The sequence below is a fragment of the Mytilus trossulus genome, chromosome 3 (genome assembly GCF_036588685.1).
Source record: "Mytilus trossulus isolate FHL-02 chromosome 3, PNRI_Mtr1.1.1.hap1, whole genome shotgun sequence".
NCBI lineage: Eukaryota > Metazoa > Mollusca > Bivalvia > Mytilida > Mytilidae > Mytilus > Mytilus trossulus.
This window is the reverse complement of record NC_086375.1, coordinates 66,412,524-66,519,097: the sequence shown is the minus strand read 5'-3', so window position 1 is coordinate 66,519,097 and position 106,574 is coordinate 66,412,524. Positions and strand designations below refer to the sequence as shown.

At 32.4% G+C, this 106,574-nt stretch overlaps 6 protein-coding genes across 12 annotated transcripts; 3 read left to right on the top strand and 3 right to left on the bottom strand.

The window, feature by feature from the left end:
* The first annotated feature begins 7,241 nt into the window (after window positions 1-7,241).
* LOC134710966 (uncharacterized protein K02A2.6-like) lies at window positions 7,242-11,363 on the top strand. The gene has a single exon (XM_063571387.1). The coding sequence runs from the start codon at window positions 7,242-7,244 to the stop codon at window positions 11,361-11,363; it is 4,122 nt and encodes a 1,373-aa protein (XP_063427457.1).
* A 3,631-nt stretch (window positions 11,364-14,994) lies between these two features.
* On the bottom strand, window positions 14,995-20,094 carry LOC134712175 (dynein regulatory complex subunit 5-like). Of its 4 annotated transcripts, none has more exons than XM_063573444.1 (4): window positions 20,022-20,094; window positions 17,391-17,714; window positions 15,752-16,776; window positions 14,995-15,372 (listed from the first exon to the last, which is right to left on the bottom strand). In XM_063573444.1, the coding sequence occupies exons 2-4, from the start codon at window positions 17,707-17,709 to the stop codon at window positions 15,133-15,135; spliced, it is 1,584 nt and encodes a 527-aa protein (XP_063429514.1). In that variant the 5' UTR covers window positions 17,710-17,714; window positions 20,022-20,094; the 3' UTR covers window positions 14,995-15,132. The 4 variants fall into 4 exon arrangements, with proteins under 4 accessions (XP_063429514.1, XP_063429516.1, XP_063429515.1 ...); XM_063573446.1 differs by having other exon boundaries at window positions 20,031-20,084; XM_063573445.1 differs by having other exon boundaries at window positions 19,944-20,035.
* Window positions 20,095-20,106: 12 nt separating this feature from the next.
* Window positions 20,107-54,536, top strand: LOC134712174 (RNA polymerase II-associated protein 1-like). 3 transcript variants are annotated; one of them, XM_063573439.1, is made up of 31 exons: window positions 20,107-20,178; window positions 24,248-24,438; window positions 24,810-24,932; window positions 25,554-25,594; window positions 25,911-26,003; window positions 27,322-27,478; window positions 27,789-27,944; window positions 28,235-28,366; window positions 28,655-28,770; window positions 29,028-29,129; window positions 29,720-29,989; window positions 30,562-30,720; window positions 31,273-31,410; window positions 32,162-32,231; window positions 32,644-32,747; window positions 33,221-33,279; window positions 33,757-33,858; window positions 36,784-36,954; window positions 37,389-37,536; window positions 38,290-38,361; window positions 39,075-39,184; window positions 44,790-44,988; window positions 45,321-45,467; window positions 45,740-45,873; window positions 47,577-47,777; window positions 48,153-48,278; window positions 49,127-49,284; window positions 49,767-49,899; window positions 50,622-50,787; window positions 53,202-53,426; window positions 54,102-54,536. In XM_063573439.1, exons 2-31 carry the CDS (start codon window positions 24,267-24,269, stop codon window positions 54,222-54,224), a joined length of 4,107 nt encoding a protein of 1,368 aa, XP_063429509.1. In that variant the 5' UTR covers window positions 20,107-20,178; window positions 24,248-24,266; the 3' UTR covers window positions 54,225-54,536. The 3 variants fall into 3 exon arrangements, with proteins under 3 accessions (XP_063429509.1, XP_063429510.1, XP_063429511.1); XM_063573440.1 differs by having other exon boundaries at window positions 20,108-20,218; XM_063573441.1 differs by having other exon boundaries at window positions 20,136-20,218; window positions 24,253-24,438.
* A 1,053-nt stretch (window positions 54,537-55,589) lies between these two features.
* On the bottom strand, window positions 55,590-68,506 carry LOC134709653 (adrenocorticotropic hormone receptor-like). The gene is made up of 2 exons (XM_063569805.1): window positions 68,434-68,506; window positions 55,590-56,884 (listed from the first exon to the last, which is right to left on the bottom strand). Exon 2 carries the CDS (start codon window positions 56,855-56,857, stop codon window positions 55,814-55,816), a length of 1,044 nt encoding a protein of 347 aa, XP_063425875.1. The 5' UTR covers window positions 56,858-56,884; window positions 68,434-68,506; the 3' UTR covers window positions 55,590-55,813.
* Window positions 68,507-70,519: 2,013 nt separating this feature from the next.
* Window positions 70,520-70,921, top strand: LOC134710965 (uncharacterized). Its single transcript, XM_063571386.1, has one exon. It carries the CDS (start codon window positions 70,520-70,522, stop codon window positions 70,919-70,921), a length of 402 nt encoding a protein of 133 aa, XP_063427456.1.
* A 2,380-nt stretch (window positions 70,922-73,301) lies between these two features.
* Window positions 73,302-83,749, bottom strand: LOC134709652 (C-C chemokine receptor type 8-like). 2 transcript variants are annotated; one of them, XM_063569804.1, is made up of 2 exons: window positions 83,569-83,749; window positions 73,302-74,812 (listed from the first exon to the last, which is right to left on the bottom strand). In XM_063569804.1, exons 1-2 carry the CDS (start codon window positions 83,635-83,637, stop codon window positions 73,658-73,660), a joined length of 1,224 nt encoding a protein of 407 aa, XP_063425874.1. In that variant the 5' UTR covers window positions 83,638-83,749; the 3' UTR covers window positions 73,302-73,657. The 2 variants fall into 2 exon arrangements, with proteins under 2 accessions (XP_063425874.1, XP_063425873.1); XM_063569803.1 differs by lacking the exon at window positions 83,569-83,749 and adding an exon at window positions 76,934-77,049.
* Between the last annotated feature and the right edge of the window lie 22,825 nt (window positions 83,750-106,574).

Genomic DNA, 106,574 nt, shown 5'->3' with positions numbered 1-106,574 from the left:
TTTTATTATCTCCAATGCATGTATGGATAGACACAATGGAAGAGTTTGAAAACAACACTACATAAAGTTTATGTGTCCAAAGTACTTTACTGGATTTACCTTTGTTAGGAATGCTCTAAAGCCAAATATATGAAAGCTAAGGATGTATTGGACCAGAAACAGTGGAAAAGTTTTATGACCAAAAAAGGATCAAATATAAACAGCCAAATCAATCAATGGTCAACTTTGTCTGTCTTACTTATGTTTCATTCTTTGTTTCTGTAAACAACAGTTTTGTCTTTTAATTTGAACAGATTGTTTTTGTCTGCCTTTATAGCAATCACAAGAACTTGTCACCACTTTTGAGAACCTTCTTTCATATTAATGTGGGTATCAAACTTGTTGTTGTTCACTGAGCTTCACAAGTTTTGTAACTTGTCTGAACTTGTTTTTGCGGACAAATGATGAATTTAAAGTTGCTTAAATGGAATGTAATTGTTATCTTTCTGAACGCTGAATGGATATTTATGGTTAGAATCAAACTAAACCTGACCTAGTGTCTGTTTAGATGTAAAGGATATATAACCATGCTGTTCCATTTGTTCGGAAGTGGGATGTAGAATCATACTCCTTGCTGAAATGATTGAAATAATGCATCATACTCTACATGATAAAGAACTCTTGCAACATTTTTTTGGGGGTTTCATAGTTTGCCTGATACAATCTACATTTCTATGTTCAGAAACATTTTCATTTTACAGTGGCAGTCCAAATTTCCCTCCTTTCTTCCCATTGAGCCCACTTAATACTGCTGTTTTTTTTTCTCATCCTTGACATTTACCAAACAACAAGCTATCAAACAATATATTTAGGGTAGACTTTGTTGCCTTTTCTCTCTATATAATTCCCTTAGTTCTATTTTTCTTTTTATAAATCTTGGGTGGATGGTTGAAATGCCAATGTATATTTTCGAGATTAATACCAAGAGGTTCATGAAAGAATATATACATTACATAATCAATGAGGAAAAGCACTTATCTTTACTGTAGTGGTATGGTAGATTACAAAACACAAGATCAAGACCAAGCCAACCTTACAAGCAAAATCTAACATATAAGTGTACAGAATGATAATTTATCTACACATGGATAAAGCTCCATAAAAAATAAAGAAATTTCAATACTTGCCATATAATTTAGTTTAAGTTTAAAACTTTGACATCTATTTCTTTGCTATCAAATATTTTTGTAACTAACATATAACATTTGCCATCGGAATTTTAGCTTTGAAGTTCTACAAAGATGTAAATATTTAACCAACTGAAAAATTTACATTTCATAAAAAGACAACAAAGGAAAAGCTCTATCAATGAAAAGTCATCTGTTAGTTATAAAATTGAAATGAATGTTTTCATGAGAAATTATATCTTAAAAAAAGGACCAGGATCTAGTACGAGTAATTTTATGGGGTTATTGTATTTAAGGAGCTCCTGAAGTATTTCAGGACATAATAAAATCAAATTATGAAGGTCCAAAAATATTCCAGAAGTCCTAAATGAATTATGGATATCGTAAGTTCGAATTATATTGCTACAAGAACCAAATTTTATTGGCCACAGAACAGATTTGATCTATTAGATTTCCCTTGATAATATATATTTCAATTTTAAGTCTGAGCATTTACTAGAATGTATAGCTTCATTGCATGCACTTTGTGGTTTGAACAGCTTATTAAAAAAAATACAAATACAATTTAAGTTAATATATATTGTACATTATAAAAAGTGATGTGGCATGAATGCAAAACCTATCCAAGTGTCCAGATGAGGCGAATCCAAGCAACTATAGGTAACTTAACAACATTCAACAAAGAACAGAACCCATATCATGTATAGTCAGCTATAAAGGCACTGACACGTTAAACGTGAAAAAGGTCAAACGAATAAACCAGTGGCCTTATTTTTGACAAAAGAACAAACGAAAAATATCATATACAGCAAACAACGACTGCATTATAGGATCCTTACTTAGGAGGGACCTTTACTGAAAGTGAAGGGGTTAAACATGTGATTGAGCGCTCAGTAACCTGGATCAGTAGGGTATGGATCGACATAAGTACAAGTCACCTAAAGACAAAAGATACAAAGTGATAAACTAAGGGGCGGAGTACTCGTTACTGGTAGCTACTAAGCTTATACAAAGCCAATAACCACTGATAAGTAACTCATGTTCTCTAAGACGTAAACGTGCATTCGTTATAGTAGAGGTGTTGCTTAAATCTTTTGTTCAAACGCACTCTTATGTTACAGGTTGTACTTTCTCTAAAACGTAATGTCTGATATTTGTATTGTTAAAAGACCATTAAATTGACAACCCTTTCAGCCTACCAATATTCACCATAACTTACAAGGTTCATCATTAAAAAAAGTATTTGACAAGGACGTTATCCAAATCAAAATTGGAATCATTAATTTACAATTTCATATCAGTGTCGCACATTCTTGTCATGCATAATTATACGACCGTAAAATTTGAAAAAAATTTCGTCGTATATTGCTATCATGTTGGCGTCGTCGTCTGCGTCGTCGTCGTCGTCCGAATACTTTTAGTTTTCGCACTCTAACTTTAGTAAAAGTGAATAGAAATCTATGAAATTTTAACACAAGGTTTATGACCACAAAAGGAAGGTTGGGATTGATTTTGGGAGTTTTGATCCCAACATTTTAGGAATTAGGGGCCAAAAAGGGCCCAAATAAGGCATTTTCTTGGTTTTCGCACAGTAACTTTAGTTTAAGTGAATAGAAATCTATGAAATTTTGACACAAGGTTTATGACCACAAAAGGAAGGTTGGGATTGATTTTGGGAGTTTTGGTTCTAACAGTTTAGGAATTAGGGGCCAAAAAAGGGCCAAAATAAGCATTATTCTTGGTTTTTGCTCAGTAACTTTAGTTTAAGTAAATAGAAATCTATGAAATTTAAACACAAGGTTTATGACCACAAAAGGAAGGTTGGTATTGATTTAGGGAGTTGAGATCCCAACAGTTTAGGAATTTGGGGCCCAAAGGGTCCAAAATTAAACTTTGTTTGATTTCATCAAAAAATGAATAATTGGGGTTCTTTGATATGCCGAATCTAACTGTGTATGTAGATTCTTAATTTTTGGTCCCGTTTTCAAATTGGTTTACATTAAGGTCCAAAGGGTCCAAACTTAAACTTTGTTTGATTTTGACAAAAATTGAATCCTTGGGGTTCGTTGATATGCTGAATCTAAAAATGTACTTAGATTTTTAATTATTGGCCCAGTTTTCAAGTTGGTGCAAATTGGGGTCAAAAAATGAATAAATGGGGTTCTTTGATATTCCAAATCTAACTGTGTATGTAGATTCTTAATTTTTGGTCCAGTTTTCAAATTGGTCTACATAAAGGTCCAAAGGGTCCAAAATTAAACTAAGTTTGATTTTAACAAAAATAATTTTTTTTGGCTTCTTTGATATGCTTTATCTAAACATGCACTTTGATTTTTGATTATGGGCCCAGTTTTCAAGTTGGTCCAAATCAGGATTCAAAATTATCATATTAAGTATTGTGCAATAGCAAGAAATTTTCAATTGCACAGTATTGCACAATAGCAAGAAATATCTAATTGCACAATATTGTGAAATAGCAATTAATTTTTTCAATTGGAGTTATCTTTCTTTGTATAGAATAGTAGTTGAATCAACTTTAATCATAGTTTTATACAATATACAATGTATTTTCATTTTTACTACCAACTAATAAATTAAAACAATCTTTACCATTCAGTGATAACAAGCACTTGTTAGTACATTTTAATATTGTATGATGTATTTAAATCAGCAGTTATTGTTGCAAACTTCATTAGAAATTTGAATTGAAATCAGTACATTATAACTTTAGTATAAGTGAATAGAAATCTATGAAATTTAAACACAAGGTTTATGACCATAAAAGGAAGGTTGGTATTGGTTTTGGTCCCAACAGTTTAGGAATTTGGGGCCCAAAGGGTCCAAAATTAAACTTTGTTTGATTTCATCAAAAAATGAATAATTGGGGTTCTTTGATATGCCAAATCTAACTGTGTATGTAGATTCTTAATTTTTGGTCCTGTTTTCAAATTGGTTTACATTAAGGTCCAAAGGGTCCAAACTTAAACTTTGTTTGATTTTGACAAAAATTGAATCCTTGGGGTTCTTTAATATGCTGAATCTAAAAATGTACTTAGATTTTTAATTATTGGCCCAGTTTTCAAGTTGGTCCAAATCGGGGAACAAAAATTAAACTTTGTTTGATTTCATCAAAAATTGAATAAATGGGGTTCTTTGATATTCCAAATCTAACTGTGTATGTAGATTCTTAATTTTTGGTCCAGTTTTCAAATTGGTTTACATTAAGGTCCAAAGGGTCCAAATCATAATGTGACATAAACCTATGTTGTGTCAACTATTTAATCACAATCCACATTTAAAGCTGTATCAAACTTAAAAGTTGTGTTCATACTTGTCCCATCTGTTCAGGGTTCTATATCTGCGGTCGTATAATGCTGCGCCCTGCGAAGCAACTGGTTATATCATACATTGATGACCTCTTTAGGATCTGAAATAGAGTGCAACGTATTACAAACCAAGATGTTAAAAAGTATTAGAATTATTATTTTTTATTATAGAATCTGTGCTAATGACATATAATTTGTTTCGTATTACGTACTTCATTTACCATTCTCAAACGAAGACTATTAAAATAAAATTAAAAAAAACTCGTTTCTCAAGTTAAAAGTGAGAACATATGCTTATATATTCCATGAGATTACGACCTTATAATTTGTAAGACTAATGGTTTGCACTTATCTAAAAGCTCACTGTTGGTTCTGGTGGCTTATTATATAAAGAGGTCAACTCGTTTCATATCAAAAGCTGATTGGGGTAGCTGAAAAAGAAATAATTTCTGATTGACATAACATCCAAATTGTCCAACGGTTGTATTAGACGAAATTAATATAACTATGCTGCAACACAAAAATATACATTGTCTGAAGCTGAATATGTCAATTCGCATCCCCAAACCGAATATTTTAATGTTGCTCAAACACTTGTCCTACCTCGAAGAAATGAGGTTAATTTCACCGAAGCCAAAGCTCAAAACAATACTGCTTTCGTTTGAAATAACATTAGTTTTCACCATTATGTCATTGAATTTAATAGGACATCCTACATTTGTCCTGGTTTTCCTTGATGTCAAGTTTTGAATCTACTGTGAATGTTCTACTCAGATTACCATTGTTTGCAATTGAGTATCTGCTGGGATACCAATCTAATTAAAATATTGATCTCTGATTACGTTATACTGCATATGCAGTATAACGTAATCAGAGATCAATATTTTAATTAGATTGCTGGGATACAATATGTGTGGCTTGCATGTTACACCTGAACATCTACGAAATTTAATTATTTTATGCGTTCATTCGCCAAATTTTGATTCCCGTAAAAGGTGCGAAAATTAAATGATGTTATATTAATTAAATTAAAGAACTTGTTTTAGACGGTTTTTTTTATTAAGTTTAGATTCGTTTGTGAATTAATTGATTTACCCAACACTTATTTTTAAACATAATCTAAAGTACCTGGTTTCGACATTTTTCTCTAAAACAAAAGACCATTACATTCCAAACTCAACAATAAAATTAACGGTACCAATTTCCTTGCACCAGATGCGCATTTCGACAATACATGTCTCTTCAGTGATGCTCGTGCCCAAAATATTTGAAATCCAAAGCTAGAAATTGAGATCAAAATGAAAAAAAACGTGAGGCCAAAGATGTCAAAGGGATATATACAAAATCATTATTTGAAAACCAACAGTCAATGCCATTTCAAAAGACGAAAAGACCAACAACATGCAGTACGTAAAGACACCATAGAAAACTAAAGACTAAAGACAACATAGAAAACTAAAGACTAAAGACAACATAGAAAACTAAAGACTAAAGACAACATAGAAAACTAAAGACTAAAGACAACATAGAAAACTAAAGACTAGGCAATACGAACTCCACCTAAAACTGGGACTGATCTCATATGACCTAGAAGGGTAAGCATATTTTGTTCAACATGTTGCCCCCGTCGTGTTGTTTATTCAAGTAAAATCTAGGTGATAAGTCTGATTCTGTTGGTCCAAATTCCAGGATGAGAGGGCGGAATTGCGGTTTCAACAATGGAACATTTCCGTCGTCATTTGTGTTTTCGAAGTGATGCTTTCAACTTCACCACTTGGAATTCTTGGTTTAAAAGCTTCGTTGTAAGTAGCAAACTCCTTCAGGAAAATCATTATGGAAAATGCAAGTTCTAAAATATCGTTTGAACTGGGAGATATGTATTCCATTTGCAGGTTCTACTGGAATGATGAGCACTACATAGGAATGTAAAGTTCACAACTACGAAGCTGACAATCTCTTATGAAAGGTATGTTTAAACTAACCATTACAGACCAACTAAGTTGCTGTTGATGATTTTTGAATGACAGTAATGTCTTTATACTCATGATTACGCATGAGCGTCTGTGGATTTCAACCCCCCTAAAACCGGAGGTCATTTGCCCTGGGGCCTGAGTGAGGGCCTTCAGACCCCTCGCCGAGGTTAGGGTATACACTTATGAAAAGCCTTTTGTGGCTGACTGTGCGGTATGTGATTTGCTCATTGTTGGAGGCCGTGCGGTGACCTATGGTTGTTGATGTCTGTGTCATTTTGGTCTCTTGTGGACAGTTGTCTCATTGGCAATCATACCACATCTTCTTTTTTTTTTATATTTGCTACGCAACTGTTGGCTCGACAAAAATCAAAATCCGTTTTTTGCAAATGTAAAAAAAGTGAGCCATATCGATATTCAGCAATACAACTGTCTGCAATAAACTATTGGAATCTATGAAATAATTACCGTAATATTCAACTGCATGACAAATTTTACAATAGTGCGTCATACGCAATGATTGGGGATTTAAGATAAAATTAAAGTATAGTTTTGTAACAGTATTGGCTATAAATACCTTATCTATTTATACTTCAGTAACACGACCTCATTATGTTAATGAGCTACACGTGCTATGATAAGACATGCTATGTATTCTGTGTATTGCTAGTCGCCATTAAATAGTTATAAGTCTACTTGGATTATATACATCTTTATGCCTTCATCCAAATACTTAAATATGGTGTCAGATGTGGTAAATTAACTTTGATAAAGAACTAATGTCCACGGAAAGTTCAGAAAGCGACACAGACATCGGAGAAGAAATTGCACATGAACTTGAAGAACCGCAAATAAACATGGCTGCCGCCGCCCCATCGTTAATTCCATTTCCTCAAAAACTTGATCTTGATGGAAATATTGCGACGAATTGGAGAAAATTCAAAAGAACATGGGACAACTACGAAATTGCGTCAGGACTATCAGAAAAAGATGGAAAATTACGCACAGCAACACTTTTAACTTGCGTCGGATCAGATGCAATGGACATTTTTGACGGGTTCGCGTTTGAAGAAGAAAATGACAGGAAAGATATTGCAAAAGTAATTGAGAAATTCGAAGCATTTTGCGTAGGAAAAACAAATGAAACTTTTGAAAGGTACTCTTTCAATATATGTGATCAAAAAGAATGCGACAGTATTGATGGATACGTGTCAAAACTAAGAAAACTCGCGAAAACGTGCAATTATGGACAACTTGAAGAAAGCCTCATCCGTGACAGAATCGTGTGTGGAGTAAGAGACAACACTTCGCGTAAGCGCCTACTTCAAGAAGATGGACTGACTTTACAAAAAAGTATAGACTTGTGTCGCTCATTCGAGTCAACAACGAAAAAACTACAAACAATGGCAGGATCTAACGGGATAAATGAAAGTACAGACATTAAAGCGGTAAGACACAAAACTACTAAATTTCAAAAGCGTAGTCAATACAAGCATGATAAACAATCAGACAATAAGAAATTTACAAAGAAAGCAAACAATTGTGATTATTGTGGAAGGCAATGTGAGAAAGGAAAGTGCCCCGCATATGGCAAACAATGCAATTCGTGTGGAAAATATAACCACTTTTCATCTCAATGCAGACAAGGAAAGTACATGAAAAGACGCTCTGAAGTAAAACATGTCAGTGCAAATGTTTACACAGATGACAGCGAAAGTGAATTCGAAATCAACACAGTAGAATCAAGTGAAATAAACATGGTGCAAAGCAAAATATTCGCTAAGATGCTTTTAATTGATCAAAACAAGCAGATAAAATTCCAATTAGATAGCGGTGCAACAGCTAATCTAATTCCGAAGTCACTGGTGCATGAGTCACTCATTGAAGAAACTGATAACACACTAACGATGTATAATAAATCGCAGATGTCAGCGTATGGAATTTGCACGCTACGGTTGAAAAATCCTAAAACAAACAAACGATATAATGTGAAATTTATAGTTGTCGGTGATGAATACACACCTCTGCTGGGGTCAAAGGCAATCCAGCATATGAGTTTGATCAAGATACAGTTTCACAACATACTGACATGTGAAAAGGGAGATAACGTGAACGATTTTTCAATGCAGAACATTGTCAAAGAATATGCAGATATATTTGACGGAGAAGGAAGCTTTCAAGGAAATTTGCACCTTGAAATTGATGATACAATCACACCCGTGAAGTCACCGTTAAGACGCATACCAATCGCGATGAAGCCGAAATTGAAAAGTGAACTTCAACGATTAGAAACGAACGGAGTGATTAAAGCGGTTGATACGCCAACAGACTGGGTATCAAGTCTTGTAACTGTCAAGAAGCCGAATGGGAAACTTAGAATATGCATAGACCCAAAGCCTCTTAATAAAGCGTTAAAGAGATGTCACTACCCTCTTCCGATCATAGATGATTTATTGCCCGAGCTGAATAAAGCGAAAATATTCAGTAAATGTGATGTTAAAAACGGATTTTGGCATGTGAATATGGACGAATCGAGTAGTTACTTGACTACATTTGAAACACCGTTTGGTCGCTTCCGATGGATGAAAATGCCTTTTGGAATCTCGCCCGCCCCTGAATATTTTCAACAATTTCTAGAGCGCGAAATCGAAAATTTACCAGGTGTACGCACAGTCGCGGACGACATTCTTATATACGGTGAAGGAGATACGGTAGAAGAAGCAACTGCCGATCATGACATTAAGCTCAAAGCATTTCTCGACCGATGCCGTTCTAGAAATATTAAGCTAAACCGAGACAAATTTCAGTTACGCCTTACTGAAATGCCTTATATCGGACACCTACTTACAGCAGACGGTGTTAAGCCCGGTCCGGAGAAAATAGCTGCAATAACGCAAATGGACAAACCGAAAGATGTGAAAGGAGTTCAACGTTTACTGGGAATGGTAAACTATCTCACGAAATTTATGGAAAATCTAAGCGATTTGTGCGAGCCGATCAGAAATCTAACACACAAAGAAAATGCGTGGAACTGGACAGATGATCACGATAACGCGTTCGCACGAATTAAAGACGCAATAACCAAAACGCCAGTGTTAAGATACTTCGATCCGAAACTTAGCACAACCCTACAATGTGACGCGTCCGAAACCGGACTTGGTGCAACGTTAATGCAAAACAACCAACCAATCGCATACGCAAGTCGAGCGTTGACTAAAACAGAACAAAATTACGCACAGATTGAAAAAGAACTGTTAGCTGTTGTATATGGTATGGAAAAGTTTCACCAATACACTTACGGTAGAAACGTGTTTGTGGAAAGCGACCACAAACCACTTGAAATTATCTACAAGAAGCCACTGTTTCAAGCGCCGAAACGACTCCAACGAATGCTCTTGAGATTACAACGATATTCAATAGAAATAAACTACAAACCAGGAAGATACATGTATATAGCAGATACTTTATCACGTGCGTACCTGACCAATGGAAAAAACAAATCGGAAAAGCAGGACGAGATATGTCATGTAAGATCGGACATTGAAATAGAACTTGAAAACATCAACATGGGGGATTACCTTGCAATATCAGCAAAACGTCAGAAAGATATTGCCGACGCGACAATGAAAGACCCTGTATTACTCAAACTTATCGACAAGGTAGCTAAAGGATGGACCGAGATAAATACTCAACAGGATATCGCGCCGTACTATCACATCCGCGACGAACTGTCGATACAAGGTGGAATTATTTTCAAAGGGGACCGTTGTGTTATTCCTAAGTGCATGCGGACAGAAATTTTAGAAAAAATTCATACACATATCGGTATAGAAGGATGTTTAAAAAGAGCTCGTGAATGTGTATATTGGCCGCGTATGAATAGTGAAATCCGAGATTACATCAGCAAATGTGAAACGTGTCAATCATACGGAATGAAACAACAAAAAGAGACTCTAGTGTCACACGTTATTCCAGACCGACCTTGGGTTAAAGTAGGAACAGATCTATTCTCGTTAAACGATCACGATTATTTGATTACGGTGGACTATTTTAGTAGTTATTTTGAAATTGACAGATTAAGTGACACTACATCAAAAACAGTAATCAACAAATTGAAACAACACTTTGCGCGTTACGGAATTCCACAATTCGTTTGCTCGGACAACGGACCACAATATTCATCTGAGGCATTCCGCGAATTCAGTAATAAATGGGACTTTAAACATATAACCTCAAGCCCAAGACATCCACAATCGAATGGAAAGGTGGAAAACGCGGTGAAAACAGCAAAGCGTTTGATGAAAAAAGCCAAAAATTCGCAATCCGATCCTTTAATAGCGATTTTAAATTATCGAAACACTCCTCAACAAAGTACAAACTATAGCCCGGCTCAACAACTTATGAATAGGAGAACTCGAACATTGCTACCAACCAAATCTAGTTTACTCAAACCGGAACTAGCCGAAAGTGTGCGCGAGAATATTGAAAAAAGTAAAATAAGACAATCTTATTATTACAATCGCGGTGCGAGTGATCTTAAACAACTCAAACGTGGAGATATTGTCCGAATCGCACCGGAAAGTAAGAAACAGTGGGAAAAAGGAATTGTCACGAACACTCACAGTGCAAGATCATACGACCTTAGAAAAGAAAATGGACAAATGATACGCCGAAACCGACGAGCCGTGCGAAAAACAAATGAACAATACAAACCGTTTAATGAACCGGAGAACATAGAAGTTAATGTAGATGTTCCTAAAACTGACAATCAAGACAATCAAAACGAGACGCTAAACAATTCAAGAGACGAAACAGAATCGGTACCGTCCGACCCAATGGTTACACGCTTCGGGAGAAAGATCGAAAGACCAGCAAAATACAAAGACTTTATTATGAACTGAATGTACTTTGACTTTAGTTTTAGAAATAGATTAGATTAGAAAAAAGGACTTTAACTAAAATAATAATATGAAAGTTAATTTGGTTAATTAATGTTAAAAATAATATCTGTTATATTCTTATAATTAATTCAGCTTGATATATTACAGTAAATTTAATTACACTCATTTGCCAGTTTAAGATTAGACATTATCTTATTTTCTAAAAGAGAAAGGATGTAACAGTATTGGCTATAAATACCTTATCTATTTATACTTCAGTAACACGACCTCATTATGTTAATGAGCTACACGTGCTATGATAAGACATGCTATGTATTCTGTGTATTGCTAGTCGCCATTAAATAGTTATAAGTCTACTTGGATTATATACATCTTTATGCCTTCATCCAAATACTTAAATAAGTTTGAGCAATTTACAAAATTGGTAGGAAATATTTATCTAATCATGCACATGTTTATACTATAATTTAACGAAGCTATATAAATATTTGAAAACATTTTGACACGTTCTGACAAATAAGTAAGTACCTTTATGATTGGGGTCGTGATGTTGTTGCATGCTGTTAAATGGACATCTGACATTTAATTATAATCAAGGAATTTTACAGATGAAACCGTTAAAATCTACATGCTGATTTAATGACGTTATTTGTTGCAAATTTTCCTTGTCAAAAGTAAAAGAAATTAAATTCATGATTGATGGCATTTTAATTGTTTTTCAAATAGTGATGACTCGGAATTTCCCGGAACATTGACTTGAATGAATTGAGAAAAAAAATAAAAGTACATAAACACCCTTACACATCTAATTTATTTCAAAATCGGGATAGCAAGTCACGGAAATATATTTTTTTTTAAATCACTCTGCTCTTTGAAATAAAAGTAACCTCCTCCATCAGAAGACCAACACGTCCAGCATAGGATATTACAAGATTACATTTAAATGCAGTATTATGCAACATATTTTTTTGCTTTTTGTTTGAATACACAATAATCACTTATGGTTATGCATTGTGAGCTTCAGTTGTTTGTTTATAATTGTTCTATATTTTGTCATATTGGCTCATATTTACTTTCCTTGAACATTTTACAAAATGATTCCTTATATACTAAAGGCTACTCACGGTACAATGATCTGTGATACAGTTAAAGTTTTGCTTGTGTTTTTTGCTATCTTTTATAAGGCTTAGTGGTTCTACTAAATCGATGTTCTTTTATGTGCCACTGGTGAAAAATAAAACAAAGGGCCAGATGAAAATACTTCTAACAGCCTACTTCATTTTCATGTAACTGTCAATGGTTAAACAAATCCTCATCAGTGGATGTCTTCTGATCTAATCTATTGCTGTATATGTGGTTTAGAAATCTTGGTGTGGTTAACAGATTGTTGATAGTCTCTATACAGTTATATCATTTGGACTGCATGTTTTTAGAGATTTATATATTGTGTAAGCATGTTGCAATTGATGTATGTGATTGTCTGTTTCTTTGAGAGGTTGGGTTGCTGTCTCATTTATGTATCTGCATATCTCTTTTCATTTATACAATTGATAGCATTTGTATGGCATATTTTTGTAAACATCCACCCCCCCCCCCAAAAAAAAAGTTAATCATAAGGGGAGACAACTCATATGAAGTAAGTACTTCAACAATAAGTATTTTATCCGAAATAAGAAGAATTTTATTGGTTTATTCTGGATTTAGCTCATTTCTATTTGTGTTCTATATACATATTGTGTTTGTAAGTTACATATGGTTCTCCATTTCCTTTGTAAATTTTTAGCAGGTATGACAAGAATCTCTATACAAATCAATGAAATATCTTTTTTTTTCAGGATCCATAAACGGAACAATTTATCTTGCAATACAAATTTCAATCCTTGAACTGAGTGCCCACTTTTAACCAAAATTTTGGCCTTTATACTTTAGTTAGTAAAGATCTAGACAACTTTAAAAAAAAACTTAACTCAATGAATGGAGCAATACAATTGAGGTCAAAGACATTCAACAGATACTTCTTGAAACAAAACCATATTCCATATATCATTGTCCTATTACTTATAGATATCAATTGATTTCTCATTAACTATAAACATCAATGGTGACTGGGGAATAAAAGTATGGTCTTTTGGTCTTCTTCAGACAGATTTTTTTTTTTTTTGATGCAGCTGTTTTGGTTGTGCAAGATAAATACATTTGCAGAAACCTCAAGAGTGCTACCCTCTGTGCATGTTAAGTACCCTTGTAACATCTTTTTCAGGTGGCCTCATTTCCCATTTACAGTCCATATTTTCAGCCCACTTCATCCTGGTCAAACATCATTAATGAGACCTCCCAAGTGAATGCATCGCAAATTTGATCTGTGAAATATTTGCCATTGGACATCAAGCAACCACCAATCAATCAATCATTAACCATACATACTAGGTTAAAATAACCTGAACACTGGGGCAAACTATTGAGTGCAAGGCTATTTGATATAAATGGCAGATGCTCATATTTTCTCACAACCAATATACTCACAGGTATTGACCTATCTTGTATAATCACAAAATAGAAGACAGCATCCTGAAAACTTTACCTCATCATTAAATGGTGAAATTGAGATCAAGACCAAGGTAGCTTGTCATGCCAGTCAGACACACTTCTCCAAACAAGCAAAAAATTAACAAATATTGTTGACCTATTTTGTATCATTAATGAAGAACACGTATAGAGCATGAATTGAGGATGAGGTTATAAAAAATATGTCCAACAAATATCAAACATTGTTGATCTTATGACATAAGTAACCTACATAACTACATGAAAATGAGGTCAATATCTATTACCATAGAAATAACTAACAATACTTGTTGTATGATTTGTCTATATACAATAATTGAATTGGATTGGTCCATTGGAATTTTTCCCTTTGTTTTCCTAACCTAAGTAAACAACACAATGTCGATTTAGCTGTGATCTATTCATGGGCAATACACATGCATGTAGTTGCATTTAAATTGCGATTTGCATTCAAATTGCGATTGGAAAAAATACAGAGCTGTTATTTCTAGTTCTCTTGCAAAGCAAAAAAAAATAATGCATGAGAATCAAATTTCATGAATGATCTTGTCCCATTGGCATTAACTTAATTAATGCAGAACATGCCATAATACAAATGAAATCTCTCTGACTGAACTCGAAGGTTAGTTCTTTACTTGTAAGTTTCAAATTCAGATAACATCTCAATGGATTTTTGTGGTAAATAGATTATAGCAAGTCAATTATAACTCTCCTAGGTTATGATTTTTTGAAGGTAAAAAGAAGCCAATGAACAAAACAATAGTTCATAAAATAATTGCAAATGTTTTGGTTAAGAATTTAAAGGATTAAACACAATGTTTCTGTCTGCTTATAATTACTGAAGCAATTAACTCACAAACTGAATAAAGTCTTAAGATACATAGAGTGATTTCATTTCCCAGAATTCCTCCAATCAATAGAGGTCTTGGCAGTAAACAAATATCGCCTGTCTTTATAAACTAAATCAACAAATACCAAAACAGTCAAAATAAAGAAACAAGGTTTAGACAGACTAAATTAAATTTCAACAGCTTCATCCAAGAGGTAATATATAAAAGACAGTGACTATACATTATATAATTTATCATACTCATAATAACAAATTTACATTTCTATAAGTATATCACAGAATTTTGAAGTCACAATATCAACAACTTCAGTTTAATTTACAAAGAAATTTGTTTTCATGTCTCTGTCATTTTGTTTATTGTACAGTAATGGTAGGAACTTCAGGTTTAAATCTGTGAGCAGCCTGAGGGGGAAGTCTCTTCCATATTCTGCCACTATTGTCCTGTATTTTGCTTTGTCTCTCAGTTTCTTTATTTCTATGCAGAATCTGTTGAATGCAGTACTCAGCTTCTTGTCCACAGTCTGTTATACGAAGATCCATATGTGTGACGGTTGTGTTTACCTCCATACCTTCTTGTATCTGTTTTCCACCCTCCTGAAAAACATAACATAAAAATAGGTTATAAGTTATCATTGCCAGTTGACAAGCTGTGATCTCATATGGTATCTTTACTGCCAATATAACTTTTTCCACAATTTTTTAAAAACTTTTTGTAATTAATAAAAAGAATGAGCTATCTCCCATTATTAATTTTGAGCTGTTTGTTTCCTTTTCGTTATCTATTTTACCTTTCTGGATGGACAAATTTTCTTAAAATTGTGATGAACTGTTCAATTATTCTAGTCATTCTAATCAATTGTTTTGAAATACTGTGTGCAAGTGTTTATAAAAAGATACAATGTAATAAACAAAATAGCATGTTTATGATGGTACAATAAATTCTCTTTGCAAAAAGTAAAAATATCAAACTTACAGGCCCAAGTTTATTGCATGACAAATCCATTGACTTGAGTGTTGTATTCTGCATAATAACTTCCTGGAGGAAAGGGGCTGTAGCTTCCCCAAACTCATTACTACCAAGGTTGATTTTCTGTAATGTTGAGTTTCTCTGTAAAGCTCTTGAAATTGCAGATGCACCTTCATCTCCTAATCTATTTAATCTGAGGTTGAGGTTTTGTAATGTTGTGTTTTTGGTCAGGGCATGGGCAATAGCCTGAGCCCCTAGCACTTTAATGTCATTGTCACATAAATTCAGGCTTACTAGCTGACTACGATTGTTCAAGAATTTCCCAATGGCCCTTGCTCCACGATCGCTTATTGTATTGTGGGATAGATCCAGTGTGGTCAGACTTGGATGGTCTAGGATGTGACTAATCAGGACTCTTGTTTTGTCATCATCTAATGTGCTTCTACTGAGATGGAACACTTTCAGATGTTTACAAGCAGCAACACATTGAGCCAGTTGTAAACAGTCTCTAGCAGTAAATTTAAACAAGTTCCATTCAAAGTTCATACCACAATCACTGACACCGTATGTAAGATGCAATTCTTCTAAATTTGTCAGACATTTTAATACTGGAGCAAAATTAAAATGATCACACTCTGGTTCATCACCAGCATCACTTCCAGCATCAGATGCATCATCAAAATCTGGACCTTTTGGGGCCTCTCTAACAGGGGGAAGTAACTGCTGGACATCTAACTTTTTGACATAGTTGGCAGACAAAGGCAGAGTTTCATTTAATTCATTGGGGTCTGTTGTCTCTGGTACAAAATTTTCTACGATTTGTTGGAGGTTTCTCTCAAAGTACATTCTTTTCCAGTTGCCGCCATACTGAGAAACATCACAAATTTCCCATCTTGCTTTGCAGCATCTGTTCCAGTAATCCTCTTCCTGTACCAGATTAGCAGTAATCTTCAAAGGTATGTCAGTGGAGATTTTGTCCAACACTTTAGACTTGTATCTTGGTGGGAGGTCATTCAGAATTGTAGAGTTATCTGAAAAAATCGAAATATTATCAGTTATTTTTTTTTATTATAATTCATGAAAGTATGTACAGATATAAGAAGTTGTGGTATGAGTGCCAATGAGACAACTCTCCATTCAAGTCGCAACAGTTCAACTTGTAAAAGTAAACAATTATATGTCAAAGTATGGTCTTCAACACAGAACCTTGACATAAATAAATAGCTTGTTCGTTGATATCTAAATTTATTTAAAGTTGTGTGTGATTTAGAGTCAATCAAAAACATACATTTTATATCATAGATCACTTCGACATACCCAAAAATAATAGTTTCCAGTATTTATGTACATGCACAAAATGTAATATAAAGTATTCTATGACAACAGATAAAAAAAAAACTCAACAAATTACTTTAAAGCCTTCAATATTGAGCAAAACAATATTGTATAGAAAGTAATAAAAGGCAAAAGAAAGCAATCTTTTCTCTTTAAAATATCCCTGCCCCAATTATTATTTTAAAGAAAGAACAGTTTCTGAGAATCAGACTTTATCCAACAAGTAAGTCAAGGTTATTTTAATTATGTATAACATTTTCCTACACATATAATTGTTAAGACAATTAATGATATAAAACTATCTGCTTACTATCAAAATGTGTAACTATATGTTTGATACACAAATCTACTAGTAGTGGGACAGTTGCCAGTGAATATGCTGGATCTTCAGCTATAATTCTCCTCATCTGTCTCCAGTCAGCTGCAGGATTATCTCCCCTTGCAGATCCAGCAGGAGTTGCTGCCATTGCTGGTCTACCACTACTCTTCCCACTCTTTCCTGACTGAGCAGACCCAGCTCTTGATGGTTGTTTAGAACCAGACTGACTTTTTGGTCCACTCTTTGTACTTTTGGCATCATCATCAATTTTATCTTCCCCTGTACCATCTGTTACTGCTGGATCAGACATCTTGGCTAAAATAAAACAGAACAAATCATTGAAGTTTAGGTTTTGATTTAAAAAATAGTTATATAATAGTTTTAACAAGTTTGTGCCTTTTTTTAGACTCTTTAGTCCTATAGCTTAAATTAAACTGGAGAAAAGAGTACAAATGTTAGGTTATATTAAGATTTCCCCATTATGTTTATTTTACATGATCTGTAGTAAATTTTCCAGCAAAAAGAGGAGCCTTATAAAGGTACTACTACTTTTAAAATTGTATTTCATTTATTTTTTGTCAACATTGAAACAAGCAAAAAATATAAAAACAAGTACTTTACCTGTATACATGTACATAGTATGTTTAACTTTAAAAATTACAGTCAGAGGAACATTACAATCCACTGGCAAATGATTATTGACTCACTTTTTTATAATGAAAATTGCAATTAGGTTTTTTGTATTTAAATCTATTTGGGAAATCTGGTCTTTAATTGACATGCGACAGCTTATTCAAAAGTTTTGTCACTAATTAGTGTTCACAAAATTGTCATTTTTAATGTCATCAATCACAATTATTTAATTACTATTTAACATTATTCACAGAAAATGTACAATGTAACACCATGAAAGTTTTATAAATGCGTATTTTACCATTTTTGTGTAGCAGGTCTAGGGCTCTAGGCCATAAAAAGTATAGGTTTGTTTTCCCTAACCCTAAATGTACCTACACAGAAAATAGCTGCTTATTAAAATCTTTTATTGTCCTAATGTGATTGTTTTTATTCTCTAATGCTTAAATTTCTCTTTTCCAAAAAAAAGAAAGAAATTGCCTACCTACCTCCTCACTATTCCAATGTTGGGTAAGGTTTGGGCCAACCAAAATAAGTTTAAGATCGGCCCTATTGTACATTGACCTTAATTCTAAAATAGCTTTTGTTAATCAAAATATGCTGGCAAAATGCCAGTCCAGTTAAATAAATTCAATATACTGTTTATTTGACCAATTTGATTTCAACATCTAATACTACATGTAATAGTATTCCTCTAAAGCTACAGTTATTTATGCTTTTATTTGAAACAGGCTATTATTTCGACTTGGAATCATTTTTTATTATGGTATTTAAATAATTTCTTGTGCTTGAAATTTTTAATTAATTTCAAATTTATTCAGCATTATATTTTTTTAAGCATTGCATAGCACAGTGCATTCTAATATTTTTTCTTCTTTGTAATAGAAAATGATGTGCGGCCACACAGAACATTAAAATACATTTGGCAAGAAAATTTTCTGTCATTTTGATGAAGATAACCCCAGATTATGTCCCTCTTCAAGTCACTTAGTGGATACTTATGTTATTCATCATGAATAATAATTAATGATATAAATGTATGACAAGAACTTGTCATTGTTTGTGTTTAAGCAACAGATTATCTTTTATCCACATATTTTAATTTCCTTTATGGGAATTGCCGATTGGTAGACAGATCATGTACTTCAGTTTCATTGACAGGAGGGTAGTAATGCCCTCAATCGTCATTTTCGGCTTCCATTAGTGTATAATTGATTAAAACATCCTTACTGTGATTGGTCAGAGGTTTCAAATAATTATTGTTACAGATATTCGTCAAAATCATTCAAATTTTTATTGTTTAAAATAAAGTGCACATTTTATCATCATGCAACTAAAAATTATGTTAACGTCATTTGGCAAGAATTTTTACAGTTATACGTCATTAAGGAACCCCAATTACAAGCTACAGGCAGTAGTAACAAAATATCATGATAGTGATACAGTCATGAGGGGGATAGGAGGGGTCCTGATCCCTAAATACTGGCTTCAAAACATGAAATCCGGATGTCCCAAATTTAAATAAATTCAAATTCGGACATCCTAAAATTCAAAAAAAGAATTCCGGGATCCCAACAGGGTCAATCCAGTTGGTATCGGGTACTAGGATGAATGTGAATCAGGGCCAAACGGACCCAGATTCAATCCATATATCCTGAGCCTAAATTCTACCCCCCTCAGTCATTGTACTGTCAAGCCCGAATGTTTGTGCTTCTGTTTCCTCTTCTGCCAGGTAATGGTAAAATGTGATCAACCGACTGATTAAACCACAGGAGTTTGAAATCCTATCAATAAAGGGGTCAAAATATATATACCAAAGTCGACTATCACACGGTCAAACTCCTGTGATTAAACTGCCATGATTTGTGATAATTAGATGATAAAAATATTTTTAACACAATAACAAGCTACCTCTATAATGTATGAGTATCAATAATCTGATATTGCCATTTAAAAGACGCTGAAGTCTTAACACAGAAAAGTATTTACCAGTTTTACCTTGAGGTATAATCTTCTAAAAAGCTTCTTGTAACTATGACAATCCGGAAGTAGAATTTCAAGCGAGTTCCGTTTCCGGTCATTGAAAAAAATGGCTGCGCCCAGCTATACTTGATTTTCTCTGCTGGCACACATTTTGATTCAAAAGGTTTTCACAATTTCTTTTGATTATATTTGATTATATCCAGGTATATTGAAGTAACTGTACACTGGATAGTACACCAATTTCAGATTTTCTTTCACCAGATTTGTCATTGCACAATAAGATAAGATAAGAAAAAATTATTTTGATTAAGTACAAATAAGCAACACAAGCTCTAAGGAGCTTTTGACCGAATATCAAAACTTAATATGAGGCAGACATTACCTGCAAATGGGGACGATGTCTATGATTTTTTTTTGTAAATTAACATACCCGTAGCCACCCCCTTGAAAACAAATAAGCACTGTTAAAGTCAATGTTCTGTTCGAATTGTGACTGTTAAAGTCGAGTTTGTGAGTCCAACGAACCCCCCTTTTGGAAATTCCTGGCTACGGGCATGCTTAAATATTTGTTAAAAAAAAGAATCGGAAATACTGTAACGTTTTCGATTTTGATTCTGTTGTAAGGGATTTTAGTTGTGAAGTTATTTTAGTTGTGACGTCATATGCAATGTAAACAAAGAAACGCTATCATCAGGTAAAATATTTTCATATCAAGGAATTATTAAAAATGAAATTGGTATTGCGTTAACATTCCTTCCTATTTTCTTCTTCTTCTTCTTTCAGTACAGAGTCGGACTCTTCTTGAGTGTATAAATGACTCTCATACATGTGAACCTCCCGACGGGAGTACAAAAATCCCGTTTTCAGGGGTCTCCTCCCGTTTAGGAGAAAAAACTCCTGTGTATGAAATATTTCATGAATGAAAATTTTCAGACGCCATATTTGATCATTTCTTACTACTGTACAGGTGTAATTGACACCTGTGTTAAATTTTACCAGTACATAAAAGTAGATGTATAATTATATGGCTTCACTTGACAGCTTGGGTGTCAAACATACTGGTAATCAACAATGTTTACCTTTGGCTAACTGCCGTTGTGTTATAAAAACGATGTGTATTGGGAATATTGAAATACATTTTTTGTTACTTCCCTTTGTTTTATCCTGTTTTCAGTTATTTTGCTTTTAAAAATGTAAATTGTAAAAAGACTACAAATGATAAATATTTTAATCAAATAATCATAAAAGAATGTTGATTATAAAAAAAATATAAATTTATAAATTGTTTATAAATCTAGACCTCCTTTCAAGGATTAAATTAAAGTTTATATTGTAAATCTGTTTCTCAAATGCTAGACCGGACACATAGACTAACAAAAGTTCTAATATTACTTCCTAATAAAACCCTGGTATTTAAAAATTGTAGATGTTTAGTATATATATGATTATTTAAATGTGTAAGCTGAAAATAGCAAACCATATTACAGTTTTAAAAAGTCTTTTAAAGTTTTCTACAAATATGAATTTCATGATGCTTAAAAGCCATACAGTACTTCTGTTAGTGTTTGTTATTTTTTAAAATTAATTTAAGATGTTGCAAATACACATGTAGAGCTTATTTCTTTCTTATTTGTCTATACATTTACCAATGATAAGGAGATAAAGACATGAATAAAAATCTATACAGATAAGATAAATAAATATAATGATTTATTTGCAAGCAGTGAACAATCATTTATCAAAAACAAAACAAAACAAAACAAGAAACAGATTCTTAATATTTTATTTTATTCAAATAGAAAGGCAATAAGGGTATAATAAACATATAATTTGATGGAAATTTGAAGAAAAAACACAATTTCTACATCATATGGTTACATTTACGACCAAATTTATGTCGATAAAAAACCTCCTGATCTGAGTCCTAATCTCCTGACCAAAATTTCCAAATCTCCTGATCTGAGTTTCACAGTCCATCACATGTATGGACTCTTGCTCGTTAAATCATGAGGCCTTCCCTCCTCACTTAATAAAAACTATTTACAATAAAATTTACAAATAAAACTATGTACATCTGGGGTCAAAGGATTTCTAGATGTGTGAAGCTCCTGTCAAGGCCTCTGGCAGGATGGTAAGGCTGGCCTTGAACTCTTCTAGTGTAGCTGCTGTTGTGGCTTTTTCCAGCAGAGTGTTCCATTCCCTGGTTGATCTTGGGAAGAAGGAGAACCTGTATTGATCTTTTAGAGTGCGCTGTTGGTGTTAGCGGTGGCCTCCTCTGGTCCTTGAATCTCCGGGTTTGTAATAATTAGAGGGGTCAATATCCACCAATCTTTTGCGGATCTTGTAAGCCATGGTGAGTTGGTCTTTGCAGCGACGATCTTTAAGAGGCTCCCATTTTAGTCTATCCATTAAGGAGCTGACACAACCTGGGGATACGTCTTGGTATTCATTGTACACGAACCTAGCTGCCCTTCTCTGTACTTGTTCTAGGTCTAAATCAAGGTTATGTTGATAAGGGTCCCATACAGTGGAGGCGTATTCCAGGGTTGGTCTGACCATGGTGATGTAGGCGTTGGCTTTGACTTCTGGTTTACACCGTCCTAGGTTCCTTCTCAGAAAGCTAGTGTCCTTGATGCTTTGCCTACTGTCTGGTTGATATTTGTCTTCCACTGTAGGTCATGGTTTATGGTGACTCCCAGGTATTTCCCATGCTCGACTGCATCTAGTGTGTGACCATGTAGTTGGTAGTTCCTTATCAGTGGGTTTCTTTTGTTGGTAATCCCTATCACGATGCACTTCTCAGGATGGAAATTCATCTGCCATCGTGATTCCCACTCTTGGAGTTTGTTAAGGTCGTCTTGAAGTGTCTCGCTATCCTTCACATTCTTTATTTTCCTATAAACTAGGCAATCGTCTGCAAATAACCTTGCCTCAGAAGATGTTGATTGTGGCAGGTCATTAATGTAAGCCGGAAATAATAGGGGTCCGATGACTGTTCCCTGAGGCACCCCTGAGATGACGTCTAGGGGGCCAGACTTATGCCCTTCAAGCAATACGGATTGTGTTCTCTTGCTTAGGAAGTCTTGTATCCATTTGAGTGTTACTCCACGTATTCCGTAATAGTCCATTTTTTGGAGGAGTCTCTTGTGGGGCACTTTGTCAAAGGCTTTGGAGAAATCAAGCAGGATGATGTCTGTCTGTTCTCCTTGGTCTAAATTCTTGCCAATTTCGTCTAGTGTTATCAGGAGTTGTGTTTCACAAGATCTTTTGGATCTGAAACCATGTTGATGGTCACAAAGGATCTCGTGGCGGTCAAAGTGATCCATGATGGTGCTGTGAACAATATGTTTTATTTTATTTTATTATTATATAATTGACTGATGAATATATATTTTACTCAAAGTTTCATACAAACAAGACTGGAAAAAGGATGTACATTGTAGATTTCTGCGCAGATGCTGGTATTCAAAACATGACATAAAATAAATTGAACGATTTTGAGTTGATAATTTAATATAATGAAAATTTTGGGAAAATGTTCCCAATTTTTTTTTTTATTGATTTTCTACTGTCATTGAGGACTTTGTCCCCATATAAATAACATAAAAACAGCGCAATTTGACACATAAAACAACCTGTAATAAAAAGTTGAAATCTTGCATACATTTTGTACATAGCATGCAATAAAAATAGGCAACAAATCCCCAAAAATGAATTAAATGAACTATTTATTGTATTTGAAACTTTAACTACATACAACTTGGTATTGGTGTCATGAATATAAGTTTGCCCTAGCAGCTCCGCTACCCCTCACAAGATCAACTCAATATGTGACAGTTAAACCCCAGTTAACCGCAGCACAATCACTTTGATGGCATATAGCTTTGCAGGTTAATCATGTTAATTAAAACTGAATTGTATATTAATGCTGTAAATTTACTTAATTTCATAATGAAACAAAAATTGTAATACAGGTGTGAACTAACAACTATGGACAAAAGCTACAGGGAATTGTGATAACTATTGTATGAAGGCAATGTTTTTTTGAACTCTTTCCCGTGTTATGATTTTTAGCAAACCATTGAAAAATATCTTTTAAGAATCAAAATACAAATGTATGTCTGAAATGACTAAGAGTTGTGAGGGGAAGCATAACAAAATTATTAGTTTTTCATGGTGAATCTGTTTAAAGATATACTTTAAAACATATATCATCTGCTTTTGTATTTCAGTACAGCTGAATCAAGTAAGATGTTTTCTCGACCTAAACCTGGGGAATCAGAAGATGATTTACTCAAATTTCAACAAGAATTTCTGGCAAACCAAACTAAAGCAGCTGCTGCTGTTGTGAAAAGGGGAGATAAGAGGAAGTCTGAAGATAAAGGTCAATCTGAGGATAAGAGGGATGTTGTTAAAATGGAAGGTTTGTCACCATAAATTAACAATTAATCAATAAATGTCAGTGCCAATGGTCTTTGATAGAAATTTGTATCATTTCACAAGCGGCATTTCTAATATGAGACAGTAATGCTTAAAAAATGGAGCATGTGTGTCATAAAAAACTGAATGAAGATGGCTCAGCTGCATCTAAAAACATTAATGTGGAACAAACACAAAATGTAAATTCAAAAGTCAAAATTAAGCTTGATGTATTTGTATTTTATAAACAGCTTAGACCTTTATGGATGCCAACCTTTTTTAAACGGTGATCAAACAGAAGTAATCGTAAGACCATGCAATAGTAAAACTATCAACTTCTGTGTATACTTATTAACTGCTTTTTTTATTTGAAAGGTTTACCTTCCGAGGTTCCATCTGAACAAACTCCAGTAAAGAAATCCAAGTTTCTGCAGTCTCAAGAACAGAAATCAAAACTTTCAAAAGATGCAACATTTGATCCTGAGGAAGAAATGGATAGTATGTTTCAGAAGATATCAGATATATTAGTTATAGATTAATAGAGTCAAACCTGCTTTAAAGGTCACCTCTATTAAGTGCAAATTGAACCTTGTCTTGGCAGGCCACCTTGTTCTTGTCCCACTGTAGTAATAATATTTTTCATTTTGAACCTCAATCCATGGGTCAGCTTTTTGATAAGATAAAAAAGAAGATATGGTATGATTGCCAATGAGACAACTATCCACAAAAGACCAAAATGACACAAACATAAACAACTAAAGGTCTGTTTTCTTTGATCCTGAGGGTGACCTATATGCACAGGTTTGACAGTACTACAAAATTACACAATAACATATTTATATCTATTTTGATTTGATACTTAATCAATGCACATACCATAAAATTACTCAGAAATAACATAGAATAGATTAAGCAACAACCAATCAGCAAAAATTGAGTGTAATAGAAAACATTGAATTTTAGAATTCTCGATCTGTACACACATTTGAGTTTTTCAACTTATCCAAAGAAATTTTTGGTTCAAAACATTCAACCTATTTAAGCATGAATTATGAAGATAAACAGCATATAAATAAACTTCTGTCGCTTCCTCCTAATGTTTACTCATATTTATTTCAGAACATGATACACACATGGCAGCTGTTTTGACCAAAATAATAGTAAGTTTATATGTTTGAAAAGAAATTTTTATTAATTTTTGAAGGTATCATGATATACTGATATATTGGTGGAGATTAAGCAAAAACTATTTTGATGAAAATCAATATAATGCATAAAGATTCTTAGCACCCAAATAATAATGTCGCAACATTATCTGGATGAACTTTTTTTTTTTTTAGGCTACACATTCTCAGAAAAGAGAAAAATACAATAACGTAAATTTTTGTTGTTGTAATGAGCCCTTTTTTTTCTTATAAGTACATGTATATGATTTAAATGCAAACAATATAATGGCATTGTGTTTATTGTTTATAGGAGAGGGATACTAGAAATGTTCGTGTTTCACTACCCAAGCCATGTGCTGAAGGATTTCCTAAAGTGCAGCATCTAGAACAACAAAATCTGTCAGTAAGTATGATTTTTTTAATTAAAAAGCAATAACATTTATGGAATAGTTTCCAAACGATTTATTGTTAACTCCATTACATGTATGTTAACTTATAAAAAGGAGTAATGAAATTACTTTTTGGACTTATAAATAATCAAAGATCATCAATGGTTTTTCAAGAGAGAGGGTGTTTTTCAGCTACAATCTCATAGAAGGGTGACAGCCTTGAGATGAGTTGTGGCCAAAAAACATACTTGAGTTTGAAAGACCATTGATAATCTGTTTATTTCTACTTTGCATATACGGATCGTTGGATGTTTACACAGACAATGACTCACTGTGTTTCTAGTGATCTCAATAAGTAGCATGATAATTAAATTATCATGAATAATATCAAAGGAAAAATAAACAAAAAAGAGATAACTTACTTTATTATAATTTGAAGACCGTCTCAAAAAATGTCACCAGATCACCTATAAGCCAGCAATGATGCCATATAGTTCCACTGAATCATATTGAAAATTAGATATATATCTTTATACCTCTTACATTGCTTTTAAGGGTTGTATAGGAATAACCCAGTTTGTCTGTCTGTTTATTTATATAAAGATAAGATGATGTGGTATCCACCAGAGACCAAATGAAGTAGACATATTTATTTACTTCAATATGCAATATGTAGTAACATCTTTGTACAACTACTTAACAGCTGGAAGATATTGATGAAACTTTACACTGATGTAGCACATCCAAAGGATTGGAATCATTTTAATTATCAGTTTAGTACCCATTCTTGTCAACTGTCACTATTTGTGGGGGATTTCCCCCATGAAGGCTTCCAAATTGAATTTTTTAAAGAGCAATTTTGTGCACAATTTTAAACAAAACAAATAATTTTACAATGACATTAGGCTTATAAAAGTATGAAAAAGCCAAAAAAACAACATTAAAATGTATTTGAAGATCCCCTTGAAGTTTTTTTTTAGGACTATGACTGCCATCTTGCAAGCAAAACCCTAATGGCCATTTTGAAAAGTTGGCAGGTATGAGTACCATATGATCAAGTTGAGAACAAATATCCTTAAAACAAGAGAATTTAACATATATTTAACCTTAGGTTCATTTATTAGAGAGCATTATACTATTACAATGATATGTCACTAGTACAATCCCTTTTATTATGTTAAACATGATTCAACCGGTTCTGCAGTTGATCACTATATACATTTTATGCTTGAATGACTTTTGGTTAAGCTTTATATTCAGGTCTTCAAAAAGAAATTTAATTGTGAATGTTTATATATCTTATGAATTATTATAATTTTTATACACTTTAAGAATCAACCCACAGCTAAAACAGGGAAAGAGAAGAAAAGTTTATTTGCACAGCAATTTTGTGCGAGAGGTGCTAAAGATTTTGGATCAATGGTAGAAGAGGAAGCCAGTAAAATGAAAGTAGAAGAGGAACCAGATCAAATGGAGATTCCTGAAGAAGGTAGGTTTATTAAAATGATTAAATAAGAAAACTAACTGAAAAAGACGAGATCTACAAATAAGTATAAGTCACATGGCTAAACTTGTTGATCAACTTATAGGAGCCATTTCCCCCTAAAAAGCAATCATCACTAAGTTTTTTGCATTTTTTCCTTATTATCTTGATTTTTTTTGCTAGAAAGTAGTTTATCTGTAACTGGTCACTAAAAGTAAGAGGTCCATGACAAATAAAACATTTATTGTTATTTTTCTTGCTATTGCAAAACGTTTAGGAATACAAAGTACATCATCACATTATTGTATGTTTATAGGTACAGTACGTCCTTGTGTTATAGAAGGAACAGGCCTGAGTGCTACATTTGGTAAAGATGAAGCCATTAAAATCCACCAAGAGAATGTACAAAAGTTACACTCTATGCCTGAATCTGAGATCTTTGAAGAACAACAGAAACTATTGGAAATTTTAGGTTTGTATAAACAAGCACAAAATTCAGTCCAGCCTCTCTTATGAAATTGGGTTTAAAAATTAAAAATAAAACTAATCAAACACAAAGCAATTTTACCTCTTTATAATAAATAAAATAAAACCATTAAAAACTCTGTATCACACCGCAATACACTTCCTTTTAATTAATAATCTTGACCAGTGGTGGAGTATCTCTTGCAGAACAAATTTTTTCACCAAACAATTATACTGACTTGAAGCAAATGCGGAAAAACATCCAGAACTATATATCATTTATCATTTCTTCAACAGACCCAAAGCTGGTGGCATTCCTGAGAAAGAAGAAGACAGCTGGGAGTGAGCAAAGCAAGGACACACTTCTGACAGAAACCCAGGCCTCAAGTGGAAGTAAATATAGGAGTAATAAGTCACAAGCAAAACTAGGTATTAAAAAGATCATTACATAGTACAAAAAAATTAAGAATAATAAATAATTAGGGATTTTGAATTATTTGTCCTTCTTTAAAGTAGGAATTCAGTTAAAATATACTCAATGACAGCTTATGAAACTTCATTTGTAAAAATTGATAAGACATTTTTTTTTATCATCTTGGCTATGGTATGAACCTGAATGTTAATGTTGAAGGATGGTCAGATTCACAAAATCATCAAACACAGAGATTACAAATGATTTTATTCCTTTTGTTAACCATGCCATGTCTTCTTACACAGAACAAAAGGATTTACCTGTCAAACCAAAGAAAGAATGGGCCCACATGGAGAAGTTAGAATATGATAAACTAGAATGGTTGAAAGACTTACCACCTCCAAGTACAGACAGTAAAGAGGTAAAGTATTATTAATTTGAATGATTGAAAGAATAACAAAGATATCAATAATAAAGAGTTTAAAATGAAAAGGTTAAATGGCATCTCTTATGTATAAATAGCAAAGGACAAAAATTGTACCATATAAGATATACAAATGCACTAAAAATTCAATACAAAATTTATTTCAAGCTTGTTCTAACAAAGATATTTGTAACTGATTTTTCAATTTAAAAAAAACCCAATAAAAGTGCAACAATTATACTAATTTTTTTTAGACTGGGCAGCATGCAAGATTTGATTTCCATGGCAATCTGATGTCTGCAGATTCTGATGTTCCAGTAAACATAGGACTTCATCATCACGGTGCAGAACCTGAGGTAAGAAACATTTACATTATTATCGTAAAAGATACTTTGGTTAACTAAAAATCAATTGCTTCCTATGATTTTAGAAATTTAAATTACAGTTATTTTGAAATATAATTTTCTTACTGATATTGTTATTCAGTATAGAATTTCATTGAAGAGGAGAGTAATAAAATGATTTTCTATAGTAAAAGATCTGTTTAAAGTTATCCTTACGGTTGATGTTGACAGTAGTCCTCTGCAAAAAATCAGACAAAAATTTCTTTATAACAGTGAATGAATTACAGATGGTAAATAGCTGGTGAAAACAAGTTATACAATCATATAACATTTATTTAAGGATGTTTAAAATATTTGAGATTATTAATTGCATTGCCAAATTTCTTTGCAAATCAGATTAATAAAAATCGTAGAAACTCAAACATACTATTGTCAATTAAAGGTTTTTGATAAATATTTTTCATCAAATATTTTCATAGAAATATGGGCATTTGATAAATATTGCATTTTATATCATTATATTAACAGTCTGACAGAACTTAGCAGTGAATTCTCAAATGTCATGAATTTTATTTTATTTTACAAATTACATATATTTTCAGAGGCCAGGTTACACCTTAGAAGAATTATTCCACCTAGCTAGGAGCACCAACAACCAACAAAGAACATTAGCTCTGCAAACCTTATCAAATATCATCAGCAAAGTAAGATCAGGAGAGCTAGAAGCTCTAGTGCAGTCTCCTGTCCTTCCAGCTCTGATTGATGCAGGAGTTATGTTTTTGTTAAGATGGGCGTTGGATGACACTGTTGAAATGGTTGTGTCAGCTGCTGTGTCTGCCTTGTGTAACCTGTTGGTGTGTGATGCTGATGAGGTGAGTATTCCATTTACAATTAGGTAGACTTAAGGGTGTTGGCTTCTCAGTTTTAAAATAATTAACTTTTCAAAACACTAGCATATACTGATAGGGGATTAATAAAGGAATCAAAAGAGCAAAGAAAATATATAGGTCACCATGCTTGTTTTCGAGATATTAGCCATTGAAAATTTGGCGGGAAAATGTTCTGGACTTTTCATAGCTTTATCATTGACAAGTTTAAGTCCTCATAAACTATTAAAAATAAATTAAAATTTTATAAGACTTTAATAGACAGCTTAACTTTATACATGTAAAAGAATTATAAAAAGAAAAAAGGGGGTCACTAAGCAAAATTTGGTAAGGCATTCAAATGGATAAAATCAGAGAATTCTGAAAATCTGACCAAAATTCCAAAACATGACAAGCAAGCTTCCTTAACTATTGAATTTGTTATAAATATGCTTTTTAGTTCCTTCTTCTTAAAGATTGAAACAAAATCACAAAAGTAAAAAAATATGATATGTTACCTTGTATTTTCAGAAACATTTAAATAAAACTACACATTTTAAACTACTTTTCTTTTTCAGGCCTCTCTGGACAGGGTGTTCTCATGGAATCAAGGCCATTGTGTTCCAACACATCAACCAAAGTCTGATGAAGATGAACAAAATGGAAAAGTAAAGAATGAAGAGGAAGAGACACCAGAAGATCCAGATGCAGATCTACTCAAAAGAGATATTGTTTTGGTAAATGAGAAAAGTCTGCACTTGCAGGATGGGCAATGGGGGTATTATCGTCAGCATTTACAAAAAGAATGTGGTTGAACATGTTTAATGACTAAATATAAGTGTTTAATGACTAAATATAAGTGTTTAATGACTAAATATAAATGTTTAAAGACTTAATATAAGTGCACATATTATTGTATATTGTAAAATAGAAAACAATAACATGATTTATGAGATGCTTTTTGATGTTGCACTAAAAATACTGTTGTGAAATTAAAAATGCTAATCCTTTCATTATCATTACCAGAAACATTTCATTACCTTTAAGATCTGATTTTACATTAGACAGATTATAGCTGGGAAGTCTTTTACTTCATATTGCCTGATTGCTTAAATTGTACAGAATTGATACCTATAGAAAATAAAGTAAAAACTTACCTTTTGAAAGTTGTAAGGATTAAACAATAATTCAATATCAAATATGACACAACAAAGTAAGTAATGTTTTTCACAAACACATACACTTTGTCCTTTTTAAATAAGCTTTGAAAATATGTGAAATGTTTTCAGTGTCTGGTGACCAGGATGAACTTCTTGCCAAGACTGAGATATATTTTGACAAAGACAAAGCCACAAGCACCTGTAGTAATCAACATACTAAGTATACTGTGTAGATTAGCTCACCACTCATCAAAGATAGCTTATGATGTAAGTTAAACCTTTAATTACATACTCTGTCTTTTTTTTCCGGACAGAGACAGCATACCCTTTCAGTTTCTTATAAACATTAATATTAAGCAATTCATCAACAGGGAAACATTTATTGTATTATAAGGTTGTATCCACATATTTCATTTTATGGATACTGCTTTTAAGTATATATATATTATACTTAAAATAAGATAAAAATATTAGTGTCACATTTGCATTTTCATCTGCTTATAAACATATTATAAGTTGGTTAGCTACATATGTGGCAGTTGCGAAACCTTTTGCAGAATTAGTACAAACAAGAATGTGTCCCCAGTGCACAGATGCCCCACTCACACTATCATTTTCTATGTTCAGTGGACCGTGAAATTTGGGTAAAAAATCTAATTTGGCATTAAAATTAGAAAGATCATATCATAAGAACATGTGTACTAAGTTCAAGTTGATTGAATTTCAACTTCATAAAAAACTTTAACCTGAAGCTGGACGAATGTACTAATGAACGAACGAACAACACACAGACCAGAAAAACATAATGCCTATACTATTGTAGGTGGGGCATAATATCGTAGGTGAGGCATACAAAAAGTTAAAAATTGCAATCTCAATCATTTCTTTCTTAACATCAGTTGAAGTAGAATTGACATGTCAATTTTCAAATCTTATCTCATATGATTAATGGTAAGAGGCCATAGACTGTTAAAGAACTAACAATTTCCTATTATAATTGAGCTCCATTTTATTTCAGATTTTCCAGTGCCCAGGTCTTTTAGATGTCATATTACAAGAATTTCTACCTACAAGTTGGAGTTTTGATGGTAAGCTCAATAGGTGTTTGAATAATATCTTCTTTTCTCAACAGTTAAGTTTTGTTTTTTTATATTGAATAGGGCTCAGTTAATTTAATTTCAAATTGGCATTTAGAAATGTAAAGCTGTTAAAGTTATTATATTCTTGACTTTTTATATGACTTAAAACATATATGGTTCACTAATGTTTATTTTTTTACATTCTTTTCTGTACTTATTGCATTAATTGTCTTTTAAATTATGTCTTACATAGAAAAACCAATCATGCTTTGTAATGTTGAAATTTTTTAACATCAAAGCAATATAATTATTTGCTTATCAATTGCTTAAAATGTTTGAATAAGAATCTGTATTTTTTAGGATTTAGTTTTGGTCTAACTCTTTTAATTGTAAACTACCTAACACATTTGTTGCCTTTTAGATACAGGGCAGCCAATATCAAATGTTTATGGAATTCCAGTTACTATGGCAATGAGACTTATGAGATGTTTAGCACAAGCAGGACAGAACATGGCTTCAATATTGGTTTGTTTTTTATTGGTTAACTTCTTTAAAATCTAAATTCTTACATCCATTTTACTGCTATTTTCTAAAAAGGTTATGAATTAACAATGTTTTTCACTAATTGTGTTACAATGGGTAAAAATTAGAATTTTTCTAAAAGTTTTGTCTTGCTAATTGTTTGAGTATGAATAGTTTTGAACGTAACAAAATTAGGAACACATTCTTTTAAACAAAAAATCAGATGCTTCATTAATTAATAAATTTTAATGTTTCTGGAACATTCAAAGTGAGAGCATTAGCTTATCTGTGAACTTGTATGCTTGATAATGATATTGTTAAGAAGTAAGTCTATAGCAAGAGAACAGATAATTGAATGTTGGAGTAGGACCATCAAGAAAAATATCATTACTTAGCCCAAGATCAAAATGAGAAGGAATTGAGTGCTATCAAAACTATATTGAACTGATTAGATTTAATAATGTGATGTTTTACAGTTAACAGATAACCAGCTTCAAGCCAGACTTTTGAGATATATGGTGGAAGTAAATCCAATGTAAGTTCAGTTTTAAACAACATTCTTTTTTAAAATATGATTGTAATTGTTCTGGTTAATTGAAAAAAAAATTTAAAATGCAACTACAAAATTTGTTTTGCATAATAGGCTTCATCAATGTGTAATAGGTGTTCAGATAGATCTTTTCTTGATAATTATTTATAGATTATCATTGATCATCTTAACAAGATTTATTTTCTCACTTTTGCCGGTACGGGAAAATGCACAAAAATAGCGATAACAAAGCATATAGTATAAACTTCTGCAAATTTCTTGTGAAGAGAATAAGACAATAAACTAAAGACACCCTTCTATATTATATTTTTGCCTTTTGAGTCCTAAAACCTTGCCTAGAGATGACATAAACATAAACCATGGTAATCTGAGATTTGCTTGCAAGGCACTCTCAATGATTTTATGTTTAGATTTCTTATGCACATTACTGGATTTAAGAATTATTTTTTGCTGTAATTCTAGGTCTCTACAACTACCCAAATTGGAAGCTTACAACATACAAACTGAGAGCTACAGGACGTGGAAAGTCTGTCTTATGTATGGTCTCTCAACAGAAACTTATATGTAGGTAATATATAAGATTCAAACAAACTTAAGAAATAATTCATTGGGGCTTGAATATATCGTGATTTTACAATGGGTTGGCCCTTTAGGACAAATATTTTACCCTGAGTGTTAGCAAGAGGTAAGATATCGGCATAAAGGGACAACTCGTGATAAAATTACAATATATTCATGCCCCCATGATTTATTTCGATTCTAAAAGTCAAATACGGCAATTCTTTTGGATCAAAGCACTCTAGGTGGAGGACAATATTTGCTGTTCCTATAAATAAGCGAAAAATTAAATTGGCATAAAAGAACGGAGTAAACTGAATTAGTGACATACTTTAACTATTTTCAATAGCGTATTTAGATACCGGTAGTTTTGATGAATTTAAATGATTATTTACTTAAATGTACTTTATGTATAAAAATAATTGGCTTATACCGATTTTAGTATCATTTGTTTACTTTTTATACCACCGCAAAATTTTTGAGGTCGTATAATTGATTGACGTTGTCATCGTATGAAGACATTTGGTTTTTGCACTATAACTTTAGTATTTAAAAATTGATAGAAATCTATGAAATTTAAACGCAAGGTTTATGACAACAAAAGGATGGTTGGGATTGATTTTGGAAGTTTTGATCCCAACAGAATAAGGGGCCAAAAAAGGGGCCAACAAGCATTTTTCTTGGTTTTTGCACAATAACTCTATCATAATTGAATTGAAATCTATGAAATTTTAACACAAGGTTTATGACCACAAAAGGAAGGTTGGGATTGATTTTCAGGAGTTTAGGTACCAACTGTATAGTAATTAGCGGCTAATAAAGGGCCCAAAAAAGCATTTTGTTTTGTTTTCACACAATAACTGTATTATTAGTAAATAGAAATTTGTGAAATTTAATCACAAGGTTTATGACCACAAAAGGAACGTTGGGATTGATTTTGGGAGTTTTGGTTCCAACAGTTTAGGAATTAGGGGCCAAAAAGGTCCAAAATTAAACTTTGTTTGATTTCATAAAAAATTGAACTATGGGGGTTCTTTGATATGCCGATTCTAACCGTGTATTTAGATTATTAATTTTTATGCCCCACCTACGATAGTAGAGGGGCATTATGTTTTCTGGTCTGTTCATCTGTTTGTCTGTCTGTCTGTTTGTTCGTCCGTCTGTCGTTCATCCGTTCGTCCGTCTGTCCCACTTCAGGTTAAAGTTTTTGGTCAAGGTAGTTTTTGATGAAGCTGAAGTCCAATCAACTTGAAACTTAGTACACATGTTCTTTTTGATATGATCTTTCTAATTTTAAAGCCAAATTAGACTTTTGACTCCAATTTCATGGTCCACTGAATATAGAAAATGAAAGTGTGAGTTTCAGGTTAAAGTTTTTGGTCAAGGTAGTTTTTGATGATGTTGAAATCCAATCAACTTGAAACTTAGTACAGATGTTCCCTATGGTATGATCTTTCTAATTTTAATGCCACATTAGATTTTTTACCCAATTTCATGGTCCATTGAACATGGAAAATTATAGTGCAAGTGGGGCATCCGTGTACTTTGGACACATTCTTGTTAACCAGATTTTTGTGACAAAAATGTCGGTTATTGATTTGGGGATGGAGGGCGGTCGGGCAGGCGGTTGGGCGGCAATCAAATATTGTCCGTGCATTAACTCATGGACCATTCAACCAAAGCTTTTAAAATTTAAATATGTTATTACTGACAACTAACTGAAGGTCAAGTTCAATAATGGCGATTTTGACTTCTACCGTTCAGGAGTTATGGTTTTTGAAAGATTGAAAAATTGTGTTTCCAGTCGTGTCTGTGCATTTTCTCATGAACCATTCAACCAAAGCTTTTCAAATTTTAATATGTTGTTACTGATGACAAAATAAAAGTCAAGTTTAATAATGACGATTTTGACTTTTACCGTTCAGGAGTTGTGGTTCTTGAAAGATTGTAAAATAGCGTTTCTAGTCGTGTCCGTGCATTTACGCATGAACTGTTCGACCAAAGCTTTTCAAATTTTAATATGTTGTTACTGATGACAAAATGGAGGTCAATTTTAATAATGACGGAGTTATGGTTATTCAAAGATCGTAAAATGGTGTTTCCATTCACGTTGTTGCATTTACTCACGAACCATTCAATCTAAGCTTTTAAAATTTTAATATGTTGATAATGATGACAAAATGGAGGTCAAATTTGAAATTGACGATGTTCACTTTCACCAATTATCAGTAATGGTTCTTGTGATAATGCCAGGACACAAATAAATGTTAATAAATCCGGTTTGCTCTCGTTGTGACAGCCTCTTGTTGATATTGGAATACATTGTACCACAAATGGATGGTAAGAATTGTATTTGGGAGTTATGGCTCAAACTGTTAAGGAATAAGGTGCAAAAAAGGGGGGAACAGGGTTTTCAGGTTTATGGACAATTACTAAGTACAAAACAAAATTTAAAAGCAGTATAAGGTTGGTAATTGAAACTCATTTAAATATCTCACCTAAACTGCTTTTCAATTATGTATATTGAAAATTTGCCAAAAACTTTATTATTAATAAATTCTATTGGAAAGTTGTCAATAACTTTAGTAAAATGAAATTCATTGAAAATTTGCCAATATAAAATGTTGCTGATGAAGCTTTTATGTTTATATCACCTAAACTGCTTTTAAATTATGTAGATTGGAAATTTTCCAATAACTTTAGTTTAATAAACTTCATTGGAAATTTGCCAATATAAAATGTTTCTGATGAATTTTTTCTGAATTCTTTTCTGTTGGAACACCATGAAACAATCACAAAATAATAAAAAAAAAAGAAGAAAAATTGAGGTTCTGGTAAAAGTATAGACTTAGAAAATTTGTCACTAGACATTAAACAAGCAACGACCAATCAATATTTCATTATGACCTTATTATTTTTGTTTCTTTATAGAGATATGTTTCCAGTTATAATAGAAAAGTTAAAGATAATAGAAAACAACATTTCTAATGAGTCTGTGACAGATTATCAGATCAATAACTTCATAGAGCTGATTGGAGCCCTGGAGGCTGTGGTTCATGTTGCTGGTTCTAATAAAAGCCAACAAGCAAAGTTTAATAGAAGGTACATGTATACATTGTTAAAACTAGTGTATGATGAATTATATATTACACATTGTACAAGTGTGTCAAAAAGTGTATGAAAATGTGTAAAGCCCAAAGTAAAAATAAGAATAAAAAAAAGAAGCAGCATTTTAAAGGTATTCCATCATGTAGTCTATTACCCATTCCCTTTATATACCATTCTATAACTGTTGAAAAGATTTTTTTGTTTATACAATGTACTTTAAACTTTTCAATTTTGTGAAGTACAACAGAAACAAAATCATAAGGTTTTCCAAGAAGTGTTTGTATAGATTAGCTCAAAGTACTGGTAATTAAATTTGATGGATTTTAATTTTTAAAGGAAAAGAACATTCTTCTTATTCATTTAGAATTTAAAATGTGCCTCAGACATTCTCATACTATTTCTAAAAAGACCTGATTTTCTTTTTTCAGTCAGGAAGGCCAGTCAATGGAAGTTGAAAGTTCTGAGATTGTTGCCGTGCCAACTATCAACTGGGGTCATATTGCTGATCTCCTACATCCTATCTCAAGGTCACTTACTAAAATTCTAAACTACATCAAAGATAATTATCAATTTAAGGTAAGTTTTGAGTAACTTGTTTACTTGTTAAAATGAGGGATTACTGTGGTATGTTTTAGTTTTTTTTATACATGTAGTTTGATCTTATGAAAAGATTTTCATCTAGTTCCTACATATGTAATTAAAATATGGTGATGTCATCATGTTGCTTGATTGCCAATGAGATAAGTATCCTTTTCATACAAAAGGATATAGATGTAAATAATTATAGGTAATTGTATTTCCAACAATAATGATCAAAATCTGCAATGTATAACAAGCTACAAAATGCCATGACTGCATGTGAAACCATTGGAAAGATAAAACCAAAAGCCTGATTTATAACAAGACAGTAGACAAAATATAAACATGACAGAAAGTAAATAATCATGAAAAGAAAACAAACAAAAGACAAAAGAACGTAAGAATACATATAGTCACTGAAAACAAAGTAAAATCCCAATTTAATTGGTAAATTAACCATGTGCATCCATCTGTTAGTCTGTCCATGCAGTATCAGGATAAAGTTTTGGTTAGTACATATGTTCATTATTATGTTAATTTTCAAACTTATATGCCAAATTAGGGATTTGAACCAGATTTGGGAAGTCACTGAACATTGAAAATTTGAAACTGTGAGCAACACTTGGATTCTTATTTGAATAATATTCATGAGCTAATATTAAGAACTAAATGGTGTTTATCAGCTTTAGTAACCCTAGATATTTTGTTGCTTCAAAAAGCTTACATAGAAAGTGTATTTTTCTTTTTCAGAAACTGGATCTTCAGTGTGCATCTGTTTGCCTAAATTTTATCACATCATATTATTCAAGATTGTCAAATCAGGTAAGAATTCAGTATGAATATTAAGTATGATCTAAATCTTTGGTCATATGAGGTTAAATATAAATGAAAGAAGGGGAGGGGTTAATTTTAATGAATCAGCACCACAATGACAAAACCAACCAAAACACATCAAGGCAACAAATAGTATTAACTGTAGACTGGTGTCTTTACATTATATCAAGCTCGATTACATTCAGTCTTTTTTAACCAACAAGTTAATACTGTGCTGTATGATAACTGTCTTTCTTCTTTTAAAGCTAGGGGTGGTTTTCAAGTTTATTAACAAGTTATTTTAAAATTTATTGTAACTTACATTTTGTTTATTTTACGTACTGTGGATTCATTAATATTCGTTGGAAACCAATTTTCGTGGATTTCGTGGGGACAGGGGATGAAACCATGTAATTTTAAAACAGGTAGCACAAATGAAGGATTGGAGAAAAAATGTTGTGGCGCAAACAGATCTCTCCCGCCAAAAACGATCAGCTGTAGAAGATCATCAAAAATACAAAAATAAGGAACTCATTAAATGAATCCTTTAAAAAGATATTGGCTTTATTTCCAGTTTTATCTGTTATCTTGAAAACTATAACTGATAGATAGAAATTTAAGTTGAAAGAAAGAAATTTTAACTGTTAATATTTGACAGATGAGCATATTTAGAAGCCTCTTGTAAATAAAGTTTTTGTGTATTTATATTTTCATTTTTGCAGTCTGGACCAAACACAGTTGACTATTTACAGCAGATTGAAGCCTACTGTGATGAGGTGTTATTACCATGTTGGCAGTCCATTGGTTTTCGCGTCATTTTTGAAAGACTAGGGTAAGATAGTAGAATTATTTCGTATTGTATTTATATAAATTGCAGTGTTCTTTAAAAATATTTGAGAATATTACAGAGAATAGTTAATTACTTTTCTTCCTTTTATTAGTTATTAAGGCTGGTGGTTAAATATAATTTACACTACTTTGAGTTAAATTGTCTCATAAAAACTATAATTTAAGGTTTTGTGATTGATAGTACACAATTTCAAACTTTGTACTTTTTGGCAAAAGCACCATTGAATTTCTCTTAAAACTATTTATACCTTATTCAACCATGTATAGTACACATCCTCTTAAAATCTTGAAATATATATATATATATATACATGCACACGTATAAAAACTGCGGTTTTTATCCAACGCAGTCATAGGTTTGAACGTAGTTTTCAATTTAGACTCGTTTATATTTTTTGTTTGGGCATGTATCATATTTTCCCTCCGGTTTATATGATCCGTTCATCCTATATATTGACTCTTAAAATTCAAGAGTTAATCTAAAAATGAGTGTACTTTCTCTAAAAATGAGGGTACTTTTTATATGGCCTTCCAAATACCGTTTCGATCCCTAACATCACTGAAGAGACATTTATTGTCGAAATCCGGATATGGTGTACTAAAGAAATATTGACACCGAATGTTTGTGGCACAACATCCTGTCCACAATTTAACAATTTTTTTTCTTTCTGTGACGTATTAAATTTATATTAGGATCCATTTTGTTACATCTTGTGATCAATTTTATTTGGCAATCGTGAATGGCAGTCAGCAGGGTAAAGAACATCAGTTGTTCGACCTGTTAGTCAAATGCGTTTTGTTTAAATATACTTTTTCACTCTTTTGGTCTTTTGGAAAATGTTGTTTGTGCTATTTTTAGACCCTTCTACAACGAAATTTGTTTGACATGCACACGTATAAAAACTGCGGTTTTTATCCAACGCAGTCATAGGTTTGAACGTAGTTTTCAATTTAGACTCGTTTATATTTTTTGTTTGGGCATGTATCATATTTTCCCTCCGGTTTATATGATCCGTTCATCCTATATATTGACTCTTAAAATTCAAGAGTTAATCTAAAAATGAGTGTACTTTCTCTAAAAATGAGGGTACTTTTTATATGGCCTTCCAAATACCGTTTCGATCCCTAACATCACTGAAGAGACATTTATTGTCGAAATCCGGATATGGTGTACTAAAGAAATATTGACACCGAATGTTTGTGGCACAACATCCTGTCCACAATTTAACAATTTTTTTTCTTTCTGTGACGTATTAAATTTATATTAGGATCCATTTTGTTACATCTTGGGATCAATTTTATTTGGCAATCGTGAATGGCAGTCAGCAGGGTAAAGAACATCAGTTGTTCGACCTGTTAGTCAAATGCGTTTTGTTTAAATATACTTTTTCACTCTTTTGGTCTTTTGGAAAATGTTGTTTGTGCTGTTTTTAGACCCTTCTACAACGAAATTTGTTTGACATGCACACGTATAAAAACTGCGGTTTTTATCCAACGCAGTCATAGGTTTGAACGTAGTTTTCAATTTAGACTCGTTTATATTTTTTGTTTGGGCATGTATCATATTTTCCCTCCGGTTTATATGATCCGTTCATCCTATATATTGACTCTTAAAATTCAAGAGTTAATCTAAAAATGAGTGTACTTTCTCTAAAAATGAGGGTACTTTTTATATGGCCTTCCAAATACCGTTTCGATCCCTAACATCACTGAAGAGACATTTATTGTCGAAATCCGGATATGGTGTACTAAAGAAATATTGACACCGAATGTTTGTGGCACAACATCCTGTCCACAATTTAACAATTTTTTTTCTTTCTGTGACGTATTAAATTTATATTAGGATCCATTTTGTTACATCTTGTGATCAATTTTATTTGGCAATCGTGAATGGCAGTCAGCAGGGTAAAGAACATCAGTTGTTCGACCTGTTAGTCAAATGCGTTTTGTTTAAATATACTTTTTCACTCTTTTGGTCTTTTGGAAAATGTTGTTTGTGCTGTTTTTAGACCCTTCTACAACGAAATTTGTTTGACATGCACACGTATAAAAACTGCGGTTTTTATCCAACGCAGTCATAGGTTTGAACGTAGTTTTCAATTTAGACTCGTATATATATATATATATATATATATTAAAAAAAATAGAAATAAATGAAAAAAATATAGTGAATGTCTGCAATCTGCATTAATAAAGAAAAACTGATCTTTAGACAATATTAAAAATCGAAAACCATCTTCAGTTGTGTATAATCGGCACCCCTTGTACCAACTATATAATTTGGGTTAAAATGTGCTGACTGTACATGACTAAAAACCCTAACTTTAAATTATTTTTACAGCACATTTCAGTCAGTATGTAGCTAATGGTAATATCTTTGGTTAGCTTGCTTGTTAGCTGAACCGTGAAGTCATTGTAAGGTAAGGTAAACTTCCCTCCTTTTAAAGTAGCTTAGTCCTACAGAGAGATAGATTTTTTATCTGTTGGGCTAGTCTACTATTAAAGGAGGGAAGTTTATCTTACCTAAAAATGACTTCACGGTTCAGCTAACAAGCAAGCTAACCAAAGATATGTGACCAGCCACGACATATCCAGGCTTATGGAGGTAAAACGTCATTGTGAGAAAATCGCCGTTAACTATATGTGACTAGCCATTTCCAGGCTTAGTTGGGTACATTGTCTAAAATTTGATTTTTGTATATTTATCTAAAATATTCCGAAACAAAACTCTCTGTCATGTTATTATGACATATTTGTTGTAATAGCAATGAAACGAGTCATTTCGAATACCGGTATGAAAATGAGACTGTTCTATGACGACTTTTATTTATTGAAGCCACTAATTTATAAAACACAAAATTATTGTATTTATCGGCTTTTAGTGATGTTGAATAGCGTATTTGAATAAAATTTCAAAGACTTAAATTTACTGCAATGCAAACAATTCTTAGCTCTATTTTAGAACATGTAATTTAAACTTGTTGAAATGAAGTTAGTTTGAAATTTGTCAAAGTAAGCTTTAAGAATTCCTTTTTTTATAATTTAGATTTATTATGCATGTCTCTATACATAGTGAGCGACGCGTAACAGTTTATAAGTAGGTGTTCTCATATATTAATTTGATACGGTGCATTTATTATGGATTTATTTCAGACTTCATTTATAAAAGAAACACTTTAGAGCAGAGCAGTATTTGTTTGTTTGTAGCTCTATTTTAGAACATTTAATTTAAACTTGTTGAAATGAAGTTAGTTTAAAATTTATCAAATTAAGCTTTAAGAATTCCTTTTTTAGCTCACCTGGCCCGAAGGGCCAAGTGAGCTTTTCTCATCACTTGGCGTCCGTCGTCCGTCGTCGTCCGTCGTCGTCCGTCGTCGTCTGTCGTCGTCCGTCGTCGTCCGTCGTCGTCGTCGTCCGTCGTCGTTAACTTTTACAAAAATCTTCTCCTCTGAAACTACTGGGCCAAATCAAACCAAACTTGGCCACAATCATCATTGGGGTATCTAGTTTAAAAAATGTGTGGCGTGACCCGGTCAACCAACCAAGATGGCCGCCATGGCTAAAAATAGAACATAGGGGTAAAATGCAGTTTTTGGCTTATAACTCAAAAACCAAAGCATTTAGAGCAAATCTGACATGGGGTAAAAATGTTTATCAGGTCAAGATCTATCTGCCCTGAAATTTTCAGATGAATCGGTCAATCGGTTGTTGGGTTGCTGCCCCTGAATTGGTAATTTTGAAGAAATTTTGCTGTTTTTGGTTATTATCTTGAATATTATTATAGTTAGAGATAAACTGTAAACAGCAACAATGTTCAGCAAAGTAAGATCTACAAATAAGTCAACATGACCAAAATGGTCAGTTGACCCGTTTAGGAGTTATTGCCCTTTATAGTCAATTTTTAACCATTTTTCGTAAATTAAAGTAATCTTTTACAAAAATCTTCTCCTCTGAAACTGCTTGGCCAAATTAATCCAAACTTGGCCACAATCATCTTTGGGGTATCTAGTTTAAAAAATGTGTGGCGTGACCCGGTCAACTAACCAAGATGGCCGCCACCGCTAAAAATAGAACATAGGGGTAAAATGCAGTTTTTGGCTTATAACTCAAAAACCAAAGCATTTTGAGGAAATCTGACATGTGATAAAAATGTTTATCAGGTCAAGAACTATCTGCCCTGAAATTTTCAGATGAATCGGTCAATCGGTTGTTGGGTTGCTGCCCCTGAATTGGTAATTTTGAGGAAATTTTGCTGTTTTTGGTTATTATCTTGAATATTATTATAGATAGAGATAAATTGTAAACAGCAATAATGTTCAGCAAAGTAAGATCTACAAATAAGTCAACATGACCAAAATGGTCAGTTGACCCCTTTAGGAGTTATTGCCCTTTATAGTCAATCTTTAACCATTTTTCATAAATCTAAGTAATCTTTTACAAAATCTCCACTGAAACTACTAGGCCACAATCATCTTTGGGGTATCTAGTTTGAAAAATGTGTCCGATGACCTGGCTATTCAACCAAGATGGCCGCCACGGCTAAAAATAGAACATAGGGGTAAAATGCAGTTTTTGGCTTATAACTATGAAACCAAAGCATCTAGAGCAAATCTGACAAGAAGTTAAATTGTTAATCAAGTCAATATCTATCTGCCCTGAATTTTTCAGATGAATTGGACAACTGGTTGTTGGGTTGCTGCCCTCCAATTGGTAATTTTTAAAGAAATTTTGCCGTTTTTGGTTATCTTGAATACTGTTATAGATAGCGATAAACTGTAAACAGCAATAATGTTCAGCAAAGTAAGATCTACAAATAAGTCAACATGACCTAAATGGTCAATTGACCCCTTAAGGAGTTATTGCCCTTTATAGTCAATTTTTAACAATTTTCATTAATTTGGTAAATTTATGTAAATTTTTACCAAATATAGTTCTCTGTTACTAATGGGCAAAGTTCATGATAGATATAATTGTAAGAAGCAAAATCGTTCAGTAAAGTAAGAACTTCAAACACATCACCATCACCAAAATACAATTTTGTCATGAATCCATTTGTGTCCTTTGTTTAATATGCACATAGACCAAGGTGAGCGACACAGGCTCTTTAGAGCCTCTAGTTTAATTTAGATTTATTATGCATGTCTCTATACATAGTAAGCGACGCGTAACAGTTTATAAGTAGGTGTTCTCTTATATGCATTTGATACGGTGCATTTATTAAGGATATATTTCAGATTTCATTTATGAAAGGAAATCTATAAAGCAGAAATTTGATTTTTTTTGTATCAATTTAAAATGTAGATTCAAATATTTTTCACTTCACACGATAAAGTAAAACTTCTTCAAAACTTATATATGATGTATAGTTCGGCGTCCGCAAAAAAGAAGCCAACGAAAGTGTTTATCTTTTCTTCACACATACGTATTTCATTGAATCTCGATATTTATCATGTTTATAATTTTTCTAACAATGACGTTCTACCTCCATAAGCCTGCAAATGTCATGGCGGGTCACATATTACCATTAGCTACATACTGACTGAAATGTGCTGTAATGACATAAATAGCTTTATTTTTTTTACTTACAGTCAATTTTCCAACATATTAAATCCTCCAGCTGAAAAAAGAAGAGAGTGTATCCAGAGTTTACCATCTCTGGGGTGTTCCTCACTGAAGGAGGATACAATACTACCGGTACTCCACAAAGGAAGTCCATGTGGATTTGTAACAGCTTTATTAAATCAGATTCATACATTGTGCCATATTCATAAAGGACTTCAGGATAAAGTTAGTTAATAATATAATATAAAAAGTATTAGTATTATATACCGTAAGATACCTTCTCGCATCTTAAATTGCTGCAAGTTTGTTTAACAGTAGAAGTTTATGACAGTAAATTCTTTGGTTTGACAAAACTAGATAAGTGGTACAATTAACTACCATTGCTAGATTTATTGTTGCAGGTAATGTTGTCATTGATTCAAAAGGTTATAATTAATTACCAGACTTATGTCCTTAAAGGTTTGCCTGGTAGTTATTGTGATCAATGATTAGAAAACAATGAGGACCATTAGATTAGTATAGCTCTGATTTTAAATTATTAATTTTTTTTTCTTCAGATTTTGTCATTGGTGCTGAAGGATGCTGATATTGCAAGCTACATGAAAAAAGTTGCTGGGAGTAAACAAGGTCATCTCTATAGCAACTACTTTACCAGATTTGAAAATCTGTTACAGTATTATTATCTTAAACTTGCAGTAATGTGGGTATGTATATTTCTACTAATATTAAAATAGATTTTTTTATTTTCTTTTGGCAAAGATTGGTTTAAATTTAGGCTAAACTTTGAGCATCTAGGTTGTTATTTTATGTCAAAGTAAATAAATGACTTGAAAAAAACATATTTGCCACTCGCCAGCAATCAAAATGAAATAGATGAACCAATATTTAAAATGCAGAAAATGAGAAAATCACAAAAATGTAAAGATCTAATTATTGAGTAAATAGTTTGAAATACAATTTGCTATACTCTTTTCAGGATAAAGACATACTATTTGATGCCAGTATTCTGCAATGTTTAACCTTGAAATTACTGACAAGGTTACATCATGGGGATGAATTCATTGCTCATGATTTGTTCTCAACAGTACTATTTAGACCAACATTATGGAGGTAAAGACAAAATATAATCAATGGATAACAACAAAAGAATTCAGACAAGAATTTTCACAAAACACTTTTAAAGTCATAAGAAACCTCAAATAAAAAAAAATAATGCATATGTTTTTTATAACTTAATGGATAGTTTTCATTATAAAACTTATGTACATATTCTTTTTTCTGAAGAAAATTCTTTAATTTATTCATATTTAGAAGAAGTTTACTTTATTTTAATTGCTTCCTTCCAGCAAGCTATTCCCCCGACATATTTTCCGTATGCAAAGTGACCTCAGTGTGACCCATCTCGTAAAAATTCGGTGATCACAATACGCATGGATGTCCTTAAAATAAACTATTAACTGAATTTACATGTTAAACACGTGCTATCTTCCATGCTTTTTTGTTTATTTTTTGTCGATTGTTGACAAACAGGTGACTATCGTTAAACTTCGGCTTCAAAACACGAACTTTAATTACCTGCCATATTTTCACAACAACACTGACCGATTGAAACAAAAATTGACGATTAAACGAAATTTACATGAAAAAAATAATAAATTCGTGCACAGAAGACTAAGTTTATTATGTTTGTACGCATTGGTTCAAGAATTGGAAGAATATCATTTTTCACCGGTCACTCGTTTTTTATGACTTTAAAGAAGAGAAAAGGAAAAATAAATCTTAATATTTTTTTATATAGAGGAGGACATATTCAAGCCATAGAGATTTGGTTAAATGTTTGGAAATATGACATAATGCAGTTAGGATATGCAAGTAACATGAATTAAAATGTGAAACAAATATTAGTACAGATTGAAAGAATTCTAAAAAAAAAATCATATATTTTAAAGATTTGATTGTCTTTACACCTTTGAGAAACATGTTCCATGATTACGCAAAAATAAGCAAGTTTCACCTAAAGAAAATTTGGGATTATACATCACCTGGAAAGTTTGACATCTTTAAGCATCTGTTAATAAATTAGACATGGTTTAGAGCATCAATAGATTAATTGGATATATTTTAGGGGTCTCATTGGGGGTTTCTGATCTGTTTTGTCAGATTCCGGTATCCCTCTTACACCATGTTCGTAAGCAATTCTCAATTTTTTGTAATTTCCCGCGTCCCGCTGGCCGCTGGACTTCATTTCCCATTTTCACGGCACAATAATTTGACTTTCACGTATCAGGCTCACAAAAAAATCGGCAATCCAGAGTCACGCCTAGACCCAAAAGAGACCCATACTTTAGCATCAGTTAAAATATTGAATACGATGTGGTATTTGTAGACTTAAAATTGCTACATTTTTGGTTTGTGGACATAAAATTGTGAATGGAAATAGGGAAAATGTTAAAAAGACAACAACCCTTCCAAAGAGTAATAAACAGCCAAGGGCCTACACAGCAAGAAAATCCCCCAACCTAGAAGCAGACCATTCTTGTATTATAGTGAAATATGTGAATCGTTCATATTTGTTGAAATGCATAATATTTTCTTCAACCTTTTTTATATTGATATTGTATAAATAAGATTTTGACTGGAATCACTAATTTTAGCTTTTTCACAAAATGTCCTTTGATTTTATCATAAGTTGATGGTAAATGTCTAATGACTTGCAATGCATTTTCTGAATGATTTTGATTGTGCAAATAGTATATTATGATGTTTCAATGTATCAAAGTTCACTTGATTCAACATTTTTTTTTATTAAACAGTAACCAATCAGAAACAGATGCCCTGACATCACTAGAGAGCTTAAGGCTCTCTGACATCACACATCTACGCAGTGCTACTCAACAAGAGTTTACATTTACCTGTTCCCAACTAACATCAGCAGCCAGATCACAGCTTCCTAGTATTAGAGCTACATACATTAAAGCTTTCAGTTACTTTGAAAAAGAGGCTTTTGTGTCAAGGTACATACCTTTTTCATATGCCAAAACTAGGGTTTTATACACCAAGCTACTAGAATCCTTTGATTTTTTGGTTCGTATAAATGATAACTTTTATTGCATTTCCATTTATTATTTTTCTGCTGGAATTACAGATCTATCTTTTGCAAATATCTATTATTTGATTTCTTATTTCTGTAAAAATAATTATATTACATTTTGTAATCTTCCCTTCAAGAAAAGTTGATTTAAAAGTTTCATGACTAATCTTTAGTGCATTGATGAAAAAAATACAAAATACTTAAAACTTCATTGAAACTTCAAATTTTAGAATAAAGTTGTGGTTTACAAATATTCAATAGAAAAGTTGTGTAACTAAAATATTGTCATGTTTTGCAGACATTTGTTTCATATGAATCCACTTGAAGTACAGAAATTACTAACCTCCAGCACAGAAGAGTTCCTGTTGCCTGCTGACTGGATGTACATGCCACTCATTTATTTATACAATCATTTTAGCTCTGTGTAAGTGGGAAAGTATATATCTACTACTCTTGCATTATTTTACAAAAGATGCAGATGTTATTTGTGCTCATGTAAGTAAGTAAGTAAGTAATTTTTATTGGTTTAAAATCCAAAATTATAGGATTGATATCAAGACAATACAAATTTGTTATACACAAACATACAAACATATATGAGAAAACACCACTAATGAAGAAAAGATCAGTGTAAATGTCAGTGAGATGTGAACCAAAACTAAGTTTTCCATCAATGTATGTAATCTTAGTTACCCAGAGTCTACAATTCTTGATAATTTATTTTCAAATATATTCTTATGAGGTATTATGTGACCAAGTTTTTTATAGGACCGCAAAATTTATTTTGGTATAATGCCTTGATGTCGTCCAAGTCCTCTGCGTCCAAAAACACATTTGGTTCTGGACAATTAGTTTAGTTTAAGTCAATGGATCTCTATGAAATTTTTAAATATGGTTAAATACCCTCAAAGAAAGGTTGGGATTGATTTTGGGGATGGTGGTCCCCACCGTTTAGGAACTGTTTTGGGGCCCAAAACAAGCATTTTTATGGTTTCAGGATATAAACTTGTGTATAAGTATTTCAATTGCTCCGAAATTGTACCACATTTGTTTAATACCACTAGTTAAAGGGCCAAAAAAAACCAAGCAATTTTCTAGTATCCAGACAACAACTTGTTTTTAAATGTATGGATCTCTCTAAAATTTAAAGGTTCCATACTTCAAAGCAAAGGCTGGGATTGGGGTTGAAGGTAATTGCTCCAAGGGGGATTCAAAAGATTTGTTGAGGCAGTGGTTTCATTTAAGCTTACATTGATACATTTTATAATACAGTGGAACAGAGGTACAGAATGCTTTATCTGTTGGAGAAACTGATACAATATCTAATGTTCTAAAATGGATCTTCCTGCTAGAGAGGGATCAGGCTGAGGTCATGTCAACCATCTCTATAACACTGAAAATATCCAGATTGATGTGCACATTTCTAACAGGTAATTAGAATTCAAAATGAGATGGAACTATTTCGAAATGGTTTCTAGTGCCATTTATATACTACATGCAATATTTGGTTGGCTTCAGTAAAGATAGAGTTGGAACACTAGCAGACTATTGTTGTCCCCTTATAATAAAGTGGGCAATGTATTCTTCATCCAGAACTAAGGGTTAAACACATTTAGAATTTTCTATGGTTGAAAACATGTTTTCAATCAGATTTTAAAATTTCTTTCACCCAGCTTTAAATTGTGCATTGGTTGTTCTTCAGCTGTGTAATAAAATTTCTGACCAGTTGAACAGTTTGATTTGATGAAACAAATTACAATCAATGAGTCAGACTTTTGAATGAATTGCAAGAGGTGGAGGGAAACCCTAATAATCATGTTTTAGTTAATCAAAATACATTTCATTTCTTCATTAAATGATTGTGTTTTTATTTATAAAAGTAAAATTAATCAAAATACATATTATATTGTAGGAAATGATTTGTTTCTTGACAAGACTGTCCATTGTTATCTGGCAGCTTTCCTCAGAGAGTATACCAAACCAGTAAATCTAAATATGATGAACTTTGAAGAAAAAATACCTGGGTTGTTGTCATTTTATGATTTGTAAGTTCTTGTTATTATGTATTAAACACCTTGTCTAAAAATAATTTGGCTCATTTCATTTTCATAAAATGTTAACAAAATATCTATTTATCGGAAAAATTTCTTTGGATATTTACAGTTTGACAAAATTATATTTTGATCATTGAGAAGCTTAATATTTCATTACAGTTAGAAATTGATTAAAACATCCATCTGAGTTATCTCCCTGTAATATGATTGTTTTTTTGTTAAATGAATATAACTTGGTGCTTTATCAGAAATAATTTGGAAGTCAACTTAGAAGTATTTACATATGAAAATAAACAAATTGAATCAAAAAGCTATGCAATCTGTCAATTAGTGAGAGATAATACTTAACTCTGCTCACCATAAGAGCAAGTATTTTGTTATTCTCTTATATCTCCTACCAGATGATGAACTTATTGCAGTGTTTTATTCTGCTTGTAAAGTATATATGTTATAACCAATAGTTGTCAATTACTGTGTTATTTGGTTTCTTGTGGAGAGTTGTCTCATTTACAATCATACCACATCTTTTTTATATGATAAAGTTTTTTGGCTACAAATCACATGACTACATAGACTATTAATTAAAAAATAGAAGCAAAAGGTTCATTAAAATTATGTTATATACTTGAAAATCTTAAAGCAAATTACAAATGTATTGACTTTCAATTGTGTGTGTTAAATGTTCGTTATCTTATTTTAACATATTATTTCAGTTACATCACGGTTCTTCACCAGTTTGAGGCTGTGTCATTTGGAGATTCTTTGTTTGGTTGTTATGTACTGATTCCATTACAACAACAACATGGTCTGGAATTAAGGAGGTCCATCTGGACAGAACATAGGGGAATACTGAGAACCCTATACTTGCCTATCACAGAGGTACGAAATAAATGTTACTGTGGATTCATTTATTTTGTGGTTTGAAGAAAACTTGCTTAATCTTAGATATTTAATTTGTGGTTTTAGCCAAGTCTGCATACCTTCCTTTAGAAAATTTGTTGATTGTTGAACATTTAATTTTGTGATTCACCTGGACCCTCAAAATCCAGGAAAATTGGTATCGGACGGATATTAATGAATCCACAGTTTTTAAAAATTGTTGCTGAAAAACTGGTTTAAATTTGCATTTTGTTCAACTGAGCAGGATCATTGAAGAAATAAACATAATAACATGATTATCATGTTTTACTGTAAAGTTTTATATAAATGCAGAGATCTACTTAGTAAGCTATATAACTGATCTTCACAAAGACAATTGTGGTTTCACTAAATTCCAAATATCATCAAGGAAATGAGATTGATCTGCAAAAAAAATAGAATATAAACTTCCCTCTTCTATTAAAGATATATTTGATTTTTAACCGGATTTTTGTGACAAAAATGTCGGTTATTGATTTGGGGATGCTCGGCGGGCGAACCGGCGGTCGGGCAGGCGGGCTGCAATCAAATGTTGTCCGTGCACTAACTCATGAACCGTTCAACCAAATTTTAATATGTTGTTACTGTTGACAAAATAGAGGTCAAGTTCAATAATGATGATTTTGACTTTTACCGTTCAGTAGTTATGGTTCTTGAAAGATTGTGAAATGGCGTTTCCAGTCGTTTCCGTGCATTTACTCATGAACTGTTCTACCAACAGCTTCCCAAATTTTAATATGTTGTTACTGATGACTAAATGGAGGTCAAGTTCAATAATGACGATTTTGACTTTTACCGTTCAGGAGTTATGGTTCTTGAAAGATTGAAAAATGACGTTTCCAGTCCTGTCCTCGAATTTTCTCATAAACCATTCAACCAAAGCTTTTCAAATTTTAATATGTTGTTACTGATGACAAAATAGAGGTCAAGTTCATTAATGGCGATTTTGATTTTTACCGTTCAGGAGTTATGGTTTTTGAAAGATAGTAAAATGGTGTTTCCTTTCACGTTGTTGCATTTACTCACAAACCATTCAATCTAAGCTTTTCAAATTTTAATATGTTGATACTGATGACAAAATAGATGTCAAATTTGATATTGACGATTTTCACTTTCACCAATCATCAGTAATGGTTCTTGTGATATTGCCAGGACACAAATAAATGCTAATAAATCAGGTTTGCTGTCGTTGTGACAGCCTCTTGTTATTTCATATTGCTGTAACTTCCCTCTTCTTTGAAAGACATATATGTGATTTTTGTTTTATTTTATAGTACATGTTATTTTCATGCACATTTTATTTCGTTTTAAGTTATTTCTAGCCAACGAAGAGTTAGACAAATTATTTTCGAGATCTTCAATTTCTTTTTTATAAATTTTTATACATGTATAAGGGAAGATCAAAGTTAAACATATTCTTGACATTTTAAATGCACCTTATTTTTCTTATTGCAAAGTCCTGAAAATAAGTTAGTTTGCAGTAAATAATCTAGAAACAAATTTTCAGTAAATACTTCCATACTATCAGTATTCAACAACAGTCAAAGAAATTCTAATGGTATTAAAATGCAAAATGTAAACATATAAATTTGAATAGACTTATTAAGAAGGGATATAGTTACGATACTGTTGTCAGGTCATTAAAGATTGCATATTTTAGCGTTAATATTGATTCACTAATAGGGTCTTTGCGTCGGAACTAAACACATTTATTCAAAAACCAGTTGTTGGCATGACATGGGTTATGTTATTCTCATATATTTTATGATGGTATGATACTAAACCCCTAACAGGAAGGATTGTGCCTGATGCTCATATGATGAAATCATAATCTTTCAGTCAGTTTAATTGAAGTCTGAAGCTGGCATGGCAGTTAACTGCTATTAGTCTGTTGTTATTTATGTATTATTGTCATTTTGTTTATTTTCTTTGGTTACTTCTTCTGACATCAGACTCGGACTTTTCTTGAACTGAATTTTAATGTGCGTATTGTTATGCGTTTACTTTTCTACATTGGCTAGAGGTATAGGGGGAGGGTTGAGATCTCACAAACATGTTTAACCGCTCTATTTTTGCGCCTGTCCCAAATCTGGAGTCTCTGGCCTTTGTTAGTCTTGTATTATTTTAATTTTAGTTTCTTGTGTACAATTTGGAAATTAGTATGGCGTTCATTATCACTGAACTAGTATATATTTGTTTAGGGGCCAGCTGAAGGATGCCTCCGGGTGCAGAAATTTCTCGCTTCATTGAAGACCTGTTGGTGACCTTCTGCTGTTGCTTTTTTCTACGGTTGAGTTGTTGTCTCTTTGACACATTCCCCATTTCCATTCTCAATTTTATAGTATAATAAAATGATAATATTTTCCTTCTTTCAGATGTTGATTCCAATAGAGAGATATTTATACCCAGAGGAGACAAACATAGAAATGATGAGACTATATTATGAGTGTTTGTTGTCATTAACAGTACGACCCAGATGGGCCCCTGTGTTATACTTGGTTGCTGTTCATCATTTGAATAGATTCATTTACACACAGGATAGTAAACATACTAAGTTAAAACATGCTATGCTGAAAGAGGCAATCAGAGGGGAATACAAGGTAGGTCTGTTATACTTACATGTACCTCTGCTAATTTCAAATAAAGTTCATGTGGGATACAAAACATCATTTAAAAACTGGAGATTTTTGGCATCACATTAGATGAGATTTTACATAATACCAAACACTGTTGTAAATAGGAACATTTATTATAGTACATATATTTGACCACACCCAAACAGCTTTTAAATTCTAGAAATTCTTATTATCCTAACCAAAAACAGTTTTTTTTAATTGACATATAAATTGTAAATGACATCAGATTTTAATTTTGAAAAGAAAACATTTGTATACCAACTTGAAAAAATATTTTCTCTATTTTTATATACTGTTCCAATTTCTTAATGACTCCATTAAAAGATGAGTTACTGTGGATTCATTTATTTTTGTGGATACCAATTTTATGTGGATTTAGAAAAAACAGCATTTTTTGGAAAATTTAATTTCATGGTTTTGCCAAAATCTGCAACAAACCCTATCATAAGAAGACTTGTAATTTGTTTCACAAAAATTTGTATCCAAAAAATATTAATTAATCCACAGTATTGGTTAAGAAAAGGAATCTAGCTAATCTTAAATCCTGTTCTTTTTTACACACTGAAAAATTTATAAGCTATTATATGTATTTAACATCAAGGGCATTGTAGTTATGACAGTGTTCTATATATTTTTCAGGAATTATGTCATCATCTTCTATACTACAAACAACCTGATGTTACTATGGATTTTGGAATGGAATTCTATCAATCATTACCAGATATCAGACAACAGTTGCTTGACACTGTACAGAGAAACTAATTTTGGACAAAATGTTTGAGACAGTTTTCCAAAGAAGTTATATCATTTCATCTGTCTGAGGAGTGTCTGATTTCTTCACAATAATTTACAGTGTATAATGAATAAATCATTATTATTAGAAAAGTTGGCAGACTAACTGATATTGAAGAATATTTTCTCGTCAGTAAAGCATTAGTTTGTATGTGCCATATATAAGACTGAAATCTTTTTTAGTAAAATGTGTTTCATGCATACTTTTAGTAGGCAACACTTTAACTGATACTTGAATTGTCTGCTGATTTTTAATGTCATGAATAAAACATGAAAAACTGATATCTTATATTTTGCAAACAAAGTAAAATATATCTGGATTATTCGTCATAAGGAACTCTCATAATACATGTATAAAACAACAAAAAACAAAATGCACAATGTTTTTTTTTTCTGCTAAAACTTCCTAGATAATATATAAGATGAGGCAGTATCAACTAAACAAATGAATCAACAATACCTCCCTCTCTGTTTAACTGAAACCTTCAATTGGATCCGACACTTGAAAAAGGCATTAGATATCAAAAGATCTCCCTATGAATTGGAAGAGACACTTGTAAAAAGCATTGAATATAAGATATCAAAAGTTCTCTCTATGAATTGGAAGAGACACTTGTAAAAAGCATTGAATATAAGATATCAAAAGATCTCCCTATGAATTGGAAGAGACACTTGTAAAAAACATTGAATATAAGATATCAAAAGATCTCCCTATGAATTGGAAGAGACACTTGTAAAAAACATTGAATATAAGATATCAAAAGTTCTCTCTATGAATTGGAAGAGACACTTGTAAAAAGCATTGAATATAAGATATCAAAAGATCTCCCTATGAATTGGAAGAGACACTTGTAAAAAGCATTGAATATAAGATATCAAAAGTTCTCCCAATGAAATAGATATGACACTTGTAAAAAGCATTGAATATAAGATATCAAAAGATCTCCCTATGAAATAGATATGACACTTGTAAAAAGCATTGAATAAGGTATCAAAGATCTCCATATGAATTGGATATGACACTTGTAAACAAAGCATTGAATAAAAGGTATCAAAGATCTCCCTATGATTTAGATCTTACACTTGTATAAAGCATTTAATAAAAGGTATCAAAGATCTCCCTATGTCAATTAGATCTGACACTTGTTAAAAGCATTGAATTTAAGATATCAAAAGATCTCCCTATGAATTGGAAGTGACACTTGTAAAAAAGCATTGAATATGAGATATCAAAAGATCTCCCTATGTCAATTAGCCTATTTTGAGATTTGTAAGAGATTAAAGAATTGATATTTGTCTTTTACAAAAAACATGTTGTGGGATCAATGTCAATGAGGCAGCAACCCAACCAACAACAAACCCCAAAATACATGTAGTATTTTATATCCCCCCAAAAAAGAATAATTAACAGATGTCATTACAAGTTGGTTGGCTTTTATTGAATACCTGTGTCACAGATGACCATGTTTATGTTCTAATTGTAGTGGTTACATAACTGATTTCTTTTCTTGTATAAGAAAATCGTGTTTGAATATTCACATCAATATTTATCCGTGTAATCAAATTCTGGTTGATTCTGCTATGTGTACCTGTTGTGATCTTGAACCAGATATGTAAGACGAGGACCGTTCATTATTCGAAGCATTTGTTTGACTTGTAAGTGTAGAACTACCTCTACTGTGTTTAATTCTTGCGAAACGTGTTTTAATACTTTTTCGAAACTGAATTGAATTTACAAAGTAAACGAAGGGGTTTACAGTAAAATTTAGAAATAGTAATATTTTTGCTAATTGTGATGTAATTGAAAACCATTGTGTTTTAGTGTAGTTGTATCCAAATATGATCATTATGTCAATTGTACTAGATGGTGTGGTCGTTATAATGAAACTAGTTAGAACAATGGTAACAATACGTGACATGCTCCGTACAGTTTGTGAACAGTTTGAAATAGACTGAATGAGAACATTTGCTTTCAAAACATGCAAAGTTGTGATAAAAAGAACAGGGAGGAGGGAAAATAAAATTGTTAAAACGAGGTTTGTAGTTTCTCGAAGTCTAGGGTCTTTAGATCCGTTTATGAGTACAGCAAATGTATATAAAATAGCGATTCCTGCACTTAATGTCCATATCACAAATGTCATCAAAATAACACGTAGATTTGTAAGAAGAACATAACTTCTAAACGGATGAACTATTATGAAATATCTAAGAACTGATATGAAAACAATATGAACAATCGATGCTATCCCAGCAAGAAAGCCACTAAAATCTAGAATCATTTTAATGGCTCTTAAAAGTTCTACTGAAAATTTTGCAGTAAAAAAGCATTGTATAATGTATCTAGGATATCGTGTAAACAAAAACAAAAAATCTGCCACCGCAAGGGAACAGATGACAACAAACGTAGGTTGATGAAGTTTTCTGTCACTGGCAATAGTCACAATAACTATAAAATTCGTCACTAGTCCGACAATTGAAATCACACTTAAAATAGTGGCTATTGGAACACAGTAAGAGTCAACACGGAAGACTTTAGACAGTGTCTTTTCATCGCTCACGTTTCCATAAGTGTTGTTTTCTGTGGTGTTATTAAAATGGATCATTTCAATCTGCAATACGACCGTCAATACCTAAAAAAAGAGTAAAGTTGTATAATACATATTAAAAAGTTAAATCACAAAAATACTGAACGCCGAGGAAAATTCAAAACAGAATGTCCTTTATCAAATGACAAAATCAAAAGCTCAAACACATCAAACGAATGAATGACAACTGTCAAATTCTTGACTTGTACAGGCATTTTCTGATGCTTGAACAAAATTGGAAAATAAAACATAGCTTTAGAAGTGAAAAAAACACAAACTTTTCAGTAGAATTTAAAAAAAGCGTTCATAGAAATCAGCTAGCTACTTATACACAGCTTTCTATGGATAATGTTTTAGTTTATTCTCTCGATGTTTAAGGTTTTGATGCAGATATCATGATAGTAGCCATTCAGTCCAAAAAAATATATAAAAAGGTATAATTTTGGCCTATTGAATTCAAATATCTAAATGTATGAAAAAAGTAAAACTACAAAAAGACTGAACTCCTAGGGACATTCTAAACGGAAAGTTCCTAATAAAATGGCAAATCAAAAGCTCAAACGCATCAAACGAATGGAGAAAAACATTCATATTCCTGACTAAGTAATTGAAACTTGAAATTACACCCTGCAGTTAACTCGGTGAATGTGATGAATATTTTCAACTCGACTCCTCGACGTAGACGCAGTCATGGCCATCGTCATTATACATCACCTTCTCTGCATGATGTCTCTATTAATGACTTGCTGCCATTCGTACAAAAACCGTTAGGTATTCATCACATTCGCTCGAAACTTTATTCATTACCCCTTTCAAAACTCCATTCTCTGTTCAATTTATGTTTGGAATCTACTGTTACAAACCCTCATTCAAACCAATATAAAATTCAAGCTATAATTTCGGATATTGCTAGTCACAGACTTTTCAAGCCAGTTCGCATTGGAAAAGATGAAAAACAGAAAATATCTTTTCTAAATCTTTCTAGGTCTCGATGGCGTCAACCTAGGCAATATCCTTCATCATAAATTAGTTCAATCGAAATTACCTTCTTATTTCAAAGACCAGTCTGTACCAATAATTTCTTATACCTATACCAAACCTATTGCAACTAAAATTTTCAATTACAAATGCGTTTTGCAGGATCTCGATATTGACGACTTCAAGTCTAAACCTCCTGATTGCACTTGTGCTAGTTCCCAATTCACATATAATCCTGCTGGCCACGTTATTACCGGTGACCTTAACATTGTTAATAACATTTCTCTACGAAATGTGTTATCGAAAGGTCCGAAATATCGTGAGCCTAAATCCATCAATTGGAAATACAACTTTAAAATTTTAATGGATTCAGTCGAGGATTATGCCAGGCAATGGGCTAAGCGCGAGAAGAAAGACGAAGACACTCTATCCGAATGGATTAAGGCAGTGAGGTCGTTAATACAAATCAGAATTAAGAAACTGAATGGTCCATCAATGCCCACGCAACGTCAATCTTTAAGATTGAAATAAACAATTAATGTCTCCAATAGGCGACAATGGTAGCCTTTTTCTAGATACAGACTTTAGAAAGTTGATTTTCTTAACGAAACCTTGCTAGAATCAAAGAAAAGATATTAGGACAGTATGTTTTGGTCTAAAAAATATAGGGTCGCGTTGCTTTTCTTAGCGTATTTTGTACTTATCTCCCATGCCTATCAATTTTGCCCTTAAAAATACGGGTCTTGTCCTAGCGTTGAAAAGTCATCTCAGTGCCTTTAGGGCTACGGAATAATTTTTATTTTGCCTTTGGTATAAAGCAGAGTGCACGAAGTCTCTAAAAATAAAAAATAACGGGAGCACATATCGACCAATCAGGATTCGCCATACTCTTAATTCTGAATACCATGTTATGCTCATAAAATGGCTGCGCCCATAAAATCTAATGGTGTATTGTAACCTTAAAGACCCAAATGTTGCTAAACACCTATCCGACCTCCATGATAAATATGTTGTTGTCCCCGCAGACAAAGCCCCAAATAACATCGTTTTTGTCTGTAAAAGTCATTACATTAATTGCTTAATAAACGAAGTAGGTATAGACAATTCACCTAGAAACTCAACATATACCCTCATGACACTGGATAATCATAGAACTGTTCTTTGTTCCTTTGGTATTTCAACCAAAGATGAAGAACTGGATTTTCCATCACTGTATTGGATACCTAAACTACATAAGTGTCCTTACAAACAACGGTATATTGCTGGGTTTTCCAAATGCTATTCCACATTCCAAACTAAAAGACAAATTAAAAGAGTTGGTATTACTTTGCTTCATAAAAAAGAATGACCAACGTAGATACAAGTATCTTGTCTTAGGGAGGGATAAATCCTACTTTGTAAAGAATCATTCTGATCCAAACAAAAAGTTCTCTGAAACCGATATTATCAAGATGCTTGATTTATTGATTGACAACATATTTGATACGTTCGGAGGACGTGTTTGTCAACAGACTGTCGGCATCCCAATGGGAACAAATTGTGCCCCTCTACTTGCCGACTTGTTTTTTTTTTATCATTATGAGGCTGACGTCATGCAGGAACATCTTAGGAAGAAAGATAAGAAGTAAGCAATATCCGTTAACTCTACTTTCCGCTATATAGATGACGTTCTTTCACTAAACAATTCAAAATTTGGTGACTATGTGGAACGCATCTATCCCATCGAATTGGAGATACAGGATACTACAGATACAGTTAAGTCGGCTTCATATCTTGACTTACCTCTAGAAATTGAAAATGAGGGTCGGTTGAAGACAAAACTTTACGACAAAAGAGATGAATTCAGCTTTCCAATTGTGAACTTTCCATTTCTAAGTAGCAACTTTCCAGCAGCACCTGCATACGGGGTATAAGATAAGATAAGATAAGATAAGATATTTTATTTTCCAATTATGGGCCCCAAAGGGCATAAACATTACAACATCAATAATTTTTTTCATAATACAATACAAACAATGAGATAAAAAAAAAGAAAGTTAAACGAGAACTATTTAAGTTCTTAAAGAATACGTAGATAAAGAATCTATAGTATGTTTTTTTTTAATACTAATGCATTTTATTGCAAGTGTGGTTGATATAGATAACAAACAAGTAGCCCAAAAAGAAAAAAAGAAAAATAGATATCCACATATGTATAGTACACAAAAAGTTGGATCAATTAAATATATAATAATTAGCCAAAAAGAAAGTAGAAATTAAACATGTCCATGACTCATCCTGTGTCAGCAGCAAATAGGAAAGCATTATGGTTTCCTAAAGGCAGCTGACACGAGGGGGCGATACCTTATGGGCCATAGGCATGTAAAATGTGTGTAAATGTCTCTTTCCTACCTGTATCAAAAGCAAACAAGGAAGCATCATAGGTAACTTGAATGCAGTTGATACCAGGGGACGATGCCTCAAGGATATAAGAGAACATTTGAATAAATAATATATCTTAACAATTTTATTTTTTTCTTAATCGGCTAGTATGTTTGTGATATTCAGATGAATATAATTTTCTATGGCCAATCAAATGTATATACACACATAGATCTCCTTTAACTAATCTTCACTAAGGAAGATGTTTGTATATAAAATTACATATTATTTTAAGTAACTCAACATTTTCTACACTAAATAACCAGATAATTTTGCTTTGACTGTTCATATGATTAAAATAAGAATTATATTGTGCAATACTAGCTAACATACAATTTCTATCATCCTCAAATTTGTTACAATCAAATAGAAAATGAGCCTCATCTTCGACAGTATTGGAAGAACATTTATTACATATTCTGTTAATTCGGGGAATACCCTGATATCTACCTAATTCTATTTGTAATCTATGAGAAGATACACGTAATTTAGTAAAACTTCTTCTTAGTTCAAAATTCTTGATCAATGTTAGATATTTTTCAAAACCAAAATTTGTTTTATATAAAAGGTAGGTTTTCAGTTTACTGTCTGAAAATTTATCTATTTGTTGCATTTATGGCATTTGTATAGTCAATACCAAGTATTTTAAAAACAACATTTATTGAACCATACCATGATGTTATATTCATGTGATGTAGTGTCTTTGATTGTGTATATGCCTCTTTTAATAGAGGAAAATTATCACCTAAATTCTCTAATCTATACCAGTACAATAACATTCCTTTTATAATATTAAAATATATTGGAAATCTTCCAAGTTCAGATAACACTGCAGCATTTGTTGTTTTCTTGTGTACCCCAAGTATAAATTTACAAAATTTTATATGAAGTTTCTCACAGGGTAAACCTGAATATAATTTTTCAAAAGATATATCTTCCTTCTTACATTTAGAGGAAAGAGAATTAAACATCCCCCATATTTCGCTACCATATAATAAAATAGGTTTTACAGTGTGGTCAAAAACATGAATACTTGTTTTTACATCAGGATTAAGTGATAAAAGATCTTTCCTTAATTTGAAATGAGCTTTCAGGGATTTTTTGTATAGTTCATTTTGAGCATAACTGAATGAACCAGATGAGCTTAAATATAAACCTAGGTATTTGTATTTTGAAACACATTCCAGATTTATATTCTGAAATGTGAATATCTGTTTTACATGTCTGCCTGCCTTGTTGAAAATCAGCACCTTTGTCTTATTAGTATTCACATTGAGACACCAATCTTTGCAAAATTTATCAAGCATTCCCAGCTTTTCTCGTAGTCCTTCAGCTGATGTAGATAATAAAACAATATCATCAGCATACATTAAACAATGTAGATCTTTGTCATTGACATTAACTGGGTCTCTAGTATCTGACAAATATCTGGGCAAATCATTTATGAATATCTTGAATAAATTCGGACTGAGGTTGTCACCTTGTTTGACTCCAATATCTAATGGGAAAAAATCACTTACTTGATTTTGAATTTTGACACATGATTTGCTAATTTCATACATACTTTTAATAATGTTATAAAAATAAGACCCAGCCCCAATATCTAGTAATTTAATCTTGATCCCTGTATGTATAACAGTATCAAAAGCCTTCTGAAAATCAACAAAACAGGCAAACAGTCTACCTTCTTTTGAATTACAATATTTGTTAATAAGACAGTTTAAAATAAACATATGATCTGCAGTTCTGGCTTTCCTTGTGAATCCAATTTGACTATCATGTATAATATTATGTTCCTGAAGAAATTTGTCCAGTCTTAGACTTAATATTCTATTAAAAAGCTTTCCAATTGCACTTGTTATTGTTATTCCTCTATAATTGTTAGGGTCACTTGTATCGTTGCTTTTAAAAATTGGTGTAATATAACCTTCAGCCCAAGATGTTGGGTATATACCTGAAGACAGACAAGTATTAAACATCTGTTGAAAACTTTTTAAAAGGAAAGTCTGTCCATTCTTTATCATATTATTACTAATGTTATCCAAGCCTGATGATTTATTGCATTTTAAGTGTGAAATGGCTTTGGATATTTCGGACTCAGTGATAACGGAGTCCAACTCGTTGAAACATTTTGAGTTTTCTAACTGTTTCAGTTTTTCACATAGCTCTGTATATCTACTTTGAAATTCACCTTTCAGTTGTGACAACTTTTGGAAATGTGATATCAAAGTTGATGGTTGTACTCCACATTTTTTTTTAGTTTCATTTTTTTCCTGTAGTTCATTAATTAAGTTCCAATACAGTTTTGGATTCTCTTCGTGCAAGGAGTCCAGCTGACTAATCAATGATTGTTTGTATTGTTTGTATTTATATTTCCTTAGTTTGGAGTATTCACGATTCAGTTTATAAAAGTGATTTTTGATAATTGGATCATATGGAAATCTTGAATAAATTTTTCCATAATTAAGCAAGTTAGTTCGAGCTTGTTGTAAACTTGCATCAAACCACTTTTTGTTTTTTTGTTTGTTTGTGTGTTTTTTTAAAGGTCGTTTAAGTGATAGATTTGCTGCTGATAAAAAGATGTTTGAAAGTTTTGATGATGCTTCATCTACTGATGTCTGAGTAAATTGAATTGTGCTGTTGTTGAATTCTAGTATGTAGTTTTGTAGTGTATCTGAAGAAAGTGTTTCTTGAAATTTTATTGCTGAACAGTCAGTCCAGATATAATTAGGTGTCATATTTTTCAACTGGATTGGAATATCATTTTCTCCAGGAACACAATATTTTGCAGATAATTCCCACTCAAGTTTACAATGACAATCAGATAATGTGGGAATAAATCTGGATACTTTAAAATACAGTACATTTTCAAGAATTTCTTCCGACACAGCAACATAATCAACCACACTTGCACCGTTGGGGGTATAGCAAGTAAAATTACCAAATGTATCACCAAGAACTCTGCCATTTAAAATTCTTATTTGTTTACTAATGCAAAAATCCAAAACTTCTTTGCCTCTTTGATAAATTTTTTGGTCTCGACTTTTTCTTGTCATAATGTTTTTGTCAGTAGGGTATGTATCAAAAATTGGAGTAAATTTTGAATCATCGTTTACTATAAAGTCATTTTCAGAGCCTATTCTGGCATTAAAATCTCCACATAACAAAATTTCACCCATTTTTTTATACTGAAAGATATCTTTTTCTATGCATTCAAAAACATCAGAAGAGAGTTCTTGGGTATATTTAGACGTAACAGGGGGGTTGTACAGTACACAAATAAATAGGTCACTTTTAAATCCAAAAAAGAATTTTTCTAATTTAATCCATTGATAATCTGGATTACTGTTAATCAATATTTTGACATGAGGTTTAACGTGACTTTTCTGTAGAATTGCTATACCCCCAAAATGACGGTTATTATTTGATAATTTTCTACATATTGGATGATAATGAAATTTACCAATATTGTGTATTTGAGAATTATATCCCACATGAGTTTCGACTAAAAAAACAATGTCGTAATTCTCTATATGTTTCAGAAAAAGGGGATCCTCTGCTTTATTCATGCCCTTTGAAAATAAGCCACCTATATTCCAATAACCAAATTTTACAGATGATTGGTTTGATTTTGGCATTTTGGTTGATACAATTAAATCTGGTATAAATAATAGAATAGATTTTCTATCTATAAAAAAAAAAATAATAAAAATTTGTCTCTAAATAAAAGGAAGAGACAACAAGGAAAATATTCAGAAATGTAAATATTTGAAATAAGTAGATTTATTTAGAGGATAGTTTTTACAATGGTTTTCTAAATACAAATAGTCTATGATATAATGACAGATAATTTCTTTTCTATGTATCCTCTTTTAACTGAATAACTATTAAACTGATTTGGGTTGAATAACCTGATATCCTGGGTTAATTCAAGATCAAAAGTATGATTCAAATGTGAAAACTAAAAATAAAAATGAATGAAATAAAATAAAAAAGGCGAACTTTTATACCTAGCAGAGGTTACATATATATGACCATGTAATAGTGTGACTTCTTCACATAATGGCTGTTTCATTTGAAAAATCTATTCAAATGAGAATATGAATTTATCAGCCCAAAAAAAACGAAGAAATATATAAAGTTGTACATGTATATATAAATTATATGTAAATGACTTTAAACATGTTAAAGGAAGTCAACATAATGATATGGTAATATGTATAATATTAAAAAGCAAGTTATTCATGATGACCTCTGCCACGTCCACGTCCACGTCCTCTTGTGTTGCGCGATTTGGATCTACCTCTTGAATTTGGCATGGGAATGTTTAAGGCAGTGTGTATTCCACGCTTTAAGTTTGCCGATAGCTGAGACACGCCAGAGTCAGAGAGATGAAATTTATCTTCACTTAGTAGCTCTGCAATTGGGTTTCCATTTCGCAACATATTGCCATGATCAACAAGTAGAACATTTTTATTGTCATCATATATTTGTTTCAACAAGGCATTTATGATTTGTCCATTTGTGTTGAAAATTACACTGTCGAGTCGAGGAGAAGTAAGAGAGATGATGCAACTACTATTTTGCCATTTTTGAAGTGCAAGCTTGACAATATCTTGTATTTCTTCTACACATTGCTGTGGTGATTTTATTTTCAAATCATTCGTCAGGGAATGAAACACTACTAGATTTGGAATTATATCCGATACCGATATCTCCAAAATAGCTTGTTTAGTTTCTTCTAAATTGAAAGCAGTAACCTTATTGGTTGTAAATGATGGCGATAGCTTCTCTGCATTGATACCAAACGTATTGGATGTACCAATTAAAATAATTGTTGGTTTGTTATCAATGTCAAGTTTAGATTTGTCAGTATATTTCGTGTCTGCATTAACAAGATGAAAATCTTCAAATCGAGAAATCATTTGGGAGCGGAGAGAGATATTTTCTTCTTGTAATTTCTCCAAGTGTTGAGTATGTCGTTTTAGAGTATCAGTTAGTTTGTCAATTTCTACATTTTTGGTTTGTAGGCTTACCGATAGAAAGTCGATCTCAGAGTTTAAAGTAGTTAATACCTTTTTCATTTCTGCTCTAGTCTCCTCCAGTATTTGATTGTGACATTTCATTTGATCTTCATGTTGAGCTTTAATTAACATAATATTGCTTTGCTCGTGTTTTAATTTAACTTCCAAAGTCTGTTTTTCTGTTTGTACGGTTTTATATTTTAATTGTAATGTTGATATCTCATTGTCGTCTTTTCTACCTTTTCCCAAGACTAGAACATCATCATTGCATTGTTTAACAGCAGTTAATACTTTGCTGAAGTTTTCATTGTGACTGTGTTCTATTTTAGCCAGCGTGTCAACTAAATTTAATTCAAGCCTTTGAAAATCATCTTTTTGAGGTTGATCTTCTTGTACCAGTTCTGATTTTAACCCAGTCTGGGAGTCAGGTAATACACAAGTGACCTTGTCAACAGGGCATAATTCATTAATGTGTGTATTGTTATTGTCATCATGACATTCGTGTGAAATACATGTATTAGTAGGACTGGTTTGTGATATGTTTGTAAGAACTTTATCAAGAATATCTTTCAGAATTGGAAAATGAATATCCACAAACTCATAATAATGACTGCCTTGTACTCTTATTGTTCCTGTTGTGACAAAAAATGTAATATTAAATTGAAGTTCCCCCTTTTTTAATACTTCAATCATCACAGAATTTCCACTGTTGTTTCGGTTTTCCCATGTTTTGGGTTCGTCATACCATTCAATATCATAATCAGGTTCCTTTCCAAGATTGTCATAATAGTAAATATCTAGTGTTTTTATCCATGGTTGGATTCTGTCAAGGTTTGTGTAGAATGTGATGATTTTAGCATGTTCATCATACAAGTTTGGGTCAATTTGCTCGAAAAGGCTTAATTTTGCTTTACCAGTCCTCTTGTTTTGCTTTGAAGGGAGAGATGAAAGAGGATAGTCATTAATGGTTTTGTCCATCGATAGGTCAATTTTCAATTTGCCTAAATCTACCATGATGACCGGCTTGTAGTCAACACGTGTTTATATAGTTATATGTGCACACACGTAAATCAGCGTAAATAAATGTTTGTAAATATAATTGATCGATCGGAAGTTATCTTAGTGTTTCTTCCTCTCTGATATAAATATTTGGTGTATTTTAAATGATGGAAACTGTTAAAAAACCCAGGATTCTCAGAATATTTTACCAGTGAATTTTTCCACCAACCGCCATTAATCAGGGGCGATAATGTATATATATCTCCCAATTGATACAATATTCCCGTGCTTGCATTTCCTATCATGAATTTCTTGATAGAGGGTTACTGCTTACAAGGAAGCTATTAAACCAAGAGTTCCAAATGGTGAAGTCGAAATCATCCCTTCGTAAATTTTACGGACGCCATCACGAGTTGGTTGACCGTTATGGAATAACCGTTTCACAAATGATATCGGATATGTTCCTTACGTCGTAAATACAATCCCCTTCCCTTTCATGAATGTGACCTACCGAATTAGACTATTTACCGGATTTGTAATCACACCACATGTGGAGCAGGATCTGCTTACCCTTCCGGAGCACCTGAGATCACCCCTAGTTTTTGGTGGGGTTCGTGTTATTTATTCTTTAGTTTTCTATGTTGTGTCATGTTTACTATTGTTTTTCTGTTTGTCTTTTTCATTTTTAGCCATGGCGTTGTCGGTTTGTTTTAGATTTATGAGTTTGACTGTCCCTTTGGTATCTTTCGTCCCTCTTTTAATGTTTACGAGTTATAAGTTTATCAGATATATGTATATAGTTATCAAAGGTACCAGGATTATAATTTAATACGCCAGACGCGTGTTTCGTCTCCATAAAACTCGTCAGTGACGCTCAGATCAAAGTAATTTCAAAGCCAAACCGGAAAAAAAGTTGTGCCAAATACGGCCAATGTTATCTATTCCTGGGATAAGAAAATCCTTTGGTTTTTGAAAAAATAATAGTTTTGTAACAGGCAATTTATCAAAATAACCATATAATTGATGTTCAAGTCAGCACAGAAATGCTGTGTTTTTAATTGTATCTTATGTTTTCTGCTTTAGAGAAATCTCAAACTAGCCTCATATTGTGATATTTATCATTATTCACAATCTAATGTTACATTTTACATCAATCATATGTTCTAATTCTTTGTATTCATATATTTACCAAGGCTTCACCACATGCATATATTGTTACATGATGCCATACACGCACGTATTTTTTTTAAGTTTTAAGCGATGAAGGTAAATAATGGCAACAGTATAACACCGCTGTTTAATAGTCATAAATCCACTTCTCCAAGAAAAACCCATGAAAGCATCATACCGGACGCAGATAACTTATGAAGTGTTTATTCTCATTTTAAAGCCGATTCGATACCGGTGCTGGTGGACTGCAAGTCTTGGAGAGTATAACCAAAAGAGGGTCATTAGTGATAAATAGCCAAAGTAGTAGTATCCCTCCGTTGTTCACGGATCGTTGTCAATATTATGGAATTTGATGAGACTGTCATACATGTGAGAGGTTTTGGTAGCTATTAAACAATGTTCAATCTACCATTTTCTACATTTAATTTGAAAATATGCTCAAGACAATATGTGGAAACAACATTGAAAAATGAAAACAAGACTTTATACATTTCATGCGTCCGTAGCTCTTTTCTTGTTTTCACTTCATTAGGAACGCTCAAAGCCGAATATTTGAAGGTCAAAGTTGTATAAACTCAATGGTGTTTACAAAAACAATTTTTTTTACACAGGTAATAAAAAAATTGCGATGAACAATTGGTATTGTGATGGTCACAATTTGAATAAACGAAGTGAGGTATTTCATTCTCACAATTTATGGCAACATGATTTTACTGTTGTTCACTAGTCATATATTGATTTAGCGAAAACAAATTCGTTTCACAAACAAAAATCGAGGATACGATCCATATACTCTTATTGGTCCTTTGAAATGTCTTATGCTTTAATGTTATATTTAACATTATCGAACTCAATGTAAGTAGTAAATAGACTAAGCGCTTAAATCATGTTGCAAAATTGAAACAACTGTCACAAATTTTGGAAAAAATTACTAGGGATCTTTATGATAACAATATCTGAACTTACATATTACATAATATAAACAACAAATTAGTACTATACCTTAACGTGGAAACTATTCTGACCCGTGACTGTTGTTCAGAATTATTATCATAGCTTTAAAAGTTTATAAATGCATCCCATTGCTGAAGGTATAAACAAGCTGTGATCACATTTAGTTTCCACAAGGGACAATTCATATTGAAGTTATTAATCAATTGCTTGGACAGTTTTAGTATGATGAGAAGTTCCATCACTTTAAAACCTTTTAACATATATAGATTATAAAAAAAATGTTTTATGGCAATAATAATTTATAGGAAATGTACATTCACTCAAAATATGACATTTAATTTCAAATTTCCATTTTGATCTAGTTGATCATAGCTCTATATTACCCAAGTCACTGTTAAGATCTTAAACAGTAAAAATATGTACGCAAATCGTAATATTTAAAACAAAATTAAAAGCAGTTTCTTTGTACTTTTATCTGCAATCTACTTTTGGGATATGCCGGTGCCTGATGAGCGTTTAGAGAGTTTAAGAGCATTTTACGATAAGTCCAAGGCATGCATGAGAGGTCTAGAATCATAAGAACAATGTCAACAAATATTTGGTTCGTTTCTGATACCAATAATTCTCGGGAAATTACCACCAGATTTTACGATAAGTCAGAGGCATACGTCAGAGGTCTAGAATCATTAGGACAATGTCAAGAAATGTTTGGTTCGTTACTGATACCAATAATTCTCGGGAAATTACCACCAGAATTTACGATAAGTCAGAGGCATAATTCAGAGGTCTAGAATCATTAGGACAATGTCAAGAAATGTTTGGTTCGTTACTGATACCGAAATTGTCGCCAGATTTCAGAAAAAATATTAAACAGGAAAACGGAAGTGATTGGAATATACAGAAACAACGAGACGCTATTTGCAGAGAACTTTCAATTCAGGAATCCGGACATAATGAATACATGTATCAACCGTCGACAGCTAATCACACCGCAAATTTTGTTGCAAGTATTAATATGAATTTTAGCAAAAATCGCCCACGAGGTAAAACATCGAAGTATCAAGGTATGAAAAAAAACAAATAATTCCACACAAAGAAAAGCATGCAAATTATGAGAGGGGGACCACTTTTCCAATGGCTGCACGGATGTCGCCGAACATGAAAAAAGAATAGCCATTATTAAAGAGAAGAAATTGTTTTGGTACGCACAAAGTATCAGATTTTCGCTCTAAATACGACTGTAGAATTTGCCATCGTACATCAATTTGCAAGAAAATACAACACATCAATCAGAAGATAAAGACAACACAGAAACTTCAATGTTGTACACATCGGAAAGTTAAGAAACTTCAACTGTTTTGCTGAAAACAGCAGTAGCTCAGGTAATGTCGGTAAACAATACTGAAACATACTTTTCGACGAGGGAGTCCAACTGTCTTTATAACTGCACACTTAGCTACTAAATTAAATGTACAGAAAGAAGGATCCGAAAATCTGAAAATAGTTTCTTCCGGGAAAAAAAACTGGCGGTATTAGAAATTTAGTCAAAACCACGATACAGTTAAAAGCCAATAATGGAGAAATTATACCTATAAAAGTATTGATAGTACCCGCGATAGCATCACCCCTTAGAGCCAGAGTAGAAAAATCACGCAGGGACTACACTATCTACACGGATTATCTCTAGCACACCCCGTTACAGACGCAGAGTCATTTGAGTTAACTCTTCTAATTGGAGCAGACTTTTATTGGAATATAGTACAAGTTAAAGTAATGCATGAAAATGGTCCGACTGCTGTAAGCTCTAAACTCGGATTTTTGTTGTCAGGTCCAGTTCCAGTCAAGAACACTAACTAGTCAACTTCAATGATGAATGTTTTGATATCTCATAAAAAGGACTATTGCGATTTAGAGAAATTTTGGAAACTGGAGCCTTTAGGAAATGATACGCAATTGATAGATGTCATGGAAACCTTTGCCGAATCGTCCATTACAAAACAAAATGGGAAATATGTGTCCGAACTACCATGGAAAGAAAACTGCACGGAGTTACCAACACATAAAGAGATCGTCAAAAGAAGAACAGAAAATGTGATACGTCGTATTTCAAAAGACAAAGATATGTTCCGAATGTATGGAGATATCTGACCAAATACGGAGAGGTTTCATAGAAAAGATAAGCGATAAGACTCTTACTGAAAATCTCATTCATTATATACCACATCACGCTGTTAAGAAGGATTCCACGACCACACCTATACGAATAGAATATAACTGTAGTTGTAAAGCAAATTCTTACAGCGATAGTCCAAACAATTGTTTAGCAGAATACCCTCCTATGATGAACGACCTTACTACAATTTTGACACGCTTTATAATGGAGAAATATGCAGTGACAGCTGATATAGAGAAAAGATTTTTAAACAAAGAATTAGACGTTAATGACAGAGATGTAATGATATTCTTTTGGTTACAGAACCCCAACAATCCGAACAGTCCATTGATAACTTACAGGTTCAAAATAAACTCATCATAGATATCAGGACTAAATTTTGTATATACGCCAGACGCGCGTTTCGTCTACAAAAGACTAATCAGTGACGCTCGAATCCAAAAAAGCTTAAAAGGCAAAATAAAGTACGAAGTTGAAGAGCATTGACGACCAAATTCATAAAAATTTTGCCAAATACAGCTAAGGTAATCTATGCCTGATGTAGAAAAGCCTTAGTATTTAAAAAATCCACAAATTTTGTAAACAGTTAATTTATAATTTAAACCATATCAAAGATAATTCATGCAAGCACTAAAAAAGAGCTGACTACTGGGCTGGTGATACACTCGGGGAAATAAACCTCCACCAGCAGTGGCATCGACCCAGTGGTTGTAAATAAACTCATCATAAATACCAGGACTACATTTTGTATTTACGCCAGATGCGCCTTTCGTCTACAAAAACTCATTAGTGACGCTCGAATCCAAAAAAGTTCAAAAGGCCAAGCTAAGTACGAAGTTGAAGATCACTGAGGACCAAAATTCCTAAAAGTTTTGCCAAATACATCTAAGGTATTATATGCCTGATGTAGAAAAGTAGTACTTTTTTGATGCAACAGGTTCGCTTTGTGTACAAAAGGAAAAAAAACATTGACTGCAAAACTTATATTTGCCTGTTTACATGTGCAGCAACACGAGCAGTGCAACTAGAAGTTGTACCAGATATGGAGATTTTTGGCACGTCGTTCACTTCAACGAAGTATGATGTGAGATAACGATAATACATTTAAAGCTGCAGCCGGATCAATTCAACAAAAAGTGGTGGATTGCGGAAACGAATGGAAATTTATCCCAATTAGAGCCCCATGGTTTGGAGGATGATGGGAAAGACTTAAAGGACTCACGAAAAATGCAATTACAAATATTAGGTCGATCATGTGGTACTATTGACATGCTTCGAACAATAGTGACTGAACTTGAAAGTATGCTGAACAATCGTCCGATTACGTATTTATCAGCAGACAAAACCGACCCTCAACCACTTACGCAAATACACTTACTTAACGGGGGGAGATTGGATTTGCTACCACATCAAATGGATGATATTGAAAACTTCCACAATTCTAACCATTCGTCTTGTTACAAAAAACTTCAGAGACAACATCAACTTATTGAACATTTCCGTACAAGTTGGAGGAATGAATATTTAACATATTTACGAGAATTCCACCGTGCAACTGGTAACAACGTTCAAAATATTGAAGTAGGAGACATCGTTCACAACGATTTCAATAGACATATTTTTGGAATGACAGTCAAATAGTGTTGAGTTGGATAACAAACAGTGATTGGAGATATTGCCCTACAGACCAAAACCCAGCAGATTATCTTACCCGCGGAATTACGGCAAAACAGCTGATCAATTAAACGAAAATCAAAGAAGCCATATCATTTGATTTCATATTCAGATATATTGGTGATGCTATTTCCATTGTCGATCAAACATTGTCTGATTTTGTTCTATTGATATATCCTCCAGAACTTGAAATTCAAGAAACAACAGACACGTTCACCTCTGCATCATTTTTAGACTTTCACAAGTGAGCGGTCGTCTAAGTACAATAATCTATGATAAACGAGACGATTTTAATTTTGAAATTATTGATTTCCCTGCAGATTATTAACAATATACCAACTTCACCTGCATATGGGATAGACATTTCCCAGATCCTTCTATATTCAAGGGCTAACAACAGCTACTCAGACATTGTAAAATGTCAGCAGTGTATGAGCAAAATGTTTATGAAACAATGTTATGTCAAAAACATCGGAAGACCTTGTTGATAAATATTCCGTATTAACGTCACAAACAATACACGATAATTTAGAGGTATACTTTCCAGGTATTGATTGGTTTATCATTACGTATTTATGTTCTTTTATTTGTCTTTGTAAATCATTACTTTTACTGTTTAGTCTATTTTTGATATTATCCATTTGTCGTGGATCGGTACTATACATCCCGTCATTGTGTTAATGTGCTTGTATTTCGTTATCAGAACACAATGTTGACTGCTGTGTCCTTTTTTGTTTGTTTGTTTTGTTCACATATGTCCATAAAATGGAATTGTAGTACGCGTCTGTCAAACAAGTGAAAGTTTTAATCTGGATTATAAATAAACATAGGCGAAAAAAGCTGTAAAAAGAAACTATTTGGGTACTCTATCATGATGTATAACACTTCTTCGTGCCAGGATACAATAAGATTACGGTATCGTTAGTTATTCTTGTTTGTATTCAAATCAAAAACAACAACGAGTTACAAACTTTAATCATTATGATAAAAACATAACACAGAACGCATCTATACATCTATTGAAAGAAGAAAATATATGTCAAGGATCATCTGCGTATAACTTGCAGGCCATTTTATTATCATTAAGATTAGTATTAGCACATGCGCTATTGAACAAAGTAAATCAAAATAACTATAATGTATGTATATAGATAAAAAAAGAAAACAATGTGTACCTCATATGCACCATCAGTTTATTCACATATATATAAACAATTTGTTAAATCAATTGATGATTTAAGTATGAGGTAACTTTATCATAAAAATCTCCTTGTCAAGTTCAACAATCCGAAATAGTAGATAGAAGTTCTACCATTTTGCTCATTTGCTGAGCCAGTGAAACTCCGAAGGTAAAATAATAATTAATATAAATATAAATATGATTATTAAAATTTAACGTTTCTGTTTCATTTATTGTGAAGTTTATCATTTATCCGTTTGAGTGTGCAAAGTTTTGATTGCATTGTAATCTTGAACTGAAGAACCGGTTTCTGTGAGCTGTGTTGAATGTGAGTGGATTGTAGTGGACATTGTTTGAGATTGCGGTGAACGTGAAAATTTCATTCGGGTTTTTGAACACTTTTCTTTGAAGAAACGTTTAAACTGTGGTGAAAATATGAAATATATAAAAGGATTGATCGCATAAGTCAAGAAGAAAAATATTCTTGCAGCTTGTTCCAATCTAAATAACACTTTAGACATGAAATATTTCGGATGGAAAAGTCTTATAATATCCATAACATTAGTTGGCGTAGTTGTTATAAGATAACAGCAAATAACGAATGTAACCACTCTGGACATTTTCCGAACTACCATCTCAGTAGAGGAAAGGGAATTTAACAACGCTTTTGCTTTGAATGTGTGAAGAATACTTATAGTGACTATTGGAAACGCCGTCATAAATATTGTCACCGCCAAGTTTGTGTAGAATGCTAACTTCCTATCATCGAGGTTAAAAATTACTGCATACATATAGAATGAACCATTTCCGACAGCAACAATCCACAACGGAAGTGAAATCAGCATAACCTTTTTACTTGTTAATATACTTCGTGATTTTAAGGGATGCACAATTATAAAATAACGCAAAACGGACATGAAAACTACGTGGAAAACAGACGATCCTGCTGCTACTAATCCTATAAAATCTAACGTGATTTTTATTTTCCTGTAGTCCGATTTTGAAATGTTCATCCATATATACCCATCTATAATATAACGAATATATCGGGAAAAAAGAAAGGTGAAATCGGGCAGTGCAAGGCATGCTATTGCAACGAAGGTCGGTTGATGTAATCTTTTGTCAATTTTTACAATAACAATTACGACCAAGTTCATGACAATGCCGCTGATTGATATGAGGCTGATTATAATAGCATTTGGTATACAGTATGGCGTAGTACAAAAATCTTGTCTATCAAAAACATTTGTACTGTTTCCTGTATCTGCAGTACCAACAACGGATGTTGATGTCTCTGATATTTCTATTTTGTAAGGAACACCACTGCTGTTTATGTGCGACATGTTGAAAAAGCTGGAATTTGATGGAAGTGAATCCATTTCAGCAAGATTGATCGAAACCTAAAAAAAGAAGAAGTTCTATTGATTAACAAGACAATAACAATCAAAACCAAGGAGTAAACAAAGACTAAAAAAACAAAGGACATGTATATCAACAGTTATGAATAATAGATAAGAAACATCACGAGCTCCACTAAAATCCGGGAGTGAAATCAGGTGCTCCGGAAGGGTAATCATTTCCTGCACCGTATACGGCACCCGTCGTGTTATTTCTTTGTTCAGATCGGTAATGATTGAAGGTTATTATGACTGAGGAAGAATATCAGATATGATTTCTATCACACTTTTGTCATAATGGCCAATCAGCTCATGATGGCGACCGTAAAATCTCTTGAGTGATAAATTAACTAAATAAAAGAAAGAATGTAACTTCATTACGATCTCGTTATTTCCAAATGTAAATAGAAGTATTGTCTGTCCACATATTATCCGTCTTTTGAATTTATTTATGCATTTATTTGCAGCCATCTTGTTACCGAAATGATAATAGACATATACGTGTTTCTCGTTTCCCGTTTTGTTTATATAGATTAGACCGTGGGTTTTCCCGTTTGAATGGTTTTACACTAGTAATTTTGGGGCCCTTTATAGCTTGTTGTTCGGTGTGAGCCAAGGCTCCGTGTTGAAGGCCGTACTTTGACCTATAATGTTTTACTTTTTAAATTGTTATTTGGATGGAGAGTTGTCTCATTGGCACTCACACCACATGGACAATTCAACAGGCCACATCAACTACAAACACCCAACCCCTGTAAAAAAAAAGAGAGGTTCAAATACAAAAAACAACGAATAACATGATTCAGGTTGATATACTTCGTACAAACAGCATTTAGTGTTGTAAAGCATAGTTGACGTGCACACACGTTCCTTCTTTGAACATCTGGACCAATTATCGTAATAGAAAGAGGTTTTAGCAACTTTGCGATCGCTAAGTTTCATTTATTGACGCGTATGTTCGGAATCCTCTTGTCGCATCATATAGGGAGGACGTTTGAAATTTCCCTGTTGAAGTTGATGTTTATTGTGTTGGTATCTGCATTGCGATTATTTTTATTGTTCCTTTTATCTTTAAAATTCGGAAAACTTTGTTATGGGGGGGGGATGTTTTTGGCACGTTAATTGGACTCCTCACACCATTTTGAGCATGTACCATGTACGACTAACTGAACCGTGTGTTGCTTGTTGTTGTTAGATTAAGTTTTTTTTTAACGGAAAAGTGCGGTTATGGTGATTGATGTGGTCTGCTGTACTGCTAAGTATGCTTGGTGATTCCTTGTATCCCTTTTGTGTATTACACAATTAGCAACTGCACATTATCGCTAGCAACTGAATGACACTTTACGAGAACAAATATTTGCGTCATAGTTTTGACGTTTATGAAGCTTATTTGGTTGTAACCACATTTAAACTGTTCAAACAATCTTCTTGTATGACTTAAATATCTCATTTGGAGTTAGCTGTGTGAAAGCACCGGTAAACATGCATACCTTTAGCCTAATGAAACTTTTCTTAAGTCAGCGATTTTGATTTTTAAAAAAAAATGATATTTAACTTCCAAAATTATTTCAATGTATCTTTTTACGTACATTTTTTTATTTATAAAATAATAGTGAACAAAACACAACATAGAAAACTAAAGACTAAGCAATAATCTTCTCGATGTATAATGAAATATTAGAATACCTGAAGTTACAGTGACGTTTTGGGTAATACATAGCAAACAATTATTAAAAATAAGCGTCAAAACATTGGTAACAAGAATGTGTCCATAGTACACGGATGCCCCACTCGCACTATCATTTTCCATATTCAGTGGATCGTGAAATTGGCGTCAAAACTTTAATTTGGCATTAAAATTAAAAAGATAATAGCATAGAGGACATGTGTACTAAGTTTCTAGTTGATTTGACTTCAACTTCATAAAAAACTACCTTGACCAAAAACTTTAACCTGAAGCGAGATGAACGGACGGACGAACGGACGAACGAAAGAACGGCATAAAAAGTTAACACCGAGAGTATTATAACAAAAGAGCTTCGGACGCATACAATTGATATCTTTTTATTTTTATTTATTTTTAGACAAAAAGAGAGAGAAAAAATAAATAAGTACTCAACTTACAGTCAGAATAAACAACGTAGCTACCACTATCATGACTTCATTTGGCCATAACATTAAATATAAAATCACCAATTTTTTCATCACATTTTTTCAATCAACATCATGTTGCCTTCAAGCGTCTATGTTTTAGATGTTTAATTACTTAATACGGCGCGTGTCACACATGTTTGTATGTTTGATAATTTTTCGAATATTTTCATTTGTACCCTTCAGCTAGGATAAATGACATTTAAGTATATAATTTGAAAGGCAGATGGTACAAATTTTACCTCTCGGGTGTTTCAAATGTATATTTACTGAACGTTAACAGTTCATACATCAGTTTAGTTGTCAATTTTACTAATACACAAATTTTAAGTGCAAGATAGTGTCGTTAGTACATAGACACTTCTCTATGAACAAAAGCAAATGGTCTATTGTATACTCTTATATGGTATATGAGATCTTTTTAGGCAGAAACAGTTTTTTGTGCATTAGAACCCTAAAATTTTACTATAAAAGATATCTCCACTGAATGACAAAATTTAAAAAATTTATTCAAACAAATTTTATGAAAATAAATAAATATTAAAACAGTAAAAAAAAATGCAATACTGTTTTTTCTTTATTCAAATGAACAGTATAGTTATGGAATTTTAAATATGCAATTCCTTGGTAAATTATATTAACTGCCAAGATCACAAAATATGTAGATTTTAAGCAAAGAAGTTTACCAATTGTATACGGTTTTTTTCCAACCCAAGACAAAATAAATCTGTCTGAAATTATACATATATATATATATATACGCATGCGCCAGTTTGAATGGCAGTGAAAATTTTCGTTCTTGAAATATGATTTAAAAATGCGTTAAAACTTGTGAATATGCAGCATTCGTTAATTTTTATTGGATTTAAATGTGATTAGTAATGCCAAAAAAGACTGACAAAAAAATCAAAAAGGACAAAAAGGACAAAAAGGACAAAAAACGAAAGAGGGAAAAGGCTAAAGGAAACAATTCATCTGAAGGCTCGACAAGTGACAGTTCTTTGTTTACAAAAGGAAAGAAGAAAAAGTGTTCAGGTGACATAAAGGTTGACGAAAACAAGGTATTATTAACAGATACACTCAGCGAGGCATTATCATGTCTTTACAACAACTCACCTACTATTAATTACGATCAGAATACAAACATGAACAATTCAATTAATCAGGGATTTAGTCAATACACACCCATTCAATCAAGTACACCAAATTTCCAGTACCATGGCCAGCCCTACCAGTTTCAACAATACCCCAGTCCACCACCGCCACCCCCACCCCTACCGCCTCATATAGCAACAAACGGAATTGAGATCATACTTAATGAATTATGTAAAAAAGTTGATGCGATGGAAACAAAACTCAACAAGCTAGACTGTATTGAAGAGCGATTAAACAAATACGAATCGAAATTTACTGCTGTTGATGTTGATATGAAATCCTGCAAAGACAGAATAAGTACGCTTGAACATAGTGCCCAATTTATGTCCGATATAAAAGATGAACATCAAGCTATTAAAAAGAAACTTGAAAAGGTGTCTGAAAGTATAGAAACCTCAAAAACAGTAAACTTAAATGTGAAAAATAGACTTGTCGACGTTGAAAAACAAAACTTTAGTAATAATCTTCTGTTCTTTGCTATCGATGAACAAATGGAAATTACTGAAATGGATACCGGAATAAACGGGACACAGGGTGATACCGAGGAGGCGAATGCGGCGGGAAAAAAAGAACCGGAAAATTGCATCAAAATTATTACAGATTTTCTCGAGACAAGGTTGAACATTAAAGATGCTAAAACGCGCATAAAACTCGAAAAGGCCTACAGACTTGGTAGGAAAAAGACGAATGCCGAAAAACCGAGACCAATAGTGGTAAAATTTGCTGAATTCGGTGATCGAGAAATGGTACGAAAAGCTTCGGGTCGCTTAAGACAAACAAGTTTTGGAATTAGTCCTCAGTATCCGACAGAGGTGTTACTAAAACGAAAGAAATTGATACCAGTGATGAAGGAAAAACGTAAAGAAAATAAAGAGGCATATCTAGTAGGGGATAAATTGTTCATTGAAGGAAAGTTGTGGAAGGAATAAGAGTTTGCGGAGAATGGCTGTAGTACTGTTGAAAGTGATAAATGTAATAAATGTTCATTAAATGTGTGCTCATGGAATATCTCCAAAGGTCTGTTGCGGAAACTAAAAGACAAAGAATTCTTAACGGAAATAACAAATTGTGATATCGTATGCTTAAATGAGTGCTGGGTCAAATGCCCGACGGAATTTGAATTAAATGGTTATGATAAAAAGTTTGTTTATAGGGAAAAGTGCAACGGAGGAGGAGTAATTGTTTTCTATAGAAAGTGGTTAAATCCGTATATTGAAGTATTGAATTGTTGTGCTGATAGTATGATATGGTTAAAAATAAGCAATGTTATTATGTTTGATAGTAAAGATTTGTACCTGTGTGTTATATATATGCCCCCTGATAATAATGTGTTTTACCGAAGGTATGACTTAGATGTCTTTGAAGTTTTGCAGGAACAAATAGAACATTACAGTGTATTAGGTAACATTGCAGTGATTGGTGATCTCAACGGAAGAATAGGTTTAGAAAATGACTTCATAATGCAAGACAATTTAAATGTATTTAATTGCAATGAAACTGATTTACTTAATTATGAACCTGATCTTCCAAGTAAAAGAACAACAGAGGACATAAAGCCGGCTAATTCATTTGGTCGTAAAATTTTGAACTTATGTAAATCTTCTGGTATAAGAGTATGTAATGGTCGTTTTGGGAAAAAAAGTGAAACTTTTACATTTCAAAATAAGAATGGATGTAGCGTAATTGATTATTTGCTTTTATCTTGTGATTCATTTTCTATTGTTAATGATTTTGTCATTGGTGATTTTACTACTTTTTCATGTCATGCACCGTTAAAAGTTGTATTTAAACTTAAAGGATTAACTTTAAATGAAATATGTACTTGTAAAACTGTAAAATATGATTGTTATAAATGGAATGAAGGGTTTAAAGATGACGTTAAAAGGGACCTTGCGGCAAATTCCGATAAAGTTAATGAACTGATGAATAGTTTATCCGACGAGCCAAGGAATATCGACGAAATTGTGAACAATATTAATTCGTGTCTCTCCGGTATTGTCAATAAATATACAAAAACAGAAGTGACTAAAGTTTTAAAATGTGATTATTGTAACAGCTCGAAGCGAACTTATAAACCTATACATATAGGGCAAGATAAACCGTGGATAAACGATGATTGCAAACAATTGTATATAGAATATAGACGCTCATTAAAACAATTTAACCAAAATAAGTGTGAAGAAAATAGACTAATTTTAAATCTTGCTAAACAAAGATTTAAACGAAGCGAGAATAGTTTAAAAAGACGATATAAAAAACAGAGGGGAAACATGTTGAGTTCTATGAGAAAAAAGAATCCAAAGTACTTTTATCGAAAATTCCGGAAACGAAAAAAGGCCATACAAAGCAACATAAAGTTAAACGATTTTGTGACGCATTTTAAAAACTTAGTTTCTAAAGAAGAAATTGACGACGGACCGGAAGAAGAAGTCAACAATGAAGTCATTTATGAAGAATTGGACCGACCTTTTACGGAGCAAGAAATTGATGTTTGTGTTAAAAAATTGAAAACTGAAAAAGCAACAGGCTATGACAATCTATTAAATGAATTTTTGAAGGAGTGTAAATCAGCCCTACTGCCACTGTTATGTAAACTTTTTAACGTAATACTTATTACAGGTTGGTTTCCAGAAATATGGGTCAAGAGTGTTTTAGTTCCGCTATTTAAAAAAGGTCCAGTTGATGAAACAGGAAATTACAGAGGAATTTCGCTTGTGTCTCATGTTGGGAAATTGTTTACTTCTGTCATTAATACAAGACTATTAAAGTGGTGCAAAGAATACAGTATATTGACTGATGCGCAGTTTGGATTTGTCCCTGGATATGGTACACACGACGCGATTTTTGCCCTTCATTCTATTGTATCAAAAAGTTTACGTAAAGGAAAACGTCTCTATTGTTGTTTTATTGATTTTGTCAAAGCCTTCGACAGTGTGTCACATTATGTTTTATGGCAAAAAATGTTAAAATGTGGTATTAGTGGAAATTTACTGAATCTTATTAAATCAATGTATTCTAAGTTAAAAACTTGTGTTAAATTAGATGGTGAATTTTCAGATTTCTTTCATTGTAATGTTGGCCTAATGCAAGGCGAATCATTATCACCATTTTTATATGCAATTTATGTAAATGACATAGAAATTGAGTTAATTAAACAAGGAATAGAACCATATGAAGTAAAATTGTTAAATCTTTATCTTTTTATGTATGCTGATGATACAGTTCTCTTCAGCGAAAGTATATCTGATTTACAAAAAATGATAGTCACTGTATATGATAGTTCATACAAGAATGGCCTTGACATTAATTTAAGAAAAACCAAAATAGTTGTTTTTCGTAACAAAGGTGTACTGAAAGAGAACGAAAAATGGTATTTGAATGGTAAAATGATAGAAATGTGTGATCAGTTTGTATATCTTGGTTTGTTATTAAACTATAACGGTACTTTTACTGTAACACAGAAAACACTATCTGAACAGGGTAGAAAGGCTACATTTTGTTTATTGAGTAAAATTTATGATGATTGTTATAACACTGAGACTTTGATGTCCTTATTTGATACATATGTAACAAGTATTGTGAATTATGGTTGTGAAATATGGGGTTTCCATAAGGGAGCAGATATAGAAACGCTTCATTTGTATTATCTAAAAAGAATTTTGAAAGTGAGAAAAACGACTGTAAACCACATGGTGTATTTTGAACTTGGGCGTTTACCATTGTATGTAAACAGATATGTAAGAATGATACGTTACTGGTTGAAGTTATTAGAATCTAATAATTGTATATTGAATAGTATTTATGAAGATATGTACGAATCTAGTTTTGTCAAACCGAATGATAAACTCAATTGGAGTTGTAAAATAAGAGACATACTAAACAGGTATGGATTTAATGATATATGGTTAGCACAAAGTGTTGGAAATAGTCAATTATTTTTGCATGAATTTAAAAAAAGAATTGTTGATAATTATATAGCTGAAGCCTTGTCATTTTTTGAAAATACTTCAAAATGTAATTTATATCAATATATACATGATGGACATACTTTGCAATTTTATTTAAATCGACCATTGAACAGTTTATACCAGTCATATGTAACTAGATATAGAATCAATTCACATTCACTTAATGTAGAAACTGGAAGATACTTTAATATTTCCAGAAATGAGCGTGTTTGTAATATGTGTAATAAGAAAGTAATCGAAGACGAATATCATTTTATATTAGAGTGTGATAAATATGTAAATGTCAGAAGTAAATATATTAAGATATATTATTATAGAAACCCATCTACCTTCAAATTAGTTCAATTACTATCTGTAAGAAATATTAAAGAATTAAATAATCTGGGTAAATACCTCTATGAGGCAGAGAAAATTCGTAACACTTGATTGTGTTATGAACCTTTATTATCAATGTAAATTGTATGCCAAACTCCGCTATATATTAATGCTGTATATGTTTATGTAAACTGTATAATTTGTGTATGTATTTAATCCTATGAGCTGTATATTTGCTTACGGAATAAAGAATTATACTGTGTACTCTGTTTCCTTAGGCTCCAATCAGGACATAGTATACACGTCAATATAATATTGAGTATTTGTACTAATTAAAAACAATCAATGATAATTAATTAAAATCAGTTTATAAACAGAAAAATATGTTGTTTTGTCCCCCGCAAATCCTGGAAATCAAATTAATATAAAGGCCCGTACCACGTCAGGAATATGACAGTTGTTATCCATTCGTTTGATGTGTCTGAGTTTTTTATTTTGCCTTTTGCCTAGGGTCTTTCCGTTTAGAATTTTACTCGGAATTAGGCATTTGATTTTTTTCAATAACATTCTATACTTTAACAAATTTAACGATTTCAAACCCAGTAGTCAACACTTCGGTGTTGACATGAATGTCTATAGTATGGTCATTTTTATAAATTTCCCGTTTACAAAACTTTGAATTTTTCGAAAAACTAAGGATATTCTTATCCCAGGCATAGATTACCTTAGCCGTAGTTGGCACAACTTTTAGGAATTTTGGATCCTCAATGCTCTTCAACTTTGCACTTGTTTGGCTTTATAAATATTTTGATATGAGCGTCACCGATGAGTCTTATGTATACGAAGTGCGCGTCTGGCGTACTAAATTATAATCCTGGTACCTTTGATAACTATTTATTGTATACATGGAAGACCTATTGGTGACCTTCTACCGTTGTCTGTTCTTTGGTCGGGTTGTTGTCCCTGGTACATTCCACATTTCTATTTTCAATTTTATTTTGTTATGTAAAAAAGTTATTAAAAAGCGGGAAAATCCTGCACACTTTTGAACTTTAAATAAGAGTTATTAAATGATACCTTTGTCCATTGGTAACAAATATGTGAAGTTCATAACAAAAAGACGTACATGCGGAAACCAAACTAGAAATATTCTAAATACTTTAAACTTACAATTAGAATTGAAAATGTAGCTACCACAGTACTAGAAATTAAGACATGCTGCTTCAATTCCACACACATTTATCAAGCAGACGATTTCTTATTCTATCAAGTTGTCCTCGAAAATCTTATTTGACATTAATTTGATGCAATTCATGTAAAGCCTTCATCTATAATGAGAAGGGTAAACATGTTGGCTATACTTACTAGAACTGTGATTAGATGATTGAAATCTAATGATTTTCTATGAGATAACATCTATGAACGTTTCGCCAATAAAGTTTTTGAACAGATTGTATGTATTCCTAAGGGTTCACATTGTACCTTTGGATTTTTTATTTTATGTATTGCTGTGAATCTCAATTTATTATCAAATTCATTAAACATAATATGTTAACATTCCATTTAATATTAAAATCCAATAACCTTTATGAAATTTTGCTTTTATGCAATGCATTATTGATTTTTCTTTAATCAAATGAACAGTATAATACATTTACTACCAAGATCGCAAAATATGAAGATTTTAAGCAAAAAACTATACCAATTGTATCAGTTTTTTTGCAATCCAAGATAAAGTAAATCTGCCTGTAATATTGTGTACTCTATATTCTTTAGCCACAACCAGGAAATAATATACAAGTCAATATATTAATGATTATTTGTACTAATTAATAAATAATCGATGATAATTAATTAAAACCTGTTGATAAACAGCAAAATAGGCCGGTTTTCGCCCATCCCCCTCCCCCGCAAATCATGAAATCCAATATATATAAATGGCTGTACCAAGGCAGGAATATGCTAGAAGTTATCAATTCGTTAAATGTGTTTGATATTTTGATTTTGCCTTTTGCTTAGTGAATTTCCGTTTAGATTTTTTTCTCGGCGTTACGCATTTTACTTTTTTTTCAATAAAGTTCTATATTCCAACAATGATTACTAATGTAAAAAATATATTTAAAATTGTTTTACAAGAACCGTTGGTGTTTTTCTTTTGAAACAACAATAGAACGTATTTTTATCCACATTGTATAAAACCTCAGTAAATATAAAAAAAATCGACCATCAATGTCCTTGAAAAAAGCGCATTTAGGTATTTCTTTAGATTTGTGAATGTATTAAATAAAAATAACATTACACCGTGTGATGTTTAGTTTAGTTTAAACATATTTATTTATAGTGGATTGGGAAACACATTTTGCAACTTATATTAATCCCTTTCCACTTTGCGGGTGCGAGTGATGCCTTGTAGCGGCATTAGCCTCCTCTTTTTCGAAATCTACAAGGGTGTCTTTAACGTGCAAGAGATATGGCTCTCTCTTAAAACGGGTCAGCCATTTATCGTCCCATTCCGACGGACTATCATCGTTCCCTCAAGACCATACTCGCAAATGTTGTCATGGGAGAGCCGAAAATTGAGTTCCTGAAATTTTCATCCCGAACGGGAATCGAACCAGGAACCTATGTGTTAGTAGTCCGATGCACTAACTACTACACCACGGCTGTCACCGTGGGATGGTGTATTGAATGCCCTTAATGTCCACATCAGGTGCACGAAGAAGCTTATATCCCTTGTTTCTGAAAAAACAAATATGAAACTGAAAAATATGATCCAGAAAAATGATAGACAAGATGGATGAAAAAAAATACCAAAGACATCTGAAATAATGTATTTGAAAACTTATTGATAAATTATATATATCCTTACGAATATCCATACAATCAACTGATGAAATAGGTAAATCATCATTTTATAAGTTTTTCGTATCGTTTAGTTGTTGTAGCACTGACAATAAAAAGAGATCTTCAAGGGAAAGTCCTGCTCACTGCAACATTTGATTTTTGAATTAGTGGGATAATAGAAATCTTTGTCCATTGATAAAATATGGAATTCGTTAAAAACAGTATACACAGTGTGGGAACGGAACTGTACGGGTTTCTAATAATTTGGTCATTCGGGAGACTGTCAAGCGGTGCTCCGACATTCGAAAAATAACAAGTTGCTTGATGGAAACTTTGACGAACTCTTATGTTCCTATATAACGTTTCTGCTTCAAGTTTTGATAGCTAAAACATTCTTTATGTAAATATGAACCAATAAAATAATAAGAAAGATATATGCATCAAAACGTTTTCCTTAGAATGGCGGAGCTCCGTGTAAAACGATCAAAATTGTCACACAACACCGATCAAAAATGTCAAATAAACATCGAAAAATCAATGTTTGCTACCTGGATTTTCACATGTACCTTTTCTGATATATAGTCTTACCTGTCTGAAAGTTTCAAAGCCATTGTCCAAGTAGAAATCCAAATATATTCATTTTCTCCATGTCGGATATTTTTATTGACTGTACAATCGCTCGCAAGCTGACTGTAATATCACTCGGAGCCTTCCTGTACAATCACTCGGAGCTTTTCTTTTCATCGTTTGGCCAACTAAACTACTCCCAAAAGGAGGGAAACCTTCTTAACCTTCTTATGACTTCACGGTCCAGCTAGCAAGCTAGCTAGTCAATGCATTTTGCTGTAATAGTTTCTAGTGGCATATGACTAATTATAACTCTTAAGTAGATAATGCTAAACTTCTTCAGCCACATTCATGATCAGTTTATGTTTTCCATGATACTTTTGTCATCTAAATATTTATTAAAACTACTGCAATCCATTACAATATATGTCTGGTATGATTTTTCTCTCCTTTTTCTGTTACGATTTTTGGTATTGTTATCGATTTTTGTTTTAACCTAAATTACACACTCAAAAGTGTTAATGATTTTTGAACGTTTTATTTGAATGGCTGCAGCCTGCATTAGCGGATCTGGTATGCGGGGAGAGGGAGTTTTTGGTGGTGGAAGCCTTTTTTTTTTATTTTTATGGTGTTCCGTGCCCGTGGTTTGGATCCCCCTTTGTAGAAAGGCGGGATCTGTACCAGGTCTGATATCGTCATTGATAGTATGATGATCCGATTATTCATCTGATTTTTATAGTTTGGTCTTGTGCTGTGATAGTTTTGGGGAGAAATGAGCGCACTCAAACATTTTTACCCTTGCCAAATTCTTTATGTACCAGTGTTAAGTCAAGAGCTCGTAGTTCAGTGGTTGTCGTTGGTTCGTGTCTATCATATATGTTTTTCGTAAATTGTTTTATTATGAATTAGGCCGTCAGTTAAATTCGAAAGGTATTGATTCTTATTTTTCTTTTCGGGACCTTTTATAGCCGACTATAATTGCTTAAATCCATTTATTTTTTTAACTTTGACAATCATATCACATGTCCTTATTTTTATGTTGAAAATATAAATGTGGTATGATAAAATGTTGTTTTCCCTAAATAAAAACAACTGTTTCGTTCGTTTGTCGATGCTATAGTTGGGAATATTAAAAAGTTCATAAATCGTGACATTGATATAAAAAAAAATGTTGAAGAATTTTGTGTTTTATCTGTCTTTCAGATAACAAGTCCTCTCCCATCCTTGATAAAATTTAATTTTACTGGAGCGTTTTCTACCAGTAGCTACATGTATAGCTTGTAATAAACACACATCTCATTTGTAATTATACCACATCTTCTATTTTAATATCATGTTTATTGACATATACGTGTCTTTTCTTGGGTCAGTGGTTAGCTACCACAATTCCAAATTCGAATTCCTTGTTATACCAAATTAAAAAGTGTTGGGTATGTGTATATACACCACAAGAGAGGCTAAATTTCACGATAAAGCTTTGCTTTGAAATTTAGTTCATCCTATGGTGTATCTACACATATAGCCAATCACTTTTTTATTTGGTAAATGACATGTGTCAAAGTTCTCAACTGATATCACAGGAAAGAAAATGTGTTACAATGTAGTTTCTTGCTACAAGTGTGAGGTATCTAACATACACCACATGACCATTTTCAATCTTCTGGTAAACCAATCAGAGGGGCGATATGGAACTGTGGTGTATGTGTCGATTCCCTCACACTTTTTCAAACAAACTATGGTACATATCAAGATACAATATCCCGATCCTGTGCTGGAAAATTCTTTGTTGTATTGTTCAAATATGTATTCATTATTTTTCTAAAATTGCTGGTGAATAATATATTAAGTAAAATTCAAAATATGCCAATTAACTTTCCAGAGAATCTTTTCAGTATATATAAATATTTATTTTGTACGAGGATTATTTTCATTTTTATTTAAGATTAGATTCATAACATATTTTGTACTGTCCTTTTCTTTTTGTCTTGTATACGTATTCAGTAGTGGTTGTTTGTTTATGTGTTACATATTTGTTTTTCGTTCGTTTTTTGTACATAAATAAGCCGTTAGTTTTCCGAAGTCGTTTTCCATTGTTATTTCGGGACAATTTAAAGATGACTATGCGGTATGGGCTTTATTCATTGTTGACGACCGTACGGTGACGACCAATAGTTGGTAATTTCTGTGTCATTTTGGTCTCTTATGGAAAGTTGTCTCTTTGGCAATCATACCACATCTTCTTTTTTATGTGTAGTGTACAAGTTTTGTTTTTGTCTCTGATATAGTCACCTTCAAAGGGTTCCTTGATAGAATCTTAATTGTCAAAATGACTGGTTTTGTGCTTATTTTCACTTCAAATACCATAGATGAACAAATAGGACAGCAATAAACAACCAATGCAATGCATATGCAATGTATTTAATAAATTTGGCCAAGCAATTCTACAGGAAAGCTCCAAGTGATTTACAGGAAGGCTCCGAGTGATATTACAGTCAACTTGCGAGCGATTGTACAGTCAATAAAAATATCCGACATGGAGAAAATGAATATATTTGGATTTCTACTGTGACAATGGCTTTGAAACTTTCAGACAGGTAAGACTATATATCAGAAAAGGTACATGTGAAAATCCAGGTAGCAAACAATGATTTTTCAATGTTTATTTGACATTTTTGATCGCTGTTGTGTGACAATTTTGATCGTTTTACACGGAGCTCCGCCATTCTAAGGAAAACGTTTTGATGCATATATCTTTCTTATTATTTTATTGGTTCATATTTACATAAAGAATGTTTAAGCTATCAAAACTTGAAGCAGAAACGTTATATAGGAACATGAGAATTCGTCAAAGTTTCCATCAAGCAACTTGTTATTTTTCGAATGTCGGAGCACCGCTTGACAGTCTCCCGAATGACCAAAATATTAGAAAACCGTACACTTCCGTTCCCACACTGTGGTATAAGCTTTTTTTTCTTTCTTTTTTATATATTTTTTTTACCCCTTATGAAATATGAACAAAATATAGATTTTCTCATTATTCTAACATCCTACTAGCAGATAACAGCATGAGATTAATAAATCAATCAAATTAAAAAAGGTACATTGGATCTTTTGTAACATATGAAATAAGAACTTCCCAAAAAAGGAGGTATATTGATTGACCTGTTATGCTATTTTTTTATGCAATTTCATTGCTCTTACATTTTGAACTTCTAGCTGTAAAGAAAAATGTACACAAATTTATTTACTTTTGGTGGATTTAAAAAGGTGTCAATGTGTACCCTTATTATCGCGACCAGATCACAGTGTTAGTTTTGATAGTAAGAAAATGACACATGTAAAAGGAGTATTATGAGATATAGGTATAATAGTGTTGATAATTAGTTTCTAGTATAACTATTTAAATATGTCTTGCTAGAACACACCCGTAATATTGCGGGTCCGTGACTGAATTAAAGTATATAACTATGCGTATGCCTTATTTTAGTATTGGTATTGTCATCTGATAAAGTCATGCCGATTATAAGATGCACAGTTTTCTCTGTTTTTTCAAAATCTTTCTGTTTGAACATGTTGAACCCGTCGACCTGGAACCTATCAATTATTGGTAATATTATTAATTTGCAAAACAAAAGGGCCTGGAATGGAGTACTTTTTAACAGATTACAGCAAAATTATAAATCCACCGTTTGGTGGTGCGCCTGTCAAATGCGGAACAAACAGATCATGTAGGAATAGGTAACAGTTGAATGCGCATCTGGTGCAACAAAATTGGTACCGTTGATTTTATTGAATATACTATTGGTATCGGTGTCGGACTCGACCCGGAACTTCTTAATTATTGGAAGTATTAATTACGTGGAAAACAAATGGGCCTGGAGTGGTGTAATTTTTAATCAACACTATTGTACTATATTAGTTATATATAAAGTTGAATTCTTTGATTCATTGTTTTTACGTGATGACGGCTGACAAATTGGACCTCGTAATTTTAGTTTTATAGATGTATATTGATATCTTTTTAGTGTGTGATTTTTGCATATATACTGGAAGTTATATAGGAAGAACTAAAGTTAATGTAATATTCTATGTTGTCAAAAGGAAAACCAATTGCAAGTGTATATCACAAATTTTAAACTACCTGTAGTTATTGTATTAGCCATGGCATTTTCAGTTCGTTTTATTTTATGAATTTGAATGTCCCTGCTGGTTGAGTTGTTATTCCCGATGATATCACCAGCCCAGTAGTCAGCACTTCTGCGTCGACATGAAATATCATTGATATGGTAAAAAATAAACTGTTTACAAAACTTTGCATTATTGAAATGCTAAGGTTATTCTACCTCAGGAAAAGATTACCTTAGCTATACTTGTTAAAAAGTTAAGGAGATTTTGGTCCTCAGTGCTCTTTAAATTTGTACTTTATTTGGCGTTCATAACTTGGTTTGATTTGACTTGTAGATTAAACGCGCGTCTGTGGCAAAGACAAAATTTTAATCCCGGTATCTATGATGGGTTTATTGTTTACAAACACTGGGTCGATGCCACTGCTGATGGTTTTTTTTATTCCCCGAGGGTATCACTATCAAAGATTATCTTATTTCGAATTACTTGGATATTTCAGTTTAACACGTGGAAACTCTTTTTAAACATGTATGGCAGAAGAGTTCCTTATTGTTCTTATCATTAACATTATAAATAAATTGGAAACTCAAAGTTAAGTCATCGATTTTGGTATTACAATTTACATAAAGTCTTGACCAAATTCTGTACAAGATCGTGTTTTTGTAGTACAGTATTTGGTGTCTGTATTGATTTTTATGTTCCTCTGTACAAATTCACAGAACTCCAAGAAAAAAATCAAATCGGTAAGTCCTTTATCAAATGGCAAAACACTTCAGACGAATAGAAAACAACTGTCATATTCCTGACTTGGTACTTCATTTTCTCATGTTGAAAATTATGTAATATGCTTGGTATATTTAGCAAGCTAAACATCTCCCTTGATTGACAGTCGCATAAAATTCCATTATATTGACAACAATGCTTGTGTTAGCAAATCAAACATACGTAGTAGTTAAACATGCTACACAATTGGGATATAGCAGTCACTTAATTTACAATTTGTACGCAAACGCTCTTTTTGTCGACATACGATTTATCAGGGACACTCAAATCTTATTAGTTGGATAGACATATCAAATACATTCTTGAAGGATATTAATCACCGAAAATTCTAAAATGTAATAACGTCACGCACGCTGTTCCTACAACCCATATGATTTAAAACATAATCTTCGAAGTTTCTTCCGCAAAACAAAGTAAAATGTTAACAAACACTAACCACTGTAAAAACTAATTCAGAATATGTTTTCCTTTATGTTCTTATAACTCTTGGTCATATGCTTAGTAATTTCTAGTATATTTGAGGAATAAAACAACAAAGCTATGTGAAAAAAACGGATGTCCAACGTTACATTTTTGAACAACTGTTTTATCTTTTATGCATATTGATCCTATTTCTTATTCTCTGATCTTCCCGAAACTTGGCAGAAGCAACGAAGTGTGTCAGTTCTTGGTTAAATTAAAGCCGTTCTTTTGTCGAATTTCGTCTGTCTCGGTGGCTGCATATTAAGCTGGAATAGGGAAAATTTCCAATGACGTTTTTCTTTGACTTAACGGCTGAAAGGTAGTTTTATAAGTAGACATAGCTAAAAATGTTTTAAAAATGTGAGATAATAATAACATCTACGGAAAGAACAAACATTTGCTTCATTGTTCGTGAGTTCAAAAATTGTAGATTCTAGAAAACCATCTTTACACAGTCGTTTTTCAACCGGTAGCCATTTTGTCCAAGTTGATATTTCATTTGTCCAAGCAATTAATGCGGGTTTTTGACTTGATATTTCAATAATTAATTTATAATTTACAAAAACAAAAGTTGAATACACGAAAAGAACATAAAGTCTAGATTATTTTTTTATTAACTGCATGTTTGGGTCTTAAAGGAATAAAATGCTACGAAACATTACAAAATGGTAGCCATTTTGTCCAAACGTCGAAAAATCCAAACAAACGCGTTTTTTCGACGTTACATGTGCAGAATTTGTTCTATTGTAAACTATATTGCTGATACTTAAAACAAATCGCGTGGTGAAAGTTAAAACAAAATGCTGGTTGGCGAAAAACAAACACAGTGCATGTTGTGCATGGAACGGAGATAACTGAAAGACTTACCGGAAACAGCGACTAAAACAGTTTCATTGAACTAATGCAAACCCGTTTCATATACGGACGATTCAGGAGAAGATTCGTACATTTTAAAAGCAAGCAACTTCAAATTACTGGGAAAATGATTTTCAAGATCGGGTTATAATAATTTTATTTAATGGTTTTATTTCGACATGTGTCAAGCAAATTTTTAATACAATTCAATTCATAATCAAGGATAAATATGTTTTTATTTACTTGCAGAGTGTAGGATATATTTGTATAAGGGTTGAATCAAGATAGGAAAAACTTTCAATGACAGATGATTTGCATCAATTTTAGCAGCCTGCAATTAAAGTTTTGTTATAATTCATTTATTGAAAACCATATACTTCTGTCCCATTTTTCCTTCCTTCAAGTTCATTACTTTCGACAATACAACATTTTAAGGTGAATTAAGGGTAAAAATTATTTAATCGGCTTCCATAACTTGAGGTAAATAAATTCATGGTAAATAGACATCACAAAATTAATAGATACCGATAAAAAAATCAACCAACTACAAAAAAATGCAAATGAAACTTGCAAATTGAATAAATGTACGTCAAAAGTTTCAGAAAACTCTCTTTGACGTCGTGGTGGTGTAACGTCGTGTTGTAGGAACATCGTGCACAACGTTAATGCAAAATAAGGGGAGAGTAAATATTTGTTGAATATAATTCCTTTATCCCTACACTACTGTCATCCATCTTTCCGGAACATGCGTAATAAATTCTTCAGTAACAACCGCCTCAAAGACTACATAAACCAACCAGTTTCCAGTTGAACAGGGATTGCGATGATTTGTGGAAAAAGTTCTTGATATATCATATAATCAAATTCGTTATAGTTTCTTCTAAACAAATGCGTTATATTAACAAACATGCGACGCTTAATTCGTCTGAAACATATCTTAGAAATGTGATAAAAAGCTCTTTATTTCTAGTTTGCTTGAGTAAAAGTACAATCATCGTGTGAATATCCAATACAAAGAGATAAATGCACGTGAATAGTTTGTTTTACAATAATCACATTCAATTATACCATTAGCAGCTTTTACGCGTTATTTTTTCAGAATGTTTTTAAACCTGTCTTTCACATCAGATTTGTACCATATAATGCATTCAAGAAGAGACAGCCCTATTGACCGTTACAGTGGAAGTAGAAAAAAATAAGGTTACCCTCTTTAATTCATTAAATAAGAAACAGTCTTACTTTCATCTTCGTTTCATCAAGTTATGCTTATAATTGACTTTATCTTTTCAGTATATATACTTTTTTATATAAATAAGCTAATTTTTTTGGTTCGATTTGTTTTAGGATTTTCTTATCCCAGGCATAGATTACCTTAGCCGTATTTCGCACAACTTTTTGAGAATTTTGGATCCTCAATGCTCCTCAACTTTTAACTTGTTTGGCTTTATAAATATTTTGATATGAACGTCACCGATGAGTCTTATGTAGACGAAACGCGCGTCTGGCGTACTAAATTATAATCCTGGTACCTTTGATAATTTTTCCTTACGTTTGACATCGAGCCTTCCAGGTAAGTTGAAAATTTTCAACCTGCACACGGAGGATATACCAAGTTAGAAATATGACATGTGTTATCCATTCGTTTGATGTGTTTGAGCTTTTTATTTTGCCAATTGCTTATACATTTTCATTTTGAATTTTCCTAGGATTTAGGTTTTTTTGTTATTATATTTTTCTCCAAGTTGATATGATATTCGACAGGATGTATTTATTATGATGAATTTCTTTAAAAAAATGTTACTTCTCACAAGGAAGCTACTAAATAAATAATCCCATGTTGTCTAGTTGAAATGTTTGATTTTTTCCTTACTTTTCACACTGAGCCTTCCAGTCTTACATGATAACGGAGAATAATTTTCTATCTGCATATTTAGTAAATATCTCCATATACGAGAGGTTGCTTATCCTGATTTCCTTAAAAAATAGGTTATTTCTCTCAAGGAGCCAATTGAATCTCGATTTTTTTTACATCCATGAGCAAAACGACGGTTGCAAGATTCGAAGCAAGATTTGTTTATCTTCCGGGAGCACATGAGATCGACCCCAATGTTCGTGTCGCTCAGTCTTTAGTTCTCTATGTTTCTAAAAAAAGTTTCATCAAGATACTAAACATTGTTGGTTAAAACATGAATCATCGGAATATATTACTTCAGATATTCTTAAACTTGGCCAGAATGAAGATTTTTCAAAAACCTTATAAAATATTTGATATTTGCTTTACAGTAAAAGATGCAATGTATTACTGATGTTTCTTCATTCAAATGAACAATATAATACATAACTACGAATTAGTCATAAAATATGCAGATTTAGTTAAAGAACTAGACCGTATGTGTTTTTTGCAATTTAAGATACAGTAAATTATTCGCCTCTTTCTTCTAGTTACAATAAAACTATTGGCAATTCATTATAAAAAAAATAAAAGTATGATCGATAACACAGAAAAAGAAGAAAAAAACCATGTAGAAAACAAATGTTTTAATTTACAGTGACAATAACTAATTAAACTACCTCAGTACTATAAATTACGACATCGCACTCCACTTCCACACGCTCTTATCAAACAAACGATTTCTTATTCAATCAAGTTGTCATAGGAACATTTATTTGCAATTAATTTGGTGCAATTCATCTAAATAAAATTGAGAATGGAAATGGGGAATTTATCAAAGAGACAACAACTATAATGAGAAAGGTAAATATGATGGATATACCTACTGAAACTGTGATGAGATGATCGAAATATAATGATTTTCTGTTGGATAACATCTAAGTACGTTTCAGCAACCAAGTTTATTGACAGATTGTATGTATTCCTAAGGGTACACATTGTACATTTCGATAACAAACTTATTTGAATCACAATTTATTGTCAAACTCAGAAAAGATATGTTAACATTCCATTTGATATTAGAAAAAATTACAACCTTGATGAAAATTTTGCTTTTAATTATAATGCGGAAATTTAACATACGGAACTGATTGAAAATACAACTTATTTATATCCCTGATGATTATCTTTTTTCGAAATTTAGATATTTCAGTTCGGGAAAAAAATAATAAACAGGATATTTCACTGTTCCTGTCTTACTGTTCTTATCCTCAACATTATGAATATTAACTGAAACTAAAATATAAGTCATCGATTTTGCTACCACAAATAACAAAACGCCTTCACCAAATTCACTTTTAGGAATTTTGGATCTCAATGCTCTTCAACCTCGTACTTTATTTGGCTTTTTTAAACTTTTTTGGATTCGAGCGTCACTGATGAGTCTTTTGTAGACGAAACGCTCGTCTTGCGTATATATAAAATTTAGTCCTGGTATCTTTGATGAGTTTTGTTCTGTTATTGTTATACAGACTTGCTATTACTTGATTTATTTTACTCGACTGGGCGGAGTTAAAACAGATTGCTCACCAATGACCAGTCTATCTACTGATAGGTGTTTATGGATAAACTCATATATGAAGCGTCCAGTTACGGTCATTGTAAATTCGTTTGGTGACACTGATAGGTAATTAGAAATCAATAATAATTATAACAGCAATCATCCTTATCTCACACATCTTCAAATAGACTGTCCTTATGCAAATTAAAACGTAGGCTCCGCCCGATCAGTTGAAATAACATTGGTTATATGAACATCAGACTGTACCTGCAGCATCATTATTTTAAACTAGAAATATCATCTTAATTTTTACCATGATGTTGTTAAAAGAGCTTATAAATTTATATGTGTAATGTTTTGCAACAATGAAAACTTATGGATTCTACGTGCAGACAGTTCTTTTATTTTGGCAAAGTACAAGGTTATGTTTTTGTGGGACAGTATTTTATGTTTTTATACTTTATCCGTTGGACATATACTGATTTGTATGTGACTATGGGATAAAATGCCGAACTCAAATAAACATTTAAATTGGAAAGTCCTTAATCATATGGTAAAATAAAAAGCCCAAACGCATCAACTGTCATATTCGTGACTTGTTACAGCCATTTCATTATATAGAAAATGGTGGATTTAACCTTATTTTATAACAAGCTACACCTAGCACTCGTATGACAGGCTAACTTCAATTATAATTAAAACATTTCTTTAGCAAATCAAACAGACATATAAATACGTAAAAACAAATCAAAATTGGGATGCAACAGATATTATAGACCCTATTGGTATTTGGAAATCTGTTCCGCTTGACCCGAGAATATGCGCCTCTTGAACTATTGGCGTCAAACAACAATCAGTTTTACCTGTAGCGTCTCTTTTTCCTATTGAAACGTTAGCATTTTACTCGAATCGTTGGTAAATAGTCTACTTCTGTAGGTCACATTCATGAAAGGGTAGGGGATTGTAGTTACGACGTAAGGAACATATCCGAAAACATTTGTGAAATGGTTATTCTATAACGGTCAACCAAATCGTGATAAAGTGTATTGTTTTATTATCTAAATCACTAAAAAAACCAAACTATGTTAACAAAGAAAAACAAAATGGCATGAACACATTTGATCTTTAATACACTTACAAACACTTTAAAAAATGATTCACCAACCGAAGCGTACAACTTGCAACTTTGTCAGCTATTAATACAATCCCTACTTATTTATTGTTACCTTAAATTGTCTTTTCCTATTCGATTTAAGAGTTGAACATCCGAAAACTATGGTCGCCTTAATAGCGTTATTTTTAAATGGACATTTAACTTTTTTTCTTTTACATAATCTATACACACAGTATAACGTGCTATGAATAGAAACAAAACTCAATGTTGTACTGTTACACCACTGTCCCGAGTTAGATGTGGTAGGGATCCCGCCAACATGTTTAACCTCGCCACATTCAGTATGTATGTACCTGTCCCAAGTCATGAGCCTGCAATTAAGTGGTTGTCGTTTGTTTATGTGTTCCATTTTTGTTTTTCGTTCTTTTTGTACAAAAATTAGGCTGTTAGTTTTCTTGTTTGAGTTGTTTTACATTGGCATTTCGGGGCTTTTTATAGCTTACTATGCGATATGCGCTTAGCTCATTGTTGAAGGTCATACGGTGATATTTAGTTGTTAATTTCTATGTCATTTGGTCTCTTGTGGAGAGTTGTCTCATTGGCAATCATACCAAATCGTCTTTTTTTATATAAACAAAGTTACCCTGTTTATATATGTACCCCAGATGCGCCTTTCGTCTACATAAAACCTTAATTTCAAAAACATTTAATGGACAAAGAGCCAAAAAATCTAAAAAAGTATGCAAAATAAAACTCGGGCAGTAAATATTTGTTGTTGTTTTCTTTATCTCTACACTGCTGACACCCATCTTTGCAGATCATGAATATCTTATTCTTATTCTTCAGTAACAATCGCCACAAAAACTACATAAACAAAGCAGTTTCCAGTTGAACGGGGATTCTTATTATTTGAGGAAAGTTAATTCTTGATGTATTATATAATCAAATTCGTTATATCACCGTCTAAACAAAAATGCTATAGTAACAAACATGCGGCGCTTAATTTGTCTGTATAAGGTGCGAGTTTTAATATCAATATCACACAGAATATCTTAGAAATGTGATATAAAGCTCTTTATTTTAATTTGCTTGAATAAGAGTACAAGCACTGTCTGGAAAATCCAATGAAGAGAGCATATCTGAAAGATAAATTCACCTGAATATTTGTTGAATAATCAAACTTGTAAGATTATTTAAGTCTGCCATTAGCAGGATTTACGTGTAATTTTTTAATGTTTTAATCCTTTTTTACACAACAGATCCCTCGTTTGGTACAAATTATTTGTACCAAATTATGCATTCAAGGAGAGACAACCCGATTGACTATTTCAGTGATGGTTTCAACTTCACGTCATTTATTTGATCATACAATTAAACCCATTTTGTTACATTGCTCTTAAATATAGTGAAGTTATATAATTTTTAAGGTTTAAAGTTTTGTGCAACTTATTAGCAAGTGTTTTTTTTCAACGGACATGATGAAGCAACAGATTTCAAAATATGTTTTATGGGTTAAAAACAGCTAAAATTTGGTGTAATAAGCCTCATACTAAGCAAACTAGGACGTTAATATTCGGCTATTGATATATTAAAAAATAGAATTTCATATTAGGTTCGATAAGAAAAGTCCAAAATTCCATTTTTGCAAAATGCTTATAGAGAAAATAAAATGTTACACTATCAAGGTTTTAACATTTGGTACACATTTTTTCTATCCGTGTCAAAAATTGTAAAGAAATATTGATTAGAGAGATATGCATTTGTAACTAGAAAACCATAGGTGATAAAAACCTAAGGTCTATGAATTTGGGGTCTTTGGTGAAAAAAAGGACAATTGGATCAGGGTTAAAAGTCAAGATAATATTCTAAATTTTGATTTTCGTTTATGCTCACCTCTTTTCATAAACCATACAAGATATTAACTGCATATTTTTATTTGATACGATTGACTTCCAAGATATTGTCTTAAACCATTGAATTATATGCTCAATTACGAATTTTTCAATTTATTCTGAAAGAAAATAGCTTAAATCTTGTTCAGTGTTTTGAATTATAAGGAACGTAGTTTAACCAGAAAAGCTTCATTAAAGCTTGCATGTACTTTAAAAACATCAAACCACATTCTGTTCCTGATATTGTCATTCCTTATGTTTAACAGGCAATTAGAAAATAGTAATGACTCGCATGAAACAAACATTGAAATGAAGAGATACGCCAAACAAGATGACACTAAAAGAGGGACGACAGATACCAAAGGGACAGTCAAACTCATAAATCTAAAATAAACTGATTACGCCATGGCTAAAAATGAAAAAGACAAACAGACAAACAATAGTACACATGACACAACATAGAAAACTAAAGAATAAACAAAATGAACCCCACCAAAACCTAGGGGTGATCTCAGGTGCTCCAGAAGGGTAGGCAGATCCTGCTCCACATGTGGCACCCGCCGTGATGCTTATGTGATAACAAATCCGGTAAATAGTCTAATTCGGTAGGTCACATTCATGAAAGGGAAGGGATTGTTGTTACAACGTAAGAAACATATCCGATATCATTTGTGAAACGGTTATTCCATAACGGTCAACCAACTCGTGATGGCGTCCGTAAAATTTACGAAGGGATGATTTCAACTTCACCATTTGGAACTCTTGGTTTAATAGCTGCCTTGTGAGCAGCAACCCTCTATCAAGAAAATCATAACATATTGGTCATAGATCTGAACTGAGTGTTATAGACGCTTCAGCTGAATAATCGGATACTGATTTAGTGCATTCATCAAATCATTTATAGTTTGATTGTCTGAAACAAAGAATTGCTCTAATTGTGTAATTGTTTTTCAATACCTCTCATCTGAAGCTGAAAAAACCAGTCCCTTTCCCCTCTAAAAAATACTATTAAATTTCCTCCTAACCCCTTTTTATGTTTCAAACGACCGGTCCCTCAATTGTTATAAAATGTAGTCGTGATTGTTGTGATTGATTGTGTCCGTTGACTGTGCAGGATTTTCAACCAACGGCAATGTTTAGGATAAGGTATTTACATACGGCACTCTATATTAGAAGAATGACACTATCTTTAAACGTGTTATAACCTCCTGTACGACTGTTTTGATTTGTTCATACGTAGCCTTGTTTACGACATGTACGTCAATACATAAACAGAGACAACAGTAGTATAAAGTAATATTCTGATATCCGAGAAAAAACGGAAAGTCCCTTACCAAATGGAAAAATCAAAAGCTCAAACACATATAACGAATGGAAAACAACTGTCATATTCCGGACTTGGTACAGACATTTTCCGATGTTCAAATGTCATAAATCCATTGTAAAAATCCGGGGTAAAACTAAAACTGACGAAAGCAAATCAACTATAAGAGGAAAACAACGGAACAATAGAAACACTGAAGTGCAAAAGAAAAACAAACGCCAATGCAACATACATAGAAACGAACTATTATGTACTATATATTGTAACAACTACCATATTTCTGACTTGGTCCAGAGCATTTTAAGGAAAAAAATGGTGGGTTTTATGGCTAGGAAAACTTGCCGCTTTTATCATAATGTTGAAAATACAGCTAAAATGGCAACATTACGCACAGGAACACATACATTTTGTCACCACTGGTAATCTCCTATCTGTGTTTTTTCGTCATCTTATACAATTTGCGTCTTTGATAACCATACATGGATCTTTTTAATTTTATATGATAGTCATCTGATTTGTAACAAACGCAATATATTATATAATCTGTTTCATTATATTCTTTGAAGCGAATGCACTAGTAACAAACATTCCGCGTTAATTGTCTGCATTAGGTGCGAGTTTTAATATCAATCTCACACTAATATATATAAGAAGTGTTATACAATTCGTCTAAACATCAACTCAACAAAAGACGTACTTATGAATATAAGAAGTGTTATATATACCAGTAGTTTCTTGTTTTAAATCAATTAAAAAAAAGCATAATAAACGTGTGAAATTCCATTAAGAAAAAGCATTTCTAAATGATAAGTGCATCTGTACAGTTGTAAAAATATTTGCAAGGTTGAATTAAATTTTCCCATTGGCAAATTTTCAGTGTGATTTTTCAGAATATTGTATCTAGTCTTGCATATCACATGTTTACTTGTTATCGCCATTCAAGGCGAGATAACTCTATTGACTACTTCATAGGTAGTAAGTAAAACACATAAGATGTTGCAATCTTTGTTTTTAAATCTTTTAACCATCTTTTCTTTTTCATGAAGCAGTGATCTAATGGACTAGTTTTAAATTCCTTGATGTTCAAGTAAGTATAAATCCCCATCTTTCGACTTCTTGTAAGATAGTTCCTTATACGTACTTTGGACACCTAAATTTGCTGTAAAATATTTTAGTGTTCATAGAAATCTGGTATTTGTGACTTTTGTACAGCGGTATGCTACTGTTGCCTTTAAGTTTACATGACATTCACATGTGATGAGGACCAAAAACTTCTACAATGATTATATCAGACTAATCTTTACTAACTACTACTTTATGTGAAACCAATTTTCCTCAAATAAGACCATCAATTATTTTACTAAACATAGCCTTCTGCATAATAAATCAACAATAAAATGTTAATTACATGCTTTACCCGATAATTATATTTTCTATTGAAATCAAATTATTTGTAGTAACGTTTTGACTTTGCTTAACCCTTTCTCTCCAAAGATTAATTTTTACCTGCGTATGCGAAAGAAAATAGATTCGTTCTTTTTATTAATGAGTAAATGTCCTTTCGTCGTTTAATGTCGATTAATATTCGTTCGTTAGTATCATCTGACATGTAGACTGGATGCCAACTAAATTATAGATGTGTATGTTCTCTAGGTAGTTCCTAAACGGTCTAGTTTATTAATTATATAACTTGAGGTGAATTAAATAAAGGATCAATCTGTTTCTTCATATGACAATCTCATAATCGTCCACAGTCTTAAATAACCCATAATAAAGTAATTGTAGACTATCAAAGATCTGCAATCAATACCAAATTCTCTTAAAGACATTACGATACCAAAGTCAGCTAATAATAAGAACTTGGGACCTGCACTTGCATACTTCAATTCAGTTTAAACCAACTATATTATATATGCACATGTCTTACGTAATAATTCTGAAATGTAGTGATTTTCGTGTGTTGCTGTATATTATATTTGTTTTTCGTTCATTGTTGTATACATACATCAGACCGTATAATTTTCCTCTTTCAAATTATTTTACAATTGTTATTTCGGTGTCTGTTGAGGCTGACCATCCTGAATGGTTGTGCTCATTGTTGAACTATTACCTATGACTGTCATCTGGTCTCTGGTGTAGAGTTGTCTTCTTAGCAAAAATATAACATCTTATTATTTTTAAATAACCAATGCAAGACGAGGCAAACAACTAGTGTTCTTTAGAAAATTAATTTCGATTGAACTGTAGATCCTTTCCATAATTGTATTACCAAATGTTGGCACTAATCCTTCATTACTTTTTTTGTAAATTAACGAAAAAAACGAAAGTTTCAACATTAATCACTCTTTAGCAAGAAAAAATGTGACGACGTTATTTAGGCTTATTTGTATTTTGTGATCCCCTCATGTGGTTGTGATAAAACTCATTTAGCCTACAGTGGGATATCCAGGACTTTCAAAAGGGTGAACTGGAAGCGCCAATCGAAAAATAAGGGGCGGCTGTAAAATTTAATCTAAGAAAAATGTACTAATTAAAAGATAAAATTGTCGGTAATAAGGAGGAGACCAGCCCCTGAATTCACCCCTTCAATGCAATTATGAATATGCACAATGCTTTGTTTTCGTGTTGGCATGTTCCCCTCGTGTGGAAACACCGACCCTGCTTAGATCACATGATATATTCTTTGTAATAGTGTGATAAAATATAGCCATGATAATTGTGATAAATATCTACTATAGTTATTTACAAATGGGATTTACTGTCAAATAAGATAAAATCAGATAAGAATTTAAAAAAAACTCTAATTAGATCAATTATTTTAATCAATGTACAAGCTTCTTTGTTGTGTTAAATAGCACTTAAAATAATTTAATCAACCTAGACAAGCTAAATCTTTTATGAATTAAGATAAAACTATGTTTAAACTGTCAAATATGTTTTACATCTGATCATATTAAAGATAAGATACCAAGATAAGATATAATAATAGTTGATATCATTAAAAGATAATGAATTAAACCCTACATATGACGAGTCAGTCTATGGTACAAGTAAACTTGTCCAGTAATTTTGGATGATCGTGTGCCCTTCCTTCTTTTTACAAACTCATATTATAGCTTAGAAATGCTTCTTTCTCAACAATTTATCATGACAGTTTTACATATATTTTACAGATTGTTTGCAGAAAAAAATCTCTTAATGTTATCGTCAACATAAGAACGGGTATTTCAATGAAATAAACGTCATAGCTGAGAAGAATATCAATTTACATCGAGCGGAATCTTCATTCGGTGTGTGTTACGGGTTAGCTAAAGCAAAGATTCTGGCTTAAAATGTGAACAACCAGATCAATACTGGTATGACACTATGAATTCAAGATTCGTGATTAAAAACGAATTCTGTAATAAATGGTTTACTTATCAGTGACAACTCTATGACAATTCTTATGAATACCATCGGTTATTTATGAATGTGAATATCTGAGAATATAAGAAACAACGGAGTCAGACGAATTAATAATCTACTAAAAACACAAAATAACAGTTATAACTTCTTTGTGTTGAGATTATGATTATCTAGCCTTTTCAAGTTCAAGACCTCTAACGAACACAATAAAAGGGCAGTGAATTTCATAGAAAAAAAGGGTTATTACACTTATAAAGATCACCAGTGAAAACATTGATATGTGTTCCTTCATGAGTGTAAAATTTTAAAAATGGAATAATCAACGGACTTTACATAGTTAAATCAGTTTATTTGTTGATATCGAAATCAGATATTGTGCCAATCCACTAATTTCATAACAACAACAAATCGCTGAATTCAAGAAAACTACCTCTAAATAATGTACATTTATATTTCATAAATTTTACCTCGGATTTGACTTAAATTTTGTATAGGTTAATTATTTTACAAATTAATTTTCATCTTCATCAGTAAAAACTCTTCGTAAAAAATGCTTTGTTTATAAGTTGTTATCAAATAGTCCGTTTCTATGTATGTTGGAGTTCAATATTTCTGTTCCTTTTTTCATCTTAAAGTTGATGTTTTTCCCTTGGTTTTAGTTGGTAACCCCTGAATCGGTTTATGCCTTTTTAACAGCGGTATACTACTGTTGTTTTTTCCTATATATGCACTGTTAAAACCCACAACCTCCTAACATTTGCCCCTCTGAACGATAGTTGACAAAATTACCAGTGCCATATTAAGTTATAAGATGTAAAGGGTAGTCACGACACTTACGTAGACGAATGATTTACAATAACATGAATACACAAGAAATAAAAGACGAAAAGTGAATAAAACATAAGTCTACAAAACACAGCAAAGAAAAAAAGACTAATAAAAAAAGTTTATAAAATGTGGTGTTCTACGAGGGTGTAAGTAATGTGTCTACCCTAGGGTGACGTACCTTTTATTCATGATAAGTAAGTGTACGGCGAATAATCGTGTTTCTTTAAATTTAATGTCTGACTTTGGACAATAGAACAGTTTCGTGGATATTCTGTATATAACTGTCAGCCAAGTAATAATGACTTCAGCAAAACATTCAAATATATGACTTCCATTTTTTCATTAAAAATCATTTAAACCCTTGGTATGTAGCCTATGAAAATTAATGCTATTCAAAAGGAAAATTTCTGAAATTTTGAAAGAAATTTAAAAAAAAGTTGAAAGTACATAGAACATAGTGTTGCTAAATATGCATGGGCAGTTACCAAGTGTTTAATGTGAACCACCGTTTGTGTTGTAAAATTAGGTTCTACCTAAAAATAATGTAAAAAGTAAAATCACAAAAGTACTGAACTCCGAGGAAAATTCGAAACGGAAAGTCCATAAGCAAAGGGCAAAATCAAACGCTCAAACAAATCAAACGAATGGATACCAACTGTAATTGTTTTGGTAAGTCAGTGTATATATGGATCTAGCAGACCTATTTTCATAATCCGTCATTTCAAGCTCAATGTAATTAATGAATGACAGTACTAGGCATTGAAGTAGATCGGGGACTTCATCATTAACAAGAACGTACATTTCACAGGTAGACGTATAGCTCCATTTTGTTCTTCTTAGGAACCCGTGTATGAGGTCTACTTCTTACGATAAATCAATCGTGTCTTATAGAAGATGAGCATATTTGTTTCTTTACTGAGAAGTATCGTTGTTTTTAAGCGGAGCATAACTGTCGCTTACAAGTGTGCAGACTGTTTGTTGAAAAACATGCTTCTGAAACAACACAAACATGTAAAATATTCAATCACGCATCTTGATGATGTCATTATACTAATGATGACTTCAAGTCTAAACATGTGCAAGTTACCAAATCATATATAAAACAGCTGGTCACGTTGTAGCTCGTAACATTAACATTGTCAACTGCACTTCTTTACAAAAAGGGTTAGCATATGGAGAAAAAAACACATTAAGCCAAAATCCATCAACTGGTAACAATTCTGAATTATTCAAAGATCCAATCGAGTATTATACCAGGCAATGGAAACAAAGGAAAAAGAATACGTAGATAAACTTTTCGATCAGTATAAGTGAGGTTGATGACAATATTTTCATGTCTCCAAACCATCAACATCTATGTTATCAGCAATTAGAACTGATCTTCTTGGTTTATGATAAAAGAAATATACCTACTCTTTATGTGAGATGGGAATCAGGTGTGTTCTGGACACTAAAATTGCCAGAGTATTTATATCAGAGCCCCCTTTCTCGTGCAAAAGTATATAATATGAATTATCCACTTTGAACTAGTTTTTTCTCGTCGTAAATCTTACAGAAATATAAAAAGAATTAATCCAACTTTGTTTTACAAAATAGAATGGTCAACACAGATAAAAATATCTTCTTTTAGAAAGTGAAAATCAAATTTGTGATTATTATTATTATTGTGTTAAGTTATTGAAAACGACATTATTAAAACGCTGCATTTATTTATTAACAACAAATTGTTCCGTTTTCGACAGACAATCGGCTTTCCTATGGGAACCAACTGTGTTTCTCTACGTGCCGACATGTTCCGTTATTATTAAGAGGACTTATGCATTCAAGAGATTCTCCAGAAGAGAGAAAAGAAGCCGTCATTATCCCTTAACTTCCCGTCTAGCTATTTAAAAGACGATGTGCTTTCACACAAGAATTCAAACCCTGGTGATTATGTTGACTGCATCTGTCCAAATGAACTTTAAATAAAGGATACCACCAGTACAGCTCAGTATAGATCTGCTTCACATCTAGAGGAAACTGACAATACAAACTAAACTTTACGACAAAAGAGATTTTTTTACCATGATGTTGTTTGTTTTTGTCGTTATTTTCCTGCAATATTTCATCACAATCAAAGTAGACAATGAATATCTTGCCCTTCCTTAAACATCCTTATAAGTATCTACGCAGAACCTTTTTTTTTTAGGAAAAAGTGTAACATGATGTTTTCAGTTGACTACAATGTATAACGGAAAGATGTTAAATGTATTAATATCATTAGTCAAATTATAATTTATTTAGAATCTAATAACTGTGCGCTTTACTCTTTGTCCTGATATAATAGATGTTAATCATCGGAAATATAAAACAAAGATTAGTTTGAAGATCAAGTTATATAACATAGTAGTCATTGTACAAAAGGTCACTTGAGTAATTTGGTTATCCAGTGTAGCGCAGGAAGATTTTAAAAGATGTTCATTACAGACCAGAACAGACCCATGAGTATCCCATCCTTTCTCTTAAGTAGGTGTCGTCTAAGTAAA

Excerpts from the sequence above, each read along its gene's own strand:
- LOC134710966 (XM_063571387.1), top strand. The coding sequence starts at position 7,242 with ATGTCCACGGAAAGTTCAGAAAGCGACACAGACATCGGAGAAGAAATT.
- LOC134712175 (XM_063573442.1), bottom strand. Across the intron at positions 16,777-17,390 it reads TATAGTTACACATTTTGATA|ATAACTCTACAATTCTGAAT; the intron begins GTAAGCAGATAG and ends CGATTTTTTCAG. Across the intron at positions 15,373-15,751 it reads CATGCAATAAACTTGGGCCT|GAGGGTGGAAAACAGATACA; the intron begins GTAAGTTTGATA and ends TATGTTTTTCAG.
- LOC134712174 (XM_063573439.1), top strand. The coding sequence starts at position 24,267 with ATGTTTTCTCGACCTAAACCTGGGGAATCAGAAGATGATTTACTCAAA. Across the intron at positions 27,945-28,234 it reads GAAACTATTGGAAATTTTAG|ACCCAAAGCTGGTGGCATTC; the intron begins GTTTGTATAAAC and ends TTTCTTCAACAG. Across the intron at positions 50,788-53,201 it reads TATACTTGCCTATCACAGAG|ATGTTGATTCCAATAGAGAG; the intron begins GTACGAAATAAA and ends TCCTTCTTTCAG.
- LOC134709653 (XM_063569805.1), bottom strand. The coding sequence starts at position 56,857 with ATGATCCATTTTAATAACACCACAGAAAACAACACTTATGGAAACGTG.
- LOC134710965 (XM_063571386.1), top strand. The coding sequence starts at position 70,520 with ATGGAGATATCTGACCAAATACGGAGAGGTTTCATAGAAAAGATAAGC.
- LOC134709652 (XM_063569803.1), bottom strand. The coding sequence starts at position 77,014 with ATGAAAAAATTGGTGATTTTATATTTAATGTTATGGCCAAATGAAGTC. Across the intron at positions 74,813-76,933 it reads CTACGTTGTTTATTCTGACT|GTTTCGATCAATCTTGCTGA; the intron begins GTAAGTTGAGTA and ends TTCTTTTTTTAG.